This window comes from Cupressus sempervirens, chromosome 10 (genome assembly GCF_028749045.1).
Source record: "Cupressus sempervirens isolate cs-2001-9-10 chromosome 10, ASM2874904v1, whole genome shotgun sequence".
Taxonomy (NCBI): Eukaryota; Viridiplantae; Streptophyta; class Pinopsida; order Cupressales; family Cupressaceae; genus Cupressus; species Cupressus sempervirens.
The window spans coordinates 692,112,484-692,256,662 of NC_143127.1; the positions used below are offsets into that span (position 1 = coordinate 692,112,484).

The following is a 144,179-nucleotide window of genomic DNA, read 5'->3' on the forward strand; positions in this document are numbered from 1 at the left end:
CATCGTCAGATTCATCTTTTATAGTAATGTAAACTATTTCATCTTCACTATTGTCAAAATCTTTAGCCATAAAACATGTTTTCTTACCTTTTTCCTTGAATGATTTGAAATCCTTCTTGCCATTGCACTTGTGACATTTTTTCTCATCCTTGCTTTCTTTGTTTGGGCACCTGGCAGCAATATGACCAATTTCTTCACATGAAAAATAGATTAAGGGAACTTTACCTTTGTATTTTCCTCTACCTCTAGAATATTTCCTTGCAAGTAGAGCTTCAACAACTTCAAGATCACTATTAGAACTTTCCTCTGATTCTTCTTCACTTTTTGACTAAGTGTCCTTTATCTTCTTGCCCTTTTTCTTTAAGTGAAAGCTTGGCCTCAAATGCAAATTCAATATTCTTGGAAGCTGGAACATAATTGTCATAACATGAACACAAGAGACACTAGATTTAACGTGGAAACCCAATATGGGAAAAACCACCAAGTAACTAGCTACTGATTTTCACTCTTCTGAAGTGAGCCTTGTTAGGAGCTAACTTGGTTAAAGGTTACAAAACACACTATTAGGTGTGACCTTGTTAGAGGATTTATTCACCCTATTAGGAGTGGCCTTGCAAAAGGTCCTTAAAAAAATTCAATAGAACTGTCACCTTATTAGAGGATTTACAAATGGCTATTAAACCAACTCTGCTAAGAGATTTTGGAATCACTGCTACAATGGTAAGAAAGTAACAATGAAATGACTTGAATGAGATGCAACTAAATTGTTGATACAGATCTATAATCTGCTTCACTGGATCCTTCCTGATCAAATATAACTTTGCTGCTCCTCAAGGATATATGACCATCCTTCAAATTCGCTCACATTGTTCCTTCTCAAACAATCAACACACTTGCATACTCGCTCATACTTTAGAATTCTCAATTTGACCTTTCATATATATGCTTCAAATTATCAAGTTGGCTCATTTACAACTTACAATCACCAACAATCATTATCTTAGTTAGCTAGAATTAATACTTGAAATAATTAAACTTTATTTCTCAAATCAACAAAACCCTTTATTAGCCAACCCTGCTCGATAAACACTGTTCCTAAAATGATTTCCTGTGTTAACCAATAGAAGCTCAGTTAACACTGCGAACCCTGCACAAATCCTTTGGAGATCGAGTGAACTCAGTGGACACTAACTTTCCTTCATTAACCATATGAGCTCAGTTAACACTACTTTCAGCCACATTTTCTTTCGACACCCGAGTGAGCTCGATAGACACTATCTACGTAGAGTAATGTCCAGGAATGCTCGGTAGACACTAAAAATCAATTTGCTGACCAATTGATCTTGGTAAGCACTGTCTGCCAACTGATATGAAATTTGTTTAACATCAAAGACAACACACAATTAGACAATTGTATCCAACATTCACAAGTTTAATGAAGAATTGAGTGGACAAGAGAAACTATTATAGATGGTAGAAAGGAAGTTTGAGAACAAAGTTTTGGAGAAAGTGGCACAGAAAATTGCCATTAATCATGTGGAATTGTCCACTATTCTTGCAAATTTTGAAAACTCTGTAAATAATGTTGTTTCTTTATCTGTGAAAACCAAGGAAATAAATGATAAATTGTCAAAGATTAATATTGATATGATGGTAAGTGTACACCAGTTGTCACGTGACCCTACCACCAGTTTTGCACATTTTGTAATGATCAAATATTTGATAGACTTGCAAGAAGAGTTGTTGAGGGAAGAAGCTAGGATAAGGGCTACACTTGCAAAAATATAGGGTATGATAATTCCCCATTTGGATGTAATGCAAAAACATTGATCCATGACAACGACTTCTTAATTGTTGATCACATGGTGGAACTATCAGTTGAAGTGCAGATAGTTTCTCATAGTTCAAAAGTTTTGCAAGAGAATTGGGACAAAGCCATGTCCATAATTTTGAAGGTACATAGTGATTTGCTCTCACATTTTGGTATTACCTTGTCGATATGCATTTTTGGCATTTGTGTCAAAATTAAGGGGGATATGTATGTCATAAGAAATAAGATCAAGGAGGAATTAGGATATATATATATATATATATATATATATATATATATATATATATATATATATATATATATATATATATATATATATATATATATATATATATATATATATATATATATATATATATATATATATATATATATATATATATATATATATATATATATATATATATATATATATATATATATATATATCCATCTATCTAGCTATCTATCCACACACACACACACACAAGAAGGAAATATATCTATATGTATAACAAATCTACAAAAACAATTTTGAAAAACAAAAAATAGAGTCAGTGTTTACCGAGCAACAACATAATAGTCAAAACCAAGTAGCAGACCCAAGCATATGGATAGGGGGAGTTTTGACTTATATTTTTGAGTATTTATTATTTTGGTATGATTAGTGTTTTTGTCACTAATGCCAAAGGGAGAGATTATTGACCTTATGGTCAAATCATTTGTTAATTAGTGACTAAACACTTAATCAGTTTGATTACATTGCTACCGAGATTTATAATTGCTACTGAACCTCACATATAGGTAATAGTGTATACCAAGCTTGTAGAATGCAATGTAAGCTAAGCTTCGTAGAGTCTACTGAGTTCCACAAGTAGAAATCAGTGTCTGTCAAGCTTCACAGTGTCTACTGACCTCTATAGTGTTAACCAATCTCTGTAGTGTTAACTGAACTTATTAGTGTCTACCAAGTTGATAGTATTAACGAAGGAGAATGAAGGTAGTGTTGATCAAGCTACAGTGTCAACTGAGCCCTTTAGTGTCTACCAAGTTCTTCAGTGTTCACCGAGTCACCAAGTGTTAACCAAGTTCAAGCTACTCTCGAGTGATCAATGCGAATCATGTATCAGTGTCAACTGAGTGCCAGAGCTTGTCAAGTTAATAGTGTTGCCGAGTACTGTTAGAACATCACCAGAGTGGTCTTCAGACCAAACTTTTAGCAGTGAGTTGACTTAGTGAATTATGATGAATTAGGTATTGTAGCCAACTCTAGAAAGTAACGATTTGGATTGATATATATGTAATACATCTTGTCAAATCCAAATGTGAATGTGTAAAAATTAAGAAGCAGTATGAGTGCAAATTAGAAGAAAAAGGCTACAAGCAGTATACAAAAAAGTAGAGTCTTATCTATCATAGCAAGGTGATCATTATACATCAAATGAATCTCATTCAACAAACAGAGTTGCAGATCAAAGATCTACCATTAATTCCTCCTAACAGGTGCATCAGTCAAATCCTCTAACAAGGTGGTCTTAACAGTCTTGTGCAAATCTCCTAATTGAGTGCATACTTAATTGTATTGCATAAATCCTTTCATGAGGTGGACCTAACAATCCTTACTACTCCTAATAGGGAAGATCACCAGAAGTGATCAATTGTAAGCTTTAACAGGCTAACTTTATACTACAGTCATAAAGCTTGTGGGTATCATCCCCACCCCAGTTTTACTTTCTATTTGGGAGGTTTTTGGGTTACCAAATATGTTGTCAAGTGTTATGAATGTTTTATTGCTTTCAATCCTTCATGCATGCAATTAGACTAGATCATATTGTGAAAGTTTAATTGGTGAATTAAAGTATAAGTTTTATTGGTTCCTGATTCAACCCCCCCCTCTCAATCACCTAGTCTATACTACATTTCCAACAAGAAGATTCTCCCCTACACTCAATCTCAATACAAGTCAAGTCTGTGAAGCTACTTATGTGAAAAATTAAGAGTACAACATTCCAAATTTCTTCCTTTGTTCATTTATTTTAATCATTTTTTGCTTCATACGCATCCCATGACTCTATTTAATTGGTTGACATTTATTGAGAATGACGGTGTACAATTTTTTTATTTGTTATCATAAAAATCCTAGGTATGTAAAGTTACCTATTCAATGACAATTTAATTTCAACAATTCCCCCCCTCTCAGTCACCTAGTCTATACTACATTTCCAACAAGAAGATTATCCCCTACACTCGATCTCACTACAACTCAAGTCTATGAAGCTACTTCTATGAAAAATTAAAAAGTGCAACATTCCAAATTTCTTCCTTTGTCCATTTATTTCAATCATTTTTGGCTTCATACGCATCCCATGACTCTATTTAATTGGTTGACATTTATTGAGAATGAAGGTGTACAATTTTTTTATTTGTTATCATAAAAATCCTAGGTATGTAAAGTTACCTATTCAACAACAATTTAATTTCAACAATTCACAAATTTTCTACCATTTAATGATATCCTTTTTTTTTAGTCAATTAATCCATATTTCTTTTCCTACAAGTTGTTGGCAACTAGCCACAAAGAGCATTCAAATAATAATTATATTTACATATACAACTATTTATTTGTCTTTCAGTACATTTCAAACAAACGATTCACTTAAAATATTAGATATTTAAATACAATAATTTACTAATAGATTTCTAGATCCCCCTTAAGGGTTATTATTATACACATAACACATTCTACAATTCAATATATTTAATGTCAAATTTACATGCTTCCTTCCATTATATATATGTGTGTGTGTGTGTGTGTTTTATTTGAAAGCATAATTAAAGATACATACATGAGTGTGTAGTTAATTGTTGTAGCTTGTACATTATTTATAGCATTATTTATATACAATACAGAGAAGCATAATATTCATGGTCTACATTTAAAGCATGAGCAATATTTTATCGATTTTTGTATACCTGAATTGTCAAAATGCAGTTGATATTTTTTTCGTGATATTTGTTAGTTCGTAGGCAGGATACTATAGCATCCAGTGCATGTTCTTTTTGCCTTTTTTTGCTGGCCAATGAAGTCATTTGATTTTTTCACAATTACTTTTTCAAGAATGTTTCTCTATTGTTGTTTCATTTTCTGACTTTTTTTTTCAATTTGTAAAGCATTTTTGACATATGATTGTACAGTGAATAGTCAGTGTGGTGGGATTTTGTATCAATTTTTTATAGTTTTTTTTTTTAAATCAAAGGTTGTTGGCTTAGGTTTTAGAAAGTAGGTAAATAGGTAAGTCTAAAGATTGTGACTAAAAAGCATGAAAAGACTTCAACATTAATTTCAACACATGATTCAAGTCACCCGTGCTGATCATACTATACGATCAAAAAATACTTTGACAATAGAGCTGTTGTATTGTAGTGCCTGTGTCAAAGCATTAATTGTTTAGTTGATAACTTTTATTTAGAGCTGTACATTTGGGCGCCGCACTAGTAGTCATAAATTGGGGACAACCTAACTCAAGGCAAGACGTTAGGTTTTTTTTGGAATTGAAGATGCTACATATTTGTGGAATGTCAATTCAATCTGCGCAGGCACTGCAAAAATGCCAGCAAATCCGCAACTTTGAAAACTCTGATCATCTGCATTCAAGCTTTGAATTTCAAAGCAGCTTAGCATTGATGGAGTTGGGTACATGTGACTTCATTGTTCTGAGAAAACAGTGTAATGAGTAAATTTGTGAATCTTCAAATCCCTTAATTGACGGGTGATTTTTCATTGTTGTTTGTGGATGTCGGTGGCCACAGGTTACAAATACAGGGTTGAGCATATTTTATGGTTATGAAAACTAGAGAGGAGACATTATACAGGTTTTCTTTGTTCTCAGGTAAGCATGTTTTTCTTCTGAGGCTTGCATTTCCATTCATATATACTATGCTATCTAAGTTAGTGGATTTGGTTTTTTCTGTATGCGTTTACTTGTATGTCTTTCATCTTTTAATTTACCATATAATTTTGGGCATTTCGTCTTCTAAAGCAGATTCGTCCAAAAGGAATCCATATCCCAAAGTGCATCACAATCTTCAAATATGGTCAGTTCTATATCACTTTGTATAGAGCTTGTATCATTGGAGTGCCAGAAAGGATTGTCATGTTAATTGATTAATGGATATGTATGACTGAAAAAAGAAAAGTCATAACTATATGTGTCTGCGTGTTGGTTAGAACAATTCTAGATTAATTTTTTGCATACTGTTGGCTGAGGTATATTATACTAATTTATTTAGTTTAGGTCACTATAGAGTGAAAGGCATTAATTACACACGATTTTTTGCATGAGCAATTCTACTTTTACCTGCATCTGTGTTCGGATGAAAAGGATATCATGTCTCGTTATATTGAAACCAACCCAAAAATTCACCCTCATTTGTGAATATACTCTTACTGATCTCCACACTTAAACTACTAGGTGCAACTCCCCTACCACTCAATTGCAAAGGCTCATCGCGAACTCAATTATAGAATTTCTCCTGTTTCACTTCACCTGTTGCCTGCGACTTGATTTGGCCGATGATATTTTTTCTGATGGTTTTTTTGGCTCTTTTTGATATAGCCGAATGGGCCAATTTGAGCCCTATTTTGTGTTTTTCTTTGTCTTCTTGGCGGAGGTTTGGTTTATGATTTTAGCTGTTTGTTCAATGTGTGGGTTGATTCCTTCAAGGGTTTGAGTGTCTGAGCAAGGGGTTGATCCTAAATATAGCTTGTTATGTCTAAAATATGTTGGTTGCTTTGTGCAAATTGAATGCTTGATTTCAGACTAAAGACGAGATCGCGTCACCAAAGATTCCCAATTGGGGTTTTATCTTTTGGTTTTGTATGCACTTCATGATCTTGCGAGGAAATTGATAAATGATAAAGCTTTTGGATAGAACTCTGTTGAGTGTTTTATTTTTAAACTGATAGTTCGGGCCGTTCTTCACGTCTTGTATTGGGAAATGTGTTCAAATTCTAATTTCATTATGGGGTTTCATGATCATTGTTCATTTTTAGTTTTTGATCTTATTGATTAATCTGCTTTCTGTCAAATCTCGGCCAGGCTGAGAGGTTTTCGTCTGAGGTATTTAACACGTACATATCCTCTGCTAGCATTCTCTCTTTCTACACTGGTGTTGGAAAAGACAACAATTGAAGACCCACTAAACATATGAGCATGAGCTAACCACCTCACTATCCACGTGTCCTCCGTTTCCAATTTCTGCCATAGTGCAGTTTTCTCAATAGTTTGTCTTTTTGAATCCCAAAATATCATAGGATTGTCGAATTAGAAAACATCACTCGGCCTGGTATATGTGGTCAGCAAAAAAAATTGAAAATCTGCATTAAGAGTTCAAATTAGCAGAGATATTTTCGTTTAATCTGTGTGCAGATGTTTAAAAATCCATCTTCTTTATCATTATATGGCAAGGGAAAGTGAACGAGGCCTGTCAAAACCATATATTCTGACTAGATTCATGAGGTTCAATTTTGCCATCTTGGAGGGCTTTACTTGTGAATTCCTCAGCTTCTTACAATAAGTATTCTATTACACATGGAAGTTATTAACTCATCTCCTAAAATCCTTATGTCTTAGACTTGGTCCATGAATTTAAACAATGATTTTAATTATTGAGCTTGGATTTGGTCTGTGTAGTAATATTAATATGTAGGAAGAAGAAAAAAAGTCAGATATAATTTATTGTACAAATATATATAAAATAAGTTGAAAAGATATGCTTCTCATGACAGCTAGTAGTAGTCCTGATGTAAAATGAGAGGTTATATATTTTTAATTTAATAATATCTCTTTGTATTTAATTATTTTAATTATAATATATTAGTAAAGTAGTACTATGCTTAGATTATTTTTATATTATATAATTAAGAATAATAATTTTTAATTTTTAAATACAGAATATTTTAGATATTTATATTGGGGTTATAATTGAGGGTGAGTATTAAGACTATAGTTTATTAATTAGGGTTAGCCATAAGGTTTAGGTTTTATGATTAGCTTAGGGTTTACCATTGATAATTAGAATTAAGATTAGGTTTTAATATTTATGATTATGCAATTACCATTTAAGATTATAGTTTCAAATAGAATTTAGGATTATGTTTATACCTAATGTAGGGATAGGGTTTATCTTAGGGTTAGCTTTTAGAATTTAGGATTATGGTTTAAAATAGGTTTTGGGGTTTTATGTTTAGAATTATTATTAAATTTAGGGCTTAGAATTTAGGGTGTGCCATTAGCATTAGGATTAGGGTTTAAAATTTTAAATAAGGGCATCAATACTAAGGATTCAATTTTGTATATAGATTTAAATTTCAAAGTGATTTTATGCTAGGATTAGCATTAATATTAGGGAATAATATTTAGGATTAGGACATAATAAGATTTAGCATTTTACTACTTATATATATATATATGTATATATGTATATATGTATGTATATATGTATATATGTATATATGTATGTATATATGTATATATGTATATATGTATGTATATATGTATATATGTATATATGTATGTATATATGTATATATGTATATATGTATATATACATATATATATGTATATATGTATATATACATATATATACATATATATATGTATATATGTATATATACATATATATACATATATATACATATATATATGTATATATGTATATATGTATATATGTATATATGTATATATACATATATATATATATATGTATATATGTATATATACATATATATTTACATGTATATATACATATATATATGTACATGTATATATACATATATATGTACATGTATATATACATATATATATATATGTATGTATATATATATATATATATGTATATATGTATATATGTATATATATATATATATATATATATAATGAGGCTTAATGTTTAACTTGATTAAATATTTAATTTATATTAGATTCGGGTTACAATTTTTTTATGGCTATGATTCGATTTGGTTTAATATTAAGATTAGTTCTTAACTTAGTGAGGTTAAGACAATATTTGAAAAGAATATTTAACAAAGTATTTAGTTCTTTTTTCCTTCTTCTTTACCACTGAAAATATGTCAAGATATATTATATGACTATAGACAATTCATTATTTTAAATTGAATTTTTTTATATTATTATTATTCAATATTTTATGTTGTATTAATTTCTACTATTGATATTTTGTAATTTAGAAACAAATCTTTCTAAATATTCTATTATGTTTTTAAAATATGTTTCTATAAAATAGTTCTTTTATTTCTATTGTAAAGACATTTCTATTACCAATTAAAACTAAAAATAAATTCAAACTTAAAAACACACTTTCTACTATAAATAATATTAAGTTAGAGGTTGCTTAATACTGTCAATTACATGTTTGGATAATATCTCAACAATTAGCTCAATGCAGCATGACAGTTCACATCTTTCCCTCTATAGTTTCCGTCTTTTCATGATTATGTAATCAATTTCATGAGTTTGAAAAATTTGAACATTAATTTACCCCCTACCCCCCTTAGTGTTTTTCAATCGAAGTGAATGGTATCTCTTAAAGCCTAACTGTTTGATAGAAAGTGTGGTTTAGGGCAAAATTTGGATGCTTACAATTTGGAGACATTACATTGGTAACTGTGTCCAGATTTAATGGATAAGCAGATGCTCCATGACAAGCAACATCATAAACTGAATCCCATAATTTAGTATTATCAACACAGTTGGATCAATGCAATTTTCTGATAGCTTCCAACTCACTTTATCATCTATAATGTGGTTAACATCCATTTCACTTTGCATCGGCCATCACTCTATGAGGAAAAGCTTTCTATTACTCATGCTGAGGCTAAGATTCCATACTACAATAACTATTGACACAAAATAGTTTTCTTACTGTTAAAACCAGAACCAATTGCAAGAGGCAAACCCACTAAATACCATGTTGACTAAGAAGGAACTCTGTTGGTGGTGGTCAGGCAATTCTTTAAATCTACTTTTACAGGGAACTTCACAGATATATTATAGTGGACAACTTTTTTTCTTAGCATGTGGGAATAAAAATAGCATCATTAGCGTGTTTGGCTGCATATATTTAATTCCAAACTAATTATATGGGCTCAATCCATTTCCAAGTGGATTGACAAATATATTAAGTCAAAACAGAAATGAATTAACAAGGAAGTGGAAAATAGAAAATGCTAGAAGTTGGAAGTTAAAAATTAAAAGGTGCTTTCTTGTAGTCTTTTAACCTATAGATACATAGGAATTGAACACATAATTATATTCACAGATACAATCAAACTAAACTCTATTAAACAATTAATTCGAATTTGAATTATTTTCGTTTCTAGTATCTATTTCAAGGGAAAACCATATGACCATAGTTAAGAATGAAAATACAAAGGAAATGTTTGTGGTACATGCATAAAATAACACAAAATACAATAGCACATCTTACCTATCTCCTGTGGCAAGCTACCCATCAGGTATGTTAGTAATCATTCATAGCTAATGCTGGACATTTTAATGAATTTAAGTGATAGCTTGAATTCTCATTTTTATTATATTGTTTTCCCTACAGCTTATAATAGTCGTGGAGCTATAAAAAATGGTTATAACTGGAAGAAATTTTCACCACCATACTATAACAATTCAAATGTTGTTGAGGCAAAGAGGTTAGATTCTTGCCTGTCATCAATCCATCATATGGGTTATAGATCTGCTATCCATGGTTCATTTTCTAGATATGCACATCCTTCGTATTAGTAGCTTTAGCAGGTTGGCCCACGTGTCTGTATCCTATGTATCATATGACAAGAGGGAAAATTTTAAATTTTCCACGAGGAAGGTTCAGTCCCTTTACAGCCTGTATTATGGTAGTGATCTATTTCTTATTTTGTTTTGTGGTGTGAGGGACTAATTTATTAATTGATAATGCTTTCACAAGATTAGAGCCCTTGTTTTGTATTTTTCCAAAGACTAGAGCTCAGTTTTGTTGAAAAATTGTAGGCAGTTTCTAAAACCGTTGTAGCATATATGCTAAATTTATCAGGTATCTAAGGCCTCGGGTTCAGGGCGATAGCTACCTCTTATACTAAATAGTACTTCTCGTTTGAACCAAGCTATATAAGTATCGCATCTATCTTACAGCTCTTTAATCAACTAAATTTTGTGTCATTTTTTAACGTCAAATATATTTACTTTATTGTTAACCTATTTTGGTATCCCGGATGCTTAAACTCAATATAATGGTATGAGTAGTGGTGCTTTATGGTTTTAGTAGATATGGCTCCTGTATCATTACTATACCATTCCCCTAAAAGTTGTATATTCTCATGCCTTATAATCCATTCAAGTGACAGATTTGGGTATGAAGTGAGAAGATTTATTATGCATACAAGTGTGTCGCTTTCAACAGTGGCTTTAAATGGTGATAGCTCACAAAACATTGTTTTGCATGCTGGAGTAAAAACAATTGTTAATTCTTCTATGGTATGGTTTTCACGAGGAAAATGGATTAGAATATCTTGACTGTAAACTATGACATGAGCTTCTCTATATGCTTGCACAAGATATTTCAAGTAATCCAATTCTCCATTTGTCATGAATGGAGGTAGGACACGAATTTGATTGGTTTTTGGTATTGTTTGAGTGTTTCCCCATCCATTGTATTGAAACATTGCATCATGATTTTCATAAAAATATTTTTCCAATATATTCCGTTGGCATTCGCTTGGAAGTTGTTGGATTCTTTCAAGGAGTCTAGATTGTGGATTTTCGTGATCTATTGGGAAGTTTATTGTGCCAAATACATTCAAACAATTCATAGCCATGCAATTGAAGTGAAGAAAACCTGTCAAAAATGGCCAAGAATTCTTAGACTTTGCTACGTGTGAATGAATTCTAAGGTATACCTTAACTTCATTACAAAGTACAAAGTACTAATGAATTTAATTTTTCGAATAATTATATGTCTATTTATCTTAAATTTTGACACCTATAAGTAGTGTGTGATTTAAGCTTCTTTTCTCGAATTAGTTTTCATTTCATCTATTAATCAACACAAGGTATTTAGTATCCTAAATACACATCAAAGCTAAGTAAAGTAGACATTGGTTTTTATGGATATGGACATGGATATGATTTATATATGTAATTTTATTCATACATGATGGAAAATATTTTGCGACTATGTTTCATGGTATCTAAAAAATGCAAATTTGACATAGGGATTCTTTTCTTTATCTGAGAATTGAAATAAATATTGCTCAATCAATAACTTAGAATAGAATAAGCAAAACCAAATAGGGAAATTTGCAAAAAGATCTACGGTAATGAAATATTACTGCTTTATAAATTAGTCTAATAATTAGTACTACTTGATGATTACAATTCGAATTAAAAGCCGCAATTCTACTTTCAAAAATCTAGATCGAAACATACTGGTTCCTTGCAATTGGCAATGTCAATTGTATGCACAAATCCCAAAACTCTTACCACAGTTCAAGCACCTGTCAAATTTGGGCCAAAAAAATAAGCAATATAGAACATACAACTTGTAAATAATTCATTTTCACCTTATGAGAATACATCTTCTTGAACAAAGTATGACAATATACAATGAAAATGTAATTTATCATGCAATTAGACATCATTTATAAAGTCAATGAAAACATTGGATGTTCTTTTGGTTTCTATGAGAACAGTTTATTAGACTTGAAGTTCTTTAACCACTGTTCATGAATATTACTAACTACACACACAACATTTATCGCACAAGAAACATGTGAATTAATTTATGTATTTCAAATGTTCATAATTTAAAATGCATTATCTATACTATTCTTAATCAAATAATAAATCCCTATGTAATGTATATGCACTTAATTTAATGATCATTGATTTTTACTTAAAAGATGACACAGTTAAATACCAGTCCTAACACAATAGTTCACTATATATAGCAAGGTTTTTACAAAGTCATAGAATTCATTCTTCTAACAACATTAGAACTGGATACAAATTATTTCATACAAATTACATATGCTATGGACTATGTGCATAGAGTCATCACAGCTGATGTATGATAACTAGTGATGTATTGAGATTTTAGTAGACTAAGAAGTACTCATTCATGCCAAGGGGCAATTGTTTTGTGCATAAGTTGTCATTGGAGGAGGAGACATATACATCTGGAGGAATATGATTGCATTGCATACAACTGAGATTCTGAGAGCACTCTGCTTCGAAAAATGTGAACAATGTGCATGCAAGGCATGATCTATAATTGCTTTATATTTACTACGAATTGCAATTTTTATGAAATTATACACACAGGTTGTGAGAGCAGATGAACTTAAAGATTCTAGGGAGAACAATCCACCTATAAGGTCATTACTTATCTCTATAACATATGCATCAATGTATCGATCATAGTCTTCTTCAGGCTTGAAGTAATGCTTCACATATGCATTTGCTAATTGCTTCACAATTTGTATATCTTCTAAAAGGTCCATGCAATTGCTCAATAATTTAGAAACAATGTCTGCATAATGTGTTGAACCAGATTTATTCTGCAAGAATTCTTCACTGAGAACTATGTGCAAAGATCTCTCAACATTTGGGCATTCAATAACAAACACATTCTTCAAATGTGTTGAGTCAATTAGACCAATAATTGGAGAGTTCCACTAAGGACTTGGGCATGGAATAAAAATTCAATCAGATATTCTGAAACTCCAGATCTGTGACAAATGACTACAAAATTAGATATTCCATAAGTGGATTTGAAATTCAATCAAAATCAGACTATGATAGAGGTGATTGTGATTGCATTCTAGTACTAAAAGACACAAGCACTGTTGAAACAATCAATCGCATATGCAATGACTACAATTTCATCCCCAACACTACAATAAGGAACCTATTGAATAGCACAAGCAATTACCCTATTGGAATAGTAGGTGCATTGGTCATTGCAACTCAAAAACAAGGCAACATCAACATTCTAGAAATAAAGGATGGTCATTGTGACGAAGATAGAGCACAAGTAACAATTACTAGCAATCACTTCTTCAATCATACTTTTCCAAATTACTGGAGCATTTATTATACAAATACTCAACCCAATATTTTAAACTCTGTTGACATATTTTATGCAATTGGAAATCCATCCAAATTTTATTCAGCATTACATCTCAGCAGAAGAACATCTTGCTCAAAATGAAACACCAGCATTGCTTTCTAGAAACATTATAACAAGGACAGACAGAAAAAAAACACTTCGTATAGGCCTGTCGACATTTATTTGCAAGTTAAATGACAAAATGACATTGCAAATATTACATGACATAATGCAAAAAACTACAGAGGTAATACAAAACCATTGTTAAATTGTAAGCAATTGCTACTATTAAATGTAATTGACACTTAGAGATTATACTTTGAAACAGGTCAATGGCAAATTGAAGATTGCAAATCCATTCTCCAATCCATTCAGAGCTTTTTGCCCACACTGTCAACACAAATTTGAAGGATATGGAATCTTTGAAGAAGAAACTGCACACTGTATTCGATGCAAGCAAGATGTCAACTATGTCCACAAGTTACACCTAAAGACATTACTTTTCAGTCAAAACAAACAACCAATCCAATGCTTTATTGACAACACAATGGTTGAACAATTAATCCCAGCACTTTGCAACATCAAGTATAAGGAATATATGCAACAGAAATCCAGAGTTGTATTCATCCTAAGAGAGCTTTGTATTGAAGGAACTTTCACACTGACCCAAGCCAATGCAATTATGCATGTCAATCTGCTTCAAGCCAATCAAGTAACTGAAAAGGTAAACCTACAAATACTTTAAGGAAAGCACTAAAAACATAAATTATTGCACAATTTTTCCATATGGGAATAACAAATATGTAACTTGATCCTTTGTTGACATTGCAAGACAAAGAAGAATAAAACAACTATAGAACACTATTTTAGAAGAAGATTTGTCACAAAGTGCATCAAACTGTAATAAACCACATTGCTATATTGTAGATATGCTTATAGACAATATTCCAGTGATAGCTTAGGTTGAATACTATACCAAATATGACTATAACTATGTATCTTATTTCCAGACATATTTCCAAATTGTTAATCAGGGATCATTCCTTTGTGACCCTCTATAGCATCGTATCTATAAAATTAGTCTACATGGCATGAAGTAAATAAAAAAATGAAACAACTATTTGTTAGTGTAATATGTCCTATATATGCATAAATTTTACTATTCTCATGCATATATCATGCATATCAAGAAATATGATATATCAATAGAAATTCAACTATTATGATGCATATGAATGGATATAATGCAAATGCTTCTCTATTAACTTTGCATAATGCTTTTATGATTGTTTCAATATAAATTATGTAATTTGAAATATAATTAATGGTCAGTTTCATTTCCAAATAATGCATAAAACATTCCATGTCTAAATTATGGAAACAATATTTACCATATTTATATGTTCTTGAATATTTTTATGATAACTCAAATACTAGAAACAATACCAATGAATCATGATCTTAAAACATCTTATTAATCATTTCTCCAAGGTTAAATTACAATTAACATGTTAAATTCAAAATTGTTGTTCAAAAAATTGATTCTTTTAATTGTTCTAACCAATACAAAATCAAAGAATTCATATTTTCAAATTAGGTCAAAAAAATATATATCAAAAATTGGCAATTGTATTTCATTGTATGACAACTTAATTCTACCTTCTTAGTGCTTTATTTACTTATTCAAATAAAACAAATACAAGAAAATCAAATAGCAATAATTACCAAAACTACAAAGTTCTCTCACCTCAACACTATACGCTACAATTCAAAATACATGACGGCAAGAACTAGACACTTTGCGTCCTTGTTAGAATCGTACTACATGTGATACTATTTTAACTAATTTTATTTGAATGCTCTGCTATATATTTTTGCAATAGATTCTGTAGCAAACATTTTTTTTTGAAGTGAAATGCTCCAGCACAAGAGACAAAATGAGATGAAATCGAGCGTCTTAGACGAAATGATGTTATCAACGAGCTACCCGCAACTACATCACGACACGGGGGATCAATGGCTCGGTCCACAATTTCTTGAGCGAGAAGATTTTTTATCCTTTTGGAATCTTATTGTCTTCCCTCGGGTCCTCTGGTCATGAGATAATAAATAGTGCATGCTTCCTCGCTAATATTAGTTCTCGTTGCGACTAGGAATTAGGAAATCCAATGCTATGGGTTAGAGAGCTTAGTATCTAACACTCTGGTCGCATGGAGGGGATTATATAGTTTTTCAATGGCTGAAAATTTTTCAATTTTATTTTTCTAAAAACAAAATAATACAACAAACCAATAAATTCATTTTGAGTTATTAAATGAAACTTGGTATTATCATGAATAAAATGTTGCTATTTAATTATTACTACTATTTAAGAACAAACTAATTATTTTTAAGAAATTATTATTACAATGAAATATGCAAGAAATAAATAATAAAAAATTCTAGAAATTATTTCATATTAGATGAATAATTAATTACAATAGAATAGATCAAAGTTAGATATTTATTATTGGATGTTGCGAAGTGAAAAAAAAAACATTTTGAAAAGAGTGATATTAAAATAAAGTAGGAAACAAGTAAAGAAGAGAAAATAACGAGCAAAAGCCTACAATGCAACGGTAATTTGCGAGCCTCTCATGTGGGAGGTCTTGGGTTTGAATCTACCTTCGCTTAACATATACCATATAATAATAATTAATTCCAATAAATAATAATAATTAATCTAGGCTTTGGTCATTTATCGATAAAAAAGAAGAAGAAGAAGAAGAGAAAATAACTAAAAATAAATAAATAATGTGATAATTTATATTTAAGTGTTCGCATTTTTAAAGTAAAATATTTTTTTGAGATTCTTCTTCAAAATCATAATTTAAATTATTCAAAAATTAAGTCAAAGCTTAAAAAGAGAGATATTAATGGATCCAATCTCTTATATTTACTTTGAATAAGAACACATCTAAATAAATATATGTCACGAATGAAAAATTTAACAAAAATTGAAATAGTTAAAAAAAGGGGGGAGAAGAAGAAAGAGTGTAAAAAAAATAAGAGGAGAAGAAGAAGAAGAAGAAGAAGAAAAGAATAAGAGAAACGAGATGAGGAAGGAGGAAGTGAAGGTGAAAAATAAAGTGAAAACGAAGAAGGGAAGGAGGCAACAAATGAGAAGATAAAAAAGGAGTGGAAAAGAACAAGAACAATAAATAAAAGGAGAAGAAAAGGGAGGACGAGGACAAGGACAAGAAGAGACAAAAAAAAAAAGCAAAAAAAAAGAGTGACAAGGAAGAGGAGGAGAAGGGGAAATAAATGAAAGAGAAGAAAAAAGAGGTAGGACACAACAAAGAAAGAAAATATAAGGAAGGAGAAAGTGATGAAGGAGGAGACGGAGAAGAAAGAACACACTGAGAAGAATATGAAGAGGAGGAGGAGAAAGAGGGAGAATTAATGAGAGGATGAAGAAGACAACATAAAACAAGAAGTCAAAAAGAGAACAAGAATTAGAGGTATAAAGAAATAAGGAGAAGTCTAAGGAGGAGACAAAAAGGAAGAAGAAAAATAAGAGCAAAAGAAAAGGTGATGCTTAACGTTCTCTCTTTAACTTTGTACTATAATAAAGAAGATATATCCTACTATCCCCTTGGCAATTGTACCTCTTTTTATGCTAAATGTGTTCCCTATACGAGAGAGAGGAGCTAAATTAAGCATATCAACAATCCAGACATCTCAAACAAACATGGACACCATTATATTCATCTAGGTTGTTCAATTTTGATTTTCTTTCATTGGTCGGTTTGTTTGAGTGTGTTGTACTTATGCATTACAACTATTCATTACTATCCCATTTATCTCATGCAAGTGGATAGATTTGCCAGAAGAATTATGTCACTTCAACAGTATGCAGATGGAAATTTGAAATGGCAAGCTAAAATGGCATTGAAAGGACAAAGATAATCATAAACAAATATCACAGCTATGGTTTCCATTTAAATTCATTGATTTGCAGGGAGATGCAATGTAGAAAAGGCTCAAGTGTTGTTTGTGTTTGGAGACTCCTACACGACAACGAGAATAAGGATCCATACAATCAAAGCATAAATCAGCCATAGAGAAGACCCATACAATTTGACATGGCCTGGATATCCTTCACAATAGAGTTTCTTCTAGTAAAACATAGACAATTTTATTGGGTAAACCTTCCTTCCACTTGCAAATAGTCGAGTTTAGTGTTTTTAGCGGCCATTGTCTTCTTTTTATGTCCTTGTGCGATGTGCAGGGGTTCGGACAAAAGAGACAAGTCTTTGTTTGAAGAGTGATCAAATGTGCCACCTTTAAACATCACACACTAATGAAAGAATTAAGCTTGGAAAAAAAAGTCAACTTGGACTATTTAACACTTTTGGTCTAGGAATTAAGTTTAGTGTGTGATGTTTAAGTCGTTCCAATCAAACGTAGAGAAAGGTTCTGCTAGGATTTAAGGCATCCAACATAGATAACATGCAATAACATCGATGTGCACTAATAGAATTAAATTGCAAAATAAAATGATGAGTTTTATTGGAGCACAAGACATTATTGCTTGGCTACAGTCCCTTGGATTCATTGCTTACAATTTGTCCTCACTCTTTTCACCCAAATAGTGCATTTTATATGAAATTTGTGAATCTTTAAACACTTTCAAGATTAAACATTTGTGATTCTTTGGAATAGGCCGAACTGTCATCAATAATGTGAATCCAACTTGTGTTTAATTTTGGACACTTGTAAGATTTGTCCTTAATAATTTGTTATTTTAAGTACACTAAATTGTAATATGGTGAAAAGGTACAAATATATTTACCTCTTTTACAAGCCAAACTTCTCTATTGATTGCACTCCTAATACTTAGTATATTGGTATTTTTTTTGGGTTATATTCATGCTAAAGATTTTTCTTGTTTGAAGTGAAGAAGCTAATAATTTAATCTCATGATTGTTAGTCTTGCTAAGAGGACTACCATTGAAAGGATCTGCTATTTTCATTTTATTTTTCAGTGTTTTTTTCCTATTTACATTTTCAAGCTTGGAAGAGACATGATGAATGTGATCTTTGTTGATGTGAATCTATTTGATTATTTAAATTCATAATTTGTTTGTTTATAACTTTAAGCTTCTGGATTTGATTGTGTTTGTCTTTTTTGCATCAAACTTTTTGATCATACACTATGATCAATCTAAGGATGAAGAACTGCAAACAAAAAAGAGAGAGTAAATGACAAGTCAAAAGATGTGGGTGGTGTGAGAGCATGAGACCACAAGCAAAAATAAATTGACCAAAGTTGACCCAAAGAAATATAAAATAAAAATAAGAGAGGAACAACTGTAGAACAAGGAAACAAACAAAAGTGAATAAAGACCATACATATTTCATCAAGACACGAACTGGACAAGAAAATAAGTATGCAAACATAAACATTAAAAAAATAAAATAAAAACAAATTTTTAAAAAAAAATCTCTAGAAAAATATAAGAATGTAAACTGTCCTTAGTTTTCATCCTTATATTTTTTAGGTATTTTAAATTTTTTTTGGAGATTGTTGTCAAACATTTGGTAGGTACTCTAAGTTCGAAGGTGACATAATAGAAAAAATACAAATTTATTTCATTCATTCATTAAATGAGTTGTTCGTGCCATGTCAAATGCAAGAATGGAGATTTTTTGTTTATGGACACCAACATCGTCACCAAAGTTTTCCCCATGGTTTGAATCTACATGTCAAGTAGGCATAAAAAGTATTACTTTAACATGGTGATTGGGAACAAAAGAAAATGAAACATTTCCTAAAGAGGAAGCTTGGATAGTCATTGAGAGTGGAAGATTCAAACTTAAATGTGGAGTTCTACACATATGTTCAAAAATATTTGGAGCCATTTGAATGTTCTTACACTTTGTTTGAGGACTTTTTGCTTGGAAGGTAACTATTGGTGTTACATAATTTATATCCTTCTTTAGTGCCTCCTAACCGTACTTTTGTTGTTACTAGTACTCTAGATAAAAAAGCATGCCATTTTGAAATTGTGTTATTTCCTTTCCTTTTGCTATGGCAAGGTGTGGACAATATCCTACGACAGCATCTCAATTAGAGTCATTACTAGTGCAATTTCTTTGCTTTATTTTCTTCTGAACAACTTCTACTCATTGGTCATTGTTTATAATTATCCAATTTATTTCAAATTAAAAGTGAAATATATAGTAAACAAAGAATGAAATTAGAAAGATTAAGATAGAGCTATTTGGAGATATATCTAGGAAATGATGGATAGAGCTAGAGAGAGGTAGATAGAGTTGTAGAGGGAATTGGAAAGAGGTAGATAAAGTTATTCACAAAGAACTTAATGTCATTGTTCTCTAGCTAACCTTCTCCTCTTTATATATATTTTTAGTTTCTGTGAAAGGTAGGATACTATTGCTTGCATTCAATTCAATTGACCAATCAACTCATAGAATCTAAAAGATCAAAAGAAACTTCAAATGTTTATATCTTTTTCTAATTTTTCATGATTTTATAAATCACATTTTTCATTCAATTTTTTGGTAGGGAGAAAATGCAATTTTCTTCAATAAAATTATAAATATTTTCTAACAACTCTATCATGCATTAATGAATGCATTAATTACAACTTTATCTTTTCCACATTTGTGACAAGTTGATTAGATTTTTTTAAAAATAATTCTTTTTATCTTCCACCTCACACTAATTTTGGACAAAAATGAATTTCTAATCAATATTAATTATTAGTCCTTGCCTGAACTAATGTAATCTTTTGCCCACCCCGCCCGCCGCCACACCCCCCAATTAATTTCTTCAGAAGAAGCCTACACAATATTCTAAAGTTTGAGTGTCAAGATTTAAAAATTCTATTTATTAAATGCCAGTTCCAATTTTCCGATTGGTCTAGACAAATTTCCTGGGGTTTTTGCCTAATTTTGTGTATAGATTAATATGAAAAATATTAAATGCTATTGTTGTGCTCTCTGACAGAAAATTAATTCATATTAATCATCGCCAGCTGTCCATACTATTTGTGTGACGGTGCCGTCATTTTTCTAGACAAAATAAACGTCGACTTTTGAACATGGCAAATCCTTCCCAACGCTTTCAAAATATGATAAATGAGTTTTTATAAAAAGTTATGGTCTAACACTGCTCTGATAAAAAGGAGGAAGGGAAAATTTTTAATTGTTTAAAATACGGATTTATAAGTTAGTGGTGGGGATTACTGAGTTTTTTATTAAAGATTTAAATTAGTTTTAATGTACTATGTGTTGATAGTGGCTACGATCACTTTACATTAATTTAGACTCTTTTAAGTTTGTCTTTTATGCATAATCATGCAATATTGAAGCTAGTTTAAAATTGTCGACGAGTTTTAGTTTTATATTGAATTTTTGAGTTACTTGAAATTAGATTGAAAATAGTATTTAATTTTAAAATTAAATTGTTATGTAAATTATTTTTAAAAATGAATTATGGTTATTTGAATAATATAATATGTGGAAAGTATATAAATATGAATAAAGTTTTAATGACAAGGTAAAAACTATATAGTACATGATTTTTTTAAACATTTATTAACATATTTATAATTTTCTTTAAATTAAGAAAGAGTAAACGAAATATTGTGTATAAAAGAGATAATCAAGATATATCAATACTTATAATTGTTATTAAAATAAAGAAAATGAAAAGTTTGAAAATAATTTAATTACAAGAAAGTTTGAAATACAAATTTAGAGAAAGAAAAAAGCTTAAAAGGTATTTGATTTTGAAATAAAAGTTTAAATTAAAGTAATTATTTATAATTTACTAAAGATACATAATAATTCTAACAAATTCAATAATATTTTTTCAAAGAAAAGAGTTTAAGACAATATAATATGATATACTACATAAAATATTCAATAACAAATATTTTTATCATTTAAATAAATCAAACAACAAATACAAAACATACATCAAATGATATAAAATAAAGAAGTTTAAAAGGAAAATAATGGATTTAACTATGTATGATGAAAAAAGAAAAATCAAATGAATAGTAACTATTTGCATTCTAAAACAAGTTTTTATATTAATTTATATTTGATATCACATGCAAAAATAAATACTGTTAAATTATATTTGTGGCAATGGGATTATAGTGAAATTTTATTTTAGATTATTTTGACATTTGAGGGAATCATTGATCAAAATTTATTGTACTTTGGGGCAAGCTAGTAGCGCATTAGTTTGTAATCTATAAACCAATAACAATCAACTTTTTTTGATTAATCAAATATTTATAAAGTTTATATATTATTTTGTTAATATAATTTAATTTTGAAACTATTTCTCTTAATGATAATTAGCTCATTTCATTAGTGACACAATAATTTTAAGTTAAAATAATTTTTTTGAAACAATTATCAAATTAGCTAATTTATTTTCATTTAAAATTAATATTTTACTTAAAATTTATAATTACACATTTATGAGATCAATGTAACATTTTCACCAGCTATTTTACCAATTTGTACAATAGATTTAATGTTTTCCCTACATTCTCAGCAATTGGTGATAGCTACAATCCTCACTATGAGTCCTTATAGCTACAATCCCCACTATCACTCCAAAAGGCAAGGACTCCTGCTCGCAAAGAGCTCTTGTTACAATCTATTTTTCTTACCAAGTTCAAATATAGAGTTAAATGTTGTATATTTATTATTTTAAATATATTTATTAATTTTACATTGATGTTTATTTTTGCCAATTGCAAAATGTTATTTCTTTAAGTTTACATATGTTTTACTAGCTACTATTTTACAATCTTGTTCTAATTTTTTTATTTATACCATTTTACAAATTGTAAAACTAATACTACCCTTCAAACAAAATAGATATTTTTATAGTTTGACTTAAGTAATCAACAATTTGTTTTTAAAAAATAAATATTTTAACTTATAATTGAATTGGTAGGAATGAATAGTTCATTCATATAATATAATTTCTATTATTAATAATATATTCATTAAAATAATATAATTATTAATATTTTTAAAATTCCCTTCAACTCTCTCTATCATTCTACCTTTACTTGTCCTTATAATATCATCCTATCTTTTAAGGCTCGTTTGTTTCGCGGAATTAGCAAAACTAGGTTTTGATTCAAAACCTGGTTTTGTCAAAACCAGGTTTTGAATTTCAAAATCAAGTTTTGAAAAAAATATTTGTCCTGTTTGGTTAACCTGGAAGATGAGTGGGAAGATACATCTTCCACGTTTGGTTCATAAAATTGGAATTGGAATTTATTTTATTTTTTTCCATTTTTCCATTTATTTATTATTTATTATTTATCAAATTTGAATATTTTTTATTTTTAAATTTTTTCTATTAATTAATTTTTAAAATTATTTTATTTATGAATAAGGTTAATTTTTCAAAGTTATAAATAAAAGCTAAACTTTATTCTTTGACATTTTATCATACAAAAACTCCAAAAAGCAAAGTTATGTTGATCATACAAAAACAAGTTATAAATGAAATAGCATATTAATTTTATCTTTAATATTTACCATACAAAAACACATAACATCGTGACATTACAAAACATTTGTCCAATGTGATAGAACCCATAAACAAGTATCAATAGAAGTCATATCTGAACAGTTATCCACATACGGTCCAATTATGGTTCAAACGAAGAAGTCAATCTCTACACAAGATCATAAGTTTATGCACATTTTTGCATATGATCCCAACAAAGAAGTCCAAACATAATACAAAGAAAGCATCATAGAAAGATAATTTCTGTCTTCATCACAAAAGCAACCATGGCCCTATCCACCTCTTGAGCTTTACATAACTTGCACTCAATTTCCTCAGTATGTTGTATAGTTGTAGCTGGGGCATCCTTGACCCAATCAAAGTATCCGCATCCATTATTCCCATACAATACCAAATCTATGTTAGTTCTTACAATAATATTAAACTTGATACAATATTTTTAAACAAAAATATATTAACCACATTTTTTCTATTTGAACAACACCAAAATTGACGTCCATGATTAGTTTGGGTGTTTGATGTCTTTAATAAGCACGAGACACCACAACAACACCTTGGCACATTCAACATAGCCATCGACCTATTATAGTTATTGCAATTTTAAATATTACATTAGATAGATGAATATTATGAGGGAAGCATCAATATAATACACATACACATAATAAAGATTTAACATTTGGTAGATTATATTACAAACTGACTTATAACCCAACTGAGCTATTTCAAATAGCATAAGATATGGAGATGTGAAACTTTAGTAGTGCATTATATTCATGTATATAAATCCCATACAAGAAACCACTGAAAATATATGCAACTAGATAGAGATACACCCAAAAACAATGGATTACACTAACAATGAAAAATAACATGCAACATAAAACATTGTATATATGTTCATCATGTTAACACAACAATCAACAAAATAAAGCCAAATGAAAGAGAGGATTAAAAAGGAGACAGATTGTGCACATGACAAAATAAAAGCACATGAAATACCAACCAAAATGGATATGCTATCATAGGAAATGAAACTCAAGTACAATCCAACCAACTATAAAATGAAAAGCACATTCATAGACAGAATAAATAACTATTAAGAAATTGATATTGTTAAAGACAACAACACATAAAATATGAATATGATAATTATAAATCATCATTTTAATGCAATACAATTGTTAAAACGTCAAAAAAAGGTTTTTTGTGATAGTGAATGTAGCGCTGTCATGTCAAAATAATCACATGAAATGTTAAAATAGTCTCAAGAGTTTTAATCCATGCTCAATCTATAGTCCCCCAAACTTCAGTTGTACATATCTCGCTCTCTCCCCTTCAGTCATTCTTAGGAATCCTTTGGCTCTTGTGCTTTCAAGCCAAAAGCTATCATAAGCCTGTAGCATGTTATCTTCACTGAGATTGGGTATAACTTTGAGGGCATCATACATTTTTTCATAAAGTGAATCTAAGTGTCTTTCATCCATTCTGATATTTTGAGTTTCCTTCAGACCAACATTTAAACAATTGATAGCATCAAATATAACATCCATGGAACCAACCATGCTGGCCTTCTTTCTCTTTGCCTTCCTTGATGATGTTGGTGACAAAAATTGTTTGCCAGTTGCACTAGATTGATTAGAAGGATTCATGTCATTATCCAAATTAGTAGCGTTATCCATTGTTGTATTAAAGTCCCCATCATCATCTATATCAGTTGCCTCATCTATAAGGTTCCCTTCTTCATTGTCACGTGTTGTTGTAGCTGCTGTCCCGTCAGCTATGTCATTGCCCACAATGTAGGCTAACTCATTGAAGTACTGAAATGGCTGCCTCTTATAAACTTTCACATTTTTGAAATCTTTTCGCTACACGTTGGCATAATCAATGAATTAGTTTTTGAGTAAATACTATATAAGATAGCTTATATTTTAAATTGTATATTACCTTGAGAAGCTCATCCCAGACACTTTCATCAGCATCCATACATTGAGTGACCTCGTTCCATGCTAAGCCACTTGTATTTTTTAATTCTTTCATAACTCTATAGGCAAGCTTTGATGTTTTCAATTTATTTTTGAAATTATCTTTTGATAGATAAAGGTTCAATTCCACATTGAACTTCCTTTTGATAGCAGTCCAAGCTTCTTTTCTAAATCCACCCTCTCCTTTTCTACCAAGGTGGACTTGCTCTTGCAACAATTCCAGATATTTGTGTTCCATTTCCCGTGTTCACAATACTTTCCTTGAACAAGAAGGTACATGGGTTGAACAAATTTCTCCATCCATGCTATTGACCAAAATTACAACTTAGAATAATGAGTCAAAATTGCATTAAAAGAATTGCAATCTCATTCATATTTTACTCAATTAGTGATAACCTACATATTGCTGTTATACTCAACCAACAATGTATGAAACAAGAAGAGGACGACAAAGAGGTGAAATAGACACTTAAAAAGCATTTTGGGAGACTGCAAAGAAGCTAGAAGATATTCTTATAGAAAAGACAACATATCAAACAGTGTACTTCATTATTAAACAATGTAATGTACAACAACATTGCTGGTACCTTACAACGAAAACAACAAGTTAAAAACATAGCATGAATAGCGCATTAAAAACATAACAGGAACGACGCAATAAAAACATAATAGGAACAGCAAGTCATATTGAATATATTTTAATTTTATTTCACACATGTATTCCATAAGAACCATATCCCAGAAATTGTATTACAGTGGCCATGAATTGTATAAAAATGTCACTAAAATCAAAATTGATTTAACTATAAACCTTTTTTATGAATTTTTGCAAGTAACATCTTAAAATAACAAATTCCTAGCAACAAGTCATCCACCATTGTTGACAGGAGAATGAAGTTGCAGCAGATGTGCCCCGAGACTAGAGTTTTTTTGGCACCAGCAATAGAGCTCGCATGATGGGGGAAGTTCAGGTGCATGAATGGAGAGTGTGAATGGTCTCACTTCATCTGAAGGTAGTAGAGAAAACCATGACAGAGGTTGGGAGGCAAGGTGAATGTAGTTGAAGGGCTTTGAAACTTGTAGACAGAAAATAAGCAACTCATTCCTCCAAAGGGTGCTACCGATCAGAATGAGCGATTATGTATCCTTTCAGGCAGAAGTAATGAATGTAAAAACAACAAATGAGAAGATGGCATCAATGCATTTATCTTACAAATAGGGAAGCATAAGTAATTTCACACCCTTTGGGTGACACAATGGTTTACACACTCCAGTCTATGGATGTTTTGTTCAATGATTTATATGCTCCATTGACAACAAATAAATTTATGAAGCTATGAAAATGGAACCCGATAGCTATGCATGTTCATCAGATTTGCATATAAAATCATTTTAATATAAAATCTCCTTCATTCAAACTTAGCTCGGATCCCAATAGAAATGAATGTAATTGAAGGGATTTGAAACTTGCAGCCAAAAAATAAGCAACTCATTCTTCCAAAGGGTGCTATTGATTAGAATGAGCGATTATGTATCCTTTCAGGCATAAGTAATGAATGTAAAAACAACAAATGAGAAGATACCATCAATGAATTTATCTTACAAATAGAGGCAAACAAATATCACAACAAAACAGTTGCTCCTATGTTTAGTAAGGGTGTTATAAGAGTTCCTTGAGGCAAGCATGAAGTCAGAAGATATATGAAATGGTATTAAGATCAAAATTGGGTTCTACAACAAAACCAAGCATATATGAAAGAGAGTAACTTTATGAGCTTGTAATGGTGCTTTAGTTTTCAAAGAGAAAAGGCTTTAATTAAAGAAGTATGATATGATCTCTCAAAACTTGAGGTTACTGACTAAGTGCATGTAAATAGCAGGACAAATACAATAGGACACAAATCACTTACATGTGAACAACTTTTGGAAAAAAATACCATTATTGATCCATCATCAAGACAAAAACAACAGGACACAAGATTTAAAACAATATTATAGAAGTTCCTTTAAAACATCATTATATTATAGAAGTTAGATTTAAAACATATCAAGCCAAGAAGACCAAAAAGTCATATCACAATTGACAAGACAATAAATGGCCACCCAGTTCATGTAGCAATGTTTGATCTAAAACGTTCAAAAACAAAATGCAATGTTCATGTTTTCTTTGACAAAACTATGCATGAGATCTATAGTCTTCCCACATTCTTTGTGCTATCTCATCTCGAAATTTTTCCCAATCATCTCTATCTCACTGAGTCATTCCATATGTCTCAAGTATTGGTACATTATCACATTATGATCATCATCCTCATCAATTTTGATTTCAAGTGGAACACCATCCTCTATTGTAATGTAGTTGTGTAGAATGCAACATACTAAAACAATCCTAGTTTATGTCATGAGTTGATAAGATGTTGCATGTCTTAAGATAGGAAAATGTTGCTTCAAAATCCCAAATGTACACTCAATTATATTCCTAAGCGAGGAGTGCCAGTGGTTATATAACTTCTGTGGAGTGTTTATTGGGTTCGCTCTTGAAAACTCCTTAAGTGATAATGTGTAGACTAAAAAGGGGCAAGAAATCCTGGTACATTTGGATATCCAACATCCACTAAATAATTTTTTCCTACAAAAATGCACAAGTTGGGTTAATTTTATAATCATTACCTCATTTATCATAAATGTGACTTTATAACCATTTACAAGATGACTTGACATACCTAGGGGAACTACTAGCAGATTTGATCTTGAGAGAGCTGAAGTAAGAACACGACTATCTACAGCAGACCCTTCCCAACCAACAATAACGTATTGAAACTTATAATCAAATGAACACACACCCAAAATATTTTGTGACAAGTGACCTTTTCTATCACGATATTTAGCTTGTATATCCACATTAACAGTAACTGGTATATAGGATCCATCAATTGCTCCAATACAATCCTATAATAACCACTAGGATGTTCAAATGTGCAACAATATGATTAAATGTAAAACAAACAAATATGTGGCACTAGGCAATTTACCTTGAAGTATAGATCAAAACGATCCTTCCCAACAATCTCTGCAGGAGTGTTCAGACCAGGGGGTACTAGATAGTCAGCACAGAGACTTAAGGTACCCTTCAACACTCTATAGAAATATCGACTAACTATCTCTCCTGAGTGACCAAAGTTGTGAGCTATCTTACGATTCCTCAAATTGTGGCCAAGGGTATGGAGTAACATCACTAGTTGTTCCTCTACTGTTATGTTTAGTGTATCTTCAATGCTTCCTTTTTGCCTTAGAATATTGGCTAGTTTAAAGAAAGCTCCTCTACTCATACGAATTTGATCATGACAATCTGTCTCATTAGAGTGGACAATTCTCTTATTAAAAGGAATTTCATCTCTTTGGCGCTTACGCCTCTCTCTTCTACCCTCTTGTGCAGATTTTGCTATGACTACTGCAAGGTAGGCAAGAATAGCATTAAGAACATGAATAAGCCTAGTCTTCCTAACAACAACTGCTTGGATTCTTATATCTTTAATAGGAGCCATCAATAACCTAAAAATAAGTAACAAATGATATCAGAGAGATTTAAACTGCTCTAGAATGAAGGTCACACATTGACTTGTTTCTTCTTCGAAGAATGAAGAAGGTTATTTCTTGGATGGATGAATAGCAAAAAATTCCTTATATATCGCCCTTTGAGGATACTTCTAATCTTGATCTCAAGGGAGAAGAGGTTATACATAAATGAGTAGCAGCAAAAAAGAAGACATCAACGACAAAATAAAATTCTCAGCAACATGGAGACTAATAAAAAAAGAAGACAACAACAACATGGAGACTAATCAAAAAATTCTCAAAAAAATAAAATAGGTGGATTTTTAGTTTGCAAACAAGGTGAGTTTGGGTAGTTAAACTTACCAATTATTGAAACTATATGCAGTCTCTCACAAATTATGTACAAGATCTAATTATTATCACTCAACTCGCACAGTTGCATACAACTCGGTAAAACACAAACACATTAACAATCAAGCTGCTATTGAAAAAGACCATAGAGGATTGAAGACCATATCCAAGAAACCCTCGGAGCTTTCAAACCTAATAAATTTTAATGAGAAACTGCTTAGATTTGTGGAAAAAAAGTAATATAGAGAGTCAAGTGCCAAACAAAGATATCCCAAAAATCTTAGAGGACTTTGAAGGTTACAAAGAGGGGTTTTATATTTAATGCAACCTGTAGTCAAAATAGACAAATAACTATCAATGGACTGTTTATGATAAGCCCATCTTCTCATAAAAATCGGTATCATAATAGTATACTGCTACTATTACATGATCAATTATACTTCTACTGTATCATAACTGTATAGGCAACCAGGAACAACCAAAAATATTTCCTCTTATTTATCTACCATTTATATTCACCTAACTATCACCTACTAGACTCCCCTCATGCATGTTGACTCTTCCCCCTAACCAAATACTATGGAATTACTAGGAAACATGGTATACTCTGTGTCCAACACAGGCTTCCATGATTTAACCATGTGCATCTTGCTCCCATGCCAAATTATGCACACTGTCCAACACATTTTTGTGCATTTTTACCACGAATTGTCGTCCCTAGTCTCGAGCTGCATTAACAATGGCGTAAATTTAAACATGTGGCATTAACAATGGTGTAAATTTTGAATTTCCGTTTGATTGAAGGCCGAGCTTAAATATTCAACTTGAAAATGAATGTACATCTGTATAAATCACACGATTCCAGATGAAAATGCAAGAACCCTACAGCTCAATTAAATAAATATCAATGTATTGATACATAGACACAGATCCACACGAAAATGTAATAAAAAACAGGAAAATGAGAAATGTGATAAAAAAGCGAAAAAGCCAAGTAGGAAAACCTCCATTTCACTACAAATAAAGATTTGAATCAACCATATTTTAACCCCTCTGACTACTTGCCCTGAATCGCTACAGCAATATATTTGAAAAGAAAAACCCAGTACCTGTAATGCTCTAGAGAATGGCGGCTGAATTTCAGGAAGAAGACTGCAAATACCCAACAAATACCTGCAAAAATCAATAATGCCCTTCAAATACCCGTAAAAATCAACAATGCCAAGCAAATAACCGCAAAAATCAACAATGCCAAGCAAATAACCGCAAAAATCAACAATGCCCACCAAATACCCACTAAAGTGGAACAAAATGGAAAGCTCGAAAGAAGCAGAGAATGTTGAAACCCTAATTAGAGCTGATAGTGGAGCTGAAAACACACTTTGTTAAGCCGTTGTTGAGGGGAAATGTCGAATACCTGCACGCAAGAGAAGATGCCATGAATAAAATCTCAAACCCCTGCATAATATTGGAAGAAATGGAAAATAATTACCTCTACAATAGCTCGTGTCACAAAGAATGACAAAACACAGTCACAGTCCCATTGATATGGTGAAAACCTAATAAGATAGCTGTGACAGGTTTGTAACTCACGGACTTAAAAAAAAATTCATTCCACTTTTCATCTAATCCTCAAAAAATGAAACTTCGAATTGAATTCTCAATTCCAACTATCGAGACGAAAGACTAGAAACCTCATTTTGGCCAAAAATTAGAATACTGAAATTCTAATTCCACTTTCAAAATTTCACCCCAAACACCAATTTTGTCAAAACTAAGTTTTGCGTATCCCAATTCGCTAATTTCGCGAAACATTCGATTAGCTCTCTCTTCATATCCTTCCTTTCTACCTATAAAATCTCTATTTTCCCTCTTGAATATATGTACCCATTGCACACAAAGGTACGATTTTACTAGTAGGTAATTCAATTTCCATGAATTGATTGATGTAGGCATAACCATTGCACTCTTTTTTTCAAGCGCTGGTAGTACAGAATATAGAAGCCTTAAATTAACTGATCTTTCGTGAACGCAGACAACACCTCTACGAGACTTTTAAGCAGTCAGCTGGACCTCTGGAGTGATTGTTCCCCACGGAGGACGACAGCAAGGTACGTGTTCGGGTGCTTCTAAAACGTCTCTTCTGATATTTATTGCGTTGTTTTCATGAGGCTTCAGATTTTTAGCATCAGGTACATTTTTTCAGCATTTTGAGGGTGTTTGTATGGTTTTGCTTGAATTTGTGCATTCAGATTTATGTGAGTAGAATCTAAACTGTTCAACTATTCTCCTTGCTTAATTTTGAATTTTCGACGAAGAATAGCAGGGTTCGGGTTTGAGGGTTTCTGTTATATATTTGTTTCGGGAATTTTTTGATTTGTAGTAACAACTGCGAGTTTTATTAAGTGAAGCTTTTCACAGTGGCGAGCTCCAGGGACGCCCTTTTGTGACGTTTAGTGTTTTTATTACCGTAGAGAAAATACCGTCGAAAATGGAGATTTTAATCGCAGTCATTACAACTACTACAAGCTCAGCATAAAGACGAAGCCTCGGAGAAACGGACATATTTTCTGTCATGAGTAATGATTTGGGTTTAATTTTATCGGGGAGTCAGATGAGGAGGAATGCGAACAATCTATGTAGGAAAAACTGAGGAAAAATGAAAGTATTTCAATCGATAATGAATGACCGATGTTCAACAAAATAATGAAGTCGGTTTATCCGCGGCCTACGTTAATTTTGCAGGGGATGGCAATAGCTTTTATTGGTGTGAATGTTTCTTTACAAGTAAAACAATAGCCGAAGCTACTTCCCTATTAGGAGATGCTCTCATCCTCTTTGGTGAGAATTTATGTCTACAAGGAAAATGACCCAAGTTTTTAGGGTATTGTATACGTCGGAGTTACATCGTTAATGGTCTCATTTGAAGGTTCATTCTGATTTTTGGGTTCCTGTTGTAAGATTATTGCCAATGTAAATGCTAAACAAATTACACGAATTTTGTAGACAAAGTGAAATACCTCTTGTTGAGGACGTCATTACGCCATTATAGCCTACGATTATTTTAATGGCCATCTCTACTAGATTTTGAGCGCAGTTGCATATATTAATCAGTGTATCAGACAATCAACAATCTTAGCTGAATGCCAATACCTTTAGATTTGGTATAAAGGTTTGCATCTGAAGAAATTCTGTATAGCTCAAAGCATTTTTCTGTTGCAACTAAATACCAGGAATGAAGCCATCACTCAGCCTCTTCAGAATTGTTGTAGTAAATGAGATTTTTCTTATTTATCACATTGTCCTGGGCTCCGGGTGTCATTATGATGGCCTTATCTCATCTACATTGCGGTAAGCTTCCTTGCCTTTACAAATACATGTGAGGAAATTGGGAAATCTGATAGCCTATACGATGTAATGTGAATGAATTTCAGAACTGAGAGAGAAAATCTTAATTGCAGAATGGTCGAGATAACTAATGTGCCTAATTTTATATTCTTTTAATGGTAATTTTAATCAGTAAGCTCTCATTGCTTTGTTTTCTGCTGTATAAACAAGGCCTAAAGTGAAAACAAAAAAATGACAAGTGGCCAATAGTGTGTGTGCTATCTGAATTACTGAGCGAGGTGTTTCCAAAAACCTAAAAGAAAAACTCGAGGCCATAAACCTAAGAATCCTAAATTCTTACGAACATTAGTGCTCATTGTCTAAAGTACAAAGCTCAAACCTTTCTGTTCATAACTCTATTTCTTTATGCATACTTTTATAGCAGTGAAAGGCATGTAAACTTGGATTGATAATCTTGTATGGTTGTCCACATCTCCAGGTGATTTAATTTATGCTGTTGATGTTGATGGTGAAGGCTTTTGACATCTTTGAGATTAGGTATATTGAAACCAGCAAAATGTGTACAGTGGTTCAAAACCTCTAGGGAAACTGTGATTAGAGGGAGTTAAGTGCAACCTGTGTAAATTTGAGTTCCACAAGAAGTCGAGCAATCCTATTGCTACTTGAACACTACCCCTGTTGTGATGGTTAGTTACAAAGCATGGAATCTCTAAGCCATCAGGCTGCAGTTATCGGGGTAAGTGCATTAGGAGTCTCCTCCAGTGAGTGGTTTAAGTAAGCATATTTCTTGATTGAAGGACAACCAGTTCTGAAGTTAATTTCCACCTCTCGGGCCCTCTCCTAATGTTGCCAATGGTGCCAGATGGGACGAATTAACCTCGATCCCCCTTTTTATTTCCAGCCGGTTGACACAACTGCTTTATGATAATGTAATACGAAATGGCTGGTTATTATCAGCCATTTTCAAAACATCCGTTCAAATGAAACTTTGTTCAATTGTCTTTTGTATATATTTGGGATAGATAGAGTGGTTAGGGAACGCTATCTATGATTATACTTGCAACATTTTAATTTTTATATGAATACAAGTGTCTTCAATGAATCTTTGTATATAACTGGTTTGTTTTGGATGGGCATAATGTCCTCTTTTCTGAATATCAATCAGAATGCAGCTTTGTTCAGTTTACTGTTGTATATGATTGGGACATATAGGATGGTCAGGGAATATTATTTTGCATTGAGAAATCTATCTGGATGAAATTGTTTTGGATCCATTTTTAGATGCTGATGTTTTGGGTCTTATTTCTAGATCCTATTTAAAGAATTCAGACCCAATTTACACTTGAGGTCAGGTCTATAGGTTAGATCCAAAAAATTGGGATTGAAAGGTGGATTATATGCAGTTGCATCCAGATAGATGTTTTGAAGATGAGAACCTGTGAAATAATATTGGTTACCTAATGTTATCTCATGGTTGTTGCTTAATTCTGCATTATTTTCTGTAATTGATCTGGGAGCACCCTTAACTATAATTTGTTGCTAAGTGTGTGGAATTTATCTGTTTTAAAATAATTTCTGACTGTTTTGAGCTTTTAATAATGTTTGTTTTTTCGCATATGGACAAGTGCATATGATATTGCTTGCCAGTATTTCCATCCATTAAAGTAAGAATTCTTTATCTCAAGCCATCGATACTGAAGAAAGACTGAATCATTCAATAGAAACCAGAAGCAGCAATATATATTTTATAAGAATTATGCTTTATTTGAGAATCATACTACAAAACAGTTACTATAGTTCTGTACTACGCACCGAGAAGGGCAATTTTATGCATTAAATCAAATTAATCACACAATTTTTTGATGTTTTTGTAGGTATTTTGGCCGAAGTGCAATGGAAACAATTCCAATGTTCTTATCGAGAATTTTTAGAAGGTCACTTTTGGCTGCAGTCAATTCTGAAGCAGCTGCAGCGACAACTTCCACTATAACTACCCATAATCCACTGGAGGAATTTTTTGAGTCAGATAGAAGCTTGGATGATGAGAAACCCAATGTCTACGGTGATTACAGTCTATCTACATTTCTATTTTTAGTTTGAAAGTTGTTAGAAGATGTCAAATTTATATCTGCTTTGATTGCCTCCAATAGTGTCAGAATTTGAGCATCCAATGTTTATTAGATTAACTAACAAGTAGAGAAGTTATGGGCAAATTAAGATGCATAATGCATATTATTTTGTAATGTAATCCAACTGTGCTTACAAGACATAGAAAAAAGGAACTAACTTGATCATATTAGCGATACTTCCTATTGGGTGACCTTGAGGAGACAACGTTAATACCCTTGTTGGTTCCGATTGTCATAATGAGTAGAGAAAGGTATTGGAGGTTTTTGTTTTGGACTTGAGACTTTTTTTTAAAATCTTGGAAAATATAATTTCTTCCAATCCCAATGTCTTATCTGCAAATTCTAAGTTTTCATCGTATCTATTCTAGAGATTTTGTTTTGGGAAATTTCAATCTAAACCCATGAAATTTGTTGACTCCAATGGTCAACTTATATGGTGTGCGTGATTTTGATATTGTTACTTCCAAAACTTGTCAGGTTCTATATCAATTAGGATGGTAGAGCAATAAATTAAGCTAAAAAGCCCACTGAAAATGGATCATCAGGAACAGTTTTTGTCTTCCAGTTGGAAAACCAATAAAAAAAGTCAATACATGGCTAAGTTGTCAATTTGGCTGGATACTATATGTCAGTATGGGTTTGGGTTGGCTGGCACATAAATATTATTCCTTCCCCATTCTTGTTAAGGCCTATATATAATATTGAAAATATATGAAAATGCCCATAATTTGCAAACAAAAAATGTATAAAACTGAAAACATGATTGATAGTGTGAAAGGTAATTGATAATTCAATATGGTATGTCAAATAACTATAAAAAAATGCAACCTATAATCATCATCTTTCTCTTTACCTAGAGCATCAAATTCATCACTTAGTTGATTTGCACCCTTAGCAACTGCAATGCCACCCCCGCTAGCTCATCTTATATAGGAGCTGCGTCACTATCTTAAGAGATTGAGAAAAGTCATGTAGCAGATGCATCCAAGTTTGCATGCATAGGGGTTACATCCCAATCTTTTGTTGCCTCTTGCTTGCAGTCAATTTGCTTTTGTAAAAGGAATTGCAAGTTTGATTGCACATAGGCCAACTCTTATGCCTTCTTTTTTGGTAGCCAACTGGTTTCACTCAAGCAAAGAACTGACAACTAGTAGAAATTGGAGAGGAAGTTGAACAAGATTATTAAGAATGTTTAAAAATTTAAAATGTTCACTAGTGATGAAAAAGTGATTGTAAGAGGTTGTAACTTGGAGGTGCATAGAATCCTACCCATGAAGGCACCTCAATGTTTGCGTTTCCTCGTCTTGGAGAGCGCTAAGCTTGTGTATCTTTGATGATATGAAGTTGCCAAACTCATGAGAAGACATATATTTGAATTTGGGAATTCTTCATAATGTATTCTTTTAATTGTCAACAAATTTTGTGCTCTTGGGCAATAAGTATTTATTGTGCTGCAACGTTTGGGAGAATACTCAAACCCAAGGTATGCAAGGGTGTGGTCATCTTGTTCCAATGATTCATTACGATTTTTAGAATCTTTTAAAAAAACACTTTTTTGTGATCTTTATCCTTGGTTGCTGTTATGTGCATTTTGAATTTTTTAAAATCTTTTTGGAGTTGTCACAGTCATATATTTCTCCCAAACATTGTATCATCAGACCTGATATTGGTAATGATGAGCTTGGTGAAATTTAAGATTTAATTCACATAAGCCAACTAGTCATTATCCAGGAGCAGTGATTTCACGTTTGCACCTTTGTGAATTTTCTTACCTCCATGCATTCTAAATGCCATTGATGACCATGGACTTCAATGCTTCTTGCACCTTCACTATTTGTTTCAAGCAATTGTGTTCCATGTGAAATGAGTCTCAACAACCTTATAGAGTGTAAAAAATAACAAATTAATTAAAAAAGTGATTTCACATCAATTTATAATTTAAATTTTATTGGAAAGAAAAGGCAATTGTAAAATTATTGAAATTTAAAAACTTGGCTTAATTAATTCCAACTTGGAGAAGGACCCGAAGAAGGGTTATGGCACATGATCAATTCTTTAGAACATCTAAATTCCTCACCCTCAGAGCACATTTTTTTCATCCACTCTATCACTTTGCCAATTATTTACATTGCCAAGTTGAGGGAGTTGATGATTCATGGGGTCCCAAAAGTGTGACTTTATGTTACCTCCCCAACAAAACTTGTTGCACTATAATTTTCGGCATTGTTCATTATGACTTGGACAACAATTTCAGTAGTCACCATGAGGATTTTGACAATGGAATTTACATCCTCCACTCGCTCCACACAGTCAATCACCTTCCGAAATCATTATCCCTTTAGTACACCTTGTGATGACATTAATGATTCTCACAATCTTACCATCTATTAGAAACAATGTAACATCGATGTGAGTTTACATCAGGACACAGGGACATTGGGATAAGTTTTGGGTATGGGAGAAAAAGGGTCTCAATTTTAGGATGATGGGGGGATGTTTGCAGGGGTGGGGTTAGGGGTGGCTGGATACTATACATATTGCATATGTAACTTGGAATGCTAATTATTAAATGATGTTTCAACTTTCAATATAACATACCAAATATTGAACATAGCAAAATTGCAACACGAATTGGAACCCTTGAATATTCAACATAATAACATAACGATAAACTTATATTAGTTCTATCAAAGATTTAAAATCAATAATCAAATATGAAATATGATATATCATAAAGATAATCATTATTACAATGAGTAAGACTAGCATGATTTGAAATAATGAATCACGATTGATATCAAAATGAGTACAAAATCACGTTGAAATGTTAGTAAGGGAGGCATGTAATCAGCCCCCAAGCCAAAATCCTCATCACCGGAACTACTAGACTCCTCATGGTTAAGTTATACCAAAGGAACACCAGGTAGCCTTACAGCGGCTTTTGCTGCAATCTCTTCCTCATCAATCTAAGTTGGATCCTTTGGCAATATATCTCATCGTGCTACTGGGCTCTCTTTGTACATTCGTGACTTGTGATCTACGACATGCAAGACAATGTGTACAACAACTAGCTTCTCCGCTCTCTTAGAGTTAAGTCTGTTCCTCTTAATAGAGTGGATGATGCTATAAGTAGACCAATTCCTCTCCGTAACTAAGGAACTAGAAATTTGAGATAGCAAACAAATGGTCCTTCTCAAAAAATTAGAAAAGTAAAACTCTTTAAGTTCACTTAAAAAGTTAAAATTAAATATAATAAAATTTAAAATTTAAAAATCGTCATGCCTACTCTTCTGATCCATCTTCGTCTTATGCATATTCATCTTGTCAATGCGCTCTCACACTTCCTTATGTAGACTCTTGATGTGCTTGCAAAGTCTTCTGCTCCAACACTTGTTCTGCTCGCTTGGTCCATCTTCCTCAATTTTGGTGCAGTCCTTGGACTACCTCCATATACAATTTGGAATAGTGATCTACTAGTGCTCCTATTGACATAATTTATTGTAAGCAAATTCTGCTTGTGGTAAGATTAGGTTTCTCCCCTTTGGTTTATCTTCTACTAGACATCTCAAGAGGTTACCTAAACTTCTATTCATTATTGGAGCTTGCCCATCCGTTTGCAGGTAATGAGCAAAACCAAACAAATAATTTGTTTTCAATTTCTTCCACATTGTCCTCCAAAAGTATCCAACAAACTTTGTATCATGATCTGAGACTATGCTCTGTGGTAGACGGTGTAGTCTTACCACCTCTTTGGAGAATAAATAAACAAGGTGGAGAACATCATGGGTCTTCTAGCAAGGAATGAAACTAGCCATCTTGGAAAATCTGGCAACCACTACAAATATTGAATCATTCCCTCTCCATTTCCTAGCAAACCAAGTATGAAAACCATACTTATATTTTCCTAGGGCCTTGATGGTATAGGTAATGGTTGATAAAGTCTTGTATTTCGACTTACTCCTTTAGTCATTTTACATACTTAGCAACTCTCCACAAATCTTCTCACATCTTGTGACAATTGTGGCCAACTAGAGTAATAGGTTCCTTGCAAGCCTTCCAAGCCTCTACAAAATCAAGATCCTCAGGGTATGGGGTCTTGAGTTCATTGAACCCAATTGCTTCAATCTGCATTCTATCAACAAGGTTTGCCTCCTACCTAAGGCATTTGCAACTTTGTTAGACCTCCCACTTCATTACTTCAACACAAAGGTGTAGCTCTCCAAAAACTCTACCCATTTCAAATGTCGTCAATTAAATTTACATTGGCTATTCAAGTGTTTTAATGCTTGATGATCAATATACAAAACAATTTCCTTTGGCAAAGGATAATGCCTCCATTTCTTCAGTGCTTGAACAATGCATAGAATTCCTGATCATAAACAAAATACTTTTTATTTGCATCCTTTAACTTCTTATTGAAATATGGAATGGTCTATGAAATATGCATCATCTACCTTCTTGGCTTAGAACAACTGTGATGACATTACAACTGACATCACAATCCACTTGGAACAATTTATTGAAATCAAGGAGGGCTAAGATAGGTTGCTTAGTCACCTTTAGCATTTCAAAACTTCTTGCTGCTCCTATTGTCCATTTGAACTTTTGTCTATTGTGATCTTCCCTCTCTAACAAAATTGATAATAAATAATGAAAAATAAAAAAATAAAAATAAAAAGATTAAAAATAAATAAATAAATAAATATATATATTACAATAATCATGAGCACACTAGATACTTGTAGGTAAGCAATCTCCATGGAATGGTCATTAGGAGGAGAAACATAGAAGATGACAATATTCAGAAAAATGTCTAACACCATAAGTATCACTACCGAAGGATATTGATTGATTGAGTTATTATCATCAATTTACTAAAGAATTTTTAAGAAGACCAAGGTATTGACATCTAAGGAATATTGATTGACCAAGTCATGATCATCAATTGACTAAAGAATTATAAAGAAGACCAAGGTATCAATATCTAACTAATTAGTAAAGGAAGCTAATTCATTGGTTTCTTAACATGGTTCCTGACTTCCTAACAATGTATTGATCAATGATTGCTCTTAAATAAGAGACAACGATAAGAGTTAACAAGTTACTAACTGATGATTTATATTTAATGCCAGTGTTAAAGAGTCGATCTGGATAGCAACACTTATAATGATGAAGGGGCATAGTTCAATTCATATAAGAAATATATGTCATAGTAATGAGACTTGCTGTGAGTCGGGTTACACTTGCTGGGTCAAAATGACCTGTAACCTTGGCTTAGGGGGTCACCTTGGGTGACTCACTTGACCCTCTTGACTTGTGGGTCACGAAGCACATGACCCGGCTGCGGTTAGGCAAATCCGAACGCCAAAAAAATAAAATCTTGCTTGGTTTTATTTTTTATTTTTTATGTTTGATTCGTAGAGGCACCTCATAGGCAGAGACCATGGTTAATCAGTCATCCAGGACCTACCTTAGACACCTCACTAGGAGACATATTATAGATTATTCTGAGGCCGAGGCTGAGGATGAGGATGAGAACTAGGAGCCATAGCTATAGACTTGTTTTAACTTTTTGTTTAACATATGTTTGGAACATTTGATGATGACCATTGATGTTATGGATTTCATGGATTTTATATATCTATGTTTGCTATTTCCTGTACCTACCATTTAGTAATTAACTTTGTACTTATGTAATTGATGTATGTGATCAAATTACCTTCTATTTCATGATGTTATTGTGTCTTTAAGCTTTATTCAATAATGGGTGCATGTAATGTTCTTTAAATCCTAAAAAATTCTAATTTTCTAGGATTTTGACACTTTGTCAAGTCATGGGTGAGTGCGAGCCGGGTCACGAGTCGAGTTACCCTTGCCAAGTCAGGGCTGGGTCCGAGTCTCGTTACTTCGATATATATAGTCAGAATCATTAAAGAATAAGGGAAGGGGAATAGGCTTTATAATTGGCATAGCTAGGAAATAAGAAATTACATTAAGAGATGATGGCACCCATTTCAGGGACGGCAAAGACAGTATATCGATATATTATTTAGTATTTGATGGCATCAAATCATCTAGGATGGATATAGACAGTGCTGAGAACAGTAAAGAGGTGGTATGATGAAAAGAATAAAACCAGTAACAATTAAATTAGATGGAAGTCCAATGACAGACAAACGATCGCCAAAATATTAAGTGTTAAACAATGATTATATGAGGAGTGATACTATTTATAAAGATAGAAAAGCGATCATAAAGGTATCAGTCTATATATAGCATATGTATATATAAGAAAGATATCAGACTTCTAATCAGGAATCAGAAATATATATATATATATATATATATATATATATATATATATATAGAATAGGAATGTCCTAATAACAATACACACATTTATAGCATTTATACATATTAATAATAGTGAAATCAAAAGTATATATGGACTGACATATATGTGTGTGTGTGTGTGTGTGTGTATCTGTGTGTGTGGATTATTCTATATATTACATTTAAACATATATTAATAATATTTACCCATATATGTATGAACTGTATAGATCATAGAATATCTAAAATACAAAACATAATTTGGAATTATATAGATATTAAATATCTGTCTATCTATCTATCTATTTATCTATATACGAAAATAGGAGATTTTGAATATAAATTGAATCATACCAAAGAAAATAGAAAAGGAAGGCTGAGAGATACTGAACAAAATAGAAATAAATACATAAAAAGAAAACTCTACGACAGATATAAAGGAGGGATCCTTGATAACAGAGCAGTTCTAATCTACAAAATACAGTCTACAGATTATATATACTTTTTATATCGTAACAAGTGTGTCCTAAGCCTAGAAATTCTAACCATCATCGTTATTTTTACTCAAGATATACCAATTCAATATCTATAATCTTATACAGAACCTATACCCAAATCCCATTACTATTTGAATTATAGAAGAGAAGCTGTAATGTTACCAAGGAGGGACTTGTATAAATCCAAGCAATGGATATCTGTCCCAAGATAAGATACTGGTCAATGTTTCTGAAGCCTTGAGGGCAAGGCCCAAGATGGGATATGGACTTGGACTTGTAAACTTTGAGGAAATCCATTGTAGTTGATATTTAAGCAACTTGGTTAACACCTACTCCTTCAGCCAATAAGATGAATAGTACTGAGATTGGATATAGGGGTATTAATGTTACATATAGATAAATTGACATGATTAAATGAATTAATAATTATTATTTATAAATATCCTCACTTGACTTATTGTATTTAGACCATGCAATGTAGAGTTTGTATCAAATATGTAATATTATGTCTAACCTATCATGGGATTACATCTATCCCTCTTCATTGTCTTGGTTAGATATGCACAAACAATTCTGAAGTTTCTAATGAATTTCCTGTAAAAACTAGCCAAGCCATGGAAAGACCTCACCTTAGTAACAGTCCTTGGGGAAGGCCATTCTAGAATGACCACCTTCTTTCGGCCCATTTTGAGACCGTCTGGTAAGGCATCAAACCCTAATGATACTAATTCCCTTATTTAAAAAACTATATTTCTTCATGTTAATCAAAAGTTTTCCTCTCTTAGCTTTGTAGAGACTCTACAAATATGCTATAAGTGCTCATCTAGTGTGTTATTGAAAATCAAAATATCATCTGAATACACTATCTAATTTGCCCAGAAATTCCTTTAGCATCATGAGTTGCATGAATGTGCCATTGGTTAGTCCAAAAGGCATGACTGGCCATCATATAGGACTTTTTTTAATCTTTAAGGTGGCCTTCCATTCCAAATTGGTGATAACTCACTCTTGAGGTCTACCTTCATGATATATTGAGCTCCACTTAAGCATTCCATAAGGTTATCCATCATCAATAGGGAAAATTTGTATTTAATTGTTATCTTGGTCATGGTAGTAGAGTTTGTACACATCCTTCACTCGCCATCCTTCTTTGGTGCCAGTACTGTAGGTACCGCAAATGGACTCAAGTTCTTCCGAATGAAATCTTTTTCTCAACAATTCTTGAACTTGTTTTGTTCAACTCCTCATTCTTTGCCAAACTCATCCTATGGGCTGCTTGATTTTGCAAAGGTATTTGGGATTGAGTCTATCAGATGATTGATCTTCTTTACTAGTGGTAATCCTTTACAAGCGTTATTGGACAAAATGTCCTGAAAGTCATTCAATAGACCTGAAACCTGTACTGGCACTTCTACTATCTTCTATATCCGCGAAACATGCATTCAAGTCTTCAAGAAATTTTCTCCTATTAACAAAGCATACGCTAGCACTTCTACGTACTTTTTTTTTGCCTTCATTAAGGGTTTCAGTAAATGATGAATTTAATCCTTTGTAGAGAATATGTGTTTGCATGACCATCATTTATAGCATGCTTGTCGAACTGCCATGGCCTCCTCAATAACATATGATAGGCATCCATGGGTATGACATCGTAGAGTACCTCATTATGGTAACTGCCAATCCAGAACTTCACCAAGCATTGTTTATTGACTAGAACTTTGTGGTCATTCTACAATGAGGCAATCCAATATCGATGTGGGTTTCTCTCTCTTCAACTTTAATTTTGTGACCGTCTCTTTTGTTACTAGATTTTCAGTGCTTCCACCACCAATAATCATGTCATAACACTTATCCTTACACTTGCATCTAGTGCAAAACAAGCTTTTCTTCTAATTGGATTCTTTTTCTTCAATTAACAAGATTCTTCTAACAATGATGGTTTTCCCCTCTCAGCATCATGAGAGTGCTCTGTATTTGTAACTTGTGCATGGCCTTTAGTTCTTCTATCTATCCTTCCTTGGTGTGGTCGGCATCTATAGGTTTGATGTCCTTCGTCACAACACTAGAAATAAGCTCCTCTAAAGCCACCTCTCCTAGATCCTTGTCTAGACGTTCCTCTTCCTCTTCCTCTTTGTTCTCCATTGTTTTGATCATGGAGCTGGTTGAAACAACCATTCCTCTTATATCATTTGGTACCTACATCTTCATTTTTTCTTTGCCCCTCATTTCGATTCCCAAAGGATCTTCCACCATCCCTTCTTCCTTGATGTTGCGCTCTTTGCTTGACTTCAATTCTCTTATTCAACTTCTCTTCCACCCTTTAATAAAACTAATACGTATACTTTGTATTGGTCATTTGACCAGGGTTAGCTCATCTGGAATGCTTGGCCTTAACCTATTATAAGGTAACGAACAACCTTTTCTTTCTTGGCCTCTGCATGGCCTGGTATGATAATTATTTTATAAAAATCCTTTGTATACTCCTTGGTAGACTTGCTCCCTTGTCTTAACCCTATAGTTTGTTTAACAAATCCAACTCATAATCTATTGGAATTAGTTTCTCAATTATCTGACTCCACTTGGTGTTCTTACCCTTTCCTATTTCTTTCTAGTCGGACCTCCTTCCACCAAATACTAGAATGACCCGGCAACTTTTTCTTTGGAAACACGTCTCAATTTGGATCCTCTATCTCCTTGTACTCAAAATATTTCTCCATTTCATTTATCTAGTCTATAAGCTCTCATGGGTTTAAAAATTTAAAGCAATAGAAAACCTTAATCTTGGGTCTTTTTCCTATCTCCGAAAGGGCCCTTAATAGCTCGACTTGATTTTGATCTTCAACTTCTTTTCCTTCATCCTTATATGGATCTTCAACCGCTTCTTCCTTTTCACTTTCTTCCCTTCTACCCACTTTGAATCCTTATCTCAGCTCTTCTTGTAACACATGGATCTGTCTCTAGAAGGGCTTTGAAATCCTCGTCTAGGAGAGCATTTCTTCTACCACACACACCGTGTATCACTCTGGGAGGCATCTTGACGTTGAGCCAACAACCACATGCCCTTATGTGAACTGCCTCACAATCGATGCTCCATCCACACACTTAGGATCAACCTCCTTTGATATCACTGGATGAGGGTAGAAAACTCAAGACACTAGTGGATTCATATGGTGGAAGCCGAAAAATATGGCATAGAACTTCTGCGCCGTAGACTTTTTAAGAACATGTATTTAGGTGATCTAGAGAAGGTGTTGATAAATGTAAATGAAAATCGTATGATACCTAGGCCATGAAACTATGACATAAATATGATGGGGAGAAATAATGTCCCTCTTTTTCCTATTGTATTCATTGAAGATCGCAAGAGATTTAATAAATTGAAATCTGTCAGAAGGAGAAATGTGGACTTCCTGATGTACATTCTTCATGTTAGATACCCTCCTGGGTATGACTGGATTGATCAGTTTATGAAGGAAGATCAAGTTGGCATATGGGAGGATGTAGGAAACATCAATCTCAAATTCATTTAGTCAAATGATCCTTATGACGAAATATCGGATTCTAATACTCTTTCTCAGTAATCTGACTTCTAGCCTGTACTTCTATTTGTAAGGTAAAGAAGGACTGTTAATAAATTATTTCCTTCATGTCTATGCTTAAGTTGAAAGGTCGACTAATATTTCTGATATCATTTATGAAAATGGGAAGTTTAATGATAATAATTGTCATATTTAGAGATATTCAAAATTTTTCCTTTTGTACTAATTGACTTCAAAATATTAGCCAGCAGGAGATAAGTTTTTCTGAATATGGAGCATACTTTTATCTTTTTAACAACTTGTTTGTAGCTAAATTTAATTTTCAGGTTCTATTCACAAGGACTTCTCAAGAGCAAAGCTTTAAATTTGGAAATCAAAAGCAGTTGCTACAATTGGTTAAATTATTCTGAGAAAATTATGTAAGGGCTATGCCAAGGATGCCTATCCATCTCCGATCTTTGGTGCCCAATTGAGATGGGTCTTTAATTTACACATAATCCTGAGCTTCATGGCCTATTACCTACAAAAAAAGAAGCAAGAGGCTTATTAACATCCCCCAACTCCCACCTGTCATGCTGTGCCAAAATTAGGGTTAGCAGCCCTTAATTAATAGAAATCAGAGTCTTGGGCAATTAGATTCAATAAGGATGACCAATTTACACTAAAAGAAAATAGCGTTAAAAAGGGGTCGACTTAGATTGAAGAAAACAGTTTGAAGGATTATTTAAAGAAGGCTGACCTGGATTAAAGGGAATTAAAATGGTAGTGGTTATTAAAGGAGAGCCAACTGAGACTAATGAAGGCACCACTCAGCCTTGGAAAAGTGACCATTGCTAAGGGAAAAACAGCATTATTTAAGGGATGCTGTTTTGTTTGAATGGGAAGTCTCAAAGGAAGGTCAAATCAATTGGATGGGCACCGACCAAAGGATCAAGAAAACAAAGTGATTTTGTAAGATTGAAGAAGATTAATCAGCATTCAAGCTAATAAAAATTATAAACTTGGAAATTAATATATATCACACAGCAGATTCTATTCTAGTCAGATATTGTGGTATGAATATATGTACTATCACACAATTTAGCTAACTCGTCATACATCTTTATTTGATAAGATGTATGAGTTTTTGTAGATATTTTATTTCTTTCAATGCATGATTAATATTAAATAATGAATTAGGAATGTATGATAAATGTGGATGGAGATTTCTTTAAGCTTATAGCCAATTCACCACCCCATTATGGTGGGAAGGCAGGGCATATGACAAGAGTGCGAGTAACATAAATGTGCATTCGAATAGTGTTAACCGAAGGAGGGGCTTGGAGGTGGAATGGCGGGTGCCTTTAAGGTGATCTTGGGCTATTTGGATAGGCTCAATGCGACTTCTGTGAATTCCTAGGTGCTTCAGAATGAAGATGGGCTCTTGGAAAAAGCCGCAAGCGAATCTCATGTACATTGTGAGTATTACAATAATGATTTTAATTCATGTATTGATAACTAACCTAGTTGTAGGCTCTAAATCAAGATGTTAATCCAGACCTAATTTTGGAATTCTAGGACTAGTTAAGTCCTAATAGGGCGCGTTACACCATTAAATTGAACTAGAAACATAACAGGATTTAGCATTTAAGGAAGATACAACCTGTTTTCCCATCAAATGTTTAACCCCACCCAGCTTTCTTCACAAGCCTTAATAATACATTTAGCTACTAAAGCAATGCCCTGAATTCTGAGGTAGGTCTTTTAGCCCCAAGGCCCCCATTTCCTTAGGTGAACAGCATCACGACCAATTAACAAAATGCCATTTTCTATTAGCTTTTCCATCAGATCAGAGGAAATCCTTCAATAGCTTTTGTAGCTTCTGAAAATGTTGATTAGCAAACAACCAAACAGAAGAAAAGTACACAGAATGAGAGGCTATTGCATAGTGCACAATTGGAACTCTGCCAGCAAGAGCAAGAATATGGGTTTTCTATCTATGGTGTTTTTTTGGTATAGCCAATCACATGTATACTTAAAAGAGGAGAGATAGCAAACGGGATCCTTAGATACTTCCCAACTTTATCTGGACCCAACCCCTGCCAATCTTTACTTTTAATTCACCCTGGAGGAGAAGGGTTCCAATTGAGAATGGATTATTTACTGGAGGAATTTTCAACCCTGCAGGCTAGAGAGAATATGTTCAACCTATCCAAATATTAATGAAGTTACTCTCATCTATCTCCACAAAAAATAGTAGTGTCATCAGTGAATTGGGTATTGATCAAAGCCTCATAATTGGGTGGAGAAATGAGATTGGCTCTCAAAACATGATACAAAGCATCTGCAGAAAGAGCAAAGAGAGCCAGAGCTTCAAGGCAGTATCGCCCGATTGACATCTGAAGAAGAATGGGATCAGACAGGGAGCGATTATATAAACTCGGATAGAAAATCTTTGAATAAAGCATTGATGCTCACTTAGCATATCTAAGACAAAATTTACTCAATTCTATCATAAGCATTTTCACAGTTCAATAAGATCATTGGAGCATTCTGATTGCTTTCCCTGGCCCAGTGCATGCTTTCCCAACTAGAAATCAGATTCACCATCCTGACAAAGATAACTCTAACCAAAATATTAGTTAATCTAGCCAGTAGCTTTGTCAAGATTTTGTTGGACACATTTAATAATGTTATAGCCACAGGTCTCCAATCCTTTATCTCAGAGTTGTCTTCATCTTTAGCAATGAGTTTGGTAATATCTCTATTATTATCTCTCAAGGAACCAAGCTGAGAAGCCTCTAATGAACTTCTACCATATCATTACATATCCAGCCTATCTTGGATTTGTAGAACTCAATAGGAAGTCCATCACTTCCGAGGGATAGGGATATTCTATTCTGAAAAGAGCCTATGGTATAATTCAATTTGACTGTAATATCCATGTCTAGAAGGGCAACATCGGATTGAGAAGTTTTCTGAGGAACAATTTTTTGCAAAATGCTCTAATTTCTCCAGCCTTTGAAGAGTTTTCAGAATAGAACCGGGATTGATAAAAGGAGGCTGTCTCCTTCATGAACTATGGTTCATCAGAGGAGGTACCTATATATTCCACTGCAGCTTTTATCTTGGATTTGATACTCTAGTATCCGATTGTTTATTTTTTGTTGTCCAGATGCTCTTGTAGCCCTCCTACCTCTTTAGTCTTCATTTTATATTTATTAACTCCAATGAAGGGAAGACCAGCTAATTTACTCCTCATGAACCTTTGACAAAATTTTAGTAAAAAATGATATTCCAAGGGATAGGGATATTCTATTCTGAAAAGAGCCTATGGGATAATTCAATTTGACTGTAATATCCATGTCTAGAAGGGCAACATCGGATTGAGAAGTTTTCTTAGGAACAATTTTTTGGCAAAATGCTCTAATTTCTCTAGCCTTGAAGAGTTTTCAGAATAGAACAGGGATCGATAAAAGGAGGCTGTCTCCTTCATGAATTATGGTTCATCAGAGGAGGTACATATATATTCCACTGCAGCTTTTATCTTGGATTTGATATTCTAGTATCTGATTGTTTATTTTTTGTTGTCCAGATGCTCTTGTAGTCCTCCTACCTCTTTAGTCTTCATTTAATATTTATTGACTCTAATGAAGGGAAGACCAGCTAATTTACTCCTCATGAACCTTTGGCAAGTAAAAAATGATATTTTTTCACTTCATCTTACTGGGCTTGCAGAAATCTATTTCAAGTATCGAAGTATTGCTGGTCTTTGAAGAGCACTTCTGACTCGAAAAAATTAGCAAGCTTGAGAACTTGGTTGGGATGGCTAGAGCTTAATAACACAAACTGCTTAACCTGGGTTATATTTAATTGTATTGCTTGTAAAATGAAATCTACCATGATCATTTTTATCCTTATGTAGTTGAGAAATTCTCTACGAATTACAGGCACAACCTTTCATCAAACTACACTTACAGGCTCCATGGAACCTATGATGCCTTATCATTTTGATCCTGCAGTCTCTTTGGATTGGTCTGGTTTATTTTCCAATCTCTGTCCTAACTTGGAGTGCACCGATTGCACTGCACTCTTCCTTCAACCCTTTGCTTGACTCTTTTGAGGCTTAATTGAAAGGGGTTGGCTTCTGTATATCTTCTTATCCTTCTCTTTTTTCCTCTATATTTTTAAATATTCATTTGGGCTGATTTTACAATAGCATTATATTTTGATGGTTAGAAGATATATGTAATGCATGTGTTCTTTTTATTCCTATTTTGTACATGTGCAAATTTTGCTCTTTCCTTAACTGTAAGCATTCTTTTTTGATTTGTTTTTTTGTCCATTACAAGATCATGACAAAATGTAACAACTATTTTCATTAATTAGGTCGTGGTTGGAAGGCCTCTGAGCTACGGCTCAAGTCATGGAATGATCTGCAGAAACTCTGGTATGTTCTTTTGAAGGAGAAAAATATGCTGATGTCTCAGCGGCAGATGATGCAGGCTCAGAACCTGCGTTTCCCCAATCCAGAGAGGTGTTCCAAGGTTAGTAAGAATTTATTAGCAGAAAAGTCTAGTTTCCCCTGATCATTAGGATGATCCGTCTTTTAGAATTTGCATTGCAGTTGCATATGAAGACATTTTGAAAGAGTAAAGTTTTGTGGCATGGTATTTTTTGATAATATGTCTTCAAATTGTATTTCTAGTTATTTTTCAAAGTAAATGTAATTTTCTTTTATGAAAAAGATGTCGAAGGTCTATAATCAGGAATACCAGTTAGTTACTTTCAAAAGAAAAGCAATCCTCTCATCATGTTAAAAACTTAAATGAAGAAAAGTACTTGCTTATTCAACGCAGTAAATATATTTACTGCAAGGTTTTAGAAAATTTTAAATATTTTGGTGAATCAGGATTGACCTTTGAGCTATATGAGTCCCTAGTTACCGGATTCGTGCATTTACCCTCGGATCCGGATTCGGATCTGTGTATGGATCCTTGAGGATCCGGTGGATTCGTAAGGATTACGGATCCACAGGCAGGATTACGGATCCTGCCCGGATCCTTGAGGATCCACGTGCGGATCCGTGTGAATCCGCGGCAGGGTCCAAAAAAATTTGCAAAAAAGTGCGCCTAGCCTCATTTTTTAATATATATATTTTTTTGTAAAGGCTCTAAACCCTAAAAACAACCCTCTAAATCACAATGCAAGTTCATTTACTATCTATAATCATGAATGTGTTGATTTTCTTTATAATCATGAAAATAGATTAATTATCAATGTCATTGATCAAGTATACTAGATTCATAGATGCATACCATGAAATGATTTAGTTTTAGAATTATGTATATTTCTCTTATTTTTTAGTATATATAATGCATATATATATATATATATATATATATATATATATATATATATATATATATATATATGCACGAATCCTCCACGAATCATAATTGGGAAAATAAAAAATCCCCGAATCCACGGATCCGATTCCGTGCCCGAATCGGATTCTTGTCATGAATCGGCAACTAAGGCTGTATCTAAAACATTTTGGGGCTTTCGTGTTAAATGGCATGAAACAAAGCTCTTTGTGCATAAGGGATCATGTAGCATCCAACATCAGTCTTTACATACAATTTCATTTGAGGCTATTGCCATTCTTTTAACTTTTCACCTTTGTTGTGGTCAGCAATAGTGGTATGTGTTGGTGTAATTAAATATTCACTAATTACACTCAAAGCTTACTTTGGATAATGCATTGCATAGTAGTTTGCTTATGAGACACTTAAGAGTTTGCAGCTCTTCGTGATCTTTTATTTGCATCACAGGTTTTCCAAAGTTTCCTTCTTCAACTCCATATAATTATGCATCAGAGAAAATACATGCTTGGAGTAGACCAACAGAAAAAGGACCCTCATTTTATTAATAGTACTATTGTGGCACCATCCGATTGCAAATTTGAGTCAAATGCTAAAGTTGAATGGCTCACTAAAAATACTATGGCTCTTCAAACATGGAGAAAGTATATTTCACTTGATCTCATTTTTCACATTGATGTAATGATGGGCTTCTTAATCACTTTGGAGAAAGGGAACTGTAAACAATGGAGTGATCTCATTCTCACTCATCTCATTGGGTAGAATCTATTGCCCTATTTGAATAATGAAGTTGGTTGTCTTGATAATGATTGAGATTATGGTATTTGGAGAGTGTCTCAGACTACATTTTTGAACATGATGATGATGACTTGATGTAGTCACTTGTTGGCTTCTGGGATTATCATGCTCGCTGGACTTACATTTGGAGGTGTATGAAGAGCATGATTCACAACCATCTTTCAATCCTCTTCTTTTCAACTCCAATGCGCCTCTTCATTCTTCAGAGAAGATAATACATGCTTGTAATCCTTTGGAGGAGATTGTAGATGCTTCAAATGTTCCTAATTTTTAAGGTGAGATCACACATTCATCTTTTGTTAATAAATCCCAGTGAGTCATTGCAAGAGATATCTATGTCTTCTTGATTGGGATTCCTACTTGCCAGATATTGGTGCATTGTTTGCGAAGTCTCACATTTCAGGTTTGGGAGACACATTTGAGAGAGTCTCTTCTCTTTGATGACAACTTCATCACAGGTGGAGATACCTCTTCACCTTCTTTGGAGATTGATATTCATGAGTTTCTTTCCTCACTTGATATGTCACATTGCTTGGTTCAGGTTAATCATGGTTATGCAATGGATTCTTTGGGCTTAAAGAACACCTTTCAGTTTTCAAGGACATTTATATTTGATGATAGTTGTGACATCAAATGTTATCACTTCATCTTTGTCTTTGGAGCTTGTTCACAATCAGTTTCCATTGGTTCCTTGCTTGTTACCTTCTATTGTGATTGGGCATGATCCTAATTGGCTTGTGCATCTTTAACATCCAAGGACAGGGTGACATGTGAGAAGAGTTGAAAGACATCATCATCATACTTCATATGGATTTCACTTCATAGTTCCTATCCAAAATGAGAAATATTGCTACATTTGTACTTGGTCTCTCCTCTTCCCAAGGGGAGAATGTTGTTTTTTAGGCACTAGACTATGTTTTGTCTTTAAAGATTTGCCATTTTGGGAGGACATTATCCATTATGTATCATGTCTCCTTTCCTTCCTACTGAGGGATAATTGATTGTATATACATGATGTATGTAGTTCTTGGTGGTCTAGAATCTTCAATCCATGCATCTTGTGTATTTTCATCTCTCTTTCTAGAGGCGAGTTTTTGTTGATGATTTGTAGCTTCTGTCGGATAAGTCCAATCAATGCAATTAAATCATTGAGTAAACTACTGTTATCTATCTTTTCCTTATTATGTGAAATATTGATATATATTTGTGAGATAATCATATATATATTACACACACACACACACACACACACACACACATTTATATATTATTCTTGTATTTTTGATTACCTAATAAATATATATTGATAATTACTCACCATTTGTTGCAGGTTATCGAACTGCAGAAATCAATAGCATTAATTGACTGTATGTTGTTATTAATCAAATAAACATTATTATCAAACCTGATACAATTTATGCCTCTGTATTTCCTTGCTGGCACGCAACTGAGATTAGTTATTAACATATAATACATTGTCTAATGAATGGGTGGCACTGATTGGTGAGGGAACATGCCTCACGTAGAGGCATTTCCCTATGTGAAATATATATATATCTATTGAATCTTGGAACATACAGAAATCAGTTAGTACTACTACAAGTGTATGCAGAGATTAACATATATATATATATATATGTATGATTCTCTTCTTAAATAACAATTTCATACTCACGAGTTGTGTTACATCCCAATTTTTGGCTCAATTTAAAAATATTCAAATAGGCGTTGAGGTTTCATGTGAAGTCAGTTTATAGGTAAAATTAGTTAAGATAACATGAAATAATAAGATGGTTAATCATTATAATTTCATATGAAGTTGGCATGCTAGTCAACTGTTATGACGATGTTTTAATGTTATCTTGGAAAGTTGGTTATTCACCATGAACTCATGGAAAGTGAAATGTTGGTTAGCGGTTATGATGGTAATAACTAATAACTGTTATGGCAATTATGGTTATACTGAGGAATATGACATTATCATGGATAATTTCTTCGCTCTAGGAGCACGTCAAAGGGGGGAAGCATTGCCAGAAAGGAGTTGGGAATGGGGGACATCATCTAGCATTGAGCAAATAGGTGGGAGTCCTAAACCACCATGACCAAGGATGAAATGACTAGACAAGCAAGAAGAACAAAGGATGACCATGAGCTAATCGGTTAAACAATTATAAAAAGAGGCATTAAAAGTAACTTAAGTAAGAGTAAAACTTTCATCATTTCCTCACTCTTTGCAATCCTACATACCTTAACATAAGTATCGCTTGTCTATACTCATACTTTTGTGGGTATGAAATATGTACGTATGCATACACACACACACACACACAGATATCTGTGTGTGTGTGTGTGTGTGAAATAATCATTAGCATACACATATGTGTATTTGTATGTATGCAAATATATATACCTACATATCATATGACAAAGGCAAGTATGAATATATGGTAGGTGATACTTTTATACCAAGATACCTTAATATAAGTATATTTCCTCACTCTTTGCAATCCTACATACCTTAATATAAGTATCTCTTGTCTATACTCATACTTGTGTGGGTATGAAATGTGTACGTATGCATACACACACACACACACATATATCTGTGTGTGTGTGTGAAATAATCATTAGCGTACACATATGTGTATTTGTATGTATGCAAATATATATACCTACATATCATATGACAAAGGCAAGTATGAATATATGGTAGGTGATATTTTTATACCAAGATATGTTTAGATAAATCTTTTTGCACCATGCTTTTATAATCTTTTCCATGGCGTGGGCATAGTCCTTAATTTTTTTTGTTGCTTGATCAACCTTATCATCACCACCTCATGGCATCGGGCTAATAGTTTATATATTTATTCATTTTTGAATTTTTAAAAGAACAAGGCAATCTTGCAACATTTGCACCGCGTCCATTGTGATTCTAACTGAACCACGTGGGAGGCCTTACCATCTTGGCCAATACAAGTTTATAATGTGTTTTATGATCCCTGCGGGTCAAACTCTTTTCAAGACGATATTCATTGTTCTCTCTCTATTCTTCTGCAACATTCCGAGCATTGAGAATTATTTGCACTATAATATTGATGCGTATCACATTGAGGTGGTGTGATTGAAGCCATTTCTAGAGTCCGAGCTTGTAAGTTTAGGCTGTGTATTGTTCATCGACCCAATCAAAGTATTAGTGTCGGGTTGTTTTTCTTTCACCAAGATGGAACTCTAAAACTTTCCAAATTTTAATATCATGTTTATAAGATTGCAAAAGCAGTACTCTGATTTGTTGCAGAAACAACATGAGCCTTCATCAAAGCTAGCCAGACACGAGTTCCTCCAAAAGAAGTTTACAGGCTCCAAGAGGAAAATAAACAGTTTGAGACTCAACTTACAAGATTTAGCAATGGGAAGCTGGTTCGTATTCAGAAATATCTGAGTTCAAACAGGGCACGTGATTACTCCAAAATGGTTGTCAAGGATGAAAGAATACATCAGAATAAAATGCTTGTAATCAAAATAATTATATGCAGAAAAGTCATGTGTAAACAGTTATTCATCAGGCAGCAGTTAAAGACGAAGGCTATCTAATGATGTAATTCTGCAAATCAACCAGTAAGAGGATTTTATAGCAGAGACACGACATTGTGCAGTATTAATCGCAATTATAAAGGAAGTTGATATATTGAGCAGTAACGTTAATACAGCAAATTGCCAAGAAAAGGACAAAGTTTGATGTCTCCAGTATACAGCGAACTTAAACAAATATCAGTGGCGGGTGTGAATTTTAGGGAACAATGACAATTAAAGCAATAGTCAGAAGCGTCAAGTTGGAACCATTCAAGTATGTACAGATCAGAATCAGCATACCCTTATGACTAAGTTCAAATAAATACATAGCATCCTGTGCAGGCCTAACATGGCAAAGACCAGCAAATATGATCTTAAGTCAAGCAATAACAAGTATAATGATGGAAACTGAGTCTATGATAATTACGAATGATGTGTCTTTTACACGTCACCAAAGAAGCACAGTATTGCTGTCAATCGATTTACCATACACAGCAATCAAGAAATACAACCATGTGTTTCATAGAATATCCAATCTGCCAGATCATCTTGAGAGTTACAGTGCTGGAATTGAAGGTGCTGCAGAGCAATGTTGTGTGTACATACTCACAATCCCTCATCTCACACAGTGACTCCCCATTGCACTGATGCCTGCTCTTCAACATCCAGTGACTTTCTCACATTTTTTGAAGACATTGGTGGTCAAAGCAGACTTCAAAGGAAGTGATTTTCCCAGAAATGTCAAATTTGGAACAGCCAAACCGAACAGGGATTCCAAGTTTTATTTGGACATCTGGTGAAGGGTTTAAATTATAGTGATTATGTGTTTTCTCTTAATAGCAACATAGAAGATTCGATACCTGTGTGAAAGAAGAAGCAATTAATTATCCACATAATGATACTTCTTATCGCGTGTTATTGGTTTAGAAAAGTACGAGATTATTAGAAGCAGCGACAGGAGTATATAAGATCGCATAGGAAGGAGTTACGAATGCAAGTCCCACAGAACGAGTGTTCCAGGATTGCCAGTATCAGATTGATGCTGTGATAGTGTGTATTATGAAGACGAGGGAAGTGTTTAGTCATATGTTTCTGATTACGAAGCTTTTACAACATTCGAAGTTCCCAATCAAACCTACAGATTTGAAGAAAAGGCGCGCATGAGAAAGACTTTTCAGAATCCGTAGCATGTGTCTGAGCCTTGCTGGATATGTTTGTCAGAGTTTTGGATATATTTGAGGCTGGGAGAATGCATCTTCCTTTAATTTTGCTTGTATCTAATGTTTTCCGTGTCTGTTGCAAGGTTAGGAGCGCATACGCGAGTGAAAGGAGAAGCATCATACAAGTTGCTGAGCAAACTGCGCTATTATTGAAGGCATACGAGATGCATCCACATGATAACCAGTCCAGATAGGAGTTCTCGTGGGAGGCAAAGTATGGATTTTCTAGGGAAAATCCATCGCGGATATGGAGCAAAAGATTCTCATGTATGGTGCAAATTATTCTAAACATTTAGGTTACCGCGTGGGAAAATTACACACAAATTTATAAATCACCCATCATATTAAAGCAGCATTACATTAAAGTTTTAATATTGGTGGTTATTAGTTACGAAGAGGTGTGATGGTTAAATATACCCTTCCATTTATTATAAAGAGGAGGTGTGAAGGTTGAGAGACTTAATACAATATTCATTCTTATTTTTAATTTTTTTTACCTATCCTATACCCATGATGTATTATATTCTTTTAATTGGCGGAGAAATAAATTTTTGAACTAAGCCTGCGGATGGTGGATTTTCGATTGAATTCTTGTGTGAGTCTGGAGTCGAGTTGTATTGGATGGATCATCCGTAAGGAGTGTCTCCAGTGCGATTTTATTTCCGGATCAGTAAGAAGTATTTATTTAATTTATTTTAGAGTTCTAAATTAAGTTGTGTCCTTTATAAGTGTATTTTATTATTTTCTATAAATATTTTAATATTTAGATAAGTGGACCGGGTCATTATTGCATTTTAAATTTGATAAACGTAAATATTGTGAAATATTTTATTGTTTTCGTATTTATGTCTAATTTGTCGCGACTGGAGTTGAAGTACATTTTAGACTAATTTAAATTGCGTTTATATAATTGATCCGTTGCATCTGAATTATTAAAAGTTTAATATATTGAACTTTATAAAGTTGTACATTTTCAACTAATAATTTTGACTCTATTGCCCATTTAATTAAGCACTGGTCTTTCAGTCTTAATTCATAATCCATATGCTGGCAAATGTTTCATTTCTCGCCTTAGAGGAATTAATATATTCATTTGTTGCATTAATCTATATTTATTCTTTATTTAAACATTACTTCAATCATTTACTTTTGTTCTCAGTTCATAAATTGCAAGTTTAAAGTTTTCCTATATTTTTTGCCATTTGGAAAACTTTTATTGTATTTGTGTTCTAATCGATCTGCTTTAAGCATCTTGGATTTGAGGTTATTGTCCAGGATTAGGTACACCCACCTTGGTTTTGCAGAGCCGAAAGCGTAGGGGATTTGGATTGCATTGATCGATCCCGTCAAGTTGGCCTTAACCGGATGGACATCCCAGCATCGAGCAGGCAAGGCTCGTAGGATTCCAATCTGCGGTTTTGGGAACCAACACACTGAATACTTTAGACCGATATCAAGAATTAGGTCATGCATTTGTTTCCTTGTATTCATTATGCCATGTCTTTCGTATGTGATATGTCATGATTATCAGTCCTGAATGATTTATTCAATACCTTGTCATTCATATGAGTTACGTCATGATTATTAGTCATGTTTAATACTTTAATTCTTGTTGCAAGATTCAAGGATGCACATGATTCGTTGAACTAAAATAATCTTATATTGATTTGTTTATGCATTCCGGATATTACCTGTAAGATGAAAAAATATGGATCACTAGGGTTTAGAATAATGCACATGAAAGAAACCCTAAACCCATATTTTATACAAATACATTTGAATTGTAAGGGGATGGAATGTAAATTTGGAAATGCTAATATGGAAATGAAGACATGAAAATTCTTACCTCCGGAAAAGAACTTGCTGAAAACCCTATCAAACAGTCATAGAAACTGTTGATTTCCGTGTATCTTGATTGAAAATGTGAGATCTACAAAACCCAAAAATCATTTTCTTTTCTTTTAGGTCAACCTTGACCCAAATAGCGGGGCACAATCTTACCCTAGGGCACAATCTTACCCCTCACTGAAGGTCATCCTTGACCTGAAAGTTGACCTTGACTTGCACTACTTTGATGGAAATTCTGTTCGTAGACCCCGAAAGTTCGGCGAAAAGGGAACTCAAATTTGCACTGATACTTGTTATCCTACACTTGAATCTACAAGAAAAAAGGGTTTTTTGTTTGGATGAGGGGTTTGCCTTCATCAAACCCCAGTTTAGAATCAACCTTAATAATGGAATTGAAATAAAGAATGCTAGCAAGTAGTGGAAGTAAATTTAACAATGAAGCTATAATATTCAATAGATATGCGATTGTATTTGAAATGTAAACAAGTATGTTGATATGAAAGCTTGAACATAACATTAACAAATGTAAATCAAAACCTCCATGATTGTATGCTTGGAATCCACCTTGAGAGAAGAATGAATAAATCTTGAAGATGAACAAAGGATCTTGAAGGAAGATCACACCACCATGATGGTTAGATCTAGGCTTTTGAATGATGAATCTTGAATGTTTGAACCAAATCCCTTCAAAGGCTTGAATGCTTGAATCCTTAATCTTCAATAGAGAACTTGAATAATGACTTGGATGCTTCCTTGAAAATGCTTGACGAAATGCTTGATCATGAAAAGTGCATATCTCCTCATAAAAAGTGGATGGAAACTTGATAGAAAGTGAATGATCAAAACTTCATAGTGAGTGGGTGTAAAAATGAGAGCGAAAGGCTTCCTTATATAGCGATCTAGGGCACAAGCTTCTAGAGAGGCCGACATTGGAGTATTAAATCCCATTTAATCTTAACCCCTAGAAATGGACTTAGATTAAATGCAATTTAAGAGTTTACCATTCTGACATCCGAAACAGCCAACCTGGAAGTGGGAAAAGGAAACTTTTCAAAACTTGATATCTCGAAACCTCTGAAACTTGAAATTTGGACCTGGGGTCAGGGTCGAGGTTGCTCTTGACCCATCAATTCGTCATTGACCAAGAAAGTCAAAGTCTTTAGTTTCTCAAAGAAAGTTGTCAGAAAGAGGCTGGAAACAAGGAGAGAGAAGCAAAATAGGGGGGAAACAGCGAGATCCATGCAAAGACTTAATCAAGGCACTTGACATGACCCCAAACCACTTACTCGGAAGGCTAAACGCTCTTAACATGGAAGTGCTTCCATTTTAAGACAATACATTAAGCCCCCACTTTAGCAAGTGTATGGATTCAATGCAAACGCTTGGTAAAGGAGAGGAAAGAAGAGATCCAAGTGGATTCGCAACGAGATAAAATAACACTTAGCTAAGGACACAAGCCCTCAGGCTAAGGATTCTAACTCAACACACACGTACGAGGGTGCTAAAAAAAAAAAGAAAAACAAAGACAAAGCTAAAAGACACAAAAAGAGGGGTTAGTACTAAAACAAACCCAAATCAACTAGTAAAGGAAACCTTGCTAAGAAATGCTTCCTATACTAATATCATATTTGGAAAGCTATCATAAAAGCATAAATGATTACATAAGAAAGACAAGAGCAACACTATAAATAACATAGATACATGATCCAATCCTACTAGCATGAAAGCGAAAAGAGAGAAAAGAGGAAGTGATTACCTCGCCTAGTAAGATGCCTACCTTACTGTGAATCACCAAGGGAGGGAGAGCCAAGCAGATGGCCAAAACTGTTAGTTCACCTATAAACTGTGCTTGCAACTGTAATGTGTCTTCTGACGGTTTTTGGAATACCCATAGATCCACCTTCTTGTATCACTATGAATATGAAATGCGTGCCCCCTCAAGATTTAGCAACTTATGTGCGTTACCTTCGAAAGATTTAGCATATTGAAAATGCGTGTCTCTTCAGGATTTAGCAACATATGTGCATTACCTTCAGAGGATTTAGCATGTTGAAAATTGAAAAATACGTGTCTCTTCAAGATTTAGCAATTTATGTGAGTTACCTTCAGAGGATTTAGCATATAAATAAAAAACTATAGTACAAGGGAGACTCTATATATGCCCCCTCCTTACCGTGGCTGTCTACTAGACATGATAAGGAAGAGAAAGAGGATAACTACTTCACAATGTAAGGAGATATCTTGTTAACAACAATGTACACTATGGTCTTAGCGAAGGGTATTGACCCCTACATCCAAGAACATAGATAATCGTGAAAAGGATATGTCACTTATGGAAAAAGGATCCTCAAAGAAAAAGAGTTCTTATCAACAAGACCACCTACCGTAGAGGAGTGCATTAGATAAAATATCATCTTTCAAAGAAAAGCCAAGTGGGAACGAAGATTCAATTATCAAGCTCCTTGCAAACAAGAGGAAGAAGAATCTTTGATTGAGGGAAACATCTCTAACATCAAAGCAAGGGTAAGAGTTTATAATGAACATAATTTGCAAAATAAAGAAGAGGTGATGACCTAGGATAACAACCTCTCATAGAAAAAGGATATCCATAGTCAAAACATCAGTCATTATAATGAAATAATGTTGCAAGATAAACAAATGCCACTAAGCTAAGTAAAGCAGATCCCTAGACACAGAGAAAGAAGGAAGAACCTTGCCCCCCCTAGGGATGAAGACAAGGGATACCTTTGCGAAACAAATGTTTTTAGAAAAGATATCTAAAATAATAAAAGAAAACTATGGATGAATATGGACATAATACAAAACCATAGGTAGATGGGACAAAAATAATATTGATTAAGCTCAAGGCACAATATATGCTAAAAGCCTAATGGATCCTAAGAGACTGGATGAAATACCTCTTGCCCCCCAGTGAAGAAACAAGAGGAGAAAAGATCTATTTTATAGAAGAATGAGTAAAATTATGAAGAAATTTCAAAGGGGAAGTTTCTTATTTGTTCCCTTTTATATCATTATGGATCAGATAAGAAGGGGAAGGTAATTTAAAGAATTCTTGCACATCTACATCATAAACCATAGTTTGAACCTCATCATAAGTGTGGGAAGAACTAGGAATAACAGATGGAGAATTGGGAATATGAATATTAGGAATCGGATTAGGAATGATAGGATTAGAATTAGAAGGATTAGGAACTAGATTAGGAAGGATACTATTAGGAAGAGTGTAGGAAGAGGCAAGAATGGAAGACACAACCGGAGGAACACTTGGAACCATAGTTGGAAGAGGGTTGGAATAGGTATAAGGAATACTATGGTAAGAAGGCTGTGAGGTAGGTGAAGACACTGGTGGAACTCTCACAAGAAGAGATGAAAAAGATGTAACCACTATAGGAGGAGTGTAGGAAGGAATTCGAGGTGAAGGAACAGAAGAAGGTACCACACTAGTGATAGGAGTGAATCCCAAATCTTGAACTTCTTGAATTAAAGGTTTGATACCACACAGAAGATTAATGCCTTGATCATTATCACAAAGAACTTTCTCAAAGGCCTTTATAGCTTGAATAGAATTTTTAGGATATAACATGCTAGGTGCATCAATGTTGTAAATAGTGGAACATGAAGGTAACCATGCACACACCCTATGGTAAAGATCAATTGAAGAGGTCATAAAGGAAGATGAAATAGGAATAGGATCAATGGAGATCTCATTCAAACAATTCTCATCCTCACTTCCATGTACTTCGTTAAGGGATCTATCCTTTTTTGTAATAAAAGCCTCATCAAAGTATTCAAAATAAAAATCATACATGTTGAACACAAAGTAACACTAAAAGCATAAAAAATGTAAATAGTTTTGTCTTTTTAAATAAATTTTGCAATTTTTTTGAATTTTTGAAATATAAATGCAAGAAATCTAATACAAGATTTAAATCTAACACCAAAAAGAAAGAGTTGTTCTAAACAGGTTCACCAAAATGATTAGTGTAGGTGAACACACAAGATAATATGAAGGGAAATCTAACACCAAAAACACAATAGGGCATCTAATTCCACAAAAGAAAAGAGGGTAAGTGTGTCGGGCTCACCAAAATGAATATGTGAAAAATGGAGCGTTAACAATGCATCTAAGATTACCACTATTCATTTGTATTTTGAGTTGAAATTGAATAAGTAATGTAAATCAAAACCTCCATGATTGTATGCTTGGAATCCACCTTGAGAGAAGAATGAAAAAATCTTGAAGATGAACAAAGGATCTTGAAGGAAGATCGCACTACAATGATGGTTAGATCTAGGGTTTTGAATGATGAATCTTGAATGCTTGAACCAAACCCCTTCAAAGGCTTGAATGCTTGACTTTTTAATCTTCAATAGAGAACTTGAATGTAGACAATGGCTTGGATGCTTCCTTGAAAATGCTTGACGAAATGCTTGATCATGAAAAGTAGATATCTCCTCCTAAAAAGTGGATGGAAACTTGATAGAAAGTGGATGATCAAAATTTCATAGTGAGTGGGTGTGAAAATGAGAGAGAAAGGCTTCCTTATATAGCGATCTAGGGCACAAACTTCTAGAGAGGTCGACATTGGAGAATTAAATCCCAATTAACCTTAACCCCTAGAAATGGACCTAAATTAAATGCAATTTAAGAGTTTATCATTCTGACATCTGAAACAGCCGACCTAGAAGCGGGGAAATGAAACTTTTCGAAGCTCGATATCTTGAAACCTGTGGAACTTGAAATTTGGACCTGGGGTTAGGGTCGAGGTCAACTTTGCCATAGGTCAGGGTTGAGGTCACCCTTGACCTAGGTTAGGGTCGAGGTCAACCTTGACCCATTAGGTCGTCATTGACCCAGAAAGTCAAAGTCTTTAGTTTCTCAGAGAAAGTTGTCAGAAAGAGGCTGGAAACAGGGGGAGAGAAGCAAAACAGAGGGAAACAACCAGATCCATGCAAAGACCTAATCAAGGCGCTTGACATGACTCCAGACCACTTATTCAAGGGCTAAATGCTCTTAACATGGAAGTGCTTCCATTTTAAGACGATACATTACCATACTGTGTTAATAAAATATCTAAGAGTTCCATACACGGGCATAGCTGACCATCATACACGTGCATAGCTGATATGTCTTTGAGATGGTATACTCTCATTTCCTTTCGAGTAATGAGGACCTTTATAGTTGAACTAAAGGGAGAAAAGAGTGGGAAGAATTCTTGCAACCAAAGAAAGAATATAATCAGTATTATCATCTAAATCAAGTATAAATATAGCTCATTGAAATCCTTGTAAGGACTTATTGTCAAGTCGAGTGATGGTTTGTCACTTTGGCTCCAGGTTGCTCAGTGACTGGTTAGTAGTGTCCTAGGCCTAATTTCAGGGTAGGGAGGGCCTTTCTTGATTGAGATTGTGTGGGGATATTCAAGGCTCTGAGGTTGGGAGGTAAAGCCCTTGCAATGGTTCTCCTCTCCACTAGATGCCAAGACATGCATAAGACAAAGATAAGTCATGCATTCAATTATCTACTAGTAAGAGGTATTTTATTTTCTTGAATTTGAAATAACAAGTTGAAGATATGTTAGATTGATTAATATCGGAAACCAGTCCCTCTTAATGTATTCGGAAAATAGTTAAATCAGTTGATCTTCCAAGTGAACATGAAATGTATCTGCATGGATCAGATAGGCAAACCAGATGGTTGTTATATCTGTCATTCATTTATGTGAATAATGAATTGAACGTATCTTTTAACTATATGTTATTGCCATAGTCAGCAATAGGAAAGAAATGATGAAAGTATTGTCATTGATGTCAAAAGATTCATGAACATGAACAAACCTAGAAGTATCAATGTCAAAGGTATGAAGAAGATGTCATCATCAAAGCCATATAAGGAATCAACAACATAAGTATTACTATATAAGAACCAGACAACATTACTAATATGGAAGTGACTAATAACCAATAAACATTGAAGTTACTGTCATGAACATATTACAGAGAAATAATGATCAACTTAGAGATGTGGTATTTAATGCTGATGCAATTACTACCAAGTTGATACATTAATTGGAATCAAAGATAAAAAGTCTTAATAGACAATTCATGTCATATTGTGAATATTCAAAGAGGCCACAAAATATGATTACATGAAGAAGAGATATTTGAAATTTAAAGCATTCAAACTAAGTAATCAACAGAGAGAAGACATTCACAGGATAACCAATCTTATTAGATTTTGAAGACTTTTCAAAAGCAAGGGGATGTATCGAGAGCTGCATAATGGAATGAGAAATATGTTCACAGATTGAACATTGTTGAAAAGAACACCAATTCAGTACTTTATATAGAGAGAAGAGGAGAACATCATTCGGAGGATCTAACGTGAGTCTGATTAGAGTAAAACTATTTGATGAAACAACTACATGCCATGGTCTTCCTGATAGTTTGAACATGTGTGCAATGATAACAGCGATAATACCTTAGAAAAGAGAAAACTTCAGTATCACTGATGCAGTATGCAGCATGTGGTAACAGAGAACTACATATGAAGGCACCAATGATGCTATAATGATAAAAGACACTACTAACAGAGAGTCACATGATGGACCTAGATATGATAGTGGAACAATGATACTAGACTATTGGACGGAGATAAAGACAAGCAGCAAATCTGTAGTCACAGTATGTATACCATACACACTTGACATAGAGGAGTTGAACATCAATATACCGTACTCGATAAGACATCAGCATATGTATTAAAGAAGAGTAGCATACAAATACATATCAGTTTATATATAGCCAAGTACATGAGTCCAACATTTGCAAAATGAACAGAATACTGTATCGCATATGAAGAATAATACAGACACAATAATGGGGATAGCAGCCTAATACGCATAGTCAATTTTAATCAGTTACATACGAAGACGGGACAGCGAGTATCGATCGCACTGATAAAGATTTAGAGACGAGCCAGTGTTCGTATCTAAGCTCATAGAATAATAAAAAGAAGAAGTTGCCAAGTGGGTGACCGTTTGAATAACAACAGCAGTGATATTAGAGATTTGCATCTATGAAAAGTATATTGATAATAATGTATACAGATCACAGGATAGAAAGCCCGATACATACAAAGGAATGACTGACACGAGTATGTTAAATGTGAATGGAAAACCCGATAAGAATATTGTGGAACAATAAAATACTAGCATGTGAAGTTCGAAGCTTATAGAAGTTATGTGATGACATATTATCATTGTTATCATTAAATAATGTTGGAGTTTACGGCAGATGATGTGGCCCAATAAAATAAGACAAAGAAAGGTTGACGTCAGACTCCATACTTGATGGAATAGAATCAAAGTTACACAATGATTAAAATATAATGGCAAAAATTTGATATACAGTATGCAGCGATAATTATCTGTTTTGATAAGTCAATAGAAAGCTCACAACATGAAGTGCGACGAAGATGTGATTTTCTAAACTGGACAGCGCGGGAGTTAAAATTGGTTGTATCAAGCATAGTATTGAATGGAGTAAGGAATGGTTCCAGTATGGTTAGATGTGGATAGCTTCAGCATTTGACAACAGATATGGCAAGGAGCAATGAAGGTCATAACTGATATTGATTCAGCAAATACATGGAACTCAGAAAATGTAAATACAATATGCAGTCAAAGAACATTAATATATAAGACATGGGGGCCGATAATCTTAATAATAATCATTTTTAGAATATTAAAATGACTAAGTTCCTTATAAGTCATTTGAAACAAAAAGTTGGGATTAATATAATTAAAATTAAGAGGGGAATAATTAAATTCTGAGATTAAAATTAGTATTGAAGCAGCGTTAACAAATTATTTGAGGAGATGTTATTTATGGGAAATAATGTTTTGAATAGACACCAATATATGAGTGGGATATATATAAAGAGGAATATATTATTTGAGTAAAGGGGTGTAGAGAAGAGGATGAAGTCAACTGTTGCAGAATTTATCAGAGCATTAAAGTATATATATATTCGGTTTTCTTAAATGTGATATATGTATATATATATTGTGAAAAATTGTGAATGAAGTGATCATGAACATTGAAAACAGATTTTCAAGGATATATATATATATATATATATCTGTAAAGAGTAAGGAGTGTGAACAAAGGAAAGAAAATGTATTTATAATGTAGATGTTGACTTTGGGAAGAGAAACATTTATTGAAGGAAGTATAAACAAGAGAAGATCTATACATATATAAAAATTAGATAGAAGAAGAGTTGTGTTAAAGGGTCCATCATCAGTTGAACAAGCAACATTAGCATTGTGGGAGAACAGTTTGTGTGCAATGAGTTGGTGCTCACAAAGACAAGCAGCGGGGGTTGGTGCTTCTAGTAGTTCGAAGCCTGTGAAGATGGGGAGTTGGAACTTCCAGTGAGTCGGTGCTCATAAACTTAGGAGTTAGAGCCTCTAGTAGGTTGGAGCCTACAAATCATTGTAAAAGAACAAGCTTATATATAAAACAATTACTTTGCTGTGGTTTTCTCCCACATTGGGTTTCCATGTAAATCTTTATGTCATTGTGTTCAAGTGCATAATTGTTGATTTCAGTATTTAAAGTAATCAATTGTATAAAAGTTTAAATTGGCAGAAGTTGTTAATATACTGATTCACCCCCCTCTCAGTATATTCGTGTGCTCTTCAAGAAAAGGGATGATATAATGGTATTTGATGCCCTAAATGACATCTGTCATTTCGATACAGTGGTATAACTATTTGTGCCTTAAGTGGTATAGGTGGACTAACCTGGGTTTTGCAAATGCTGCCCTTGGCGGACTCCGGTTTTGGAATTTAGGGTATGGAAAACTTAAATCCTCTATTTAGATTAAATGATGACGCCTTCAATTGTTAGTTATGATAATTTAGTTAAATTGATTGTAACTGTTAATTTCTTACGGATGAACATAACTGTTATAAATGCCTTCTCATGAATGAGAATTAGTCACTGTATTTCATTGATTTGCTAGTTGTTAGCTAAGGCCCAAAAAAGGGGATGTAACAAGTTGGCAGTCTTGTTCTTATATATATACAATTCTGCAAAAGAAGAATCACGTTAGTTTGAAAGAAGATCAAATAAGACATTTCAGTCAACACTTATTGAAAGAAGAAATAAATTTTAATTCCACTATCACTAATCTGATCACTATTTAACATGGTATCAGAGCACGCATAAAAAAAAGATCAGATCAGATAATTTGAGAATAAAATCTAATCACCATTAAAGGATTCATATAAGCGAAATGGTAAGCGAAATTAGATTAGAAGATAGAGTTAGTGAGCCTCAAATTTCATCTCTTGGAAACTCAGGGTAACAATGACAGTAAAAGAACAAGAATTAAACTCTTTTGTAGAGAAAGCTATACATATACAAAATGATGATAATGAGAAACTTCTATGGACAATTAACAACAAGAAGGCCATGAAGATTCTAGTAGATGCGGTAAAGTACCATATTGTTCACGTCATATCAAAATTAAATACTGCATATGACATATATACATTCTTAGAAAACATGTATGAGATAAATCATACCAGTAGCTATCCACTATTGGTCATATATTTGACAACAAAGAATTAACAATGCTAGCCCTCAATGGACACCCCACATCCCAGGAATCCTTCGTACAAGGAATAAGTGCTCGATCTAATCTTCCAAAATTTGATTTGTTAAAGACTAACTGTATTTAGGAAGAGTCAAGACTAATCACTAGAGGGATCGGGTTAAACAATTCCAATGGAGAGATACAAGTATTAAACACAAATTCTCACAAGAGAGGGAAGAAAGGAAACTTAAATGAAAGAAAGGAATTGACTTCAATAAAAATCTAACATTCAAAAGAAGGAAGGACATGTCAAAAATACAATGCTTTAGATTGATAAATATGGATATCTCGTTGTTAAATGCCTGGATAGACTTAAAAATTAACCATCGATAGCATAAGTAAGCAAGGGTAGGGATACAAAAGGAATTGTATTCTTTTCAGCTTTATTGAGTGAAATATCCACTAGTAGGAATACTTGGGTTATCGATAGTGGAGTATCTCAAAATATAGCAAGATTCAGGGAACAACTAGATAGTCGAGAAGAAAACTTGGATGAACAAGTCACCACTAGAGATAACTCCACCTACCTTGTGAAAGGAATTAGGACCTTGTTGATGTCAGTTTTGTACCACTACATAACATATAGCGATTGAATACTTGATATAGAATATCAAACACTCAATCCCTCTATTGAAAAGTAAATACTCATGAAGACATGAGAAAAACTCCAATGTTCCTTACACCTGTGGATACTAACTCAGTTATATTAATGTGATTTGCTGGTTAATCACGTAGGCGGCCTTACGTTGTTCATTCAAGGATTGTCAAACTCTCATTGTGGTGATGATGATGTTTGGGTTTGTAAAGTATATGGGCGCCAAATAATGTTGATGGTGATGGTGATGGAGGGTGTGTCTGCCAATGATGCTTCTCCTAACTTCCTTCTCGATTGAACTCTACACTACCTGTTGCCTTACTCCTACTCCTATGAATGGAAAGATTAGCAAATGGACGAGGATCGAATCTAATGAAAGCTTACTAGCAGCTCTACTTTCATAGATGCAATGATTCAAGGGAAAAAGAACTAGATTACTACGCACTTCCTAACCAGCCGCTAGGATGCTAGTGGCCCAGTTTATAGAGCCCTATCAAACATCCACTAATATCACCATGCAACTATCACCATGCAACTATCCATCTATTCTTTCTCTTAACAACTTCTTAAAATAAAATCTATATTAGCAACAATGAAATTTAACTCTAACTATTGGAAGTAGAAACCATGTATCACCATGCAAGTTACAACAATGATAAGAGAACCAATTTTGGTATTATCTTAAGCAACAATTTTCTTCAACCCTTTACAAATGAGAGCAAATGGCCTTATATAGGGGCCAAAATTACAACCAACGGTAGAGATTAAGAGGCAAAATTAACGATCTAGATCAAATCCCAGAAACCCTAACTAGAGTTGCCACCAATGGCCAATGAGAAGATGCCACCTCATCAATGGACCAATGAAAAAAAGAAAAATTGACAACCAATGAGAAGGCACCAAAATGGTAGCCAATCAGAATAAGACACCTATCTTACCCTAAAGAAAGGAGAAATTGCCACTTGGGCTTACATCAAATGATCTAATATAATTCTACCCTTTTCTTTCATCTTCTTAGCTAAGGAAATAAATTTGGCTAGCCCGTCGTTGACTTCCTTGATGGGAGGGCAAAGTGTGTGCTTCATCTTGAGCTCAGTTGAATTCATCATGTTGCTTGCTACTTGTAGTGTCTTCTCATGATCCTTTTCATACTCTCTTGCATATCAAATAAAGGCATTGAGGGAGGCAAGGGTGCCCAAATGCTTCTTCTTGATGGCAATCTTTTCCAACTCGTCCAATCTTTATCCAAATTCTATCTCATTGACGTTCTCCTCTTTGATATCTTCAAAATCAAGTGCAGCCCCAACATCGCTCATCATGGTTGAAATGGAAGTGTCAATGCCTGGGTTGTATTGTGCAATCTCATTTCGTATCTCTTCAAGTGTCCTCACTTTGATAGTCAAGGCAACAAACCAAGACTCCGCTGTGCTCATTCCACCTTCATCTACCAACTTGGTCCTCTCCAAATATCTCTCTGTTAGCTCGATAAATGCCTGTAGCCTAGGAATGGCTAAGTCCTTGATTGGAAGGAAATCCTTCCACTCCCCTTCAAATGTTGTGAATTTGTCTCTAATAGCCACCAATGACCTGAATGTCGAGATAAAGGCAAGAAATTTCGCCCATCTTGAATTATATCATTGATCCAATCTTTGACTTCGTGTAGCTAAGCTGATATCTCTTCTATGTTGCTCCCGCTTTCTTGTGGAAGGGCTGTCGGATGCAACTGTTGGATAGGCTCGCAATCTCTCCAATACTTGTTTTTGGCCTCCAACTTTACAATCCTCTCGTTTGCCTTCCTCAACCTTTCTCTAATTGAAACCATGCCTTCCTGGATCTCCTCACATTCCATGTCATCCGTGATTCTTCCCAAGTTATGCTCTATTATCTCATATTCCTAGGCTACAATCTCATCTACTGCCTTGCTAACCTTTGGTGTAGCAATCTAAACTTTTCGGTGACCCTCATCATCACTTCTAATCACCTTTGCCACCATTTTTGCAATTTGTCTTTGTTTTTCACTAACTTCCTTGTCCACTAACTCTTGAATATCTTCAACTGTTTAGACAGTCACCACCTTGTCTCTTGGCATAAGCATTTTCCTTAACCATAGTGGTGCAGTGCATCTCCTCAAATTTGGATTTGGTTCGACTAGCAAAGCATCACCAACAGCCTCATGCGCCTGGCTTATTTCCTTAATATCAATTAGCCTATCCTCTTTTTCATTGGTTTTTTGAGAGGGGAGAGTATTCGGTACTATTACTGTAACCACTTGATTCCGAATCAAAGCTCATCTCTACCGTGACCCCTTGTCCACTTGTGTTACCCCCTTGGCTTCTAGTCTCAATTATGCTCCCCCTTGATCGTGCCGCATTTTGTCTCTTTGCTGGAGGTTTCTGATGTTCTTTATTTTTCTCAATCTCCAATTTTTATTTTCTTGCCATTAACTGCTCTTTGTTGCTGGCTACTGCCTTCACCTTTTTGTCCGATTGACTCCGTTGGACCTTCCTCCGGTTTCATCTTTTCATAAGTAAGGTGCACCTTCCGATATTGTAATTGCCTTGACTTCCTATTGTACCACAACTCAGTGTGTAGAGGAAGAATCCTGATGATCATCCCAATCCACTGGACCTAATTCGGTTCCATCCACTGTATCATAATCTTCTCTTAGCACATATTCATCATCTTCCAATTGATCGGGAGTATCAAGGCCTTTTCATTTGATTGTCCTCATCATGCCTACTGACAATCTTGAGAAAGCTAGCTTCCTCACATGAAAGCCATCCTGTGCATTGGCCCAAAAATCTTCTATAGTAGGAATATGTTTGAATGTGTTTTTGTGAGATGCCTTGATAAGACCATTAGGATCAAATCCTTGTTTTGCTCTATACCATCCTAGATGATACCATTCTAACTCCTTCTCCGCAGTTGCAAAGGTGATAGGATTGGGGCAAGTATCATTGCCTATTCCAAATGAGAAGGTAATCCCCGTCTCACCTTTAAGTTTCATCATCTTGTCATAATGCTCAAGTTGCCTAGCCAACTCCAAAACTATCTTGTCGGGTGGGTACCTTGGAAGTCTCTTGGGACAAACTATACTTCTTGCTACTCTAATAAATGTGAATTGTGGAAATTGGATGAACCAACTACCATACTCCTTAAATTTTAACTTCTGCTTCCATTGAGAGCCTTCTAGCAGGTGTCCCTTGTAATATTTTTACTATCTTCATGGCAAAGGCATCATAAAACATCTTATAATCTTTGGTGTTGTGCAAATGAAATTGTGGATAGCACTTATGCACCAAACATTGCCTCGGCCAATTGCCAATCACTCCTAAGGCCTTAAGTCCAGGATTTTCATATAGTCTCGCAATCAGATAGAAAAGATAGGACTCCATATAGAATTGCTTTTGATTTTGCACTATCCTAAGTTGCAACTCTAGATTTTCACTTATAATTCTAGCCCAATGAAATTTTCTCTTTCCATTTTCAATTTCACCAATAAAGTAGTACATCCATTTCTCGAATTGCATACCTTGAGCCACGCCCATGGTCCAACTGAAAAGCACAATTAGATCGTCGTACTCCAGTTTGAAATCCGACTTGGTGAGCTTTGATGACTTGGTAACTCCGTTCTTACCCTCGTGTAAACCAATTTTGCTTTAGATGAATGAAGTAAGCCTTCTTATTATTTTGAAATAACTTGGTTGCCTGATCCATCATTACCACTGTCATGCGTTTATGTTGGGGGAATATTGAATATTTCTTCAACCACATGTCCGCTGATGTTAGCCAACACTATCTTCCCTTCATAAAAAATGATGGACTTGGTAACAATATCAGATCGAGATGCACACTCCATTACCAATTCCGAACAAGGCGAGGTAGGAGGGAAAGCTATTGCATGTACAATTCTGTTCTTGTAGATCTTCTTTGCCATGGGGGATTGTCCTTTCTTCAATTTATCCTTCAATTGTACCATGTTCACTGTGCCGATATTGGTATCACTTATTCACCTCACTTTCAAGAAGGTGGTCTTAGGCGTCATGTCTTCCTTGTCTTTTTTGGTTTTCATTCCCTTTGAGTTCTTGTTTGCACTAATATCTACCATCCTAAACACTTATTTCTGCCCCTTCGTTCTAAATGATATGGACTACACTTATCAATCTCCAACTTTCTTTCTATTGATGAAATCTAGCTTATTTCTGCCTCTCCAAGTCATATCTCTACACTTATCAATCTCCAAATTTCTTTCCTAGGGGTGAGACTACCACTTATTTCTGCCTCTTCGTTACCTTAGGATGGACTACACTTATATCTCCCAACTTCAATCCTAGGGTGGTCTAGCTTATTTCTACCTCTCCAAGTGTCCTATCATGAAATCTACACTTATATCTCCCAACTTCAACCTATCAATGGAATGAGGAAGTGGACGTTGATGAGTGCAAGACGAAAATAAGGGAAACGAACCAAGCAAGAACAAGGAATAGAATTCGCCTTTAAAACCAATCTTCAACTCTAAAAATGAATATAATTTTACATTAAATCTGTGTTTACCAATAATTGGGCCCTCTTCAAGTTCAGATTTGATCGTAGAAATTTAAATCCTGCTTGCAAATAATGATGCCCTAGCAAAAATTAGAATTTGGACTTTCTTGAAATTGCCCACACTTGCCAAAAATCAGACCTTAAAACATATTGTCCTTTCATCACATAAAATCGTCAAATTCTAGAAGAGAAATCGCTGCCTAAGATGGAGAAGTCAGACCAAAATTGTTGTCAATCACCAAAAATCAGGCCTAAAAAAAAATCGTCCAAGCTGGAAAAAAAATCAGATTTGCTCCAAAAATTGCCCTAGGGCAGAAATTCGCCCAAGCAAGAAGGAGAAAAATGCTGCAAAGAAATGGAGAATCTACCCAAAAAATTGCCTAAGCAAGAAAATTGCACATCCAAGGAGGAGGAGGAAAAAGGAATGAGAAAATAAGAGGAAGGGAAGCCCCTCTTATACCACACTTTTTGCCTCTCCAAGTGGGCTGACCTACCAGGAGGGAAAACAAAATAAAATTAGCCCCTTAATTAATGGCCTAGATTTAAATGCAACATTAAAATTACTTAGCCCTATAGTGAAATTGGCCCATGCAAAATAGAAACAAGGTAAGCCTAAGAGATGTCAAAATTTTCAGTTAATAACGTTTTGACAATTAAAATATCATTAAAATCAAATTTAGCACGCTAAAATCAATTTTCAATTCCAAATTACCAATTTCTTTTAACATTTCTAAAATCCTCTAGGCGAAATTTCAACCAAATTAATGAGATTTTGCAATTTAACCCAATTTCAATTTTGCAATACAATTTTAATTTTTTAACACAATAAATCCCTTTCCTGACAGTCAAAATTCAACTCCAGTGTCAATTTCACTATCAAAAATTTCATTTTCACTAAAAAAAATTCAAGATTTTCCAAAACGACTAAATCTAAATTTTTTATTTTGAAAATGCTCAGGCTTATACAATTATATCAAATTTTTCAAAGTCCGTTTAACTTCACAATTTGCAATTTTATCCTACTAGATATTATTTTAACCATTGAAAAATGTTGTTTTTGAAACCTGTTTGGCCTAAGGATAAAATTACATGTTTCGAAAAATCAAGTTTCGCACTGGGTGAAAAATAAACCGAATCCCCTCCTGGCCCCAAGGTGTCCAAGGTGTAAAAATTGTCAATTTGAAAACCTCTGGACAACTCCAAATCTTGCTAAGGCAATTGAAAAATTCCAAAAATCCACGAAAATAAGGCTTGCCCGAAAAAGGGGTTCCCCAAAATCTTTTGGGGCAATGGTGTGAAAACGTCACAACAGAGCTGTACAATTTAGCTTAAATTTGGAGTTTCTCTTCAACTAATAGGAGTACTATTTGTACCAAGCATCAAATGAAATTTGGTATCCATCTCAGCTCTTGAAGACAAAGGACATCGGATCACTTTCCTAGATGGGAAAGTTCTAACACGACCTAAGAACTCAAACATAAAGAAGGCATACGGCATATTGACTCGAGATGGATGCTTATACAAGTTTTGCACCACACAATCTCAAGCCCTAGTCCATGATAGCTCTACTACAAGTGAAATATGACATACAAGTTTGGGACATTTTCATTTCCGTGCTCTACCTTCTATGGAAAAACTTGTCACATGTTTACCTAAATTAAAACAAGACCATAAAGGAGTATGCGAGGGTTGTGCTCTAGGTTAGAACACTAAGGGGACTTTTCATAGTAGTGAGAGTAAAACAAATAACGTACTTCAACTTATTCATACAGATTTATGTGGACCAATGTTAGTAACCTCCTTGGGGGGTTTCTTGTACTATGCTATTTTTGTTGATGTCTATTCAAGGAAAACTTGGATTTGTCTCTTGAAATTTAAGGAGTCTAATGAAGTTCTATTAGGATTTAAAGAATTTAAGGCCCAAGTTAATAACATGTCAAGGAAAAAGAATCAAAATCTTAAGGTCAAATAATCAGGGAGAATATATCTCTAAAAGCTTTAAAGAATTTTGTAATACAACTGAGACTAAGAGGGATTGCACTGTTCCTTACAACCCACAACAAAATGGGGTAGCCAAAAGGAAAAATAGGACCATAGTAGAAGCAACCAAAGCTATGAAGCATGATCTAACTTACACACCTCATTTGAGCTGAAGTATCTAGCACTGCAGTTTGCATACAAAATAGATGCCCTCACTCTCTCTTAGACAACATAATGCTTGAAGAAGCATTTATAGGAATTCAGCTTGATATAAGCCACTTTAGGATATTTGGTTGTCCTGTCTATTTCCACATTCCTAAAGAGAAAAGGTCTATACTAGAACTGTATGGGAAGAAGGGGATATTTATCGGATATAGTGAATCATCTAAATCTTATAGATTATACATTATTGACCAGAAATTGATTGATCTTAGCAAAAAAGTAATTTTTGAAGAAGACGTTGCATTCAAAAGATCCAAAGACATCAATGAAATAGATGATTAGTCTTCTCAAAACATGGAAGAAGATCTTGGTCATAAGCTTTAGAGAGAGATACCTATAGAAAATAATGAACCCATGAACTTAGTGATACTATAGTTTCTCGAAAAAGGCCTATCTAGGCAAGAAAAATAATTGAAGTGGCAGAGAACTATGCAACTTCAAAAGGTACCTTCAGAGAAAGCAAGAATCCAAGAGATTAATCAAACTATGTTGCTGTCATGAGTGAACTTATTAAGGTTGAACCTTCTAATGCTGAGGAAGCATTGCAACATCAAGTTTGGAAAGATGCCATGATCAAAGAATATCAATCTGTTATAAAGAATGACGTTTGAGACATTTTACCTTGACCTAAAGACAAGTCAGTTGTCTCATCCAAATGACTCTTCAAAATCAAACATGCGACAAATGAAAGCATTGAAAAGCATAAGGCAAGATTTGTCGCCAGAGGGTTCTCACAGAAGGAAGGAATTGATTATGAAGAGGCATTTTCCCCAGTTGCTCGTTACACTTCAATTAGGCTAGTAATTGCTATTGCCGCATCAGAAGGGTGGAAAATTCGCCAAATGGATTTCAAAACCGCATTTCTCAGTGTGATCATAGAAGAAGTATACTTAGATCAACTAGAAAGATTTTTTGTTCATGATGGTGCTTCTCATGTTTGCAAATTAAAGAAGGCTCTAAGTCTATATGTCCTCAAATAGGCTCCTCAAGTCTGGTATGAGAGAATAGACAATTAGCTCACCAAATTGGGATCTCAAGTAATGGTGCAAATCCTAACCTGTACTTCAAGGTAATAAATGGTGATATGCTAATTCTTTTTCTTTATTTTGATGATTTACTAATCATAAAGGAAGATCATGTTATCATCAAGTGTAAACAAGACCTTGCTTCTGAATTTTCCATGAAAAATTTGGGATCCTACGTGACTTTCTTGGCTTAGAAGAATGGCAGAAAGATATTTGCATTATCTTGAATCAAGTTAAATATACTATTGATATTTTTAACAAATTCGAAATGATGGACAACAAGCCTATTCTAACACCCATGGAGGCAAATCTACACAAGCTAAAAGAAACAACTTCAGAATTAGTATTAGTAGATACTACTCTCTACCGACAAATAATTAGGTCCTTGATGTACTTGGTAAATACTAGATCAAATATTTGCCATGCAACAAATAATACTTAACCATAATGAGATATCTGCGTGGGACAATAGGATATGGATCAGAATATGATAATGTATACTTAAATCTACATGGATATTTAGACTCAGATTGGGCAGGAAGTGTTGGTGATAAAAAAAGTACCTTAAGGTGTTGTTTCACTTTGGGATCAACAATGATTTAATAGTTTAGAAGAAAACAATCCTCAATTGCATAAAGCTCTAGAGAAGCTTAGTACTTTGCAACATCCATGGGAGCATGAGAAGCAGTTTGTTTGAGAAAACTAGTGGTAGGTTTGTTTAGACAAACCATGAATTCCACAATTATACACTGTGATAACTAAAGTTGCATAAAGCTTTCTTTGAATCCAATATTTCATGATAGGTCCATGCACATTGAGATTCCCTACCATTATATTAGAGACACGATGGAGAGAAATGTTACACAGCTGAGATACATTAGCATAGATGAGTAGACTACTCCTATCCTAACCTTCTCTTTAAGATGAAAGTGGACTACTTTAGAGGTAATCTTGGTATGGTAAAGACGTAAAACATTTTTTGAGATCGAGTCTCAATAAATCTATTATGCTAATATTGAAATGTTTTATATATAAAATCGTTTATTATGTGATTTATTACATGATTATGTAGAAACATCATGAAAGGTCACTATCTTTCAATAATTTTTATTTGTTGTTGCTATTGTAAAGTGACAACTTTAACAATAGCTTAACCTACTATCATGATTGATATCTTTAATTATATCATGATAGTTCATATCTATTACATAATGTTAACTTAGTATGCTAAACTACAATAAGTTATCTTATTGAGAAACGTTATGGCGGATGTTATGAGATGTAACATTTGTGGATATACCATGAGTAGATATCTTCATTGGTAGGCATCACGAGACTTGATGCTAGTGTACATACCAAAAAAGATATTAGTATGGTGAATATCATATGGTTGATATTCGTGAGCATACTATACTTTGATGATATTGTGATTCTTATCTCACAATATATTGTTTATTTAGGATAGAAGCTATCCTCCCTAGCTAAAAAGGAGTGGATTTGTAGCTTCGGTCAGATAAGTCCAATTGATGTAATTAAGTCGAGAGGCTTTCTACAGTGGCAGCAATCTTCAATGTAAACATTTTCTATTTTGAAAAAAATTTGACGTTCACTTACATGTCAGAAAAACAAAATAGAAATATGCATTTTCTTATTATTATGATTTATATGGAATATGATGTTTTTGAAAATTTGCACATGGTGAAATAAATCATTGTCTAAATTTGAATTCTTGTGTTCATTTGAATACAATATTTACTAAATTTATATTAATTCTTTTTTGAAATTAGATACCTCTCGGCTTATTTTACAAAAAAAATTGAATTAAATTTTTAGGTACACTAATTAAATCATAGTTACACCACCTTGGGGGACGACAGAACAGGGGGACAAGTTTCTGGGACAGGGGAACAGAGGGGCCTTAATTTGGAGACAGTGGGGGAACAATAGGGGACGGTGGTGAGGGATAGTACGAGGTGTGTATATATATACATATGGTACTTTAAATGCTAGTTATGAAAACAGGTATTGCAATATAAGATATAAAGATGTAAGAGAGTAAATACTTGAATATTGGATTGAATTGGAACATTAAACATTTAACATAAATAGTCAAATCAGCAAATAGTCAACATTGGACGTCCCCCATCCTCCATGGAGGTGGATGAATCTAGTGGCGCCGCTGGGGATGGGGGACGGAGTCCCCAAGTCCCTGATGCGTCCAAGTCTCTGGGATGTGGGGCAAAAGGGGGGGGGGAGACGCGTCCCTGTGTTACCATATATATATATATGCAATGTATTTTTCATTACCTAATAAATATATATTAATAGTTACCCACTATTTATTGTAGTTTATTGAACTGCAAAAATCAATAACATTAATCGATTGTATGTAGTCAATATTAATCAAATAAACATTAGCATCAAACCAGATACAATTCATGCCTCTATATTTCCTTGTTGGCACTGTGAGTATTGACGACAACTGAGATTAGTTATTAACATATCATAATACGTTAAGTAATGAATGGGTAGCACCGATTAGTGAGGGAACATGTCTTATGTAGAGGCATGTCTCTACGCGAACCATGTTCACGTGGAGACAACTCCACATGAATCATGTTCCATAGAGAATGATATACCATATAGAAATCAGTAAGTACTACTACAAGTATATAGAGATTAACACACACACATATATGATTCTCTACTTACACAACAATATAATACTTACAAATATATAGTCTTAAAGAAGAATCACATTAGTTTGAAAGAAGATCAAATAAGACATTCAGTCAACACTTGTTGAAAGAAGAAATAAATTATAATTCCTCAATCTCTAACTTGATCACTATTTTAACAGTTTTGTCCTATGAGGTTTTCTCCCTTGCTCCGCTCTGAGAGATTTATTGCATTGAATTTGCATTATACATGGGTACATAACATGGCGTAGCCATCGGGACCATCTTGCATTGTGAGTTTAAGTGCATTCCCCTAAGGTGCACTTGAGGGGGAGGGGGGTGTTGGTGTAAATAAACATTCACTAATTACATTATGCGTAAGCTTACTTAGGATAATGCATATTGCATAGTAGTTTTCATATGAGACAGTTAGGAGTTCACACCTTTATTTCCACATGGTGTAGGAGAAATTCCACTTTAGGTGGTGGTAGATGTTATCACATTCCACTTTGTGTGAGATTCACCATTGGTGCACTTATCACGTTATCATCCTCACATTGTTCCACATGTTTGAACAATCTTCGTTGCATAATGGGTGGACATGTGATTCCACTTAGTGTGGGTGATGAGTCATCTCTTGCTTATCTTCTAGTTATCATTACTTGCCTATATAAGCAGAAACATCTATATTGTACTCATCTATTGAGTTCAATTACTAATCTAGTATTTTCTATCTATTGCAGTTCAATAGAACTCTCTCTCTCTCTCTCTCTCTATCTCTCTCTCTCTCGTCATATTCATTGGCCTCTAAATCTTGGTTCATTGTTGTTATTATTTCTCTGTCATTTCTTATGTGCTATCAGAGCCATTGGTGCGCCTTGAGTAGTTTTTGGAGATATTTTTCTCCATTATTAAGAGGGCCTATTTTTAGATCCGGGAACATCATCTTGTGGTAGCATTTTGGGCTAGATCTGGCCTCACTATAGCGTTTGGGAGGCTATTTTGATGAATTTTGACTATAAATTTGCGTATTTTAAGCATTAATCAAATTTGTGGCAGATTTGTTTTGCAATCTGGACAATATGGCTCGATCTGTTCGATGTCAATCTATTCAAATTGGACAAGAGTGAAGTGCTAGTTATGAAATGATGTATAATAGTATAAGAACAAACAAATTGCAAATACCAAATACTTGAACATAGCAAGATTGTAACATACCCAATACAGAGTATAGTATACTTGAACATTGAAGTTCTCAATTGCAACATTAAATATCAAATTTCTAGTCAGTATTAGAAACTTAAAATTATTGGCAAGTACAAGGTTGTGATTTTAAATTATAACAGTAGAAGAAGTAAAATAGTAAATATGAAAAATACTAAATAGAAAACTTGCAAATGCCAAATATTACATACTTGAACAATGAACAATGGAACATTATATATTGAATTACAAGTTAGAAATTAGGATACGATTTTTTAAAATTTGTTTCAAAATGGTGAATGGAAGATATCTATTATATCGAAAGTTTTAAATATCTGTGTCATAAAGATAGATTACAATGAGTAACATGATAATATGATATCAAAACAAATACAAAATGTCAAAATGTAGTGAGGGAGGCCTCTAATCTTCCCTCTAGGCAAACTCCCCATCACTGGAATTGTTGGACTTTTGCGCGTCTCCTTCCATCCCCCAACTGTCCCCCAGCATCCCTCATCATTACGGGGACTTCTGCACATCCCCTTGCATCCCCAAGTCCCAGCGGCATCCTAACGGTGAGATGGCATCACAAAGTCGGTGGTGGGGGGACTTGAGAACACCAAGTCCCCATCCCGAGGACATCCCCAACCTGGGTTTGGGTGTGGGGGATTGGGTGTGTTCCCTTGTTTTTATAGGTGCCCCAAAACATCTATTGTTGCCTAAATACTTAAGTTGTGATAATTCATTCTTTTTTCAAGTCTCTGAACTGTGATATTTACAGTTATTGATGAAGTCTGTTTGTAGTAGAATTTATTTCCATAAGTATCCAATTAATAACTGAAATTGTATAGTGATGAAATAGGCTTCTAATTAACAGAAGAATTTTAGTTTTTATTAGAAAGCTAATTTTTGTGCAACAAAAAATGTTCGAGGGACTTTGGTGAAATTCAGTCCAAATCAAACCAAATTAAGAAAAAGACTTGATTACCATCTGCCTAATTCATGAGAGCTGTGAGAGCATATTGTATTGTGTTGTTTGACTCACTTGGTGATTAGCATACAATCATTGAATAATTTCTTAGAATCAGAATTAAATTGTGTTGACATTTAGAAGCTGCATGCAAGCCATGGTTAATTAATGGATCCTTGCTATTAATTTTTTCAAATGCTTGGTGGTGATTTTCATTGCAATTTTTTATCTATTTGTATTTAATAATACTCGTGGTATTCTCTTGTAGGTGAGGAAATCAATGTGTCGTATCAAGCATGTTCTCACCGAGAGAGCACTGGCGGAACCTAATCCTAGAAGACAGGTTGAAATGAAACGAATGATAAATGATTTGTGAAAGATCATCTTATGAGGTCAAGCTTTACAACAGGGATTGCTTAGACGTCCTCCACATATTGTATTCTGCAGAATACCAGATATTCAAATAGTTTCTGATTGGTACCATTTCAGAGTATGATTCTATCCAATGGCCCTTGCTATATGTTATCTGAGACAAGTCAGCTTTCTACTCCACCGAATATGGAAACTACCGTCCTTGATTTTTATTTCTGGAGAAATGTATGGAAACAATTTAATATATGAACTGACCTGATACAACCTTAATTGCTTGTAAATAAATAATGATACTTTACTAAATTGTAATAATGGTATAGTAAATTGATTTTGGAAACATATAATTAGTAGGATAAACTCATTTAAATCTTTATACAGAAGATGCATAAAATGCCATCATTTTATTCCAAATATATATTAGATTTTACCAACTAGTTTCAAATAGGTGTATGCAGAATTTTTCTTGGTTTTGATTTAGTTTTGCAGATGTTTTGAAAAATCATAGAAAAAAGTATTAGATTGTGAAAAATAAATGTTTTGTTCCTTAAGCCAACTTTATTAGCGGATAGACTATATTGTGGGCATTTCCCTGGATTTAAGATTGTCCCCCTCTGGGATTTTATCGGAACATTGCCTGACCTAATCTCATGCCTTAAAATAAGTTGGTCTTGCAATTAATAGCATCTCCTTGCCCAACTACCAATTCATGTCCTTGCCTCTGGAAGCATGATCAAATCACAATCTCAAGCTACAATGCTGTAGATGATGTCTACTGTGCAAAAGTTTTTTTCTGGGTTACGCACAGCTATGCACAAGAAGCTGAACAAAGCTCAAATTTCACCAGTTTTGGGTCTGTTTTTCCATCATTTTAAATGTTTGAATAGAATACCAATGCTATTGCTATGAAACATAGGGCTCTTACCTATGAGAACAGTATATTAGTTTGAATGTGATGCTAGACAGATACAGATGTGAAAAAGTCTTGCAACATTTAGAAGTAAGAGGGCTACTACACATTATAGTGACAAGGTTTGGCCTATCTCAGGAGCGTCTCCTGGAGCAAATATATACAGTTTCTTGAAAGCTTTGTGGGAAACCAACGTGCACTTTCGCAAGGTTTTGTAAGTTTTAATTGAGCAGATAAAACCAATAAACATATCTAAGACTGCGACACAAAATGGAGACAAAACACATGACACCCAAGTTAATGTGGTTCGGCAAAACTTGCCTACATCCACTTTGAAGCAGGGAAAAATCTTATTAACCTTTTAACTAATACAATCATCCATAGCACGTACACAGCCATTCATAAAAGTATATATAACAGACAAGTGAAGAGATGGGAGAAGGTGAAAGGTCGTGACTGTTAGGCTTCACATATCCAACAGGGTTGGCCCTTCAGGAAATTTCCTTAAAACTCTTCGATTCAAGGCAAATTGCATTCGAGAAAGCATTGATATGAAAACTATTTAATGGTTCTTCGCTGCATTTAGCAAAAAATATGAGTAGCAAAAATGAATTTGTAGGGGTAATAGTATTTATGAAAGGAGCAAATAAAATGAGATGCTAGCTACACCTTTTTGTGAGCGTCAATGTTTTAACAACTTTTACTTGCAACTACATTGCAAAGGCTCTAAATAGAGCAAAACTTGGCTGTTAAGATATGATTATCGTACTTAATATCTGCTAAGCATTGTATGTGACTGACATGGTTCCACTATAAATTTTGTGTTGTTCTACTCTGTAAAAGAGGGTTCTATTTTTTAAGATAAATTATAAGTGCAACAAGTGCGGAAAAAAAAGAATACTCACATAACAAAACATGTTGATTATAGAGTATAAATAAAGTTACTGAGAAAAAATTCGTTCAAAGAACCAAATCCTAAATCAAGTGGAGCTTCCCCTAGTTGTCTCCTCAACCTTGTAAAGGTGGAGCTTTGAGTAAAATCCTTGAGCTCTCAGTCCTAAACTTTGAAATCATCAACCTTGAATTACTCTCGAGAACAATCCATATGGAGCCTCCTTATAGACAACTACTTTATGTTGTCTTTGACTCTTGTAAGGTGATAATTCTCATAGTCTCTTGCTTTCTAGATAAACATCTATACTCAAGCTCTTCACCAAACTCCAAACTTGTCTCCAAATATAATCTTCATAATACATGCATTCTTCAAATTTGTTAGCATCAACTATGAAAGTAAAAAAAAACATGTAAGAAAAGCCAAAACGGTGCTAATACAAGCACCATCCCAATGCAAGAAGCTATGTGAGATGGTTAAAATTCCTCCATCCTTCAATATTGCCAACCTCTAAAGTGAAGGTTCAAAACACTAAATTGTGATTAATAGGAGATCCAAAATTGTTAATATCTACTTCATCATTTGATGTTTCGTCCTCCTAACCACAAGCAAAGTTTTCTACATCTAATTTGTCTTTGAGATTCTCTTTAAGAAGAGAACTGTCCCAAATTTTACAAAACTTTAGTGTGTGGTCATTCTTTTTACAAAAGAAACATTCTCTTTTATTTTCACTTGACCATTTCTTGTTGCTTTGTGGATATGGTCTGAGATTGTGATTCCTTCTACTTTGAACCTAAACAATTGAAGCTTTATAGAAAACTTTTGTTTGATAGGTAATTTTTTTGATTTTTTATTGATAATAAAAGAGTATTACTTTGGATTTTCATGTGCATTAGTTGGCCAAAAGCATTACAAACATCTATCTTCCTACCCCCACATACTTATAGAGACATAAAACCAAAACAAGGGCATTAACACCCATTGCAAAACACAACAGTTCCCCAGCCCACAAAAAAAGACAAGTAGTGTATGCCAAAGGAATAGCACTGTCAATCACTACCATCGACCTGTGCTTAATCCTTAAACCATTGTGTCGCTGCCTCCCTCCTGAAGTTTGGAATGGATCTGTCGACTTGAACTGACCTTGGCATGCTGAGAGGACTAGTTCCTTGGCGTCGCTTATTGCCAACCTCTTCAGTCAGCGAGATATCCAACCACATTCCTTTCATTGTGGACTCTTTTGTATCCTTTTGCATTTTTGTTTCAAGCTAGTGTCGCAGGGGAACAACTAGAGCTGTCACACTCTTGTGTGGTGTCACCTTCATAAATCCCCTCTCTTCGCTCGACACCCAAATCTTCTCCCGCAAGAATTCCACAATCTTCTTCCACCCTTTCTTTGCCTATGGTACGTGGACCCCTTATGGATTTGCTGGTGACCAAACAATTAGGGGTTGAACCGAGGAATCCCCTCCCCCAGTCAATCTCCATGGCTCCTGTCCCATCTCCAAACCCACATCGAGAACTGCTCTGTCCATAATATCCTCCAGCCCCTGCAACCATTGTGAATCAATACATGTAGCTACAACCCTACCAACTTCCTCCTTGGTCTCACCAACTAGCAGCACCAACCCCACAAAGAGCAAAGCCACATCCAAGTTGGAGTGTTGCCTCCAGTAAGATTCTAGATACTCCATACCAAACATTAGTTGGATGCCATCCAAGAAATCCGGGTCATCAAACATGAAAATGTTCTTCAGACACCTAATTGTGATCTTCCCTTCATATGTTTGCGTTTGGTTATCTGATACAAGTGCAAAGTTAGTATCTATTTTCATCACTTTGCTGAATACCCTTTGAAATGCCCTTCCTTTCCTCCTTAAAAATACACAGTGGAAGCTTTTAAATAATTGCAATCTCTGTCACACACGAGGGATTGATATTTCATGAATGCTACCGAGAGTATAGGTGTATGATTTGAGTTGTACTCCCTTAATCAACTAAAACACTTTTGTCCCCTTCATTGTGTTTTCCAATCCTTAATCCATGATGAGAAGCCTAAGGTCTTCAAACATTTCATTCTAAATCCTCAATGCTGAATTCACACCCATATTGGCAAGTATGTGTGCCACCTTGTTTGCTTCTCTTTATACATGGGAAACCTTAAAGTCCTTGAACTACAGTAATAGTCATCTAATTTGCTTTATGTGCTTGTCAAAATGCCACACTTCCACCTTCCCTTTCTTAATTTTGTTAGTGATTATTTCTGAATCACCTTCCAAATGTACTCGATGGAGGCCGAATTTAACACCTAAGACTAAAGCCTCTTTAGCCGCTTTACATTCTACTACATTATTAGTTTCGTCCCTTAGTCTTTTGGCCGCAAAGGCAAGGGTGTTTCCCTTGTGATCTCTTGCTATGCATCCACAACCAAAGACCCCTAGATTTCCCCGAGCTGCCCCATCAAAGTTGATTTTGACCGAACCTTCCTTTGGTGGTAGCCAACACACCATTTCCCTCTTCTTTTTAGGATCAACCCTTAAAAGCCCATTTACATGCCAAGCTTTATAGAAAACTTTGAATTAACTACTTTTGCTCCAAATAACTTGTTCAAATTATCCCAAATGTTCACAAAAGATTCATCTAAATCTATTTGATCAAGTCATATCTACTACTCGAATCTAACAATTTACTTGCATTTGTAGGTGGTTTCTCTTTTCCATTTACTATTACATATAAATTTTTATTCATTAGTTGCATATGATTCTTCATTTGCCATGTATGCAAGTTAAAACCAAAATATTTATCTAATAGAAGCCCCATCTCAGAAAATGCAAACCAATATCAATCTACTTCACAAAAGTAGGCCCTTTCATCAATATCATTTTTTATCCTTAAATGTGTATACAACCTTATGCAATAAATTTATACCATTATTGCCTTTGTTTAGTTTTTATTAAAACACCTTCTATGTAATACATGTACCACTACCTATAAATTGTATTTGCAAATAAAACATATCAATACCATGTCCTACAACACATTCTCTTTGTTATACTGCAAAACCAACAAAGCTTCAAAACTACATTAGTGCATGTATGCTTGTGAATTTGAATGATTCAACCTTTCAACAATGACAAATTATCCTTGCTAGACAAACTTTGACCCCATAAAACTAAACTATATTGTTTCTGGATGAGAAGGGCTTTCATAATGTCTGCATGCATAACATACACAATAACTATTAAACGATTTCAACTCACTGTTGTTGTAATGAAATCTTCAACACATAGGTGTACGAGTCTACATTTATTTCTGTATAATAGAAAAATGGTATGCACTATTATAGGGGTATCACATCCCAAGATCTAGAATACATTAGTATGCAAAAATCGCCCCACAAGGCAAATCCAATTAGCACAACTAAGGGAGTAAGGGTGCCAATGCGAGATATGCTTTATAGGGTTTGTTTTGTGAGATTCCTTAATTGAAATGATAAGGAAATGCAAATGTAAATGATAGATCTGATCTATGAAAGTACATGTAAGGAGAGAAAAGTAAGAACAAGTGCACCTGGAAATAGAATGGAGAAATTGGCACTCTGTATTCAAAATTTCTGATTGTTGAAGTCTTGGAATCAGCTGTAATTTCTAATTTGGCAATCTGAGATATGAAATTGCCCATCCGTAAAATTTTACAAAAAAATGGCAAGTTGGGAAGTTGACTTACATCCATGGATAACCAACTTGTCCTTGCACTTTTCTAGTCAAAATTGTAGGGTTGTTATGTCACTATGAATGTAAGGTACCTCTGAATTTGTAGTCAAATCTAGACTATTTGGACCAACAGATCTGAGAAATGGTTTGTGTAAGTGGCCATATAGTGGTTTTCATTGGTCAACCACCCATTTTGGTGATTCCTACCTCCATGAATAGTTATTAGAATAGAGAAAATGTGCAATTCTTGTGAATATAGAGTATGTATAAATTGCTAGAGGTGAAATGCATGGAAAAATGCTTAGACTTAACCCTATGAGTGATAGAGTGAAACCCTAATGTGTAAATGCAATCAATGTATGATTGAATGCATGAAAGTAATCCTAGATCCAAAATGTAAAAATGTAAATTTGAATCAATGTATATATCTAAAAAATAACATAGATTTATACCCAATCCTAGATGGAAAGAGAACTCTTAGTCATCCTCACGATCCATTTGAAACCCCATATGTTGAAAATGATGTATTGGATGTCTTGAAAGCTTTAGAGAGAAGGTAGATGGTTGATGTAGATGGGTGTAGCCTACAATAAAAAATACCTCACTTCATAAGATGTCGTCAAATTGGGACTTCTACGTTATAATTGCTTGTTGTCATAAAGCTAGGGCTTTCACCTTGCAATTTGATTTCATGTTACTAAAATGACATGCGAGGGTTTATTTTATTGTGAAATTGGGAGATAGGATTAAGCATGGCGATTGCAAATCTAAAAACCCCACAAACGCCTCATGACATCCCAACCCCAAATATGTGCTCAAAATTCTAGGGACAAGTTGACTAGTTGACTCGTCCCACCTAGAATTGGCTGAAATTTGATAGGTGAGTATAGTTAATCCTTCGATGCAAGATCCAAATATATTACTGATTATGATGTTAAGATTGAATTTTGAGGCAACAATAGGTGAAATAGGGCCTAGAAGATGAGATGAATTTTGTGATTGGAGGGAAAATAGAGGACACCTAGTGGTAATGTCCTACCTCAATTTCACACAAGTTTGAAGAGATTAGAGGACCCATATTTGAATTGAAAATGCATTTAGTGTAATCATGGAGTCCTAAATGCAATCTATAATGTAAATATAGTAATGTGGGCATTAAAAAATTATTAAATAATCATTAAATTTTAAATTTATGATTGATGTAGGAGCATCTTGGGTTTGCTTGGTGACTACTTTGAAGATCGACATGCTTTGGGTGCTCGACATGGTCTATGGAGCTCGACATGGTCTATTGTGCTCAGTATGTATTGGGAGCTCGACAATGCTTGTGGATTTATTGGTGCTCGGCTTGGTTTTGCTGACACTTGATTTGGTCTAGGTTCTGTTGGTGCCGAGTTGTCTGTGAGCTGACCTTGGCATTTAATTTATGTATGAGTATTTAATTAGTGTTGTAGTCAACTTGTGGCTCGACCTATATTTAATGTAAGGGGTTTATTTAATTTGTAATTACTAGGCCGACTTGTGGCTTAGTTGGGTATAAGTAGGGAGTCTTGTGGAGTCTTTTAGTGAATCATTCATTTTGAAGGAGTGAGTTTGGAGAGTAGCTAAAGGGCGAGTTTTCCTGAGTTTGTGGATAGAGCATCGAATGTGAGGCAGTTTAGAATAGGATTGTGGTGGAGTTGCGAGTTTGGAGAAGGGCTAGTGGCTGCAGTTTAGAAACAAGGAGGTTGCTTAGTGACTTGCAAGCACAAGTTGAGATCTTGGGGGTTTCTACCAGATTGTTGTTATGTTACAGATCTGGACTAGCTAGGGATTGAGTTAGATCTTGATGGATTTTGCAGAACTATTTTTGTAATTGATGTTTGTGGTTGGCCCTAACTCGGAAGGCCTTATAACTAGGCGTATTGCATGTAATGAGTTATATCTATGAATAAAGAGTTATGATTTGGTATTAGATCTTGCATTGTGGTTACTTTGTTGTTGTGTTTCCGTTGTGTGTTTATTTGTTGGGGGCTAGGACATCTCCTTTGGGAATTCTCTGGCATTGCACTACATCAAGTAGTATCAGAGCAAAGGTTGTTCCTGAGTGTGTAGATAGATCACCGAAGTTGTGGCAGTTTGCAGAAAGACTTGGGTTGAGAGATGTTGATTTGAGTTGATCTTGATCTGGTGGTGTATTGTTCTTTCTGGAGTCCTAGATATCTTGGTTGTGAGGTGGCAGATCATGGCTCTGACTTGCAATTGTAGAGGGCTTGCAAATGAATCGATGGATGCGGAGATGGAAGGGTGATCTTGTTGAGGCATGATCGTAGAGAGTTTGTGGATTGCAAATTTGTGGTCCCAGACTTGTGATGTGGTTTCTAATTGTTCATGCGAGGTGGGATGTTGCGATCTGACTTGCAAACAATTCAGTTTTGTCACAAGGAGCATGGGAAGGATTTGTTGTAGAGGGTTTGCAAAGATCTTGGGAGATGGCTTTGAGAGGATTGGACCCTGGGATGATTACGAATCTCCATGATGTGGCGGAGAGGAGGTTTTCTCAGATGACTGCTCGGTTTGAAGCTAGTTTGCTTGATCGAGTTAAGGATGGGATAAGGAAGGAATTTTGTGGATGTTTGTGGAGTTGGAGTCTACCAATCCCAAAGAGAGTTGTCTGGTCGGTTAAGAGACTTGTTCGAGAGAGAAGATGGTATGACAAGGTTGACGTGGAAGAGGTTGGTTTTGTTGTTCAGTTTTTGGAGTCTGACACAGAACTTGCAGAGCAACTTGAGGTTGTTGCTGAGGATATTCCTAACCTTGTTGATGCTAGGATGGAGGTTGGTTTTCATGATCAGTCAGTTGGGTTTTACATGGAGATTACAGAGCACTTGGTCGTGGATGATCAGGTTGCTGTTGGTGGTGAGTTGTCTATTGCAGAGCATCTTGTTGTGAGCAATGAGATGGCTAGTGTTGTGAGTTTGGCATGTGTTGATGGAGATCTACATATTGCTTCTAATGTGGAGTTTTTTGCTGCTGGTGTGGATTCACTAGTTGCTGCTATGGATGAGGATTTGCTGAGGAAGCATTATGTTCAGTTTGTTTGTGGGAGTAAGCATGCTGATTGGATGGTTGAGATTTTGGTGTTTGACAGAATGATGCAGATGTGGATGATGTACAGATTGGTTTTCTTGTCCCTGTTGGAGTGGAAGCCTTCGGTGAAGATGAAGATGGTTGGTGATCTTTCTTTGGGCATAAAAGTGTGGGACACACTTTTCTATTTACTTGGGGAGTTTGATGCAGGAGCATCTTGGGTTTGCTGGGTGACTACTTTGGAGCTCGACATGGTCTATAGAGCTTGACATGGTCTGTTGTTCTCGGCATGTATTCGAAACTTGACAATGGTTGTGGATTTACTGGTGCTTGGCTTGGTTTTGCTGACACTCGGTTTGGTCTAGGTTTTGTTGGTGCCGAGTTGCTTGTGAGTCGACTTTGGCATTTAATTTATGTATGGGTATTTAATTAGTGTTGTAGGTGACTTGTGGCTTGACCTATATTTAATGTAAGGGGTTTATTTAATTTTTAATTACTAGGCCGACTTGTGGCTTAGTTGGGTATAAGTAGGGGGTCTTGTAGAGTCTTTTAGTGATTCATTCATTTTAGAGGAGTGAGTCTAGAGAGTAGCTGGAGGGCGAGTTTTCTTGAGTTTGTGGACAGAACATCGAATGTGAGGCATTCTATAGCAGGATTGTGGTGGAGTTGCGAGTTTGGAGAAGGGCTAGTGGCTGCGGTTTAGAAACAAGGAGGTTGCTTAGTGGCTTGTGAGCACAAGTTTAGATCTTGGAGGTTTCTACCAGATTGTTGTTATGTTACAGATCTGGACTAGTTAGGGATTGAGTTGGATCTTGAGGGATCTTGTAGAACTATTTTTGTAATTGATGTTTATAGTTGGCTCTAACCCGAAGGCCTTACAGTCGAGCATATTGCATGTAATTAGTTATATCTATGAATAAAAAGTTGTGATTTGGTATCAGATCTTGCATTGTGGTTACTTTGTTGTTGTGTTTCTGCTGCGTGTTTATTTGTTGGGGGCTAGGACATCTCTTTTGGGCATTCTTTGACCTTGCACTTCATCAATGATGATACATTTACCCCCACTTTAGCGGTATATGACACTACATGCATATGCAAGCTAAAGTGTAAGAAATTAGTAAATGAGAAGTATCTATTAAAGCCCCCAGTGCATAGATTTTGAAAGAAGCTATTAAGAACCATAACCTGCAAATCACGTGTTGTTAAAAAAACATAAATTGCCTAGTGTTTACTATGGAAATGATGAAATTCATGAATGGCTATATGCCCCCCTATTTTGGCTTTCTATTAGGAAGGTGAAATAGGGTCTTGTATATCTAAGAGAATTATGAATGTATAGTGTTGAGAAATTCCTTTCAAAACAATTCAAAATAAACTTGAAATATCTCAAATGACACTTGGATATCTAGGAAGGTGATTCATGATTCTAGTTGTTGAATTAGCATGGATATTAGAGCTTTCAAACTCAAGTATGATCGATTAAGTGAAGGGATGTGTTAACTGACTAAACAATAAATTGAATTATAAGATATGCACTAACCTAAAAGATCAAGAGCACATATCAAAATAAAACTCCATGATCTAACCCACTTTCATAGCTATGAGAGGATAGAGAGAGAGAAAAGGGACCATAAATCTAACATGCTAGTAATTTGTATTATGCTAGGTGATCCATGGGAAGATAAGAAATGATAAAAGCAGAAAGGATAGTAAACTGAATTATGCTAGTTCCACTTATCTCAAAGAGAGAGGAATGCAAGTTGATGGCCTATAAAGTTATGTTATGCTAGTCAATTCTACTTTTAAAATTTGTGCATGGAGACAACTTTGAAAATATTTTCACACATTGGGGTGGCTTAAAAATGTTTTGTGTACTCGTGTGGGTTATGGGGATTAGTCTTATGGTAAACATTGTCTCCATGCGGATTCGTGAAATTTGATTAGGCACAAAGAAAGCTTTGTCTCCTTAGGGATCAATAGACAAAAATATGCATATGCTGTACAAGGGAGGCCCTATCTATGCCCCCTTCCTTATAATGGTACTTCGGTGACATCATAAGGAAAGAGAACAAGGATACCTACTACCAATGAAAAGAAGATATCCTTAAAGAAATAATGTGTGCCATAAAATAAAAAAAGCGTCATGTCTATAGTCGTGAAGGGATAATCTTCTTGTGGAAAGACACCTTTGAAAAGAAGAGATCTTGGTTGCAAGATGTCTACCTTCAAGATGAGTTCTTGAACAAAGATAATATCTTCAAGACAAAGAGGGGAGGAGAACAAGAATGCATCCTTATAGCTACCTATTTCTAGGTGAAAAAAGGATTCACAATGAATGATAACATACTTTTAGATATAAACAAAAGGAAATTTCTTATGATGAATATAGTGTACAAATAAAGAAGAGGTTATGATCAAGGATGACCACCTCTTGTATAAGAAAGAATTTAAAATAGAAACAATTCTTTGTCAGAAAAAAATGTTACATGATAAACAAATGCTACTTTATAAAAAAAAATATAGATTCTTAGAAAGAGAGGGGATACATAAACATGAAACCTTGTTTGCAAATATTATGATCAGGGTCCTTTTACATCCCTCCATGTCTACACATGAATGTCTTTCCTAATACCTCATCAAGTGCTACAAAAAACATCTCCTTTGAGTGTGTCTAACGCATCCTCAAGTTCTCGACAAATTATATCCAAATCCATTCCCCTATCACTTCTTAGAAGAAGAACAATTTTCCAAGTCCCCTCTTTTCTTCAAGGACACAAGTATGTCAAGTCCTCTCTTCTCTTTAGGGATGAATTTGCCAATCCATGACTTTATAAGGACACAAATATTTTCTTCTCATACATTAAATATGAAAAGGGCGAGTCTTCTAATAATATTATGGTCTCTAAATATTTAAAGGCTTAATAAGTTAATACAAAGATTCACTTGGCATACTGAAACATAGATCTGATGAGAATCGAAAAGTAATGCAATATGCATATTTTATTTCACATGCATGAACATATTTTGGTATACTTTCTTGGGTATGACCCCACAACAAACCCAAGCACCTAGTAAGTACCTAGGATCACATCCAAACTGTACTAGTACCAAGACCTAGACTTTACCAGTAGTTCCTACTAATATAGTTGGTACAAATACTTCCTTACAAGAAATACAATATTTAGCCCTTTAAGAGAAATGATGTAGAAAATACTTCTAGAAGACAAGCAATGAAAGACCAGTAGTCACCATTCAATATTCCACCTTCGATGTTACTTTAGGGATTTATAGTTGGGTTTCCCAAATACAAGCCCAATGCTTAAACCACTTGATCTCATGGACAACAATCCTTGCATTGTTGTGAAGTACATGTGATGAAGGGTGCTCTCCTTAAAACCATAAACTCATAACAGAAACAAATAAACAACAACAAATGCAAGACAAAATATTGACTTCTTATTTGCACTGTAATTGTGGAATTACATAATTCATAAGTACAATATGTTAACCCACATGGGTGCCTTCATTATTGTAATCTGTAAGACTAAGTTGCGAACTACCACCTTGTGCTGTTCTAGACAATGTTCGGGCCTTTCTTAAATAGGCAATTTTATGCCACTCAGGAAGGTTCTAGACTTTGAAACTTAATACCTAAGTTTTACAAACCCTAACAATACATATAGAGTCGGCCAAATACATCTTTGACAATTATTTTAGAAATTTTGGGTAGCCCAACTTTGGAAGGCCATAACTCTCAAACCGTTGCTCCGATTGGCTATTATAACCACTTTTCAGAAATACCAGCTCATGATCTATTGGCTCAAAATCATGAAAGCGCTCTTTCGTCAAGTTTTCAAACCTCATCCAGGCACTCTAAGGTTTCCAATGGTGAGCCTGAAGATTTTTCTCCAATTTTTTCCACCAAAAATCTGCAATAACTTCTCCGATACTTAAGTTGGAGCAATGAGATTTTTATGGTAGGCTTATAACTCTAAAATGAACCTTCATGTAGAAAATGAGAACATTCCAAGCTTGTATGACAAAGTTACTAAAAATAGTAAATTCTCATAAATAGTAACCACCCTATCTACTAGTCTTTATTAAAATAGAAAAGACTAAAAATAAAATATTTTTAGATGATGCAAGATTTCCCTTTCACCCAGGATGCTCCTGCATTAAACACTCGGGGTAATTTGAGAAGTGACTTCGTCACGTCTCAAGTGTTTAGAGGAAAACCAAGACGGTTAACCTCCTCCCTTGCTAGTCATGATGAATCCTCTACTGGCCTCCCTTTCCATTTGACCTGATATTCTTCTTGAGTTCTGTTCCTTGTACTTTTTCCAACACGACTGTCCAATATCTCCTCAATCTCTTTTTTAGCTGAACTAGCTGTTGGAATACTCCATTGCACTTCTGTAACTTCATCTCCATCACCTCCCTCATAATACTTTGTCAAATCTAAAATTTTAAATACTGGTGAAATATTCAATTCAATAGGAAACTCCACTTCATAAGCATTTCCAAAATCATGCCTTTTCACTATCTTGAATAGTCCAAACTTATTCATCTTCAACTTATTATATGTACCCATTGGAAAACGCTCCTTTCACAAATGAACCATGAATTCATCTCTAATATGAAATTCCTTAACCTCCTTTTCACATCATCCTTAGCCTTGTATTGTGTATTCATCTTTATGATGTGCTTCCTCACCTCCTCATGGATGTTCTTCAAATGTTCAACAAATTCTTCTGCTTGAACACTGCTTATCTCTCCTTTATCCAACTGCCTAAATTCAGATGCATTTTTGGGACTACTCCCATATATAATCTAGAATGGTGATTTACTAGTATTCCCACTGACAGAATTATTATATGCAAATTCTGCTTGTGGTAAAATCATATCCCATCCTTTTGGCTTGTCTCCAACCAAACATCTCAATAAATTTCGCAAACTTTTATTCACCACTTCTATTTCTCCATCAGTCCATGGATGATGTGATGAATTGGACTTCAAATATGTCTTCAATTTCTTCCACAATGTATGACAGAAATACCAACAAATTTGGTATCTCGATTTGAAACTATACTCTTTGGCAGACCGTGTAGTCTCACCACTTCTCTAAAAAACAACTCTGCCACATGAACATCATCACTAGTCTTCTTGCAAGGAATTAAATGTGCCAACTTTGAAAACCTATTAACCACCACAAAAATAGAGTCATGCCCACATTGCATCCTTAGTAATCCAAGAACAAAATCCATGCTAACATACTCCCATGAATTCTCTGGTATAGGTAATGCCTGATACAATCCTGTATTCTGCTTCACTCTTTTCACCATCTGACATACTCTGCAACTTTGTACAAACTTCTTCACATCTTGCTGCAATTGAAACCAATAATAATTCTCAACAACTAAAGCTATGGTTTTATCTCTACCAAAATGTCCAGACAATCCTACACTATGCTTCTCCTTGATGAGATTCTCTCTCATTGAACTTCTGAGAATACACAACTAGCTTCCTTTGAACAACATACAATCCTGGATCATGAAATCCAACCACTTTGTCTTGTCAAGTGTAACAGGTTCTGTACAAGCCTGCCACACTTCACCAAAATTAGGATCATCTATATACAAAGTAATGAGTTCCTTGAGCCCAACCACCTCTATCTGCATTTCTGTCTGCAAAATTTGTCTTCTACTAAGAGCATTTGCAACTTTGTTAGACTTCCCATTCCTGTGTTTCAAAAAAAATGTATAACTTTGCAAAAATTCAACCCACTTAAAATGCCTTTGGTTTAATTTTCCTTGACTATTCAAATAATGTAAAGCTTGATGATAAGTATACAAAAAAAAGTCCTTAGGAAGAAGATAGTGTTTCCACTTCTTCAATGCTTGAACTATAGCATAAAATTTCTGATCATAAACATTATATTTTCTTTTTGCATCATTCAACTTCTCACTAAAATAAGCAATAGGTCTACCTTCATGGCTTAAAACAACCCCTATTGTAGTTCCACTAGCATCACAGTGTACTTGAAACACCTTGTTAAAATCAGGAAGTGCTAAAACAGGGTGCTCAGTAACTTTCTATTTCAATAGATTAAATCTCTTATTTGCTCCTACAGTCCACTTAAATTCTTTCTTATCCCCTCATTGTTTCAGTCAAGGGTCCACAAATACTGCTAAAACCCCTTATGAACTTTTTGTAAAAACTAGCCAGTCCATGAAAAGATCTTACCTTTGTCACACTCTTTGGAGTAGGCCATTCAATGATAACCTTCACTTTCTCTGGGTCCATTTTTAGACCTTCTGGTGAGACTACAAATCCCAGGTACACCAACTCCTTTACAAAACTGAACTTCTTTAGGTTTATCAACAACTTTTCTTCCCTCAACTTATCAAACACCTTGTGAATATGGATCAAATGCTCTTCCAATGTCTTACTAAATATTAAAATATCATATGTGTAAAACTTACCTAGAAACTCCTTCAGTACATCATTCATGAGCCTCATGAAAGTGCTCAGTGCATTGTTTAGCCCAAAAGGCATGACTAACTACTCGTACAATCCTTCTTTTGTCTTGAAAGTAGTCTTCCACTCACCACATTCTCTGATATGAATATGACGGTAATCACTCTTTAGATCTATCTTTGTAAAATACTCAGCTCCACTCAAACAATCCATAATATCATCCATCTTTAGCAATGGAAATCTATACTTGATTGTGATCTTGTTGATAGTGCTAGAATATGTGCACATCCTCCATTCTCCATTCTTCTTTGGTGCTAATACTACTGGTACAACACATGGAATCATACTCTCTTGAATCATCACCTTCTGCAACAACTCATGAACTTGTCTGTTCAACTCTTCACTTTTTGGTGGTGTTATTATGTGCACTGCCTTGTTTGGAAAATTGGCTCTTGGAAACAAATCCATCTGATGACTGATCTTTCTCATTAGGGGCAATCCATCAGATACATTATCTGATACAATATCAGAAAACTCTCCGAACATAATTGCAACTTTTGCAAGTACCTCCTCTACTTCTTCTTTACTATCTTTTGGAATTATAGCAAAAAACATATGCTCATGTTTTATACCTTTGAGAAACACTTTTCCATCAACAAAACATATTCTGGTAGCACTACATACCTTTTCTTCTTTCTCCTTCAATGACTTCAACTTATGCTTTACTCCATCCTTAGTTAGAGTGTAGGTATTTGCTCACCCATTGTGTACAACATGCCTGTCAAACTGCCACAACCTACCTAACAACATATGACATATGTTCATAGGTATGATATCACAAAGTAACTCATCTTGGTAACTTCTAATCTTGAACTTCACTGAGCATTGCTTATTGACCATGACCTTGTGGTCAGCTTGCACCCAAGCAATATGATATGGGTGCAGGTGTTTTTGTCTCTTCAGCTATAACTTTGTGACCATCCTTTTTGACACCAGATTGTCTGTACTTCCACCATCAATGATCACATCACAACACTTATCTTCACATCTGCACCTTGTGCGAAACAAACTCCTTATTTGATCAAGTTCATTCTCACCACTTAGCAAGACTCTTTTGATAACTAAGACTTCTCTTTCAGCATCTTCAGAATGTGAGGATCTGACATCTTCATCTAGATCCTTGTCCTCTACCTCTTCCTCTCTAATATCTATTGTTCTGATCATGGAAACGATTCAAATTGTTTCCCCTCTGGTTCTGACTGCTCCTCCTAGCCACATCCTTGTTCTTCTAATCATCATTACAACCTCCATAAGATCGCCTGCCAGATCTTCTGTGGCGACTTCTTTTGCTATTCTTGTTGTCAAACTTCTTGCTTAGTTTTTCCTAAACTTTTAGGGAAAACTATTATGCCTCCTCAATACTGTTCATTCGAACTAGACTCAACTTGTCCTGAATACTTGGCCTTAACCCATTAATATAACATACCACTATCTCCTTATCAGCTTCTACATAATGAGAACTCGATAGAACTCTTCGATATACTCTTAAATAGATTTTTTCGCTTGCTTCAACCCTTGCATTTTCTTCAATAGATCAAGCTCATATTCCACGAGAATGAGTTATCGCTTCAGTTTGGTTATCATCCAATCCCATCTGGTGATTTTGTCCTTTTCCTTATTATTTCATTCCAATTGAACCTCTTGCCACAAGATCTTTGCATGTCCCTTCAGTTTCGCCTTTGCAAATCTGACCCTATAAGGATCCTCAATATCTTCATACTCAAAGTACTCCTCCAACTCATTGATCCAATTGATTAGCTCCTTTGGGTTAAGATTTCTCGAAAATGTGGGAACTTCAAACTTAGGTCTTTTTCCAATCTTGGAGATGGCCATAAAAGCCTCTCTTCCTCTAGGTTTAGAAAACCCTCTGCTTCGACATTTTCTTTTACTTAGTCCCCATCCTCACTTTCATCTCTTACAGGAAAAATTATTCCTTTAGGGCCGGTTTGGTTGCAGGTGTAGGAATTGAGAATTAGAACAAAAAATTTGAATGAGAATGGAGAATGAAGAATAGGAATGGAAAAATCCAATCCAATCTTGTTTATCCCTTGTTTGGTTATGCAAGCTTAAATTGGAATAGGGTTAACTTGCAATCGACGCCATTTGAAAATATTTCTGAAGATGCAATTGGCGCCATTGAAAAATTGCTGAAATATTTGAAAATATTGAAAACAAAGTTCCAGCACTCACCCCAGGTCAAAGCGGATTTGAAAATTTAATCAAATTTGAGAAAGTTAAAATGAATACAAGAATAGCTATTCCAATTACAGGTATTTTTTGGAATGGACAAAAGCTCATTTTGGGGCTAAAATGAGAATACGTATTCCTATTCCCTATTCCTATTCCATGCACCAAACAAAGAATACAAATCACATTCTAATTTCCTATTCCTATTCCGGTTGTATTCCAGCAACCAAACGGGCCCTTACGGATTTGTTCTTCCAATGCTTGCATTTGTCTTTGGAGGGCTATCTCTTCTGCCACGTTCTCTTTATGGAGGTATTTTTTCGTGCTTTTGTTGAAACCCTAGTGTAAACCTGCCTCACGATTGACGATTTGTCTACACACTCAGCCCTAACCACGGTCCTAGTGCGAACTGCCTCACAGTCAATGATCTGTCCACACACTCGAGAACTCTAACTCTGATACCACTTGATGAAGGGTGCTCCCCTTAAAACCATAAACTCATAACATAAATAAAGAAACAACAACAAATTTGAGCCAAAGTATGGACTTCTTATTTGCACCGCAAATGCAGAATTGCATAAGTACAATATGCTAACCCATATGGGTACCTTCATTATAGTAATCTGCAAGAGTAAGCTGCAAACCACCTAGAGCTATTCTAGACAATGTTTGGTCCTTTCTTAAATAGGCAATTTTATGCCACCCGGGAAGGTTCTAAACATCGAAACTTAATACCTAAGGCCGACAAACCCTAACAATACATATAGAGTTGGCCAAACACATATTTGACAATTATTATAAATTTTTTGGGTAGCCCAACTTTGGAAGGCCATAACTTTCAAACCGTTGCTCCGATTGGCTATTATAACCACTTTTTGGAAATGCTAGCTCATGATCTATAGACTTAGAATTGTGAAAGCACCCTTCTGTCAAGATTTTGGACCTCATCCAGGCACTCTTTAAGGCCTCCAACGGTGAGAGCATATTTTTCTACAAAATTTTTCATTGAAAATCCATAATAACTTATTCGATACTTAAGATGGAGCAATGAGATTTTTATAGTAGGCTTATAACTCTAAAATGAACCTTCATGTAGAAAATGAGAACATTCCAAGTTTGTAAGACAAACTTACTAAAAATAACAAGTTCCCATAAATAGTAACCACCTTGTCTACTAGTCCTTGTTAAAATATAAAAGACTAAAAAGAAAATATTTCGTGGTGATGCAAGATTGCCCTCTCACCCAAGATGCTCCTGCATCAACATGTTAATCTCTTCTCTATATGGCTTATGGGAAATGTTCTGATGTTCAAAAAGATGTTTCCATTTCACTTGATTAGTTAGGAATTAAGTCCTTCACTATCGCTATTTTGTATTCACAATCATTTTGGAAGTCAAACACATTTTGGTTTTGATGGTTTAGTTCATAGATTCATTGAAATTTTTTCTTGGGTAGTGTTCATTTGGGTTCATTTGCACATAAACATATATAAATACCAATTATATACATAGTTTCTTGTCCTCAAGCAGTTTCAGTTTTGGATGCTGTAAGATTTGTTCATTTCCCCATGTGGTATCTTCCATTAGTAGATTCCTCCATTTGACAAAGTTCTCCTTTATTATGATAGCATCTAGAATTAATATCAATTTTCCCTCTTCATCTAGTGGTGGTAATTCTACTAATGAAATACATTATGGGGCTTACTGCTAGCTAGTAAATATAGCTCATGAGCCATTAATGCAGAGCTACACCTTTGGGACACTTTTGAAGGGTTAAATCACCAAAGAAGCCTCAACAATGGGCTCTACCATATCAATATGGGAAAATTTGAAAAAGTTCTCTTCCATAACCTCTCTCCTACTTACTTTCTTCTCCAATAGGCCTTGGTTCAATTCTAAACACCCTTAGACCATCAACAACTCCATTCCCCTTTAGGTGATCTCAACTAGCTAAATGACTCAACACCCTCAAATCACACTCAACAACATATGAGGCCTTGAAAGCTTGGAATTGGCAATAATAACTTCAATTCAACATGTCCCTACCACCAAAAGTGATCTCTCAATCCGCTTAGACACACTTGCTTCTTTAGGTTCCTTATTTCCTAATAGCTCTATTAAAACCGTTTTCCTACATACCTTTCAAATTCTCCAAACAACTTCATATACTAATGGGCATTCCAGATACCCTTTATGGATTCCTACATAACCCTAAAATCACAATTCTTAACTCACAATATAAGTACACTAACACTAACAAAGTGCAAAAGCCTAATAAGCCTAATTAGCCCTTGGATTGTGAAGCAATTCCTATCTGTAAACAAGATTTATCAAAATTAGTAATTGGAACACTTGGAGGACCTTATAAACATCCTAAATTCAACAAACTCTACAAGTTATACCTTTCATAATTCTGTGCATGTTGAAACATGACAACAACTTCCCCCTAGGGCATCAAATTTCTATCAACTCCCTTCACCAACACAAAAGTGACTTCTGGAATCTCAAAGTACATGGTCTAAGAAGGGTTTTCCAGAAGGTTGTGAAATGTTAATAGTGGAATCTTGAGTTATTTACAATTCAATATGAAACCCTAGGTAATGATTTGTAACCAAACTAATTTAAAAAAAAAAATACAATTTTTCTGACAACTCCTGTCACTTAGAAACCTCAAATTTGTTGCAATTGAAAGCTAATTAACATCTCTACTTGTTCCAATAGGTTTTGCATTTTGACCAATCAGTACGTGCCAAATTCCTTGCTTGGATATGATTGTTGTTCCTATAGTGTTGGCTATTATTCCTCTTATGTGTTTTCTTGTTGTACTATGTTTCTTCCTTGTTGTCCTTCGTGTTATATGTTTTGCATAGATTTCTTTACATGATCCTTGTTGCTTAGTTAGTGTAAGGTAATAAAGTAATCAAACATGTTGTACACATTCTTCTATTTCCACAATGCCCTATGGTGTAGTGGCTTGGGATCCTTCATTTTTAGACTTGGATTGGGCCATGATTAAGCGTACCTAGACTCTGCTCCTCCATTGGATTATCAGATGTCACAGATCTACCCTCCACAATATTATTTTGGCCAAGTTTGGAGCTCATCCATTCAGGATTGCAACCATTTTTGACCTAATCTGGTTTCTCCACCATCTTTGTGGTTTTGTAGACTCGGTTGAAGGCCAACAAAGATACCCTTACTTAGCCTATTGCTCCTCAGTTGCTATTGCAAACTCTGATCCAGCTACTAGAGCCTGCTTTTGGTATGCTCATGCTACTATCCTGCTAAGTTTAGTTGGTATCGACATCAACTGTCTCCCTCCACACTAGTTCTCAATAGATGCTCCTACTCATCTACTCCCCTCTCAGTAGGAGTTGAATGGGCATGTCAAACTTGACATCTACAGGCAACATATCATACGGACCTAGGTGGATCCCCTAGGGGAACTACGTCTGAGGATAACTTTCTATGTCGAGCACTTCTTAAATTTTCAAGATGGGATTATTGTTCTCCCTGAATACTTACATAGATATTGGACTCATGCCCTGCATATCTCCCTTGGCTCCTTCAGGGTAGGCTCGCATAGACTTTGGATCTAGGTCGATCACCATATTGCTAGAGAGGATCAGGTGTCCACACTTTGTACCTTAGCTGAGGCAGAATTTGAGACTCATTTTCTTTTCAGATGCCTCATATACTATGAGATTAGAGGGAGATTTTACTGTCTGTTTAGAGATTGTAGCTCCCTCTCAGATTTTTTTAGGTACACCGATTAGTGTTGCATTGCGCTCCATCTTCGTGAGTCCTTGCAGCTTCGTGATCACACTTTGTAGCTTTCATTTCCCAGCCAGACACAGCTTATTACGACCTTCTTCTCGCCCTTAACTCTGGTTTGGGGTGTGAAGGGTCCGTACAGTTTCCCTAATACAGGCCATTCCAAATCTGTGAGACCCCACAGGGGACCTCTTTGGTAGTGACACTCCTCTCATAACACTCAACTTCATCACAAGGCCTCTAGTAACCACACTGATTAGTCATTGTTGGACTTTTTCCCTGCGAGGATGGATATTCTTATCTTTTCCGTGTTGTCTCCTACTTTCTTCTTCTTCTTCTCTTGTTGTACTTGTTCTTTTGTGGTCATTGTTTGGTGCTCCGTTTGTTTGCTATTTTCTTAATGTAAGCTTCTAGTCCCATACACCATCATTGTGGTCTTTTGTTGGACATTAATAATATTATCTTATCTTATGTTATCTACTATTTGATGTTATATGTTGTGATGTTTTATGTGTCATTGTTCGTAAATGTGCCTTTGTGTAGTCTGTGTGGATGCTTACAACATAGTAACAATACCATTGGAAGTGCTTCAATCTAATGATGGTTTAACACCTATTTAATGTAAGATCATCATTCATTTGCATCTCTCCTCCTTTCTTCCCTTCTCTTCTCACTTTTCCTAGGAAGAACTAGAGTAGGACCTAACAGATCCTCTTTAAAGCTCCTATTTCCATGCCGTAAAGATCGAGGAAGTTTCTAATCACCTAGGTCTTCCCTTTCCTTCATCAAATCACCGGGAATAACTTAAAAGATGGAAATAGATAATGGATTGGAAATAGATCCATGTAGGCAATTATTGATCCGTACATGAGCTAATTATTTGATCTATGCTAGATAATTCAAATATATAGCCATAATACCAACAAAACTACCGAAATTACTACCAAATTTTATTTTATTCTTAAATCTAAATACTAAGATGTATGCTACTAAGTTCTAATATTTTGAAATGTTAAGAATTGTGAAACTAAGACATTAATAAAGATGATAATAATTTATTATTTTTAAATATGAAAAATAAAAAATAATATTAGACATAAATCTAACAAAACAAACATCATTATAAAATTTATAGAATGGAAACCAATAGGATACATATTGAAAACAATAAAAACAAGAGCCGCATGAGCAACTGGAGTCCCTGCCTATAGTAATGTAGGGGGAGGGAACTATGGGAGAAGGAAAAATAATGTCCAAGGTGGATGGACATTGAAGTATACAGGAAACTTCCTTTCTTGAAAGCTTTTGTGCAGTCTTATATATGGATGGATGAGCATTGATTTAGTGTTATAATTTCCATTGGGAAGTGTTGGTGTAATTAAGTATTTACTTATTACACTTACTTAAGTTTTACTTAGGTTAATGCATTATTTAATTATTATTTTAGGTGAGATACTTAGGAGTTTGTGTACTCTCATTGAGTTACACAACTCTAATTATGCACATGGTGTCTACAACACAGGAGTATGCATCATTCACTGAGTTGTCATGATGATGACACAGTTTTTCGCACTCCTCATTTAGCACATGTTGTCTACACCACTGATTTGCGTGCTACACCATTGTAGGCTTATCTTCACATCATTGCACTTAATGCCGTGCTTAATGAAGGATAATCCATATCTGGTGGACATGTGCCTGGTTGTATGACATATCATGATGCTGACTTCTATGCATTCTAGAAGCTCTCCTGAGGCCTTTATATTCAGGCACTCCTAGTGTACTCTCAAGCAATTATTGAATGAATATCGTCATTCTGATCATACTCTGTCTATTTTGGTCTACTGTGTGCGTGTGTTGAGTTCTTTAGTTCTTGGGTGAATTCTGGCCTAAGCCAAATTCTTACATGGTATCAGAGCTGAGGGAGATTCTCATCACATAGCCGTTCGAGATTGTTCATGCTTCAGCACCTCGACACAAATTCAGAGGATCCGCAGAAATTGGGTGCATCTAAAGCCATATCTGAGCTCACCATTGCGTCCGGAGCGTCGATTCGGTGAAGATTGACTATAAGTTTGCCTATATTGGGTGAAAGTTGATCGCGAGGCAAATTTTTTTTGCAAATCGGACCCTGGAGGCCCCGATTTATAGTTTGGGTATGATATTTTTCGGATCTATTTAATCAATTTTTTAGATTTGAACATTATTTCATCTTTGCATTTATTTTTCGAATCTGTATATTTTCAAATTTTTTCTATCAGCTAGGCAGAGAAATTTTTTTACAAAATCGGGCTGTCAGATCCCAGCTTTGTATTTTGGGAATTATTTATTTGCAGGATTTTTTTAATCGGGGTCTGTTAACCTTTTGGCCTCATAAATCTGAGGGCCGTACCTCCTGCTAAATCCGTGAACTCCTACCAAATCTGCGGTCAACTAATCGAGGAGAGCATTAACACCACGTGACTGTACAACAAATTTTTGGCAACTGGAGTCAACATTTTCGACGATTGTAGTGCTTTGTTTTAAACCGCGTGGCCTACTTGTTTTAAACACTCACATGAGTGTTTGCCCCACCAATGTGGGATAATTCCAACACATTCTAGCGACCTGCAACTATTTCCCTGGCATCATTGTGAGTTTCGGCACCACTGCGTTGGAAGGTTCTGGCAGGACTCAAAATTCTTGCCTGGGACACGTGTCTTCATCCCAGCCTGCACACATGACATCCAACGATTCGCTCAGGACATGCGGACAATTCTCTTTGTCTGCGTCATCATCCCAGTCAGCATTGCAACATCGACTTCCATAGACCCACGTCATCTGACACGCCAGCTCTTCCATACCGACCGTACAGTATGGATTGACGCTAGCTGCCACGTCATCCAGTGGGTTGAAATTTTTGCTGATGTCATCATTTTGCAACCTAAAAATTGACGCCCGTTCGGATGTCATCATAGGCCAAATTAGAATTATTGTGACAGCCGTATGACCGTCAAATTTATCCCCCTCTTTTGCTGGTGCAACCCCTCACCAAATTGATTTTCAATTTTGCAGTCCGACTTCAAGAGGCTATAACTCGCACATCCGGACTCCAAATCATGTGTAATTTTTTTTGAAATTGGGTAAATTTTTTTAAATGTTTCAGTGGTGTAGCTATTTTCTGGTTTTGGTGCACGGAGTGTTTAGAAATTTCATTTTTTGGTGATTGTACTTGGATAGTCCTGCATTTTTCAACTTCAATCGCTCCTTATGAGCACATCTGGAGTCAGAAACAGGTTCAATTTTTTTTGAAAGTGCATTTTTTTTTGTCTACTTTCCAGATCTGGTATCAAATTGTAGTGTTCTGTGGACAAAATTGTCACTTTCAGCAATAGGGCCTTTCTTTGCTTTGTAATGCTTCAGAATTGTGGCACATTGTAAAGTTTCAGATTTGTACTCCATTAAGAGGTTGTAAAAAAAAAAATCAGAAGTCCATGAAGGCCAAAATTGGCCAGTGGCCCATTATAATCGCACTACTGATAAAGTGCCCAAAGCATATATTTTGGGGGGGTTTCTTGATTTAGTGAAAAGGGGGGGTGTTCTTGGTGTTGTGTTCTCTCTTTTCTGTAATTTTCTTTCATTTTCTGCATTATGGGCAACTTTAAGTTTCCTAAATTAACTCCTCATAACTATGCTTCGTGGTCAATCAAAATGTTGTATCACTTAATGCATAATGGAGTTTCACAATATGTAGATGGTACTCTTCCTAAATCAACATGTGATAATGTATCAATAAGTGAAATTTCTAATTGGGTAGCCATGGATAGAAAAGCCCTAGGTGATATATGTTTGGGGGTAGATGATAAGATCATGTATCAAATCACAAAATGTACTACATCCAAGGAAGCTTGGGATACCCTCGAAAGCCTTTATGGTAAAGTTTTTGAAGAGGATGTGTTCAAAATTGAAGATGAGCTTGAATCCTTAGATCCTAAGTCGTATGACTCAATACAAGACTTCATCATCAAGGTGAATGAATTAAGGACAAAGCTTACTGATTGTGGGAGTTATATCAAAGATGACAGATTGATCTATCTCATACATAACAAGCTGCCATCAAAATATTCCACATTTGTATCTTCTTTTAACACCTCAAAGACTACCTTAGGGTCTACCTACAAGAAAGTCACTTTTGATGAATATGCAAAACTGTTGGATGATGAAGAAAAGAAGTTGAAAACAATGGGGATTCTCAAATCACCTCAATCCAAAGCATTGGTGGCTAATGAGGGTTCTCAACATTCAGCTGGTCAATCTTCAAATAAAGGAAAGGGTAAGAAGAAATGGAAGAGTAAATCTAAGGATGCAAAAAAGACAACACCACAATTTAATCAACAAGGCAAGTCCTCAAACAACAACAAGGAAGGGGACAATAATAAGGAGAAGAAGAAGTGTGCTTATTGCAAGAAATCGGGTCATGAAGAGCATGAATGTTACATTAAAAAGATTGATGAATTGACCAACATCATGAAGAAACATAATTTTCCATTGCCTAATGCTTATAAGGAGAAGGGATCTTCTTCAGATTCAAAGGGCAAAGGCAAAGCACTCATGGAAAATGCAAACTCTTTAAAAGAATGGATATTTGACTCAGGTGCCTCATATCACATGGGTTCTTCAAAGGAGGATTTTTCTTCATTTAATCACTCAAAGGTACCGCACATCTTCATGGGGAATGATAGAAAAATGGAAGTTGAAGGAAAAGGAAAAGTGGAAATGGAAAATGGAGAGTTTCAAGAGGTTCTCTATGTTCCAAACCTAAGTTCAAATCTCCTTTCAATCTACCAAGTCACTCACTTTGGAGATGGACATAGAGTTGAGTTCCTTCCAGACTCAGTAAAAGTGCACAGTCTTCAAGATAATTCCTTGGTTGCAATGGGGAAAGTGAATGATCACAAGAGGTTGTACTCTTTCTCGCATTTTGTACCCAAGTGGTTCTTCATTAGTTGCAGAGACAGATAGTTCTTTGGGACAGGTTCTTCAACCAATTAAACAGGTTTCAGAGACATCACTTATCCATGGGATTCTTTCCACACACAGCGGAAGCATCTCATTTGTACCCTTGGCATTGTTTCTTCCTAAGGGGCATTTTGCAGTCTTGGATCAGCTTCTTCATCAGAGTAGTCACTGTTCAACATTCTTCTTTGGGGGGGGGGGGGGGGGGCGCGGGGGCGGGCAACCCATCCTGTCTCTCTTCCTCTTCTCATCATTCTTTTATGTATATACTGGATGTATGTCATAATGGGGGGGTCTTGATTACTCTATCCATCCATGCATCCTTCTTTATCTCTCTTTTTGGGGGAGGGTTTTTCCCATGAGGTTTTCCCTCTTTCCACACTTTATGTGAGATTGCACTTCATTATGTACATGGGTACCTAACATGGCCTAGTTGCCGGGACCCATATTGCATTTCATCCTAGATTTCGTAAGCTTAAGGGCATTCCCCTAAGTTGCACTTAAGGGTGGGTGTTGGTGTAATTAAGTATTTACTTATTACACTTACTTAAGTTTTACTTAGGTTAATGCATTATTTAATTATTTTGCATTATTTAATTATTATTTTAGGTGAGACACTTAGGAGTTTGTGTACTCTCATTGAGTTACACAACTCTAATTATGCACATGGTGTCTACAACATAGGAGCATGCATCATTCACTGAGTTATCATGATGACAACATAGTTTTTCGCACTCCTCATTTAGCACATGTTGTCTACACCACTGATTTGCGTGCTACACCATTGTAGGCTTATCCTCACATCGTCAGACTTAATCTTGTGCTTAATGAAGGATAATCCATATCTGGTGGACATGTGCCTGGTTGTATGACATATCATGATGCTGACTTCTATGCATTCTAGAAGCTCTCCTGAGGCCTTTATATTCTGGCACTCCTAGTGTACTCTCAAGCAATTATTGAATGAATATTGTCATTCTAATCATACTCTGTCTATTTTGGTCTATTGTGTGCTTGTGTTGAGTTCTTTAGTTCTTGGGTGAATTTTGGCCTAAGCCAAATTCTTATAGGAAGGAAAAGAACATGAAAGTTATATTGGTAATTGTTTGAAATTTCTAGACATGAATGGCTTTAAATTTTGTCCCCGAAAGGTTATTTGATTATCATGGGAGTAATTTTACCTTTTCCTTCAAATTATTTATTTTCTATTTTATAATATCCCCTGCAATTGTGAGAGTGTCATCTATTGATTTTTGAGAAGCATTCATTTTTTGTGTGAAGAAATTTCACCAAAAACATAGATACAATGTTCTCATCAAATACATAACTATTAGTTTGAAAACTCAAAATATATCGAGATAAAAGGATGCCTATTTTACTGCACTATGTGAAAATTCAAAGATTAATAACTATTGACTATCTCTTGAATAGAGGAAAAAAAATGAGAAACATGACCAAAATAGAGGGTGTTGATATTTAAATCTCTTGAATTCCATGTAGGAGCCATGATACTAAATGATAGTTCTATGATGTCAAAAAAAATCTTGGCAACAGACAAAGATAGTACTATTTTTGTCATAAGAAGATATATGATTGAGAAGCGAAATGGTAGTTTAGAGTGTTTTTATTGGTAATAATTTTGAGAAACCTAAGCTATTACAATCAATTTGGAACATATATATATATAGATTTTGGCTCACATAAATCTAATTATAATTAATCAATCATTCTTTAGCCCTAAGTATGAGATGATTTATAGAAATATCCATTCCATAATATTGTAATGGAGAAAATCTATGCAAGCGAAATCTATTGAAAAACCATGCCTACATGGTAAAAAAGACATAAATATTTTATTATAGTGTTGAGATAATAAACTGAACTTACCCTAAATTTCCATTATCCTCGAAATAACAATACAGTTTTAACAAAGCTTAAAATAAGTGTCAATATGTGCTATCTCAATGAGAATCCATAATAATCCAGTGATAGAAGACAATATCGATCTCCTTTGGGCAATAATATTCCATCAAGTTCTATTGTTTTCTATTATCAAGACTAGTTTTAAAATTTGTTGGAGATCTTTAATTTTTTATGTACTGGGTCCTCTTTGAACTTGATTTATCTAGCAAAAGTGTAGCAGAAGATTTCTAAATATTGGTAGTTCTTGGTAATGAATAGAAATGTCTATTAAGTAAGTGAAAAATATATAATACTATAACTTACTATACAAATCTAGATAATATACAACATGTGACTGGCCATGCAATTTGTCTAAGTTTCTGATATTCCTCTACTATTTTATACATTCTCATGAGTGGACATAAAGATTAGCCAAGATTTAATGAGGAAATAATTCTACATGCCGCTTCAAAATTTGACATGAAATCTATAGTAGTCACATATATTGTGAATTTGCACATCACTTCCTATCACTGGAGATCCTCGTTTCTCTCGATAGTTAGTTGATGTAAATATTATATTTATTGGCAGGCGGTCGACTTTAGTTTCTAGTCTCTCTAGAGGTCATTATGTAAGATTTTCACACCCATCTGCAGTTACATACAAATCACTTTGCTTTCATTATTCTTCCAGGCAACAGTTAGAATGAAACTATATTTCTTTGGGCATGACTTAGCTTCAAATGTATACTGAGTTTTATTCTCGTGGATTTGGCCTAAATGCAAGTATTTCAAACCATAAAAATAGAAACATGGGACACCTAAAGATAACAAAGCAACATAGAGTAAGAAATAATTTTACAATACTGAAAAATGTTATTAATACTTACCTCATAAACAATATTGTTCAATAGTAAAATACCATACCTATAAGGATGCCGAAGCCAGTATACCCCTTTAAACGGCCTTATGAAATACCTTCTTGGTTTGCAAACAAAAATTATACAGTTTTATAAACATGCAAATTAATATTTTTCTTTAACAGTCAACAACAAAAATTAGTGAAAGAAACTATTCTAAATGATGGTAACATAGCTCTAATCTAAGAAAAAAACATAAAGCACAAGTAAATAGAGTGATATTTTTATTCAATATTCTTATTTTATAATGTTTTCTACATTCCCAAAATTTCCCGTCACTATAATCAATATATCAAACTTTTCAAATAAACTACACTTCATCAATGCAAAGAATGCCTTCTCTACAAGTGTTGGCCCTCTACAAGCATTACACGTTTCCAAAATTGAAATAGCAGATGCGTAACCTTCCTAAAAAGTGGTGTGCTCCAATATTTGAGACAATATTTGTGGAGGAAAATGAAAAGACTGCACAAAAAATAGCAATAGCCAATAGAATAAAACTCGTTTACATAAATGACATCAAATACATTTAATTTACCTTGCTAACTATAAAGTACAATGTTATTATATAAGAAAGCACTATTTTCAATGAACAAACTATTTCATTACAAGCAATTGAAAACTTTAGTCTCCTGCCTTACGACAACGACTAAAAACTGACTTGAGGTAGAAATTGACTCATTCTTAGTGTTATGAACCATAAGTTAAAACCTATGATTGATATTGAAAAATATTTGAAGCCCCTACTGTGTTGACTTGCATTGATTACATAGGAACATAATCAACCCTTTAATACTAGAACACTTTTAATTTAATTGAGAACTAGTCATTTGTCCTGGAAATTAGGAAGTTGGAATCCCTATATTTTTTAAAGGAAAAGGTAATCCCATTCTAGATTATGAATACTTGACTACATCAAATGATATTGTAAAGCAAAAAAATATCATGTTTAGCATTTCGATGGCAGATGCAAAAACTTTTTTCAACTAATTCAATGATGATAGCGATTTGAGATAGACATATTTGTCTTTTTCTAGTTGTTGAAGTTGCATTATCGTTTTCTTTTTAGATTTAAGAGGGCTGCTTAATAGTTTGTGTCAACCAAATCATTCTTAAAATGATAAGGAAAGAAAGACACCTTGATGAAGAAATGAGACTTTTTATAAAATTTGTTTTCATGTGAAAATGCAACATGTGCACACTCTTATTATTTGGTGAGATTCTCTTAGACTATATCATATAGATAATACTAGTGCTTGCACATTTGAAAAGTGCAAAGGTTAAGCCGATAGTCTTTTACACTTTTGACAATGTTCTTAGATAGTTATGCATAAATACTTATGTCTACTTTCCCACCTCACCTTTAAAGCTAGTCCAATGCTCACCATTAATGAAAATCTAATAATGGTTAAGTTACACTCTTTTCTAATTAGTTAAAAATAGTGAAGATAGATCATATGAAACATTTAATTTATTAATATAGGAAAATAATGCCTCACAAGTAGTTGTAAATAGTTATAGTTGTGATCAAGATGCAAAAATCAACTTTCTAGTGAAACAAGTAGATATTTAATATCAATATAGATTTTTTCTTTGCTACTCCTCTTCCAACATGACCCATATATTTACAATGGTGAACCATATAAAATCAACCAAGAATTTTTTTTTCTCTCGCTCTTCTTTCAAAATAATCCATTTAGTTACAATGATGAGTAAGATGGGAATACTCTAAAGGATAAAACAAACAGTTTGAGGACCTTTACATTCCCATTATTAGACAAGTAGTTCAACCATCTCTTCTAAAAGGATCCTCCCCAAAATTGAAAAGTTGAAGACCATTTCATTTACTAGAACCAACTTAGTCATAGATCAACAAACTCCTCTTCTTCTTATAATATTTCTTTTTTCCCCCTATCCTCTGAAATATTTCTTTAATCAACTTATTACTTTGATTGAAAACTTCTTGTTGCATCTTCAATTGCATGTTTTATAACTGTGTCAACAACAAATGATGATCTATGGGTAACAATGTGGCCATAAGTTTTAGTGAGACATTATCAAACAATAACTATTTTTTTTTTGTAGTAGATAGTTTACAAATGAACTATGTATATGATAAAAACATCAATTGCGAAAATATGTGAATAAATGAATAATTTAAAATATGTAATTTCTTCTTAAATTTAATAACACTAATCTCTAAATTAAAAAAATACTAATATAATTAAAAATGAAAAATTCTTTATATTTTTTATTTTTTTACATTTAATAAATTATCTCCAAAATGAATAAATCAAAATATATAAATACTAATATAATGAAAAAAAAATTTCTTTACGTTTTTATTTATTTAAAACATTTAATAAATTGTCTCCAAAATAAATAAATCAAGATATATAAGTTATATTATCTTAACATATAATATAATTTACATTTATATCAATGCTTATTATTATTATTTATAGAATTCACAAAACTATGATACACATACAACCAACATTAAGGTCATCAAAGCAAATCACATCTCTTGTTATTCATTACCTCTATTCTAGATTTATAATTATCATCCTTGGATCATATTATTTGATTGAAATAATCATATTCTCTTAAACTATTAAATTATTGAATGTCTCTTAATTATAATTGCAATAAATTTAACTTAGATTAAAAGACATTAATATGGTGAATGTTATGAGATATAACTTCCATCGATATACCATGAGTAGATATCTTCCTTGGTGGCATCATGATACTTGATGCTTGTGTACATACCAGAAAAGACATTAGTATGGTGAATATCATATGGTTGATATTTGTGAGTATACTTTACTCTGATGATATTGTGATTCTCATCTCACAATACATTGTTTATTTAAGATACAGACTATCCTCCCTAGCGAAGAGGGACTGTGGATTTGTATCTTCGGTCAGATAAGTCAAATCAATGAGTTAACTACTGTTATCTTTTTCTTACAATGTGATATATATATATATATATATATATATATATATATATATATATATATATATTTCTTGTATTTTTCATTACCTAATAAATATATATTAATAATTACTTGTACTACTTATTGTAGTTTATTGAACTACATATATCAATAACATTAATTGATTGTATGTAGTCAATATTAATCAAATAAACATTAGTATCAAACCTGATAAAATTCATGCCTTTGTATTTCCTTGTTGGAACCGTGAGTATCGATGATAACTAAGATTAGTTATTAACATATCATAATACATTCTATAATGAATGGGTGGCACCAATTGGTGAGGGAACATGCCTCATGTAGAGGCATGTCTCTATATGAACCATGTTCATGTAGATACATCTCTATGTGAGTAATGTCCCATAGAGAATGATATAACATACATAAATCAATTAGTACTACTACAAGTATATGCAGAGACTAACACACACATGCACATCATTCTCTACTTTCACAACAATATCATACTTAGAAGTTGGTAGTCATGTTCTTCTATGTCTACACACACACACACACACACACACACACATACACACAATTCTGCAAAAGAAGAATCACATTAGTTTTAAAGAAGATCAAATAAGACATTTAGTCAACACTTGTTGAAAGAAGAAATACAATATAATTCTTCTATCTCTAATCTAATCACTACTATAACAATTTTGTCCAATGAGGTTTTCTCCCTTGCGCTTCTTTATGAGAGATTTTTTGCATTGTATTTGCATTATACGTGGGTACCTAACATGGTGTAGTTGTTGGGACCATCTTACAATGTGAGTCTAAGTACATTCCCCTAAGTTGCACTTGGGGAGGAGGGGGATATTGGTGTAAATAAACATTCACAAATTACATTGTACTTAAGATTACTTAGGATAATGCATTGCATAGCAATTTTCATATAAGACGCTTAGGAGTTCACACCTTTATTTGCACATGGTGTAGGAGAAATTCCACTTTAAGAGGTGGTAGATGTTATCACATTCCACTTTGTGTGAGATTCGCCATTGGTGCACTTATCACATTATCATCCTCACATTGTTCCACAAGTTTGAACAATCTTCATTGTATAATGGAGTATGATCCACCTTTGGTGAACATGTGATTCCACGTAGTGTGGGTGATGAGTTATCTCTTGCTTATCTTATAGTTAGCATTACTTTCCTATATAAGAAAATTTAGATCTATTGCAATTCAATAGATCTCTCTCTCTCTCTCTCTCTCTCTCTCTCTCTCTCTCTCTCTCTCTCTCTCTCTCTCTCTCTCTCTCTCTCTCGTCATCTTCATTGGCCTCTAAATATTGGTTCATTATTATTTATATTTCTCACTGTCATTTCTTACATGGTATTAGAGCCATCGGTGCACCTTGAGTAGTTGTTTTTTGAGATATTTTTCTCCATTCTTAAGAGGGCCTATTTTTAGATCCAGGGAACATCATCTTGTGGAATCATTTTGGGCCAGATCTGGCCTCACCATAGTGTCTGGGAGGCTATTTTGACAAATTTTGAGTATATATTTATAATAGAGGATGACCCTTCTTTGGTGGATATGTGATTCCACTTTGTGTGGGTGACAAGTTATCTCTTTCTTATCTTCTAGTTATCATTACTTGCCTATATAAGTAGAAACATCTATATTATTTTATCTATTGAGCTCAATTACTCAGCTATTATTTTCTATCTATTGTAGTTCAATAGAATACTCTCTCTCTCTCTCTCTCTCTCTCTCTCGTCATATTCATTGGTCTCCAAATCTTAGTTCATTTTTGTTTTTATTTCTCTTAGTCATTTCTTACATGGTATTAGAGCCATTGCTGTGCCTTGGGTAGTTGTTTTTGAATATATTTTGCTCCATTCTTAAGAGGGCCTATTTTTAGATCTGGGGAACATCATCTTGTTGAAGCATTTCATGCTAGATCTGGCGTCACCATAGATTTTGGGATGCTATTTCGATGAATTTTGACTATAAATTTGCCTATTTTAAGCATTAACAAAATTCATGGTAGATTTTTTTGCAATTTGGACAAGGCTCGATTTGCTCAATGTCGTTCTATTCAAATTGGACAAGAGTGAAATGCTAGTTATGAAATGATGTATAATAATATGAGAACAAACATAATGTGATACCAAATACTTGAACATAGAAAGATTGCAACATACCCATTATAGAGTATAGTATACTTGAACATTAAAATTCTTAATTGCAACATTAAATATCTGACACATTCCAAGGTAGGAAAATCCCCAAAGGAGATGTCCTAGCTACTAGAAATTGACCACACAATGGAATATAAACAATAACACAGAGTTTTAGATCCATAACAATGCCAATTCTCATAATAGAATTATAAGATTTACATTCAACATGCCTGACTGTAAGGCCTTTTAGGTTACGACCAAATACATAAGCAATTACAATAGTAATTTTGCAAGACCTTGCAATATCCAAACTCTAGCTACCAGATCCACAATCTGATAGAAAACCCCAAGAAGAATCTAATATTGTTCTTGCAAGCCACAAAGAAACCTTCTTCTTTTCCAAGTCACAACTATTAGCTCTGCTTACAAATTTTGCTCCTCTCAACTACTCCATGCTGAACTGAATAATGACTCTAGACTCCACAAGACCCTCTACTTATACTAAACCTAGCCACAAGTTGACCTAGCATAAAAGAAATTAAATAAAAACTCTCATTAAACTCACCTTCAAGCCACAAGTTGGCTTGGGAACAAACAATAAATACATGAAATAATTAAATACTTAGGATAGGCCCCAAGTTTACAATGCATAACTAACTCAAAAGACCACATAAGAAATCACACACTTAGACATAGGCCCACTTGCCACCCAATGATCCAAATCCAAGAGCACACATGCAAAATCCCTTGGATTGAAGCTTGTAAGTATGCCAATAAATCAGTAACATGCGGGCAACAGTCACCAAAATGGTCCTATCTCCAAGACGATTACTCCAATCATCATGCACACTTAGGACAAGGTTATCCAATATGCTTCAAACACATCCCCAATTGTGCAAACTATAACTCCACAAATTTGAGTCTGAAGTCCCTGCATACATGATTTCTAGTTTCCCCTCGAACACATCCCCAACCATGCAAACCATAACTCCAAAAAATCAAGAATAAAGCCCTTGCATACAAGATTTTTGATTTCCCTAGGATGCTCCTGCATGAATATAAAAATACCACACAATATTAAAAACTTAAAATTATTGCCAAATACAAGGTTTTGATTTAAAATTATAACAATATAGGAAGTAAAATAGTCTATACTAAAAATATTAAATAGCAAACTTGCAAATGCAAAATATTACATACTTTAACAATGAATAATGAAATGTTATACATTGAGTTACAAGTTAGAAATTAGAATAGATTTTTTTTTTCTTTTTCAAAATGGCGAATGGAAGATATTTCTATTATATCAAAATTTTAAATATCTATATCATAAAGATGATTACAATGAGTAAAATGATAATATGATATCAAAACAAATACAAAATGTCAAATGTAGAGAGAGAGACCTGTAACCTTCCCTCTAGACAAACTCCCCATCATTGAAAATTTTGAACTTTCACTCATCCCTTTGCATCCTTCAACCACCCCTAACATCCCTCGTTATCACCGTGAGGACTTCTCTGCATAACCTCGTGTCTCTGAATCCTAGTGGCATCCTAGCGGTGAGATGGTGGTGGGAAGACTTGAGAATGTCGAGTCCCTATCTCAAGGACATCCCCAACCTGGGTGTATGGGGGTTTGGGGTAGGGGGTTGGGTTTGTCCTCTTGTTACATTATTTTTATAGGTGCCCCAAAACATCTACCATTGCCTAAATAATTAAGTTATGATAATCCATTCGTATTTCAAGTCTCTTTGAACTATGATATTTACTATTATTGATGAAGTCTATTTATAGTAGACTTTAATTCAATAAGTATCCAATTAATTATTGAAATTGTATTTGATGAAATAGGGTTTAAATCAACAGAAGAATTTTTATTTTTATTAGAAGTCTAATTTTTGTGTAACAAAAAATGTTCGAGGGACTTTGGTGAAATTTAGTCCAAATCAAACCAATTTAAGAAGAAGACTTGTTTACCATCTTCCAAATTCATGAGAGATGTGTGAGCTTGTTGTATTGTGTTGTTTGATTCTCTTGGTGATTATCATTCAATCATTGAATTATTTCTTGGAATAAGAATTAAATTATGTTGACATTTAGAAGCTACATGCTAACCATGGTTAACTAATGGACCCTTGCTATTAATTCTTTCAAAATACAAAATTACTTTATTCTAAGTGAGGGTTAACAACTAGGACGTCTTCCTTACCTTGTTAAGTCATTGTTTTGCTAAACCAAAATAATCTCTTAAGTAAAATGCCTTTAGTCTATTTTCTTCTTTGCTCTACCTATACATAATTATAAGTGCAAAACTCATCACAACTCTATCCCTACATTGAATATTATTTAGTGCTATGAGACACATGTTGATTATATCCTAATGTTGCTTCCCTCAACTACACATAATCACATCTACATCCAGTCAACTGTGCTAAACCAAGATGCATGTCTATTTACTGATTTCTTGAATTATACTTAGATAATTATCTAAGTTTAATCATCCAGAAGTCAATCTTATATTTTTCCCTCTTCATAGAAGATATATGTTGCAATAATTGACAACCTTAAAACATCCTTTCATATCCTCATAGCAAAATTGCCAAAAATTAGCCCCTTCGGGATTGATCATAACGCATGGGGAAATCGGCTAAGTCCCAGTATTACAAAATTACAAAATGTGAAGTTCTCACATGCCCATACAAAATTTTCAAAAGGAGGATCATTTCTATTTATATGCAATCTGTAATGCCCCACTCGAAGATCCTTGGAACATAAGGATAAAACATGCATTGAATAACATTTTTCTTAAGATAAGTTACTAAACAACAACATAAAGTAACCAAGTGCAAGAGTGAAGGATTAACATAAGATGATGAGAAGAGGAGACATGGGAAGACTCACATGTTCACCTACACGAGTGGAAGTCTTACAAACACTTCCAAAGATCTCCAAGCTCTAAACCACAACTCACAACCAAGACCACACAAATCATGAGAATATACCAAGGAGATGTTCTCTTTCAAACCCAAAGTAAAATCTCCTAGCATGGTTAGACATACAAGTCCATATCCACTAAACATATCATAATCATGAATCACCAATAGAGATCAACAATGATCATGCAAAAGATGAGGGCTCAAAGTTTCCACCACTCATCTACTAAACACCATGCTAAGAGTTAAATGCTGACTCCTAAAAAAATGGCTATCTAAAATCCTAAAGCCCTAAAATTTGGCTAAATATGAATTTCTAAAGCCCTGAAATTTCCTAGAATCTTTATTTTAAATCAGAGAGGTCTGTAACCTATCTCAAATGAATCATCACATATATTAAAATATATCTTAAGTATAAGTTTAAGTATGTTAACTTATACTTAAATAATATATTTTAAACCTCATAGAAAATTTTCTGAACAAGGAAGTAGTAGAACCCTAAAGGATATCCAAAACACCTCATGTAAAGTTTCGATCAAGACCCAAAGTGCCTACTGGTTACCTAAGTAGATCTACATATAGACCTCGTATGAAACTTCCTATATAGTGGTGTGACAAGTTTCTAGAGTGTTGCACCACTTTCTACATGGTGGTGTGACACTTTAAGGTCATGTGACACTTTTTCCATGCTCGTGCGACACTATCTCCTATAGTTGTGTGACACTATTGCTCAAGTGGTGTGACACTTCGTATGAAACTTCCTATATAGTGGTGTGACAAGTTTCTAGAGTGTTGCGACACTTTCTACATGGTGGTGTGACACTTTAAGGTCATGTGACATTTTTTCCATGCTCGTACGACACTATCTCCTATAGCTGTGTGACACTATTGCTCAAGTGGTGTGACACTTTTTCTTAAGTGGTGCAAAACCTTTCTAGTGTTGTACAGTGCTGACCTTTTTTTGCCCAGACCCAAAATAAAAATGCTCAAACACTCAATTTTGAAGGCAAAAAATGTAAGAAACTCCACACCGGGGAGTGTTAGAACCACTGAAGTTGAGGATAAGACACTCAAATAAAAGAACATGCAAGATACCATGTAATAAAAAGGATAAAAGATCTATTCATCTAATCCATAATAGGATATGAAAGAACATGTGGAAAGCAACATCGCAATGTACATACATGGTTCATAAACCAAACATCATATGAAGAAAAGCATAAATATCTAAACACAAACAAAATAGAAACTTGTGCACAATTGCTCCCAACTATAATAACATCATGAGACCTCAAAGGCCCTAGCCATCCCCCACATGTAATATCCCAAACTTCCAACTAGATAGTTGGAGCGGTCTTATGTGGGAGTTACAACTACAAATGTAACTAACATCAGAAGAACAAGAAGATCTAACATGCTAATCCATCAAAGCATAGATACTCCAACTAGTGGTGACTCAAATCATCTAACCATATGCCATAAAATCATAATAAAGGAATGTGTCAAATGAAACTAACATCATCTAAACATGATATCCATACATTCCAATGAAAGTATAAATCACAAATAAACATACTCTGGAAAACCAAAATACCAAGTGAAACATCAAGCATCGGTCACAAATAGAAATAGACTGTCTCTATACACCAGTCCCCAGTAGTGGTATAGGTAGCTATGCCTCCCAACCACATGAAACCCATAGGTCCACCCTCGTCTTGCTGATGGAGATAATGATCCAACCACAAACATACATAAAGAAAATGTTCATGGCTAACATTCATGACTGCAACCAAGATCATGAGACAGTACAAGTACAAAAGGTCCGATTAGACACTCTATGGGTCAACTATGTAGGGACACAATAGAGGGTAATTTTCTTGGAATTGAGTAGCCCAAGCTAGTATCATGTGGAATGAAAACCTCCCCAGGAAGCGCATCACAATGTGTCCTCAAACTAAATTGGGTGCTCACATTTTTATTATCTTATATTTATTACCCAATTAATTATTTTTCTATCACTTATTTTAAAATTATTCATGCCAACCAGAAAATAGTCACCAAGGTCTCGAGAGAAGCCCCTCCATGGTGCTATCCTACATACCCATGCTCATCACATGATGAGTGCCCATAAGCAATGCATATTCCCAACACAACCCCAATGAACATAACTCCATTGAATAAAACTGGGAGATTGGGCCTCACAAGCACTTGACAAATGCATGCACATGTGCTCATGTGTGGGCACACCAACGTCATAAAGATAATAAAACCAAGGGCTAGATGAGAACACAAGCAAAATAACACTCAATTGAATACAAGCTCGAAAGTATGGATTTTGCATGAATCCCAATGACAATAAAACCATACATCATGAACCCACTCAACTAGCCTCAATTTGGGAATATGGATTCTACACAAATCCTAGTGTCCATAAAAATAACAAGGGTTCAAAAGAAACAATAACACCAAATATTAAATCACTCAACCGAACACAATGCTAAGAGTATAGATGTGACACACATCCAAATGAAAACATAAAGATGCAAAAATGGTCAGATTGACATCCTATAGATAATCTAAATCCACAACCAACAACATGCCAATAAAACTTGAGAAAACTGGGCGACACACAAATCAAGGTGAAAACCTCAAAAAACCCAATGTTGAAAAATCAATAAAAATAAAACCCATTCACCCTAAGGATGAATAAGCCAAAAAAATGCAAAAAAAAATTGGTTTGAACCCTATATGAAAATATGACTAGCATAACAGTTCAAAACTCCAAACCCTCATCCCAAAAAATAGGGAAATGCTCATACCCACCCAATTGGGTAGAGCTAGCACTCACTAGTTCTCAGTCTCCTAACAAATGGATACCAAAAATAGAAATAGAAATAGAGCTGAAATAATAAAATGGGAGTGCCCTACCTCACAACCAAAAGGGGCAAAACAAGAATCTAAGCCATAAAATAAAAATCCCGCAGAAAGTAGCCAAAAATTGTGGAAATCCAAGGTCTCCCCGAACTGGATCCAATGAGACCAATCTCAAGATGATCCCACGCTTGTAGCACCCACAATGAACAGAACAATAATTCCTCATGAAGAGGATTTTGGGTATTATTCTCAAACTTTCTAATTCAAAAGTGAGAAGTGAGGAATAAAATTCCTCTTTGAATACTTATTCACTTTTCGAGTGAATAAAGGATTATTGTAAATAATTAGGTAACCTAGTTAAACTTAAAACCACCTATATGAAAATAGGATATTCCAAGTAATTGGAATTCAACCATGACAAAGCTGTTGAAAATTAAATAAAATAAAAATTCCCTTAAACCAAAAATAATAGAATTTCTTAATTACTTTCATGACAATTGCAAACCTCTAAATGCACAGACACACTCATAGGTCTAATCACATAATGTAAATGAGTCCAAATTTGTTAAATCATCGAAGGCTTTAGTTTAAACAATTAAATAGGATATGTCAACCATACATGGATGACATTAGTTCAATATGAATAGCTGAATCACTAACTCCGTGTGCCACTACCAGGGACATAAATTCTGCATACTAAACAACATGATCAAGTCCAATTGTATATAATAATATAGTTAAAGTGATAAATGCATTAAACTACATTAAATAACCATTTATTTAATCACATTAAAATCATTTATTTAAACAACCCATTTTGCATAAATTATCAAAACAAACAAGGTAAATATCTGTAGCACATAACCAATGAATCTAACATGGATAATTCATTTCTAATTAATTAAGTATTTAATAAAGGTTGTTTAAACAACATAAAAATAAACTTAAAACACATGAGTGAACATGATCAAATTGATGCAAGAGCATCTTGGGTTGCCTTGTTATCCTGCTCATTCTTTTGTTCATTTTGCCAGTTGATGCCGAGTGACCAATTTCCAGTTGATGTTGAGTGACCAGTTTCCAATTTATGTTGAGTGACCAATTTTTAGTTGATGCCGAGTAACCAATTTCTAGTTGATGCTGAGTGACCAGTTTCTAGTTGATGCCGAGTGACCAGTTTTCAATTGGTGCTGAGTGCCAGTTTCCAGTTGATGTCGAGTGATGTCGAGTGCCAATTTTTAGTTGATGTCGAGTGCTAGTTTCCAATGGATGCCAAGTAATGCCGAGTACTAGTTTCTAGTTGATGCCGAGTCATCCAGTGGGTGCCGTGTTGTCTATGTCTGGTTCCTATTTGGGTCGACTTTGCTCACATTTAATTTTGGTATAGGTAGTTATATTTTCTGAGAGTCAACTTGTGGCTCCTCTAAGTTCTAGAATGTTCTATAAGCCATTTTGGAAAGTATAGATAGAGTTCTTAGGTTTAGATTAAAGAGAGATTTTTTAAGAGAGTTTAAAAAGAGCAGGATATAAGTCTGGAAATGCGAGTTTGAAGCTGGACTGTGGATCTGGAAGTTGTATTCTATATCTGGCCATAACCCAGAAGGCCTTACAACTGGGAATTTATGTTGTTTACTTGATGAATTAAATAAAGATAACTTGTTGTCTCTCGTTGGTGTTGTGTTTGTATTGTGTTTTTTGCTGTGTTAACTCTTGTAGGGTGGTTTGGATAGCTGGGTGAGCCTTTGGCCCTAGTTATTCCTCCTCTTGTCTACATCAGTTGGTATCAAAACTTTAGGTTCATCCTTGTGGAGATTGGATCATGTAGAACCCTGATTTGGATTTGGTTGTTGGGTGGCAGATCTATAGATTTGACCTATAACTTGCAGAGGGTTATGATCTTGCAGGAACCTGATTTGTAAAGATGGTTTGTGGTAGAGGAAATAATGTTTGTAATGCTATATTGGATCAGTTGAGACAAATTGCAGCTAGATTAGATGATGTGGAGATAGCCCAGAGGAGAGGAGCACATCTAGATAATGTAAGTGATGATGAAGTAGCAATACTAAACCCTAATCAAGAACCCGAAGAAGACCAAGATGAAGCAAGATTGTTGAGAGTATTGTCTAGAGCGAATTCAAAGCCTACTATAGAAGTTGTTCCTTATGATGGAAAATTGGACACCAATGCTGTGTTGGATTGGATCTCTGATATGGAGAAGTTCTTTGAGTATGAAAACACTCTTAATAATAGAAAGGTGAAGATTGCAGTCACTAGGCTAAAAGATCATGCATCTCTATGGTGGGAGCACTTGCAAACTACTAGACAAAGGAGAGGAAAGGAGAATATCAGAACTTGGCCAAAGATGGTGAACAAGGTAAAGAACAAATTCCTTCCTGCTGATTACCAAGTTAGCTTGTTGAGAAAGATGTAAGATTTGAAGCAAAAAGACATGATTGTGAAAGAGTATACTAAGGAATTCTATAGACTAGACATCAGATCTAGACATGTGGATGATGATGTTGAGAAAATTGCGAGGTAGATTAATGGATTGAGATCTGGAATACAAGATGAAATAAGTTTTGTGAAGTTGGAAAGTGTAGAAGAAGCATATCAATATGCCTTGAAAGCTGAGGAGATCTTGACAAAGAAGCATGAACAAAGACAGAGAAGTAGAGGTGGTAGTTTCCAGAGAGGTAGAGGTAGATCTTATGAAGAAAGTGGCAGATCTGACAGTTCTATGCAGGATAAAGGAAAATATGAATGGAAGAATCATGAAAAAGGCAAGACTAAATGAAAAAGTGGTAATTCTTATCGAGGAGGCACTAATTCTTACTGAGGAAGATGTAATTCTTATTCTAGAGGTGGATTTCATTGTAATTTTTTTAGATGTGGCAAAGAAGGGCATAGATCCTTTGAATGTAGATCTTTTGAAGGTGGGCAGAATAATAGAAACACTATGATTCAAGAAGACATTGAGAGTTCACCAAGTGGACTTGAGGCTGGAGAAAATTTGATGGTGAGAAGAACCTTATGTAATAAGGGAGGTGATGAAGAACCTATTTTAAGGAGAAGTCTTTTCAAGACAAGATGTAAGATGGCTGGAAAATGCTGTAAAGTGATCATTCACAGTGGAAGTTCTAAAAATCTAGCATCAGAAGAGTTGGTTACCAAGTTGTAGTTGTAGAGGTTGAAACATCCCAAACCTTATCATGTTTCATGGATCAAAGATGAGCATAAGATATTGGTAAGTGAGCAATGCCTTGTGAAGTTCAAAATTGGACATTACTTTGATGAAGTTTTGTGTGATATTATGCCCATGGATTGTTGTCATATTTTGTTGGGTAGACCTTGGAAATATGATAGATATGCTGTACATGATGGAAGATTGAATCAATATACCCTTTGGGTAAATGGGAAGAAACAAACATTGTTTCCTTTGATTGAAGTTCCAGATGAGGTTAATTGTACTGCTATAAAAATTTGCATGGTTAATGGGAAACAATTTGAAAAGGAAGTGAAGAAGAATCAAGTTTTTTTTGCTATAATTCCAAGAAAAATGAGTTTTGTCAATGGTGACTGAGTGCCAGAAAATAATGTTAACCAAGTGCCAATCAGTGGTGACTGAGTGACAGATGGTAGTATTGACCAAGTGCCAAGAGAAATTGCAAAGTTGCTGAATGAGTATAAAGGCATTATTGCTGAAGATATTCCTAATGGTTTACCTCCTATAAGAAGTATAAGTCATTGTATGGATCTGATTCCTGGAGCTAGTTTTCCAAACAAAATACCATATAGATTGACACCTACAGAGAATGAAGAACTTAACATACAAGTGCATGAGTTGTTGCAAAAAGGTTTGATCAGAGAAAGCTTGAGTCCATGTGCTGTACCTGCTAAATTAGCACCTAAAAAGAATGGAGAATGGAGAATGTGTACTGATTCCAGAACCATTATCAAGAGAACAGTGAAATATATGTTTCCTATGGCAAGGATGGATGACATAATGGATTGTTTGAGTGGAGCAAAGTATTTTACCAAGATTGATTTGAAGAGTGGCTGTAATTAGATTAGAATCAAAGAAGGTGATGAATGGAAGACTGCTTTCAAGACAAAAGATGGTTTGTATGAATGGTTGGTTATGCCTTTTGGTTTGACTAATGCACCTAGTACTTTCATGAGGTTGATGAATGAAGTTCTGAAAAGATTCTTGGGTAAGTTTGTGATTGTTTATTTGGATGATATTCTGATATTCAACAAGACTAAGGAAGAACATCTTGAGCATATTAGGCAAGTATTGTAGAGGTTGAAAGAGAAAAAGTTGTCGATTACTCTGAAAAAGTGTTCTTTTATGCAAGAGGAGATTGTGTATCTAGGATTTGTGATTTTAGCTGATGGATTGAGGATGGATCTTGAGAAGATTAAAGCAATTTTGGAATGGCCTACACCTAAGAATGTGAGTGAGGTTGCTGAATTACCTGTATTGGCTTTACCTGACTTCAAAAAAGTATTTCAAGTTGAATGTGATGCAAGTGGTAATGCAATAGGAGCTGTATTAAGTCAAGAAGGTAAGCATGTTGCTTTCTTTAGTGAAAAGCTGAATGACGCTAGAAGGAAATATTTTGTGTATGATTAAGAATTTTATGCCATTGTTCAAGCATTGAAGAAATGGAGACATTATTTGATGCCTAAGGAATTTGTGTTGTATACTGATCATAAAGCTTTACAACACTTGGGAAGTCAACATAAATTGAATCAAAGACATATGGAGTGGGTTGAGTACTTGCAAAGTTTTACATTTGTCATCAGGCATAAGAGTGGAGTTACTAACAAAGTTGTTGATGCATTGAGTAGAAGACGTTCTTTGTTGACTGAAATGAAGGTTGAAGTTCTTGGTTTTGATGAAATGAAAGAATTGTATGATGCTGATCCTAATTTTTCTGAGGCATGGAGAGAGTGCAGAGTACCAAATCTGACAGATCACATAAGTAAGTATGATGAGTATTTCATTCAAGAAGGTATGTTGTTCAAAGGCACCCAGATGTGTATTCCTAGAAGTCCTATGAGGTTGAATTTGATTAAGGAAAAACATAGTGGTGGATTAGCTGGACATTTTGGAATTGATAAGACATTGAGTTTGCTGAAAGAGAAATATTATTGGCCACAAATGTGTAAGGATGTTCAAAAATTTGTAAAGAGTTGTGGAGTTTGTCAAGTTGCAAAAGGAGTGAGTCAAAATACTAGTTTGTATACACCTATTACTATTCCTGAGAAACCTTGGATTGATATCAGTATGGATTTTGTTCTTGGATTGTCTAAAATAGTGAAAGGGTATGATTCTATATTTGTTGTAGTGGAAATTTTTTCTAAGATGGCTCATTTCATACCATGTAAGAAGACATCAGATGTTGAGCATGTTGCTGAACTTTTCTTGAAAGAGATTGTGAGATTGCATGGATTACCAAGAAGTATTATTTTAGACAGAGATAGTAAGTTTGTTGGTTATTTTTGGAAGACTTTGTGGAAGAAGATGGGTACTGAATTGAAGTTTAGTTCTACATTCCATCCACAAACAGATGGACGGACAGAGGTTGTGAATAGAATCTTGGGTAATTTGCTAAGATGTTTAGTTGGGAATAAGCTGAGTAATTGGGAGATGGTATTAGCACAAACTGAATTTGCATATAACAATTCTGTGAATAGGAGTACAGGGAAGACACCTTTTGAGATTGTTACTAGAATGCATCCTAGAGGTATATTAGATTTGAGAGATGTTGCTAGTGAAGAAAAGAAAAGCACTACAGGAGAAGAATTTGTTGATTTTATGGAGTCTTTGCATAAGGAAGTGAAGTTGAGGTTGGAACAAAGCAATCAAAAGTATAAAGAGAATGTTGATCAGTCTAGAAGACACCATGATTTTCAAGTTGGTGATGAGGTGATGGTTCATCTAAAGAAAGGAAGATTCCTAGTTGGAACATATAGCAAGCTAAAGATGAAGAAATTTGGACCTTGTAAGATCCTGAAGAAGTTTGACAGTGGTAATGCTTATGAAGTTGAGTTTTCTAATGACATGGATATATCTCCTATATTAAATATTGATGATTTGTATAAGTATCTTGAGTCAGATGATGAAGCTGATGTACCTGATGATTATCCTAAGAAATAGATTGAGGAAGTTGAACATATATTGGATCAGAGAGTTGGCAAGAGTACAAGAGGAAAAGATTACTATGAATATTTGGTGAAGTGGAAGAACAGACCTATTGAAGATGCTTCATGGATTTCTCAATTTGAGTTAGATTTAGCTCAGGTTGGGACATCTCAATGATTTAGAAGAATCATTTCTTTCAACCCTGGTTGTTTGATGCAGGAGCATCTTGGGTTGCCTTGTTATCCTACTCATTCTTTTGTTCATTCTTCCAGTTGATGCCAAGTGACCAATTTTCAGTTGATGCCGAGTGACTAGTTTCCAGTTGATGCCGAGTGACCAGTTTCTACTTGATGCCGAGTGACCAATTTTCAGTTGATGTCAAGTGACTAGTTTCCAGTTGATGTCGAGTGATACCGAGTGCCAGTTTCCAGAGGATGCTGAGTAATGCCGAGTGCCAATTTCTAGTTGATGCTGAGTCATCCAGTGGGTGCTGAGTTGTTTGTGTTTGGTTCCTGTTTGGGCTGACTTTGCTCACATTTAATTTTGGTATAGGTAGTTATATTTGCTGAGAGTTGACTTGTGGCTTCTCTAAGTTCTAGAATGTTCTGTAAGCCATTTTGGCAAGTATAAATAGAGTGTTTAGGCTTAGATTAAAGAGAGATTTTTAAAGAGAGTTTAAAAAGAGTAGGATATAAGTTTGGAAATGCGAATTTGAAGCTGGATCATGGATTTGGAAGTTGTATTCTATATCTGGCCGTCACCCAGAAGGCCTTACAGCTGGGAATGTATGTTTTTTACTTGATGAATTAAATAAAGATAACTTGTTGTCTCTCCTTTCTGTTGTGTTTATGTTGTGTTTTCCACTGTGTTAACTCTTGCAGGGTGGTTTGGATAGCTGGGTGAGCCTTTGGCCCTAGTTATTCCTCCTCTTGCCTACATCACAAATACATAACTAACCACTATTATAGGAACCTTGTCCTTTCTAGTAGGATAATAACACATAGTGCAATCTCTGCACACATCTCAAGGTAATCATATAATAATATCATGATACCACATTAATTCTAGTAACCACTAGCACAAACCTTAGTGAAACCATTGAACACATCATAATCTCATAGATCAGCCATAAGCATACTCAAAGAAATTGATACAATAACATAAATATAATCACCTCAAGGGTGTAGACCACTCATGGTCCCAATCATGATCACTTCACAAATAAAGATCAACAAGGTTGCATCCATCAAGATGAATCACATAAATCAAATGGGAGAGGCACTACATGATCTTTCTATGTTGAGCACCTTAAGGTACTTTCTATGTTGAAAACTTTCTTGAGATCCATGATAGGATCATCTTACATCCCTGGTACCTCACTTGTCATTGGACTTAGAATCTTTGCATCTCCTTGGGATCTTTAAGGGTGGGTTCTCACCAGTTACATATTTAGACTGATCACCAGATTGGTAGGGAGGACAAGATCTGTTGGCTTTGTCACCCTGAGGAGGTCGAGATTGAGTCTCACTTTATTTTTCATTGTCCCATTTGCTATGAGGTTCAAGGGAGATTCTACTATTTTTTTAAAGAGTTTTAGTCTCTTCCCTCATTCTTTAGATATATTGACCAACATTGTCTTACACTCAATCTTTAGGAGACCATGTAGCTTTGCGAGCACACTATATAGCTCCATCTTTTCTTGACATCTACCCCTACACAACTCATTACCTCTTTCTTCAGTCCTATAGTTCCTTCCTGAGGATCAAAGTGACCTCTCTGCATTATGCCAGTTCACACTAGATCTTTGATACCCCACAAAGATTACACTCAAAAATCTTCCTCTAGTAGACCTCAGAGGCAACCTTCCAGAGTACCTGATTTCCCTAATGTCCACCTTTCCATTCTAGACCACTTCTCGCTTGTGAGGAGTTCTTATCTATTGTTATTCCCATTTCCCTTTTCTTGTTTATTTTGTTGTTTTGCTTTCATGTTCTTTTTGTGGACACCGTCTGGTGCTCTCTCTACTGGTGTTTTCCCTTTGTACTATTTCCAATCCCTTAAACCCTTGTTGGTCGCTTGGTGGACATTAATAAATTTATCTTATCTTATCTTATCTCAATACCTTGATACAAGTATCAAGTATTGATAGATCATTTGTGATGTTGTTGCAAATAGTGCTAAATAGATTAGCACCATATATGGTGAGCTTTTGTTGTTGCAGCTTCAACCAAAGTTGAGAATTTCCCATCAAACTCTACCATTGTATTTTCTGCTCTCTTTTCTATATTATGATCATCCACATTTATTTGGGAAATTTCTTGCATATCATTTGTCATTTTATCTAATGTGCCCAAGGCACTCTTGCTCATTTTCCCTGATTCTTTTGCAATCTTATTTAGTGAAATTTTTTTTAGTTGTGGATACTTTTGTATAGCCATGTTACCATCAAACATCTTGTGGGAATCCAATGATTGGTTCTTCAAGAGGGGATCTTGAAGTACCAAATTGTGATGCTTCTATTTCCTTAGCAAATGTCTACTTGCCTCTCCTCAACTGAAACTTTAGGTGCTTCAATAGGTAGTTGGGATGGTTGATTCTCCATTTGATTACTCTATTTTGGCACTTGGTATGTATTTTCTTTTTCTTTCTTTGTCTTCTTCAAGGTAATAGTGCTTGTTGTCACCTTATCTACTATGTTTGACCAATTTAAAGAATAGCCAAACTCTTCACTCATAGGGATAAGTACCAAAGGTAGTTGTATTGGTGCTATTTGACTACACACAACATTGGAATCTTGTTTTTATCCCTCTTCATCCTCTTAGATGATGTAGCCCTTAATATGAACTGACTCAAAACTGTAAACATTATGTTTCTTTTATTCTCTAGAGGGGTCAACTCGAATGCCAGCAAAGGGGTCTTTACTAGTATCAATAGTAATAGTATCTCCCCCTATGACCATTATGTCATCTTCTTCTCTTGGAGCATCTCTAGTGTCCATGGCAGTATCCTCATGGTCTTCCTTTACTAATATTTGTTGCTATAGTAGATTCGGTAATCACTTTTATAAATGTATCCTCTTTTTCCTTGATCACTAATTCATACTGTCCTCCCATAATTAGTATGGACCTTTTATTATTTCTCAATAGTTGTTTAATCTTTTCCAATATACTTTCCATTTCATCCTCACTCTAAATGTTATAGAGTTTCCTCACTACTTGCTCTCTAATCTTGATGTCCTCTTCCTTGACTCTTAGCTTCTTTTCTATTATTGTGTTGTATATATCTTCTAAAATGTTTCCATGAATATGTACAAATAATTTCTTAAAATCTATCATATGTCTTATCACTACATTCTCTAGTTTCCTCTTCTACAAGGGATCATAAAGATTATTGTACTTGTTAGCTATGATAAATTGCCATCCTTTATTATCATTTGATTCATTTTCCCAATTTCAAGCTTCTAGCTTCTAGCTATGGTGGATTTGTTTGGCCTCTCATATTTGTTGGTGTGTTTTCCTTCTCTTTTGTGGCATTCATTCCCTAATAAGTCATCAATACTTTAGGTTTCTTATTGTGTTCAGGTCCACTAGCCATTTTCTTTAACTTCTTTGATCTTTTAGGGGAAAAGTCTTCTTGATTCTTTTCATCTTTCTCTTCCTTAACTACAACAAGTGACAGTGATGGTGTGTTTCTTGTAGATTTTCTTGTCAAAATTGGTGAACTTATGTCACTTATCACTATACTTCCTCTTATTTCTCTGATGGCAGTTCAACTTCTATTTGTACTTTAGGTAATCTAGGAATATAACTAATAGGTGTTGCCAATGTAGGTGCTGCTAATGATGGACTACTTGGTGCAACTAATAAAGGTTGCACTAACAATATGTTTCTCTATTTTTCTATCCTTATTTCCACTATATTTTTCTTTGCCTTTACATACTTTGTTAGGTATTTGTGAGAATTCCCTAGCAAGGTCATCTGCAAAATGAGCAATTAAATCTCTTTTAAAGTTATACTTAGGCCTCTCCATTATCTCGTGAAATAAATTTTGATCCATTCATGCAATTTTCAAATAATTTTGTAGTAGATACAGATAAATACTTTGAATCATAGATTTAGGGCTTTTGTGAGACAATTGAAATTGCTTTCCAAATACTTTAATTTACCTTCAAATTTCTCTTTAATATTCTCCATAAATTTCTCTTGGATCACAATGCTAAAATGATGACTCGTTACATTGATTTAATTCCTTTTATTCAGTATAAGTCTATCTAGCATTAATTGTGCCAGTACACAAACTTTAAAAGATGATATACTAACTAATAGATTAAATTCGTATCTCAAGCTCACATATGACTTCAAAATTTTATGCACTATTAGAAGTAGCTTTAAGATATCAATTTCATGCTGTATCTAAGTTTGTAAAACTTTATTGCTTCAATTAAGGGTCTAATGATTTTCTTGTGTGAAATCCTCTATTTCTCCCGATGAATTAGATTGATTAGATTAATAGGGGCTTGTTAGCCACTACAACTAACTTCAACTTTTTTTAGATGTATCACTTATCTTCTTTTCAACCCATACTTGTGTGGCTGTATGTGTCTTTGTATTAAAAAATGTTTCATTGAATTTTTCTACATATTTTTTCACACTTTCTTTCTATCTTTCATTTCTGTTGTCCTTCCTTCTCATACTGTTGTTAGAATTTCTTATATAGTTCATATTTTGTGATTTCATATTTGATGTACTCATGTTTTTCATCCTAAAAAAATATTTCTATATATCCCAAACTATTGCACATGTAACATTTTATCACATTATTTCCATATCGATTTCTTGATTGACTAATCTGTAATATGCATCTCTAGCAATATGTCCAAAATTGTTTCACCTATAACACATAACTCTATTAATTATGACATTAGTTGATCAAATAGATCTACAATCTATAGGGTTAGTACCTCTATACATTCCATTATTATAATCATTATATTTAGGTTTCCTACATTCATTAACTCTATGTCCATAACCATTACAATTATTACAATAACTAGAAAAGGGTTAGCATACTTACTTGTATAGTTCTTCTTTATGTGACCAATTTGATTGCATGAAAAATATCTTCCATTGAATGAATTCTTTACTTCCTTATTTTTCTTAGGTACTTCTTCAGATTGATTAGGCTGTACCTTGTTCAGATCTACTTGTCATTGATGCTATTGGATCAATAGATTTGGTTGAGCTATAACTTTAGTTATCTTAGATAATTCTCCTTCATAGTATCCAATACCCGTTTTATCATAAGTAGGTCTTTGTGCCTTGATTTACTCATCTAGTTTTTTAGTTTTGAAGTGCAACTTCTCAACATGTTTCTTTGTATGTGTAGGTTATTCTTTCACAATAGTGTTGTACTTCTCAAGTTCTATATATTGTAGTTTTGAATTTTTAAGTATATATGTCACCTTTGTAAGTTTATATTTTAGATCTACATTCTTAGATCTCAAATCTGGTTGACTTCTCTTCTCATCTTCCATCAAACTAATCTTAATATTGGTAATTTCAAGTTCATGCTTTTGAATATCATTCTCCTTCTTAAGCTTAGAAACTACATCACTTTCCTTGATTTGATAAGTTTCCCCATTCTTCTTAGAATCATTTTATCAATATGCTCTTTTAACTTCTTAATGGTAGCTTTTTCCTCTTTAAATTTGTTATTTAGATTGTCTCTATCTTCTGTAATTATATCGATTTCCTTAAGAGCTTCCTCCAAGTTCTTTTGTAACTAATCCATATTCATGGATATCTTACTTGAAAGATATTACGTCTCCTTTTTGTGACTCTTCTCTGATACCAAATGTTAGAAATAGGAAATACTGAGGGGGGGGGGATGAATCAATATTTCATAAACTTTTTCCCAACTATGGATATATTTTACAGTATCAAAATATGCACATGTGATTAAACTAAAAGGTAAACATAAAATAACACAATACAACTCATAACACAATTATTTGTTAACTAGGGAAACCCTAGCTAAGGGAAAACCCTAGTGGGGATGGTACCCAAAAAATGATCCACTAATCAAAATATCTTCTGAAAGATATTGACCCTGCTAGGAGTCTACTACATCCGTATAGAGTCTATGTCCTTGTTAGAGGAATAGGCTTTGTTAGAAGCCTCAAACCTATTAGGAGTTTGTATTTACAATTAAAAATGTAACAAGATGAGACCACTACTTAAACATGGATAAATAATGATATATTCTGGTTACAAAAGGTATAGATACAAAAACCTTTCTGATAGTGTTGATATCTTCAATATCTAATTTTTAAATTGAATATTTCTTCACAAAAGTTGATCATGCATCCATATTTTACTGTACTAAGATTAAATTGGCATCAATACTAATTATACAAAGTGTGCATTTCAATATTACAGAAATTACATCATAATGCCACAATACAAATAAAATGCATCTCCTTTATACCAATTTGGTTATCTAGTCGGCCTTCATTCCTTTCCATGTTTCCCAAAATAAAAAATTAATTTTTGCTAATTGAGGGTCAACATCTAGGATTTCATCCCTACCTTGGTAAGTCAACCAAAAAAACCCCTTAACCAAATTGCCTTTACTCTTTTTTCTTCTCTATTCTACTTGTACATAGTTGTAACTATAAAATTCATCATGACTCTATCCATACATTGAGTATTGTTTAGCGCTCTGAGACACATGTTGGTTACATCCTAACCTTGCTTCCCTCAACTATGCATAAGCACATTTACATCCAGTCAACCACACTAAATGAAAATGCATGACTATTTACTAATTTCTAGACAAATCTTTAAATTCAATCATTCAAAACTTTATCGTCCATTTTTCTCTCTTCATAGAATATATATGTTGCAATATATGGAAAACCTAAAACATCATTTGATAGCCTCTTTTCCAAATTTCCAACACACATATACGTTTGAATTTGAATGACTTAACCTTTTGATAGTGAAAAATTATCCTTTCTAGTAAAAATTTGACTAGGTCCATAAAACCAAACTATATTGTTCTTGGATGTGAAGGGCTTTCATAATATCTTGCATGCACAAAAAACACAAGAACTATTAAATAATTTCAATTCATTAACATTGTAATAAATCTTCATTATATATGTGTATGAATATATATTTTGTATGCTAGGAAAATTGGGTGTAATTTTATAGATGTATCACATCCCCAAATCTAGAATAAATTAGTATAGAAAACCCACCCTACATGGCAAATGTAATAAGGATAACCAAGGGAGTAAGGGTGCTAATGTAGATCTATTCATTGTAGGTTTTTTTTTGTGAGTTTCCTTACTTGAAATGATAAGGAAATAGAAATGTAAATGATAGATCTAATCTATGAAAAAAGTGCAAGGAGAGAAAAGTAAGAAAAAGTGCACTTAGAAATAGTAAGAAGAATTGATACTTTGGAATTGAATTTTATGACTTTTAAAGTCTTGGAATTTATTGTAACTTCATATTTGGCAATCTGAGACCCGAAACTCTCTAGCCCTAAAATTTCACATATTTTTGGCATGGAAGATTCAAGAAGTTGACTTATATCCAAGGAAAACCAATTTGTCCTTGCACTTTTCTCTTCAAAATTTTAGGGTTATTATTTCACTATTCTTGGAAGGTGCCTTTTATTTTGCAGCTAAATCTAGACTATTTTGGACCAAGAAATTTAAGAAATGGTTTCTATTTGTGGCTATATAGTGGTTTTCCTTGGTTAACCACTCATTTTGGTAATTTACACCTCCATAAATAGCCATTAGAATATAGAAAACTTGCAATTCTTATGAATTTAAGGTATGCATAAATTGCTAATGAGGTGAAATACATAAAAAATGCCTAAATATAACCCTGTTGTGATAGAGTGAAACCCTAACATTTAAATGTAGTCAATGTATGATTGAATGCATGAAAGTGATCATGGATCCAAAATGTAAGCATGAGAATTTGAATCAATACATAGATTTAAAAATGAAAAGGAATCATACCCAATCATAGATGGAATGAATACTCCCTGTCATCCTCATGATCCGTTTGAATATCCATGATATTGAAAATGATGTATTGGATGTCTTGAATTCTTGAGAGATGATTTAGATTCTTGATGCAGATAGATGTAGTCTTCAATAGCCTCACTTTATAGGATGTGATTTAATTGGGGCTTCCATATTACAATTTCTTGTTGTCATAAAGTAAGGGCTTTCACATTAAAATTTGATTTCATGTTACCAAAATGAGGTGTGAGGCTTTATTTTATAGTGAAATTAGGATATAGGACTAAGCAAGATGATTGCAAATCTAAAAATTGAACAAATGCCTTATGACATATCTTGACCCCAAATATGGGCTTAGATTCTAGATACAAGTTGACTAGTTGACTTGTCCCTCCTAGAATTGGCTGAAATTTGGTTGGTGGGTATAGTCACTCCATAGATACAAGATCCTAATAGCTAGTTGATTATGATGTCAAGATTGAATTTTGAGGCCACAAAAGGTGAAATAGGGCCTAGGAGATGAGATGAATTTTGCGATTAGAGGTAGAATAGAGGACACCTAACAATGAGATCCTACCTTAATTTTGCAAAATTTTGAAGAGATTAGAGGACCCATATTGGAATTAAATATTTATTAAGTATAATTATGAATCCCTAAAATACAATCTATAATGTAAATACAATACTATGGGTGCTAAGTAATCATTAAATTTTTGAGAATATCGCTGTTTGTAATTTTTGATGGAACATTTACCCCCACTTTAGTGGTATATAACACTATGCACATATGAAATCTAAAGTGTAAGAAATTAGTAAATGAAAAAGGATATATCAAAGCCCCTAGTATTTAGATCTTGAAATAATTTATTTAGAACCAAAAATTGACAAAACACTTGTTATTGAGAAATCATAAACCACCTAGGGCTTACTAAGGAAATGATGAAATTGACAAGTAGCTATATGCCCTCTATTTTGGCTTTTTATTAGGAAAGTGAAACAAGGAATCATGTATAATTTAGTAAATTATGAGTGTATAGTGTTGAGAAATGCTTATCAAAACAATTCAATATAAACTCAAAATGTCCCAAAAGGCCTTGGATATATAGGAAAATGAGCCATGATTCTAATTCTTGAAATGGTGTCGAAACTAGAGTATTTCAAGCTCAAGTTATGATCAATAAAGTGAAGGGATAGATTAAATGAATAAATAACTAATTGATGTCGGAGCATCTTGGGTTTTCTCAATGGCTACTTTGGAGTTTATGGGAGAAGGCTCAATAGTTTCTTTGGAAGGTGTTTGGACTGATACTCAATTGATGAAGAGGTGCTTGGTAGAGGTTACTTGGTAATCTCTTGGAAGTTGTTGGTTGAGAACTTCATGGATGAATGGACTTGGTGATCTTGTAGGTGCTCAACATGGCTTGAGGGCACTTGGTCATCAAAGGAGCTCGACAATGCTTATAGGAACTTGGAACACACTAAGAGCTCGGTTGCAATGTTGCCTAAGTTACTCAATCAATGAAGGGACTTGGTCTGTGAAGGAGGACTTGACATATACTAGGGAGCTCAACTAGTTTGGTTATTGTGTTGACTAAGTTATCTTAGTTAGTGAAGGAGATCAATTATGCTTGTAGGTTGTTGTTGCTCGTCGTGGTGTTTTCTAGGACTTGGTCAGGTCTTGATTCTAACTTTGTTGAGTTGTTTGTGTTTGGTCGCCAGTGTGAGCCGACCTTGGTATTTAACTTATGTATGGGTATTTAATTTGTTTTGTAGCTGACTTGTGGCTTATGCAAATATTTAATGTAAGGGTTTATTTTAATTTTTATTGGGCTAGGTTGAATTGTGGCTTAGTTGGGTATAAGTAAGGGGTTTGTGGAGTCTTTAGGCATTTATTCAGGGGGGTGAGTCGATTATCATCCATCTTGGAGAAGAGGATGTAGTAGAGGAGAAATTTTTGAGAAGGGCTAGTAGCTATGGCTTGGAAAACAAGGAGATTACTTTGTGGCCTTGTGAGTACAAGTTGAGATCTTCCTTGGAGGTTTCTACCAAAGTGTGGATCTAGACTAGCTAGTGTGGGGATTGGATCTTGTAGAACTTTTTATGTAATTGCTGTTGTATTTGGCCCTAACCTAGAAGGCCTTACAAATGGGTGAATTACATGTAAACAATTATATTTCATGAATAAAGAGTTGCAAATTGCTATTAGATCTTGCTTTGTTGTTGTGTTTCCACTGTGTGATTATTTTCTTGGGGCTAGGACTTCTCCTTTGCGGACTCTCCTACCTTGCAATATGTCAGGTGGTATCAGAGTGAAGGTGTTCTTGAGTTTGTAGACCAATCATTGAAGTGAGGTAGTTTGCACTAGCACCTTGGGTTGAGAGGAGATAATCTAAGAGGGTCTTGATCTACTGGTGGATTGTTTATTGTGAAGTCCTAGATCAATTGGTTGTGAGGTGGAAGATCATTTTTTCGATTTGTAATTATAGAGGACATGCAAATGGATTGATGGATGTGAAGATGGAAGGTTGATCTTGTTGGGGCATGATTGTAGAGAGTTTATGCAGATTTGTGCTCTTAGACTTATGATTTGTTCTTGCTTGTTCATGCAAGGTGGAGAGTTACAATCTAACTTGTAAACAATTTGAGGTTGTCACAAGGAGCATGGGAAGGATATGTTGTAGAGGGTTTGCGAAGATCTTGGAAGATATATCTGAGAAGATTGGACCTTAGCATGATTGCAAATCTTTGTAATGTGGTGGAGAAGAGGCTTTTTGAGATGTCTACTTAGTTATTTAAAGAAGAGATGGTTGAATTCTATAGATTTTTTTGGAGTTGGAGTTTATCGATCTCGAAGAGAGTTGTCTGGCCAGTTAGAAGACTTGTCCATGATAGAAGATGATGTAACAAGGTCAAGGTGGAAGAGGTTGGTTTTGTTAATCAGTTTGTGGAGCTTGATGTAGAACTTGTAAAGCAACTTGAGGTTGTTGCTGAGGACATTCCTAACTTTGTTGATGCTAGAATGGAGATTGGTTTTCATAATCAATCAATTAGATCTAACATGAAGATTGTAGAGCACTTGGTCATGGATGATTTGGTTGGTGTTGGTAATGAGTTATATGTTGCAGAGCATCTTGTTGTGAGCAATGAGATTGCTGGTGTTAAGAGTTTTCATATGTTGCTAAGGGGTTACATATGGCTATTGATTTGGAGTTTTTTGCTACTGGTTTGGATTCACTAGTTGCTGTTGTAGATGAGGGTTTGCTAATGAAGCATGATTTTTAGTTTGCTCCTAGGAGTGAGCATGCTAGTTGGATGGTGGAGATTTTGATGTTTGACATATGGATGGAGATATGGATGATGCACATTTTCTTGTCCCTATTGGAGTGTAATCCATTGGTGAAAATGAAGATGTTGTTGATCTATCTTTGGACATCCAAGTGTGGGACATACTTTTCTATTTTCCTAGGGAGTTTGATGTAGGAGCATTTTGCTCAGTGGCTACTTTGGAGTTCATGGGAGGAGGCTCAATAGTTTATTTGGAGGGTATTTGGATTGATACTCGGTTGATGAAGAGGTACTTGGTAGAGGTTACTTGGTCATCTCTTGGTAGTTCTTGGTTGTGAACTCGATGGATGGATGGACATGGTGATCCTGGAGGTGACCGATTCTTGAAGGTGCTCAGCATGGATTGGGGGAACTTGATCATCAAAGGAGCTCAACGATGCTGGTGGGAACTTGACACATATTGGAAGCTTAGTGTAGCTTGGCTGTAGTGTTGCCTGAGTTACTTGGTCAATGAAGGGACTCAGTCTATGAAGGATGACTCTGTATATACTAGGGATCTCGACTAGTTTGGTTGCTATGTTGATCAATTTGATTTAGTTAGTTAAGGAGCTTGGTTATGCTTAGATGTTTCTATTGCTTAGTGTGGTGGTTTTTGACACTTGATCAAGTCTTGGTTATGACTTTGCCAAGTTTTCTGTGTTTGATCTCAAGTGCGAGCCAACCTTGGTATTTGATTTGTGTTGCAACTGACTTGTGTCTTATGCAAATATTTAATTTAAGGGTTTATTTTAATTTGTATTGGACTAGGCCAACTTGTGGCTTAGTTGGGTATAAGTAAGGGGTCTTGTGGTGTCTTTAGAAATTCATTTAGGAGAGTGAGTCAATTGTCATTCATCTTGGAGAAGAGGATGTGGTAGAGGAGAAAATTTTGAGAAGGGCTAGTAGCTGGGGTTTGGAAAATAAGGAGATTTCTTGGTGGGCTTGTGAGCACATGTTGAGATCCTCCTTGGAGGTTTCTACTAGAGTGTGGATCTAGATTAGCTAGTGTGGGGATTGGATCTTGAGGGATCTTGCATAACTTTTTATGTAATTTCTATTATATTTGGCCCTAACCTGGAAGGCCTTATAGCTGGGCACATTGTATATAAACAGTTATATTTTATGAATAAAGAGTTGCTAATTGGTATCAGATCTTACATTGTTGTTGTGTTTTCGATGTGTGATTATTTGTTGGGGGCTAGGACTTATCCTTTGGGGATTCTCCTACCTTGCACTACATCATTAATTAAAAGTAACCTAAAAGATCAAGAGCACATATCAAAATAAAACAACTCCATGATCTAACTCACTAGCATAATTATGAGAGCATCGAGGGAAAGACAAAGGGACCACAAATCCAATAAGCTAACAATTTCTATTATTCTAGGTGATCCATGCGAAGAGAAGAAATAAAATAATAGTAGAAAAGATATTAATTTTAACTATTCTTGTTCCAATTTTCTCAAAGAGAGAAAGGAATGAGAGTTGATGGTCTAGCAAGTTGTGTTATTTTAGTCAATTCTACCTTAAAAAATTTGTGTACAAAGACAACTTTGAAAATGTTTTTGTACATCGGGGTGGCTTAAAAATGTTTTGTGCAGTAGTGTGGTTATGGGGATTAGTCTCATGGAAAAAATTGTCTCCGTGTGGATCCACAAAAAATGATTAGGCCTAAAGAAATCATTATCTCCTTAGGGATCAATAAATAAAAAGCTACATTTATTGAATAAAAGAGGCCCTATATATTCTACCCTCCTTATGATGGTAACTTAGGTGAAACCATAAGGGAAGAGAACAAGGGTACCTACTTCCAATGATAAAAATATATCCTTAAAGAAAAAATGTATGCCATAAACTCAAAAAAGAGTGATGACTACTGTGAGCTAATATAATCTTAAAGGGATAGTCTGGTTGTGTAAAGTGACTTTTGAAAGGAAGGGATATTGGATGCAAGACATCTACCTTCATGAGGAGTTCCAAAACAAATATACCATATTCAAGACAAAGCGGAGAAGACAACAAGAATGCATCGTTTTATCCTCCTATTTCTAGGTGAAAAAGGAATTCATGATGAAGGATAAAATACTTTTAGATGTAAAGAAAATGAAATTTCTTATGGTAAGCATTGTTTACAAATAAAGAAGAGGTTACGATCAAGGAAGACTATCTATTGTATATGAAATAATCTTGAATAAAAATAAATAATTATTTATATGAAAATAATGTCACATGATAAACAAATGCCACTAGACTAAAAAATGTAGATCCTTAGAAAAATGGAGAGGATAAAGAAACACGAAACCTTTCCCACCAATGGTGAAGGAAAGATAAAATATGTGATGCATACTTAATGATAGTTATCTCATAATAGATATACAATTACAAGAAAAATAATCTACAAATGAGAGAGAACTCCTAATTTAAGAGAACCATGTTTGTACCAAAAGTAAATCACATTTTACAATAAGCAAGTCATCAAAGAAAGAGGTGAAAGATATAAATGATAGGAAAAATTATTGATGATAGACATGCCCTTTTGATGAATGAAAAAGATTTTAAGCAAAGATATAAGTGACTAGCATAAAACAAAGTATCTCATGTTGGCATAACTGATGTTCATTGATGCAGATGCCTTCGAGATATGTTAGGAGAATGCATGAACTACTGAAGAATATTTTTAGTGATTATTGAATCATTTATTTTGTTCTATTGATTTCAACTTGATATTGGACTAGTTATTTAATTTTTTTCAGAACTCTAAATTTCAATTAAATTATTAAATTAATTTTTATTTTAAAGTCCTTTTTGGAAAAGTAATTTTATATGAGAGGGAAATAGTTTATTCATCACTTTTTTTTTGAGACTTTGGGATTTTGAAATAAAAATTGTGGAGAAAATAATTGTTTTACTCATTATGGTTGATCAATTTAGTAGATTTTTGTGGGTCGCATCTAATGGAACCATCTTTCAATTTCTCTCTTTCTAGTGGATCCATTCACAATTCCATGGAGATATATTTTCTTCTAATAGTTTCCATGTCTACAACTTTGTGAGAGGTATGTATTCTCATTCTCTACCCATTTCTCATTCATTTCAGTTGATTAGTATTTCCATTTCCTTTGTGGGATGGTAATCAATGTTTTTTCCACTTTCCTTTATGCATTTATAACTCGATGAGATCTAAATGATGTACACTATTTCTTCATTTGAAAATTTCTGCCATGATGCTTTTTCTTTTCTCCCATGGTGGTAGATTTATACTTTTATTAGATTTTTGGGTTAGTTGGACCATGCGAATTAATGGGGTTAAATTTTATATCTTAATTCATTTTACATCTTAATTCCAAGTCTTATTTTTGGGCGTTTTGAGGTCACATTATTTTGTATGCCATCTAGATGTTGTCAATCACCATGTTTGGCATGATTTGATAATTTGAGTCGATTGTAATCCATTTTTATAATAGGATCAAGGAATTGCAATGAAATAAAGATATGTCTCTTAATTTTTATTGTGATCTAAACTTACCATTTTGATGTTAAAATCTTGATTTTGAAACCTTGCCAAATTTTGTCCAAATTTGGGATTTTCGTGCTTTTTTCTATTTGTGAGCTTTCCTCATATTATATGAACATAAGCTTTGAAATACTAGCCAAATGATTAGTTTTGAATTTGTACCATTTTAATTCTATTATTTGACTTTCTTTCATTGAGTGTTTGAGAGTGAATTTGTTAAGTTGATAAAAGCTCAATCCCACAGCTCCCAAGAATCACCTGCATGCAAAGACTAGTCGTAGAAAGAGAGAAGCAAAAACTATGGAGGATAAAATTCTTAGATCCATAGATAATACATTCTTGATGAGAAAAAATAGAGAGTACTATTATCAAATGTGAATGAATAAATTACAAAGAGATCAATCCTTATAAAAGGAGATCAAAACCCTAACATGAATAACTAACCTAGGTTGCATGATAATGATTAATAAAAGAATTAATTATTAAATGCCTAACGTTTAGCTTAAGTAAACTAGAGATAATAGGTGACTTAATAATTAAATCAATATGATTTAATTAACAAGAAAATACTTTATTACTCTAACACTCCCCTTAAGATAAACTAAGGAGTAGCTAAAACCTAGAAACTATTGTTGAAAGGAATTTGGGTCCTGACAAAAAGGCCTAATGATGTTCCTAAGCACAACCAAAGCTCTGTAAAGAGGAGAAATATAGAAAATCACATGGGAAAAAAACCCTACTCCAAAAAGAGATGGAAAGAATGTTCCAAAAGATAGGAACAAAAGATGACCATGAAGAACACCACCAAAGCATGAAGTTGCAAACACTGCCACACTACTAATCTAAAGAACCTCCACTATATAGAACATGACCAGGTAGAGAAGAATATGTTTGAAGTGATGATCAATCGAAGATGGAAGGTATCTTCATGGCATCCAAAAATAGGAACGAAATAATTTCTATATGGTAAATGATCCATCTCACCAAAATGCATAGGTATCAAGACACTACAATTGCGTAGTACATAGGATCAAATACTGAATACATAGCTCACCCCATCAAACCAAGAAAGCAATAGAACCAACATAACCTCTCTATAATGCTGAGAGATAAGACATGAACATTGAAACTAAAAATAATATCTCCTGCAGAAAGAAGAACTATGAACATTGAGAATGCAAAAGAAGTACAAACACCTATAATGACACGTGTCATCGACACACCATGAGGTTAATGTCATGGAAGGAACACTCACTTGACAAAGGAAGATGTTGAATATGGCCAACATGAAACCCCCCAAGCTACTTTATAATGTAGTATGAGTACAACAAAACACAAAGATGTACAAGATCCCAAAATTCAATAGAGTGATAGTTTATCCTAGTGCATTTGCAAAAATACTACAAAAGGATGTCAACAAAGATCAAAAGAGACATAAGGCTGATACAATAGATAGTATAACCCATGAAAAACCATATGAAACAAAAAAATCAATCCTTAGACCTGAAACAACCAAGATATCCATTCGAATGTATAAAAGTAAAAAAATTGAATGGGATGTGCTTGGAGCAGAATTTGGAAAATAGAATGTCTCAAAATATGTCTCTCAGAGTGCAAAAAAGAACTTTTAACTTTGATAGCCAAAACAACCACCAAAAAAAATAAAAAAACTAAATAAACTATACCATCATGATGGGCCCATAATTAGCTTTCCAATGCTTCTTTTAGATCAAAAAATGAAGTCCAGATGAGCAAGTAATGGCCAAAAAACCACATGTAGGTCAAAAAAGCACTAGGAAAGCAAAAACATTACTGTATCAGAATTTGTGCCAAAATAAATAAAAAGTGTGCCCACTAGTATCAAAAATTACCTCGGGAAGCATACCAATTTTGTACCAAAATTGTCTCGATTGGGTGCCAAAAAATC

General features: G+C 34.3%; 1 protein-coding gene across 2 annotated transcripts; it reads left to right on the forward strand.

The window, feature by feature from the left end:
* The first annotated feature begins 31,359 nt into the window (after positions 1-31,359).
* On the forward strand, positions 31,360-81,681 carry LOC149535731 (ribosomal protein L29 family protein). Of its 2 annotated transcripts, none has more exons than XM_089804799.1 (4): positions 31,360-31,563; positions 34,675-34,862; positions 49,667-49,824; positions 81,275-81,681. In XM_089804799.1, the coding sequence occupies exons 2-4, from the start codon at positions 34,694-34,696 to the stop codon at positions 81,380-81,382; spliced, it is 435 nt and encodes a 144-aa protein (XP_089660925.1). In that variant the 5' UTR covers positions 31,360-31,563; positions 34,675-34,693; the 3' UTR covers positions 81,383-81,681. The 2 variants fall into 2 exon arrangements, with proteins under 2 accessions (XP_089660925.1, XP_089660924.1); XM_089804798.1 differs by having other exon boundaries at positions 31,506-31,644.
* The last annotated feature ends 62,498 nt before the right edge of the window (positions 81,682-144,179 follow it).

Excerpts from the sequence above, each read along its gene's own strand:
- LOC149535731 (XM_089804798.1), top strand. The coding sequence starts at position 31,619 with ATGAGGCTTCAGATTTTTAGCATCAG. Across the intron at positions 34,863-49,666 it reads TGAGAAACCCAATGTCTACG|GTCGTGGTTGGAAGGCCTCT; the intron begins GTGATTACAGTC and ends TTCATTAATTAG. Across the intron at positions 49,825-81,274 it reads ATCCAGAGAGGTGTTCCAAG|GTGAGGAAATCAATGTGTCG; the intron begins GTTAGTAAGAAT and ends ATTCTCTTGTAG.